This window comes from Heloderma suspectum, chromosome 6 (assembly GCF_057233095.1).
Source record: "Heloderma suspectum isolate Gila_16-S chromosome 6, 16-S_ref, whole genome shotgun sequence".
NCBI lineage: Eukaryota > Metazoa > Chordata > Lepidosauria > Squamata > Helodermatidae > Heloderma > Heloderma suspectum.
The window spans coordinates 6,704,856-6,827,302 of record NC_139463.1 but is presented as its reverse complement, the minus strand read 5'-3'; the positions used below and the strand labels follow the sequence as shown (position 1 = coordinate 6,827,302).

Sequence of the window (122,447 nt, the reverse complement as noted above, 5' to 3'; positions counted from 1 at the left end):
ACATTACTATGTCCTGGTCATTGGTTGGAAATCGCTGCCAAAGCACCCCTTGGGGCCAACGTGACGTGATATGGGCCTTCCATAATCCGGACTCTAAACGTCTTTTTCAAAAAGCAATTGTACGTGGCTGCTTCCAGATGAGACTTTCACTGTGCAATTGCCCTGCCTTGTTCACGAAATTTTATGGTGCATGTGCGTGTGCATGTGTAGGCGGTGCTTCCAGACAGAGGGCTCCTAGCATTGTCAGAAGGCACCGTGCAGCTATTTCATCTTTTTTCCTTAATGGATTTTCCATGGTAAGAAAAAAGGCAGACAAAGCAGTGGGGAAACATGGGAAGGTTACGAGAGAAAGAGGCAGATGTCTGGAGCCCCTGCAAAATTCTGCAAACGAGGCAAGGCAATGCTGCAATAAAAGCCTTGCCTGGAAGCAGCTCAGATCTCATCATCTTCCATTTATAACCCTCCCATGTTTTCCTATTGCTTCTTCCATCTTTTTACTCACCACAGAAAAGGTGCTTGCAGACAAGAGGGCTACCAGTCAGGAGGAACTGTGTAGCTATTCCATCTTTTCTTCTTAATGGATTTTGTGCAGTTAGAGAAAAGGTCGAACACAGGAGAATTACAAATGGAAGATGCCGTACTTCTGCAGCCCCCATAAAATCCAGTGAATGAGACAGGACCATGGCACAATAAAAGCCTTTTCTGGAAACACCCAAAATTCTTTGAGGGATGAGGAAGACAGAATAGCTGCAAAATGCCTTCTGACTGGTAGTGCCACGAGTGTGAGATTTTGGATTTGGGCTGTTGCATGATGGGAGAGAGTAACACTTTTGCCCCCACACAGATTCCCTGACTTAAATCCCCCCTGCCCCCCAGGTATCAGCCACAGAGAGAAAAACATATGGGTGTAAAAATGGTGACTTATTCCCCACTCCATAGCAGCTCCATGGGGTATGTGATGATCTAGACCAGGGCTGCTTTACAGGCAGAGGAGGGTTTAATCTCCCTTGCCTGTGATGGAGCCCCACTCTACCACCACTCCATCATGCAGCTACTTTTGGAAAAAGACTTTGGGAGTTCCACATCACAACAACTACCTTGGCCCCTGGGATCTTGTTGAGCACGGCATTCCCAAATCTGTCCATCAGGTGGTAGTGTTTGCAAAACCAAACAAAACCAAAATACAACTTTTTTTTTCCTGCCTGTAGTCTTCTCTAGGAACTTATCACTTTCCATTTGAATGAAACCAGGGTGAGGCCTCCAAAATATGGTCACCAGCCCCCCTCCCTTTGAACTGAGCGGTGCATATAATCGAGCACATCCTAGAATCCTCTGCAGTGCGCAGCAGTTCCATGGCAAATGCAAGAGAAGCACTTCAGCAGACAAAACTGATTCGGGAAGGATACTCCCCTTGTAAGAGGGAGCATTCCTACATTTGGCCTTTATTGTGCAATTGTGATTGGTCACTCATTTTTTTTGCGGGCCCTTTACACAACGTCATCAACCTCCAGGGCCCCTCCCATTCCTTCTGGCGATTATAGCGGCTTCATTCTTTATGGTGAATACGTGGTAAGGAACTTCAAATCACAATAATGTTCTGGTGAAATTCTGGAGTTGCACTATATTGCAGTGCCCTCTAGTGGCTGTGTAATGAAACATATAGAACTTGCCAGAAAGGAAGAAAACGGATGAAACCACGTGAAAAAGAGCCGCTCTTAATCCCACAAGGAATCTGGAAGTAGAAGCCCCAGTAAAGGTGCAGGATTTTAGTTTGGTGTAGAAATGCTCAGCAATTGTGAAAAAGCAATAGTACGTCTCATTAAGGCAGAAATTCAAACACATTCACACAACAGTTCCTTTTGAAAATGGCGCTTTTCTGCTGTCATGTATGCACACCCGTTGCACTGGGAGGCACCAAGGTGCTGAAAACATTTCTGTTCACCAGCGTATCTTTTTTGTATCTCTTATAAAGGTCATGTCAAAGTGGGCAGAGAACCTGTTGGATTTAGAGCCAGCATGACTCCTCCTGGGCAGAGGGGACATTTGTCCCAGGCTCACAAGAGCTCTGTTGTTGCATCCCTGGAGGTCAGCAATGCTTCAAACCAGTTCTTTTGCTGTGTCCAGGGATGGGAAAAGCCCAAAGCCAAGCTACTCATTATGCAAAATGAGGTGGCAGAGACAGTAGAATTATGGACTGCGCAACTTTGGACTGCATATTTCAGAATACTCCCCCCACCCCGTCTATAAACTACAAAATTCCCCGCACGTTGTAAAGCAGCATGCCAGAAAGATGGGTTAACCAAAACCTTCTCCCTGATACATTACTTTACTACATTCAGGGAGCTTTCCACATGGTGGAGCATATAAAATGCAAAACACACACACACACACACACACAAACACACACACACTGCAGACTCAAATGGTACAGCCCAGAATTCTTAGGCCTTATCCCGGCTGCCTAGGTGAACATGACAGAGCAAAATGTTCTTTAAAAAAGGTGCATACAGTGTAAATGTCTAGTTTTCAGAGGTTGTTTCTGCAAAAGGAAGTTCAGCAGTCGCCCTCCTTTGCCACCTGACTCTTTCCCCTTTCTCAAATCCTTAAGACATGTAAGCAAATACGAGAAGGTCTGACCACAAACATGAGGAAGGTAGCCAAACCAGGCAGGGCCCCAGCATCGAGCATTTGGACCTCTGCACCCACCTGTGGCGTGACATTCCTTCCCTTCTTTACATTTCTTGATTATTATTATTTTCCCCAAATCCTGTTTCGACTTGCTGGGATGGAAACTCAATCCCTTCGGGCTATGTGTGTGCAGCTGACCCAACCTCCTCAGGGCTGTTGCCACATCTCGTCCGAGGCTTTAATCAAGCAAGACCCAGCGAGGAAAATAACAAATATCTCTCTATATTTTTCAAGTAAGCCTGGACTTTGCCCCCGAGACAAATGGGTTGAGGAATTCAGGCGCCAAGCAGTTGCTGTAGCCTAGGCTTGTGAACGGCAGATTATGCCTGGATAAACCAAAGACAGTTCACTCTCTGAAGCTGGCTGCAAGCCACAGTTTGGGTGCAACACTTAGGGGATTAGCTAAAGGCCAGGATCAGTCCAAGTTTAAGAACAGACTGAGCCAGCGTGGTGTAGTGGCGAGAGTGCTGGACTGGGAGCCGGGAGATCTGGGTTCTAGTCCCCACTCAGCCATGGAAGCTCACTGGGTGACTTTGGGCCAGTCACAGACTCACAGCCCAACCTGCCTCACAGGGTTGTTGTTGGGAGGATAAAATGGAGAGGAGGAGGAGGAGAATGTAACCCGCCTTGGGTTCCTTGCAAGAAGAAAAAAAGGTGGGATATAAATGCAATAAATAAATAGATAGATAGCCCAACTGGATCAAACTAAAGATCTCTCTGTAGTCAATTATCTTATTTCCAGCACCAGGCAGGTAGAAACAAACACCCCCCCCCCAACACAAACACATTTTAACTCCTATGGCCCAGACCTGGAATACCTGAGCAAATGGCAAAGGTGAGAACACCTAGAATAGCCTTCCCCAACCTTGTAACCTCCAGATGTGTTAGAGTGCAACTCCTATCATGCCCAGCCAGCCACTGGGGAAGCCTGACCTAGACGCATGTACAGAGCGTGCACATGCATGGGGAAAGTGCAACCTGCACATGCATTTGTATGGAATTGTATTTTAGGAACTGAATCTGACATCTTTGCCAGCCAGTGTTCAGTTTTGTAATTCTGAAAAACATGCCTTTCACTGCTGCTCTGCCACCTTTAAATTTTAGTTTTTTAAACCCATGGTTTCCTTTTGACTGTGTTGTTAGCTGGGACTCAGCTGTGGGACCTGCTTTGAAATGCCCAGCTCAGACATGGATAAAAGAGTGCCCTGAACATGTGCAGAGTGCACTTGTGTCATGCTGCATGAGCAGATCCGGTGGTGGTGGTTACGTGGGACAGCCAGATTTGAGGAGCCCCCTCGTCTGTCAGCGGGCCCCAATGGGCATAGCTGCAGTAGCAGTGGCTGCAACCCAAGTGATTTGCCGGACAGTTGGCTCTGCCCAATGCAGCATCTCTCCAGAGCATTTGGGAATTAAAATGGTAGCCAACTTGGTTTACATAAGAACCTAAGAAGAGCCCTGCTGGATCAGGCGAAGGGTCCATCTAGTCCAGCATTCTGTTCACACAGGGGCCACCCAGCTGTCAAACAGGAACCCACAAGCAGGGCATGAGCGCAACAGCACCCTCCCACCCATGTTCCCTAGCAAGTGGTGTACATAGGCTCACAGCCTTGTGCTGGAGGTAGCACATAGCCGTCAGGACTAGTAGCCATGGATGGCCTTCTCCTCCAGGAATTTGTCCAACCCCCTTTTAAAGCCATCGAAACTGGTGGCCAACAGTACATCCTGTGGTAGCGGGTTCTAGAATTTAACTCTGCACTGTGTGAAGATGTCATTCCTTTAATCTGTCCTGAATCTCCCACCCATCAGCTTCATGGGAGGACCCCATTGTGTTCTAGCATCATCAGAGAGGGAGAAAAATGTCCCCCTATCCACTTTCTCTACAACATGTATAATTTTGTACACCTCTATCATGCCTCCCCTTACTCACCTTTTTCCTAAGCTACAGTCCCAAACATTGTAACCTTTCCTTGTAGGGGAGTTGCTCCAGCCCTTGATAATTCTGACTGCCCTTTGCTGCAATAAAAAGGGCCGAGCCATATATATATATATATATATATATATATATATATATATATTAAGGGGTGGGTGGGCAGAGCAGGCATCAGTGGTCCTGAAGCAGCTGTCCACCGAGGCTGGGTGGTGGCCCTGGCCCTGGGAGGAGCAAAGGAATCATACTTTGTACATGCCCAGAGGTACTGTTTCTTGGTTCTCTAGATCAAATGGCCCAAGGCTGAGCTTTGGCCTTCAGAACAGGGATAACTCTGATCAAGTCCTGGTTGAAGGAGAAGATTAAAAATGCGCGCACACACACACAGTGGAATACTACATGCCAGATTCATGCCTGGGGACTTTAGGACCCAAATCTCTCTCTCTCTCTCTCTCTCACACACACACACACACACACAGCCCAGTATAACCAGCCATTATCAAGCAGAACTAAGGGATTCCACAGAACTATTTTGTAACCTATCTTTTAAAAATTAACAAACACAAAACACAATCCATATGTAACACATTCACTGAAAATTTGGATGCAGCAGCTGGGCAGGGATGCAAATGTAGGCGTGCACAGAAAAGGCAGCAGAACCTTCTCCCAAGTCCCTTCGCCAATTCCTATAATCTGACAGTAGCAGGCAGATCCCAGAACTGCTTGTTCAGAACATGGCTGTTGCTGCCACTGTAACATGTCATCAGACTTTTCCAAGTAAATACTGGGCGAGTGGAAAGGTTGGGGGTATTTTTGTTGTTACTACAGCCGAGCAACAGTCCTGCCTATATCTGGTATGCCTGTGTTTGCTTCACATCTTGGGTAGCTCCTGTAGAGTTCTGACTGGTTCTGACTGAAACCCAGAGAGGATTCACTGCCCCACTGACAGTGGAGCCACCAGCCTCCACTGTATAGGGCAGACTAATGTCCGTGTAGAAAGCTCACACGCGTCCTTGGCAGGAGGTGCCATGCTGTTCAGCCGGGCTTAGTCCCAGCTGAGCGTGCACGGGGCTTTAGCCAGGACTGGCCTGAGACATTTTGCTGCCTGAGGCAAAGGCCAAGATGGCACCTTTCCATTCCAAGTACAGAAGCCAACTGGCCTGGCAGCTGACTCTTCAATACAGGCAATGGGACAGCAGGCGAGCCGAGGGGCACAGGGCACACACAACTCTGTCCCCCAACAGTGTGGAAAGGCCGGAGGGCTCCGAAGGAGCTGCTAGGGGGCTCCTGCTGCTGCCCTCAGTATCCGCTGCCTCACTTTGCCTAATGGTAGAGCTGGCCCTGGCTCTAGCCTTAATAGCACAGGATCCAGCCTGAGAACTGGACCATGTTCGAAACAAAACACGCTCTCCTGTTCTGAGAGCGCGCCACTCTTGATCCTTAGCTGACAGCAGGTAGTGGCTTATAGCAGCTGTCGGGATGCAACTCCCACTGCATTGGCCCTACTGGCTGGGAATGATGGGAGTTGCAGTCCAACACTCTGATGGGAGTTGCAGTCCAAGACCAACTCTGGCCCGCTTGCACTGGCTGCCTATATGCTTCTGAGCTTGATTCAAGGTGCTGATTTTAAACTATAAAGCCCTACATGGCTTGGGACCGCAATACCTGATGGAAAGCCTCTCCTGAAATGAGCCTACGGTACTCTGTATTCAACATCTAAGGTTCTCCTCCAGGTGCCCACTCCAAGGGAAGCTCAGAGGGTGACAACGAGGGACAGGGCCTTCTCAGTGATGCCCCCCCACCTGTGGAATGATCTCCCCAACAAGGCCTGCTTGGCGCCAGCATTGTTGTCTTTTCGATGTCAGTTTAAGACATCGATGTCAGTTTAAGACATTTGGCAGCACACAGTTTTTAATCAGTCCTGGATCTGTCTTTGGTTATGACTGACTGTTCAAAGTTGATTTTAGTCATATGTTGTCTTTGTGTATACTGTCTGTGTTTTATGTAAATGGCTTTTAAATTTTGTATATTGTACTTTAATGTTTTAATTTCTGTAAACCGCCCAGAGACCTTTGGCTATGGGGCGGTATACAAATAATAATAATAATAATGATGATGAAAAATTTGGAGGGCACCAGGTTGGAGAAGGCTGGGTAAGACTAGGTTCAGGTCCTCACTCAGCCAGCAAACTCACTGGGCAACCTTGGGGAAGTCAAGGTTTATTTGCATGGCCCTTTTCTGCAATTACTACTCTCAAGATGGTTTCACAACCATTAGAAATAAATCACTCTCAGCCAAACCATAGCTCAGTGGTAGAGCACCTACTTTGCATGCAGAAGGTTGTAGGTTCGACCCCCGGCATCTCCAGGTAGGACTAGGAAAGAAACCTGCCTGAAACCCTGCAGGGCCAGTCAGTGTCAGCAATACTGGGCTAGATGGACCCATGGTCCAACTCAGCATAAGGCAGCTTCCTATGTTCCTACCTCAAAGGGTTGTTGTCAGGGTAAATTCAGGGGTGGGGAGAGTTATGTACACAACCCTGAGCATGTTGGAGGTAGAGCAGGATCAAAATGTAATTGATCGATAGATACTGCAGAGGTGTTTCCCAACTTGTATATGGCTGCCTATTAGTGTGCTGGGATTTAAAGGAATGGCCCAAGCTTGTGACTGAGCTGACCCCGGCTGAAGCTAAGTAGGTCTGTGTCTGGCCAGTGCTAGGACGAGAGTCCGCTTGGGAATTCCACGCACACTCCCTTGGGAGTTCCATGATGATTAGAAAGGTAGGTGATACGTGTTAAGCAAGTAAGTGTGCAATCCTATGCAAGTTCAGACAGAAAAAGTCCTATAAATCTCAGCATTCCCCAGCCAGCACTGCTGGGAGTTTTAGGACTTTTTTGTGTCTAAACATGCATAGGATTTCACACTAAATAAATCAGTACATGAAGTGGTTAGAGAACTTCTCCACTGCTGTAAACAGCTGGGCCTTCCTAAGATTGTGATCTACAAACCATTTCACCTCTGCTTCAGCCGAATTGGTCCCGTTGAGTGAAAACCAGTAGGAAGTGTGCCAACATGCCCTCAGGAGTGGTTGGTACCATTAAGTACACTTGGAAAGGTGAGCCCGTCAGTTAGCTGTCTTTGTATCAAAATTAGAATGAAGCATCATAGATGGATACAATTCTGGATGTATGGTATTACGCTGCAAGTCACCTGCAGTCCAAGGCTCAGAAGGAAGCCCCACTGAGTCCGATGCGGCCATTACACTATAACAGCCCCCAAATCCACATGCCTCATAAACAGATCAAGACCAATTAATTCATTGTGACGAGGCAGTCGTAATGGTGACGAAAAAGGTCGGCTTCAACTCGCAGGGTGCAATCCTATGCATGTTCAGACAGGAAGAAGTCCTACAACTCCCAGCATGCCCCAGCCATGCTGGCTGGGGAATGCTGGGGATTGTAGGGCTTTTTCTGTGTGAACATGCATGGGATTGCACCCTTACTCCGGGGTGCCTTCACCTGTATACTATTGTAAATGGCTTGCGTGGCTTGTTATTTTCAGTGTCAGGCATGTCAAAGCTGGTCTTCAGCTGACTGGGCACATCCCACAGCTGGGTTTTTCCTCCTAACTATATTACCTTTTTCTCTTTTAGAGGGGAGAGACTGAGGGGGAGATGAGAGGGAAATGAGAGGGAAAAAGAGAAAGAGGCTGAAACATAGGGTAAAGAAAAATAAAAGTAAATCTTAAACTGCCAATTAGGGCTGAAGGCAAACTTTTATTGCCTTGGAATCCAATCCTATGCATGCTTACTCAGATGTTTTATTGAATTTCAGTGATACTTACTCCAAAGTAAATGGACGTGAGACTGCAGCCTGAGATTATTATCCACTCAGAATTGAGCATGGCTCTTTATAACAGTGTTTTGTGGTTGGGTTTTTTAACTGCTAATGTCCACTTGGTTCATAACTGCCACTTTCTACCTTCCAGTGATTCTTGAGTGAGAAGCTACTGTTCAGACTGAACATTTTACTGCCAGAGTCCAAAAAAAAAAATGTTATAGAGCTCTAAGACCTTTGCAACATCTTGCAAGATAGTCTGTTACATTTCTAAAACTGGAGATCAAAACACACACACACACACAGGCTCTTCTTCCCACATCCCAAATTTCATAAGTGAAGTAGCATTTAATCTTAGCAATCTCCATCAAGAGATCTGCTGTGCCTTTTCTCCAAGTAAAAACCCAACCTTATTTTTGGAATATTGTTTTCCATCTCCCTCTACCTGTCAAGCATGGAACTTCTTATTTGAATGGATATTCATTGTCACTGTACCCGGAGTGCAATATTTTGCTTCCCCAATTTCAACAGGAGGTGTATATATGAATTTTGATTAAAAGACCACCACATGCGGACCACTTTACTCAACTCTTACATTATGGCTACTCAATTTAAACAGAAGTTTTGGAGGGGGAGTGGCAAGAGGCGTCTTTATCATTAGACAGAGCTTGGAAACTCATATAATTCACACAAACACATGCTTCCTTTCACAGAACTCAAGCTGGGTTGCTTTTAAAAAAATAAGCACGTGCTTGTGTTTCTCAAATGCAAGAACTGCATTTCCCTTTGTCGTTATTGTTGTTGTTGCAGGGGATGGTAACCGTGTTGCTATCAGGCCCCAGAACCTGCTTTGAATGCCAGAACTCAGCCATGGAAGATTCAAAGTGGTGATAATGAGAGTGCCTCTGAGCATGTGCAGAGTGCATCTCTTTCCCCCAAGCAACCAAAGCCCACTCTCACACATCCGGACCCAGGGGCAGAGCTTCCATGCAGGTGACTTAAGATCTAGCATGCCCTCTGGTTAAAAATTAACATTCAGTTGCTATAGATGGTGTGTTTATACAACTGAGTGGCTTCTAGAAAGGACCTGTGTTATAGCTGCACAGTTCAGAAGAAGGGGAGGTTCTTGGTCAAGCCCCCCACCCAAGCAATCCACACATCCTGTGAGCCACTTTTCCTACACAGGGGTAGAACCCCCCCCCCGCCCCTGTTTCATGTTGTCTAGTGCTTCCACCATTAGCTATATACTTTCTCTGAACTCTCAGGAGCAGCCAGAGGGGTGGCGTGGGGGGTGGATTGTCTGCCATTTCCTTTTGCACAGATATCCTGGGCTTCTCTTACTCTAAGGAGTCATTTAACCCTTCTTAGGATACTCTTCAGGAGATTTTGCACAGATCAAAAGAGAAAAGAAAAAGAGGAAAGAGATGACAGTGTGTTTGCCTGCACAAGAGGGATGACGGAGCGATCAAAAGCCTAGTAGAAAAAAGAGTATTTCTAAACTCAGCTGCAAACCACTCCCTAACTCAAATCAAGGATATTTGTTGAACTTTTATTTTAAAAAAATGACGTTGAACAATGACCAAATTATATTCATAGTAGATGATTAACAGCTCAGCCTACATTCTGGCTGATCCAGCTGTCCCTGGAACCTTCCGCAACCTCATGGGGAAGGGAGGAAAATGTGTGGAAACCCAGTGTGAAATTTCTGGAAATTTCACCTGAAATGTCATCGCTCACTCCATCATGTGCCATCGCAAGAGAACACAAAAAATCCAACTATCCCCAACACGTTCCATTCCCAGGATGCAAACCAGAACAGTTCTATTAAGGGGGAGGCATAAATGTGCCAACAGAAAAAAAACGGTGGTGGTGGGGAGAATGCAATGGGGAACACATAGAGGAAATGGCAGGGGAAGTGAAATCACGGCCTGGTGTCCCCAGCAACCATTCCGTGCAGGCCTCACTGGTCTTTCCTGGCCATGCCACGCCCCCCAAGGGCCATCTTTGCTCCCAGAAATCTCCGATGTGGCCCCCCAAAGTGCACCCTGACCCCTAAACTCGCCCAGTCGGTTGCAGGAGCACCTCAGGCACTGGCCAGGGAAACAGAACTGCTGTGAGAGACCCCGTCTCCCTCTCCAGGGAAAATACTGAACATCTTCAGGGGTATCTGCTTCATTTGTGGAAAGAAACCTAAAAGGTGGCAAATCTCCCCCAAACAGGGGTCCCAGGGAGGCAGCGGCAGTGAACCTTATTCCCTCAGACCCTCTGCTAGATGGGGATATGCTGAATTTCACTCCAAGGTAGTCCATTTTGTGGAGCCTTTGAATATTCAAATTGAAACTATCGCGCAATCATTGATTGTCAAATCATTGGTTTCTAGAGGTTTTAAATACTTGGCTTGTGGGGAGAAAAATTCAAACTTATATCCGTAGGTATAAAACTTTAATATTGTTTGTCTTCCACTCGAGACCTGCAAAAAGGATTTGGAAATATTTTTTAACTGAAAAAATCTTGTTTTCTTGTGTGTTCTCCTCTTGCATTAGGAAGCCAAGCTGAGGATCCCTTTTTGTACACACAACATTCCTGGGTGTAAAAAAAATAAGATAAAGTTTCTCCATTGTCTTGTCCTGCAACATGTCAGGTAAGTTGAATTTCAGTATCTCTGTTGTTGGGGTTTGGGGTGTGTGTGTGTGGAGCATTAATTCTCTTCCATGTGTTTTTGGATAGTTTGCCTTCTAATAAAAAAAAGGTGGGGGGGGAAGGGAATGAGGAGAAGGAAGTCAGTGGTTCCAAAATGCAAAGAGCAATGAAATCAAGGTTTTTTAGGCGCACGCACGTTAAACGGAACCCGATGCAAACTCATATACATAAAATACACACACACACAAAACACCATTGCGTTGGGCTGTCGGGGAGAGTGGCTTGTTCCCCAGCTGAAAGTGCTCTGGAATGCAGCTGCATTGTGAAAGCCATTCTTTTTTTTAAAACACACACACACACACACAGAGGCACACTGCTAATCCTTCACCGGCTTGGTTAAATTTGCACCTTTCCAGCAAGCCTTTGGCAACTCCGCTTGGAAAACCAGGGGCTGTGGACGTCAAGGTCAAAAAACATTTATTTATCCCCCTCTAAACCTGGGCGCAGTTTAAGACTTCGGCAATGTAACTTGCCAGGTGATTAGTGATGGATTTTAATATTCAGGGGATGATCAGAACCCCCACCTCACCCCCACAGAGGGGGCTTAGCCAGCCACCGGGACTCTCCCTGCTTGCCTGGAGGAAGAGAAGAAGCTAGCTGAGTGCCAAGACACCCCTAATTCCAGAGGTGGGGGGTCTTTTTTTTAGGGGGTGCGGGGTGCCCTCCTTAACTCCAGATCACCTCTTGCAGAGCGTGTGCTCAGAGGTCCCCCGTGCTATTCCGCTTGCGTCCAGCAGCGGCGCTGCCGCGCAACCAAATCCACCCGGGCGAGCCGACGCGCTCCCCAGCCAGGGCAAAAGCACCATTTGCCTCTCGTCCGCCGGTCCCCCAACTGCCCCCACGGCGTCCTATGCGCAATCTACGCGGATCTGCGCGTGGCCGGGACGGCTCGCTAAGGGAATAGGGGAGACGGGCAGATATGCAAGGCTGGGGCATTGCACTGGAAGGGAATGGGTTTCTCCGGGAGTCAATTGCTGGGGGGAATAGCTAGGAAAGGGGGGGGGGCATAAATAAAGGACGAAGAGACGGCTACTTCCGAGTAGGATGGCGCTGCAAATAAGTCCCGCTGACTGCATGGGCGCTTGCTCCCAAGTAAACGTGCCCAAGCCTGCAACTTTGCGGGTGGAAATCAATGCAGCTAATTAGATCAATTAAAGGTTTGTAGTCCTCTGTAATCATCCTGTGTTCGGTCACCTGAGACCTAAAGCCATGTTGACTCAGGCGTCCCGCCGTGCTCGTCGGTGCTTGCTTCTAGGAAAGTAAGCACAGCTGCCGGCGGGCGGGGCTCGTACAGCTGCAACCCCCCTAGCCCACGCGGACGTGGCGGTCAGCCCTATGGAGCAACAGTGTCCTTTACTCCCGAGTAAACGGGGCGCGGACGAGCTGCAGCCCGAGCCACGCTTCCTTGGGAATAGACCCCCTCCCTTTGGAAGGCGGCGGGGCTTCCGCGCGAGGAGAGATTCCGCGGGGAAACCCGGTGCAGCGGACCCGATCCGCCCCCGCCCCGCACGTGTCTCGCACACCAGTCGGGTAGCCGGCGAAAGGGGCCCTTTCTGCACACGGCGGCTGCGGGGGCGTTGCTTCGCGGCCAGAAAGGCCGAGGCGCGCGAGGGAAGCCGGGGTGGGGCTGGCCCCGATCCGAGGCGGCGACCGGGCGCCTGGGATTTGGGGCGGGAGGAGGGGCGGGCGCTCGCTCGCTCGCTCGCTACTCACGGCGCTCCGAGGCCCGCCAGAGAGGCGCTGCGCTCCCTGCCTGACCGCTTTCCCCGCACTTCCTCCTCCTCCGGAGCCGACCTGGGGACGCGGCCGGCTTTCCTGCGGAGGCCTCCGGCTCCCTCCCTTGCCCATGCCCGGGGGGGGGGGGCGCTGCCAAACAAGCTCTTCCCACTTCCCCTCTTACGCAGCCCGCCTTGCCCACGACCCGGCCAGGGACCCTCCGGGCCGCCGCCGGGCTGCCTGAAGGGGCGGCTTGTTTTGCGGGAGAGGGCGCCCGGCTGCGGTCCTGCGCGCACTTACTTCGGAGTAAGCCGCATCGGACTCGGTGGGGCTTCCTTCTGCGCCTTGGACTGCAGGCGCCTTGCAGCCGTCCGGGGCGGCGCCCCCCCTTTCTCCTTTCATGGGGGAGGGATTGGGGAGAAGGCGCGGAGACGCCCCCAGTCCCCTCTTGATTCCCCTGAGGTAGCTGCTAGCCCCAAGACGTCTCCGTAGCGGTGGTGAATGTGGGGGGGGGGCGCTCATGTGCCGGCCCCACAGCGGCCCAAGGAGAGCCGGGAAAGGCAGCCGGCTGGGCTGAGCGATATCAACGGACCAGCGCGCGGAATCCTCTCCTGGGATCGCGTCTTTTGGAAAGCCCAGGGGCCCGAACGGCCCACTCCAGCCCAGCCCGCCCCAGGTGCTCTGCGCTGCAACGGGGAGCAGCAGATTGTTCCTGGGGCGATTCATTTCTCCCCCAGCTGCTGCGAGAATTGCAGCTAAGCTCAGAGGGAACAGGCAAGGGGGGGTGGGGGGGGGCGGCAGGTGATGCCAGTGCGCTGCTAATAAAAAAGTGCCGGCGCTGCGTCCCTGCAAGCCCGGCGCCGCTACAGCGGCATGGACTCCCCGCGCTCCCCCCCCCCCCAAAGCAAACACGGGATGCTCCCAGGCGAGACTTGGGCAATCGCCCTGCTTCGTAGATTTGAGGGGGGTCCAGATGTTGTCTTCGGTTGGTAGCCCTCCCGTCTTTTCACACTGCTGCTTCTCTCTCTTTCCTCACTTGAAAAAATCACTCAGGGTGCAATCCCATGCCTGTTTGGACAAAAAAAAAAAAAAGCCCTACAACTCTTAGCATGCACCAGCCAACTGTGGCTGCCTGGGGAATGCTGGGAGTTGTAGTACTTTTTTCCCCTGCCTAAACAGGCATAGGATCGCACCCTTATGGAAGAAAAGCTGCACACTGTCCGTTGACTAAGAGCCCTCCGTCTGGGAGCAGCCCACAAAGCAAATTTACTCAGCGGGAAATCTGCGGGAGCCGGATGTTACAGGACGACTCCTCGCTTCTGTGTGAAATTGCAGGATGCTTGGCTCTTAGGTACAGATACGAAACAACACTTCCCAGAGTCCCCTCTGCTACGTATGCCACATTGGGGACAAGCCCGTTGGAGACTGGGGTGTAGACATGTCCTGTGCAAAATGGTAGACCCAAAGGGCTGTCCTCACGAGCTGTTCCTCTGGCTCGGAGAATCAGTGGCAACGTAAGTGGTAGTTTTGATGAGCTGGGTAGCGTTGATGGAGAAGCGGTGATACAGCATACAGTTCGGGGGTTTAGTGGGAGGAACGCTCATTTGATCCACACTTATCACTGGGTTTAGAGTTCCACTAATGTAAGGGTGTTGGGTTGAAAAAAACATAATCCACTTTAATAATGGACCGGTAATTACCCATCACTTTGTCAGTGCCTTCTTCTCAATCCCATCTGGCCGGGTATTCTAATGCCCCTTAATTATAGGACACATTTGGAGCCAGCCCAGAATGCCTTCTGGAAGCCATAGAAGGCTTTTTAGATGGGCTGACACCTGGAACACTGAAGCGAGTCAATCCATGTCCAGGAGTTTTCCCATTCTTCAAGACCAAGTAGTAACTAAAATACTAGTAAGTTCCAGTAAAGTGTCTTCCTGTTTCATTTTCAATGGTGCAAAAGCAGCTGTGAATACCTTAATTTTAAATTCTAGTTGAATATATTTTAGATATTTTAAATTGGAAAGGCAAGCTGAATACGAGCCAACAATGTTATGTGGCTGCAAAAAAGGCAAATGCTATTTTGGGCTTCATTTATAGAAGTATAGCTTCCAAATCATGTGAAGTACTACTTCCCCTCTACTTGGCACTGGCTAGGCCTCATCTTGGGTACTGTGTCCAGTTCTGGGCACCACACTTTAAGAAGGATGCAGACAAACTGGAAAGGGTTCGGAGGAGGGCAACAAAGATGATCAGGGGACTGGAAACAAAACTCTATGAGGAGGAGAGACTGAAATAACTGGGCCTGTTGAGCCTTGAGAAGAGAAAACTGAGGAGAGACAGGATAGCACTCTTCAAGTACTTGAAAGGCTGCCACAGAGAGGAAGGCCGGGATCTCTTCTCGATGATCCCAGAGTGCAGGACACAGAATCATGGGCTCAAGTTACAGGAAGCCAGATTCCGGCTGAACATCAGGACAAACTTCCTGACTGTTAGAGCAATATGACAATGGAACCAATGACCTAGGGAGGTGGTGGAATGCCTCTCCCACACTGGAGGCATTCAAGATGAGGCTGGACAGCCATCTGTCAGGGATGCTTTGACTTAGATTCCTGCACTGAGCAGGGGGTTGGACTCAATGGTCTTATAGGTCCCTTCCAACCCTACTATTCTGTGATCTCAGATGGCATCTGTACTAAATGTGTGCACAAGCTAGATTCCCAAAGAGCACTGCAAGGATCTGTATTGGGACCAGGACTCTTTACCTTGTTCATAAATGATCTGGAATTAAGGGTGAGCAGTGAGGTGGGCAGGTTTGCTGATGACACCAAATTATTACGGGTGGGGGGAACAAAAAGGGACAGTGAGCTCCAAAAGGATCTTTCCAAAATGGGTGAATGGGGCATTAAAATGGCAAATGTGGTTCAGCATAGGCAAGAATAAAGTGATGCACATTGGGGCAAACTATCTTCACGTATGCCCTAATGGGGCCTGAGTTGGCATCATCTGACCAAGAAAGAGATCTTGGGGTTGTGGGAGATAGTTTGATGAACACAGTGACCCAGCGTGCACCTGTGGTGAAAAGGCAAATTCCATACTGGGGATAATTAGAAAGAAATTGAAAATAAAGCTGCCAATATCATAATGCCCTTATACAAATCTATGATGTGAACCAGCTGGGAATACTGTGTACAGTTTCATTTGCCATGTCTCAAAAAGGATATTGTAGAACTGGAGAAGGTGCAGACAAGGGGCAATCAAAATGATCAAGCGGCTGGAGCAGCTCCTTTAGGAAGAGAGGTTACAATGTTTGGGTTCAAGAGAGGACACGATAGAGGCAAGTAAAGGAATGGTGTGGAGAAAGTGGATAATCTTTCATAATGCAAGAACCCAGGGTCACCCAATGAAGTGAAACAGACGCAGACAGCAAATAGTTAAAAGTGTGGGATTCACTTCCACAAGATGTAGCGATGGCTGCCATCTTGGACAGCTTTAAAAGGGGATTAGACAAATTCATGGAGGAGGAAAGGCTGTCAGTGGCTACTAGTCCTGATGGCTGTATGCTGCCTCCAGTATCAGAGACAGTATGCCTATGGACACCAGTTGCTGGGGAACTTGGGCGGGAGGGTGCTGTAGCACTCGTGCCTTGTGGGTTTCCCACAGGCAGCTGGTTGGCCGCTGCGGGAACAGAAGTCTGGGCTAAAGAAGTCTTTGGTCTGATCCAACGCAGCTCTTCTTCTGTTTTTACAAAGTCTTCTCCAGCCCTCTGCCTCCTTCAAAATTCGCCAGGGAAGATCTTGCAGCTTTACATCTGGCACACTTGTTCCATGAATTTGGCAATTATTCCCAGCCTAAATCATGTTGCTGAAACTTGAAATGGCTGTTGTGTTTCTTGACTGTTTACAGTGGCTTTGGTAAAACATGATACCTGCCTGCTCTCATGTTTCCATCTCTTCCTCTGTCTCCCCCCTCCCCGCATTTCTCCAATCAGGACAAGTTGCATTTGTCTGGTTGCTTAATATTTAGTATTTGTATAGCACTTTCTGAGTGGTCAAAGAGCTTCACGCACATTCTCCCAGCAAGCCTTACAACAGCTGGTATAACTGTTCCCATATAGCAGATGTGTGTAGATGAGTGTGTGTGTGTGTGTGTGTGTGTGTGCAGAGACTGAGGCCTGGTTTGCATGTAATGACAACCCAGAGCATGGGTTGTCGTTGAATCGTGGGTTGTCGTTACGTGCAAACCCTGCACTATGGTCTAACTATGATTGTTAACCACGAACAACCTGGGAAGATAACCCATGGTTTGTTGTTGTGTTGTGAATTCTGGGTTGTTCATGGTTAACAACCCGTAGTTAAGCCATAGTGCAGGGTTTGCACATAATGACAACCCACGATTCAACGACAACCCACGATTCAACGACAACCCATACTCTGTGTTGTCATTACATGCAAAAGAGGCTGATAAGTGTGATCCAAGGTCAGCCAGTGAGATCACATGGCAGAGGCAAGACTTGAAGCAGGGACATCCCTGCTCACAAGCCGCTCACCCTTGTGCAACACAATCCCACACATGTCTACTTGGAAGTAAATTCCACTGTGTTCAGTGGGGCTTGCTCCTAGATAAGTGTGCATATAGGATTGCAGCCTTAGGGTGCTTCCAAACCGAGGGCTCCTAGCGCTACCTGTCCAAAGGCATTGTACAGTACTCCATCTTTCCCTCCTTAACCATTCCCCCTCTATGGTAAGAATAAAGATGGTGGAAATGGGAAAACACGGGTGGGTTACAAATGGAAGTCCTAATTTTCTGGAGCCCCCCCCCCCTGGTAAAACCTGTGAATGAGACAGGGTGGTTGCACAATAAAAGCCTTGTCTGCAAACATCCACAATCCAGACAGCTGTACTGATCCTGGGCACTGCCAGGCGAGGTTTTTATCATGCCATCAGGCCCCATTCACGGTGACATTGTCTTCTACTCATAGCCTTCGCATGGCTTCCCACGGCTTCTTCCAAGCATCTCTACACCAGCGTAAAGCCCTGCATTTAAAATGGTGCTTTCTGCTTCTGTTTTAAATTCAGGATCTCAACGGACTCCCTTTACATGTGGAAGGACTCCTTCCTTTCCCCACTCCCCTTTCCCCCTCCTTCTCCCCTGTATCTGAGTCTTCCATATCTTTCATGGATCTCACTCCTCTTCTTGCCACTTTTCTTCTTTTCATGGAGGAAACTGAAGCAGAACACAACAGGGTAATTTGATAGCTCGTTATCTGCGATTTATTTAAAAATGGAACAAAGGTCATTTAGTGCAGCAGACGCCCTGAAGGTTCGCGACATGTAAAGAGCCTGCAAACTTCCACGAAGGAGCAATCTCAATCGCAGGATAAAAGCTCCGTGTGAAGGAGCCCTCCATCTTTCTCGTTTCTTAAAATTCATTTTCACCAGGGAGGGCGATGGGTTCAGTGACAACATAGACATCATTTATATGGAAAGATTTCAATTTACAAGGGCATCATAAGCTAAATAATGGATGTAGAATGTTTGGTCCATAAGGGTGCAGTCCTGTGCATGTTTAGACAGGCAGCAGGGAGTTGTAGGAATTTATTCTGTCTAAACATGCATAGGATTGCGCCCTTCAAATTGTTTAGAATTATTTTCCATCCTTAAACTCTACCTAGGATCCCTACAATTGTGCTGACATGTGCTTGCTTCCCACTTACCCCAGATCTAAATATAGGGTGCCAAGAATTGGGCTGTTGGCCTGTGCAAGACGATTTATACTGGGAGTGCTTCCAGATGAGGCTTTGATTGTGCAATTGTCCTGCCTCAAACATCGGATTTTATGGGGGACACCCCCTGTAGTCATCTTCCACAGTCAGGATTAGACGTCAACCCCACATTTCTAAAGTGCAGAATTGCGAGTTTAAGACATTTGTGAATCAAAGCCAGTGAACCCTAAACTCACGTGGTACTGTTAAAAACGTAACCACAGCTGTATACTCATTTGGTTATGAGTATACCCTTCTCTGCAAAACCAAAACAAGGGTCTATTTTTAATTCCATTGTTTCAGGAAAACCAAAGGTCTATCAAGGTGTCCGAGTCAAGATTACTGTGAAGGAGCTTCTGCAACAGAGGAGAGCCAAACAGGCCGTAGCTGAAGATGCCGTAAGCCGGTTCCCCACTTTTGCACGTGTGTTGTCATTTTTAGGGCCAGGAAGTTGGTCAGTCGCGCACACTATTTCGTTGTTTCACAATAATTATTGGGTAGCTTCTTTTGGGGGTGGGGGAAGTTAGTGATGCAGTGTGCACATCACTTGATCACACAACACGTGAAGATGTGTGAACTGAAACCTGGACTAGTTAAATAGATGTACTAGGCAGCACCATGTCGGGGGGGGGGGGGCTGTGTATTTGAATCCATTCCGACCAATTTTTTTTACAATTGAAAGTCCTCCACTTAAGAAACTAGCATGTCAGAGAGAAGTATCGCCTAGAACTCTCCCTGACATACTAGCTTTCTCTGTGCAAGGGTAATAATAATAATAATAATAATAATAATAATAATAATAATAGAGCATTAAGCAATTCCATCCTCCAGCTGCAGCCTGAGGTGACAAAATCTAGGAACAGTTTAGTTTGTGACAATATTTGTCCAGACCAGGCCTAACTATTAAAAACCATAGCACTGGAGGTGTTGCAAGGTCATACGAAAGTCCTTTCTCTGTAGTGTTTGATCTGCAATGGTTCATTCATACATGCTCATCTAGCCACTCCTCAAAGGAAGAATGGGTATCTGTGAACCAGCTCTAAGGCACCCTCTTTGTTCTGACCGCTCCCTTTATTTCCAGCGTTCCCGTTGTGAGTGCCATTGCTTATGTAGCCAAAGCAGCACCAGCCATGAACAAAATGGTGATTCCAGCAGGCTTGGTAGAGTCCCAAGTTTTACAGAAGTAATATATATATATATGTATGTATGTATGTATGTATGTTTAGGGGGGAAAGCGGGTGGTGGGGCAGTTCCAAAACAGCTGAAAGAGGACTGAGAATGTTGACTTGTAAATTAATGCTTTTGCCGATCAAGCTCTCAGTTAGCACTAATCTGTTAGTGTAAATGTTTTCCACGGTGTTTGGAGACGAGGGGAAGGGATGGGTAGTAACGCGGAAAGCTGCCTTGTACTGAGTCAGTCCACCGGTCCATCTAGTTTAGTACCGTCTGCACCAGCCACCCCCAGCATAGCGCCTTCCAGATGTGTTGGACTACAAGTCCCATTATCCCCAGCAACACATCTGGAGGGCACTAGGCTGGGGAAGGCTGATATAGACTCAAGATTTTTAACAGTTAAAGTATAGTTAATCTGTGCTCAGTGACCATGAACGGGCGCTCTTGCTTAAGAACTCCCCCCAAGCCTTGGTGGATCAGACCAAGGTCCATCTAAGTCCAGCATTCTTTGCAAGAATTCCAGCAACCAGCAGGCATGAGGTGGACAATCACAAATTGGCCAGTGTTCCATCCATCCATGGTGATTTTCTTTCTGTCCACCCTTGTTTTACATTCTCCCTCCCTGTAACCCCACTATGATCTTACCAAAACATAGACTTTGCTTACACACACATGTACATCACTTGAATCCTCTGCACTCAGTTACTATAGAATTAGGCCTGGTTCTACATATGCATGTTCACGTTTCCCACTGCTGGTCATCAAGCATGGAGAGATCAGGAGATGTCACAGGCATGTCTGAACTGGCCTTGATGCGTGGGGGAACATCACTGTAATATCAAATTCCTGTCTGTGATGTCAGGTCTATGATGTAGCCCACTTGCACATCACTTTACGTTGCAGGCATATGTGAATCAGCCCATAGGCTCATCCTGGGGGAGGGGGAAGGCACAACTGCATTTACAGTGACATGATTCTGCGGTAGCAGCCACAGTAGCAACATGGACCATCCCATCGATATAGTTTTAATGGAAGACGGGAAAGTATTAACTTGCTCTCCGAGGCAAGGAAAGATTAAGTAGATGCACGGAACACATTGCTCAGCTCCTCTGCATGCAACCTGCTGTCTTGGCTTATGTTGCTTTTGTTGTTTGTAAAAGGAAGGCACCAGCCAAATACTGCTTCTGGGTTCACAGCACTGCAGGGTTATTTCCCTCTTCCCATATTTAATCCATTCCCCACCAGTTGTTCCTCACAAAAGATGTTTCTATAAGAAACTGGAAAGCCAAGACGCTTGCAACCCCAAATGGAGACTTATCCTAGCACTGAAACAACCCACTGTGAATTTACCTCTCCTGTTGCCATGAAATGGGTTTAATGCACACAAATGCTGTTAGCTTTCTAGCTGTGTCATAAAAGCCAACTTGCTTTTGCTTTACTGGGCAGTTTTAGAACACAATTAAGGAAGCTGTGTTGATCCCACTGCAGCTTGCAGGGGAGAGGAGAGCAAAAGAAAGTGTTTTGTTTTCATTTGTACATGAATTGAACCAAAGGCTAGAAAAGGACAAGTTCTCCTGGTGACTCCAGTGTAGATGTTCAAAGCAATTGTTTTTTATTTTTATTTTTTAAGAGGCAAACTTAAACAGAATAAAATTAAAAAGCAACCTACCAAGATAAAAGGTAGGTTTATGTTTTCTCTTCCATGAGCAAAGTTTCAAATGAATTGAGTTATTTTGTTGTACAAAGAAATTAAAATAGAAACCAAAATGTGAAATTTGCAAAAGCATTTACCCTCAGCCCTTCATCCTAAGTAATTATTGCTCTGCTTCAGGATAACTGCATGACTTCTATTTCATTCACTGGTTGCAGTTAGTTCTGTTGTAACAACTCCGACTTTGCTCCAGTTCTTTCCTTTTTGAAGAGAGTGGCTGTTCTTTGCAGTTTGTAAGGGAATACATAGGGGCTCTGTGTAAGGCAATGGCAAACCACCCTGCTATAGTCTGCCATGAAAACGCCAGCGGAAGCGGCGTCCCTCTAGGAGTCAGCAGTGACTCGGTGCGTGCACAGGAGGAACCTTTCCTTTCCTGTGTGTTTACTTTGAGCATGACTTTCTAGTGAAGCTAAAGGCAGGAGCAATTACTCCACTTCTTGGAATGGCACACATTCTATCCTTTAACACAGATCCTCCTGTTTCATTAGATAGTTGCAGCGGTAACTGGAATGGATTTAACACCAAACTACTGATGTGTTTCAAGCCTACCTTGGCTGTGGTTGTACCACTGGAGAAGTTTTAGCATTTGAGCTGTTCTTGTGCGTTCGTGTGGAACTTTAATACTGGTTTATTTCTGGAGTTGCTTCTGTGTAGCCGTCTCACACCAAAGCAGGAATCTACTTCCTCTGTGGTGGATCAGTGCTCAATTTTTGTTTATTTCCACTGGGAAATTCATTCGCCTGTCTTCTTCTACACAATCCTGCCCACCCGCACATGTCTTCATGGGATGCCTCGCTCTGTGTGTCACAGAGGAGCACTGGATGGGTGAGACAGAGCCTTCTCCATTGTGGCACCCAGAATGTAGAACTCCTTGTTCCACAAAGCTTGACTGACCCTCTTCCCCACTGAGATTTAGACTTCTTTGTCCTTTGGCACAGAGAAGAATTGAAAACAACAGAAGACTTTACAAGGTGCGCTAGCAGTATTTCAAGTGAAGAACCTTCATTGGAGGCAGTATGTTCGTCTGTATTCCATGTTGCAAAGGAATTATTTTGTAACTGAATAGCTTAGCAACAGAAAAAACAGAAGATGGCACACTTGACAAAGAGTCTTCACTCAAAACACATTGGGCCTCATAAACTACACAGTTCTAGTGCATGTTCTAGGGTTTCTCCTTTGTTGTTTTCATACCTTTCCTGTCTTTCTCACACAAAGCTGGTCCCAGTTTCTTTTGCTGATAGCTCTAATGTTTGCATTTAAAAAAACTGTTTGTTAGCTGCCTATGTTGTGGGGCAGAAAGGAATCTTACAGATATTTTAATTAATTCATGTAATACTAGGTGGGACAGTTCCCATATTGAAAGCACAGCGGGGACAGTTCTTTGTAGGGATGTATAAATTTGCGTCCCTTGACATTCTTTGGCTGTTTTGCACGGAGAGGGAACCTTGGAATTGGATTTGAATTTCACCACAGTTGGAAGCCAGCAACAAACTGAGGGGATGTGGAACCCCACCCTTTAAAAAAATATTTATTTATTACATTTGTATCCCACCTTTCTTCCATGGTGGAGCTCAAGGTGGCTACATGCGCTTCCTAGGTAGTCTCCCCTCCAAGCACTGACCAGACCCAGACCTGCTCAGCTGTGTGCCTCTTGAAAAATTCACTCAGCTTCTTGAAAACTCCTACAATATTTCACCTCTGGAGGAACCATAGTTGCTACAAATTTCTATTTAGGTGAAATCTGAGTGTGTCAGCTCTAGGATTCTGGTTCAAGACATCTGCCAGTTGCCTCACACACAGAACCAGCTGCTTGAATGCCTGTCTTTATGGATTTAAACAAAGGAAGGTTGTAAATTCCAGGGGAAATACTCCGCAAATAGGGACTGCCCATTGGGGTTGACCTTCCAATTACCTTTTTATGTTTCCTGCTCTTTACAGCCACATAAACAGAGCTGTGTTGAAAATATGTTTTGTCTTGTTTTTTAAACAGCAAGCCCGCCTCATGGTAAACTGCAACCCCACAAGCAGCGCATTCTTAATCGGTGTTGGGAATGTTAGGTTTAAAGAAAATTGGTACAGCCTTTGGGGAGAAAGCACCATATTAGCTAGTTAATAGAGTCCCAGTATCTAGAATGGCCATCTCTTAAGCATACTCACATAAGACCACAACCAGTGCTTAATATTAGCCCCATTTACGTTGCTCCTGGCATGCAGTCGCTCATCTTTCTCATGGAGAGAAATCCTGGACTTACCTCCACCGTGTCGGGGGATGCAGGAAGGGGGGGCAGGGGAAGCAAGGAGTCCTTCTGCTTTTTAAATGGAAAAACACTCCAGCTTTGCTTTGCTCCTTTTACTCTCAGGTTTCCGGAGAAGGCAGTGGCAGTGTCCAGTTCACAGAGTCTTTCTCCCCTCCCTGTGCAGGTTGGTATAAAAGGCGCACCCCCACATTACAACACCCCCACTTCTTTTCTGGACTTCCTAAACCTATTCCCAGAAGTTGCATCTTGAATCCAGACTTGGGAGTCAGCCACAGGCATTTAATTAGGAACCTGGCCAATCGGAACCGTGGAAAGAGCTTGCTAAATGCAGATGAGGATACAGGGGGGCTGGTGGGGGGGAAGCTAGCAAGGCTTTTTTTAAAAGCCTCTCCTGTTCAGTTTGCTGTTTGCCTTTATATCCGTTCTGTTTTAACAAAGATCAATCACACAAGGGAATATAACAGACCACATTGGATTACTTCCTTTCTCCACCTCTTGCTCTATCAGGAAGATTTAGCTTATTCCTACGGATCAGTTAGTTCCCAGCTCTGCAGGTTTGCTTCTTTCACACCCGTTCTGTTTCTCTCTCTCTTCCTGCAAATCCAGAGGGGGTTAATCTTTTTTCACAGCTTATATCAGCTCCTTCCTGATGTACAAAACCAGTCAAGAGCTTGACAGGGTTTAAGAGGCAGGAATGTTGGCTTTTTCTTAGTCCTTTAGGTGTTGGTAAAATGATCAAGTCAACTAAAACAACAACAAAACTCTAGCTCAGTTATTTGCAAAGACGTGCGCGTGCATGCACACACACATGTATGCATATACACACATGCGCACACATACATCTCATGGACAATAAATATTCATCTATGCATATATAAATATAATCAATACAGGTCGGGATCCAGATTTGCATATATTAATATAGCAATATGAGATTCTCAGACACTTCTTCAAGTTGGTTAAAAAAACCCAAAAATCTCTCTTGGGTGAGAGAAGATGCATCCAAGAGAAATGCAACCAAGAGATATTCCAGAAAGCACTAGAACCAAATGGGTACATACAGATTTGTAAGAGCAAGTGACCTTTTGGATTTTCAAGGGACTGTAGTTGAACGGAACCTGAATCTTGTGTTTCCAAGCCATAGAAGAAAAACATGATTTTGAAAGTCCCACCACATTTCATAGTAAATTGATGATCCCAAACAACTCCTTATTTGCGGTCAGTGCTGGCCCCTTATCCATATAACTCCACATAAATAGCACTTCATGGCTTGCTGTGCCTGAGGCAGTATTGAGTGGCAGATGGGCAACAGGAAGCTATGAAGATCACTAGGCCATCTGGGGACAGTCACTCTTTCTGCCTAACCTACCTTGCTGGCCCTTGAGGATAAAATGGGGTGGAGACAGAGGGCAGCCCTGCCATGCAGGAGGGTGAAGTGACCTGATTCAGGTAGCACTATGAGTGGGAAGGGATACCGGAAGGCAGGAGCAGATGTCTGGATGGTGCAGCAAGGCTTTAAAGCATCTCTGACCATATGGGATCCGCTTCAGGCAGAAAAACATCTCCAGCCAGGACTGGGTGGAGAGGCAGCGGGCACCCTCATGAGTCCCTTGAAGGAAGTGTGCGATTCCCCCCCCCCCCCGCTCAAAAAAGTAAATCCCAAATAAACCGTAGAAACCTTCAGGAACAGGGCTTTGGGAGCAGCCGCAAGCATAAAAAGAACCCACGTATCATTATTTTCTAAAATGATTCCCATGTTCTGCTCACTGAGAGATGTGAAAGTTTTTGCTGTGAATTTTGGAAAGATGGAGATTTCTGGGGTGGGGATAGGGAACAGAGGTGGCCAGTAAGTTTACTGGCACCCCTGTGCCTTTAACAGCAGCCCGTCCAGCAGCATACATGAAGCAGGTGAAAATTCTCCCATCATCTTTATTTACCATCCGCTCAACATTTACCACCTGAGTCAGGGGGCTTTGTTCTGCCTTGTAGCTCAGCTGACTTTGGTACATCAAGCAGTGCCTCGAACCCCACGTCCTGTTCTCTTTCCCTTCTCTTAGCCCCGTACGTAGAAGCAGAACTTGAGTCTTCCTTGTCTGGCTGTTTACCACCCTGGCAGTTGGAGATCCCCAGTTACTTGGAGCAGCTTGTCGACTCCTGTCTTCAGCCAGAGCCACCTTCGGATGCCTCTGTGGGTGTTGCTCAGGGTGCCTTGCCCTGTTCGCCTGGCAGCTTCCAGCCAGGCCCTCCCTGCCTCAACCAAAGCCTGGTAATTGACCTTCAATTTCTATAAAGCCAGGCCTGGGGGGGCTGGAGTCCTAGGAGAAAGTGCCCACACAGGGCTGACACAAAAGGGAAGAAATGCATGACTGCAGGAGGAAGATTGCCAAATGCGGAAGGTATGACATTGCTTGGAAGAGTCTCACCTGAAACACTGCATCCAGCAGTCACCTGGCCAGTTTCAGCTCATCATCACCGTGAGACTTAAGGCTAAGCAACTGGCCGCGGCTCAGTTGTTGAGCACCTGCACTGAATGCAAAATGTCCCAGGTTCCATCACTGGTATCTCCAGGTGGGGTTGGGAAAGATTCTGCCAGTCAGAACATAGTAGTACTGAGTGAGACGGATCCATCAAGCAAAGGGCTGGGTGTGCCTGATCTCATCTGATCTCAGAAGCTAAGCAGCGTCAGCCTTGGTTAGCACTTGGGGAGACTGCCTGGGAATCAGGCTTCCTGCATTGAGCAGGGGTTGGACTCGATGGTCTCGTAGCCCCTTCCAACCCTATGATTCTAATGTCAAATAAAGAAAACGCCCCACTGGTTGTTAGAAGGCAAGGGCCATCTTTTCTTCTCCACTCCCTACTAAAGTGATATGCTGGAAAGAAAATAGCACCCAAAAGAAACACACAAGGGTAAACTTGGTGAAAGCAAATTCCAGCATGTGGGGCTGGGAGTTAAGAGTAAACCCACAGCTCTGTGGCTTGACATTTTCTTTCAGCAGTGTAAAACTGGTTTGTGCTGTGTAATCACTGAAGGTTGCAATGCTCCTGTGTACACTTTTTGTGGGGGAGTAAGGGTGCAATCCTATGCATATTTAGGCAGAAAAAGTCCTTTTTTTGTAGGACTTTTTTATGTCTAAAGATGCATAGGATTGCACCCTAAGTCCCATTCAACTCACTGGAGCTTACCCCCAAGGAAACATGCATAGGATTGTGCTGTACAGCTTCAGCTGATGAATGTTTTTTTCTCAACTTAATTGCCTCGCAGTTTTCAATTTTCAAGAGGGATTGCAGCTGGGGAAGGAAGGATGAACTCTCCTCTTCCCACATGCTGCAACCCCCCCCCCCATCCCCACAAATCTTTCCCTGCATGGCAATTAAGGTTAGAAAAGAAACTTTCGCCATTGGTTTGGGATGATACAAATTGTCAGGGTGCAAATTAATTGAAGAATTTATTTTATTTGAGATGATTTTCATGAGAAATTAATTGGCTGGCTTGGCCCCTGTGAAATTTAAAGAAAACCTTGTAATTATTTTTAATTTGCTTATAAATCACTATATGCAGATTTTATGCAGATTTGTGTTCTGAGGCCCTGGGCTCAGAATCTTTTAAGTCCCCCCACCCTGCTTCTGAGCAAACAGGCATAGGATTAGGCTGTTAAAGGGATTAAAGTTTGCAAGGTTATTGGTTTTACTTAGATGTCTCCTCTCTCCTCTTCCTTCTTTTAGGGTCCTGGATCCCCAGATTCTTCTGACCCATCCAGCTCATTTGATTACAGCTACTCCCCAACACAGCTGCCTCCTTTTGCACCGCTCAGTTACAGCTCCCCTTCTCCTCTGGATGCCAAGAGCTGCATGTATCCACCATCGGAGGGAAACCCCTACCAGCAGCACTCCCATGTACAGTACAATCCTGCCCCGTCCACATGCTACTGCACGTCTTGTGGCTCCCAGCACTTGGACACTTTCAGAGTACCGGAACATTTCTCCTGCGCACCTGTGGACTGCAAGGACTATGCCCCTTCTGTCTCTGTGGCAGACGACTTCTTCCGGAGGGACAGGAGCTGGGACACGTGCTACAGTTAATGGGGAAGCATGAGTCCACTGCTGTAAACACAGGGGATCTGTAAACTGTGGTTGGCATTTTGATTCCAAAGGGCACAAAATGCCAAGTACGTAAAATCAGATCATGTATTGGGCTGACCTAGGCTGGAGTTGGAGAATGCATGCTTTTGAGCTTCACAGAATTCTTTGTGGGGTAGAATGGAAAGCGGGCAACGTTTTTAGACTGTATCCTGTGCTCAAACAAAAACTTATACCCTCCAGCAGGGAATCCAAATTCTGGCCCAAGAAAAGCTGAATTCTGCGACCGGTTCCATTTATGCAAATATGCAGAATGGGTCTTAGTCTGCATTATTTATTCTGCCGCTGCTGGTTGTGGGGAGCAGCAAAGGGCCAGGCCAGGCATTGAAGCTCCACTCCACGCTCACTGGGTATCTTATTCAGCAGCCCCTCCGGCTTCTGCAATTTCACTGAGCAGGGCCCATATGCTTGCAATCATACCTCTACAATAATAAGGGCTACAAAAGTCTTTAAAAAATCAAAGCTGAGACTCCAGGAAACGACCTTCTGCATCCAGCAGCACACTCTGCAATATTCCTGTGCACACACATGGCACGCACGTAGCCTATAATAATTGAACAGGAACGCAGACCTTCAGGCCTGGGGTTCCAATCCAGCCCTCCAGTGTTCCCCAGGCAGCCAGGCCCGCTTCACCCTGAGCACCAATTGCTTGGTGGTTTCCCAGCTTTTGTGCAGGTTTTCCCCTATTCTAAAATGTTGAAATGCCTTTCTTAAGGCTTAATTACTTTCAGTAAGAGCTTTAAGCTAAAATATGCTACTATTTTTGGCATTTCCAGGACATAGTCTGAAGGCACATGAGGTAGCCATCTTGCTGAAGCTAAGCAGTTCTGGGTCTGGTCAGTGCTTGGAGGGGAGAGCACCTGGGAACCCCATGTAGCCACCTTGAGTTTCACAATGGAAGAAAGGTGGGACATGAATGTAATAAATAATAAAATGAATAAGTTTAGGCTCCCCCCTCTTGCATTTGGCTCCACGCATCACAGGAATGTGCCCCCCCCCCCCGAGATCTTTATATACCTGAAGAATTTGTCTCTTTTTATTCTACTGGATGCAGAATTCTGTGAAACATGAAAGCTTCTATACTCCTACCGATAAAAGATATCTGATCTACTTCATATCTCCTGTAAATACAGTATGGCTTGTGCTCCATTCAGATAAGCAAGTATATTACCTCTACAAACTTATGACTACCTAACCCAACCTTTGTCTTCTTCTGGTGTTTTCTGTGGGGTTCATTTTAGGGCACAAACAACATTTTAAGCCACATCATAGCATTTCTTCTCCCATCCTGTCATCTTGTATGTTTTAAGATTCCATTAAACAAACATCAGCCAATTTGGTGCAGGTGTGTTTTTGTTGCTTTCATTCTCACAGTACAATGACAGATAGTTTGAAGTGTCTTCCAGACCAGCTTGTCCACACAGAATCACAGAATGTTAGCATTGGAAGGGACCTGGGGATCATCTAGTCCAACTCTCTGCTCAGTGCAGAAATCTTACACCTACAGCATCCCTGAGAGATGGCTATCCAGGCTCTGCTTAGATACATCTAGCAAAGGTGAATCCACCACTTCCACAGGCAGTCTCTTCCAGGGTTAAACAGCTCCTGCTGTTAGGAAGTTTCTCCGAAACTTTAGCCAAAATTGGCTTCCCTGCCATTTCTACCCATTGGTTCATGTCCTGCTTTCTGGATCAACAAGCCTGCTCCATCTTCTGCCCGATTGCTCTTCAGATCCTTGAAGGCCACTATCATGTTTCCTCTTAATCTTTCCTTCTCCAGGCTAAACTTTCAACCATTCCTCATAGGACTTGGTTCCCAGACGGCTCAGTCGTTATACCTACAACCAGGAGTTGTAAGCTACACCCCAGCCCCAAATTCCTGGTCTGTTGTGATTCTGAGTTATATTGGTCTCCACGTAAGCATGCATCTGAAACAAATTACATGGGGGCAGGGGGGAGCAGAAAGGAGGCAGACTGCTTCTCATTGCTCCCTTCTGAAGCTGTACACCCAAGAAAACAGAAGGGGAGGCTTTCATTACTTGCTTTTGTGCGTTAACATCGAATTTGGCTTTGGAAAAATATGCATCAGCTCAGCTCAGGCAATAAATGGATGATACAGTGACTCCTGCTGGGCATTTGGAGAAATTTCCTGTTTTTAAATGTCCTAATGATAGTTTTTAAGAGCTGTCTGCAATCCATTCTGGGTGCTTCCAGATGTGGAGAGAGCTCTCAGCGCTACTGATTAGAAGGCATTGTGCAACTTTTTCCTTTTAACAGATTTTCTGCAGTAAGAGAAAAGACGGGAGGCAGGTACTGCCTGAGGCAGCTGATTCACTCTGCCTAATGGTAGGGCTGGCTACAGGGAGTTGTTTTTGTTTTTGAATGTGAGGGGAGCATTCAGAAATGCAATTCCCCTTCATACTCTGAATGGAGCATGCGATTCTACTACCACACAAGTCCACCACCATACTGTGCTGCATTGGGGGGTGGGGGAGGCCTACAAAGAAACAGATATCCACTTTTTCCAACTATCTCACTTGACAGCTCTAAGAAGATGGAGAACCATTTTGGTTCTAACCATTTGGGATCCGGCTTCTCCTTTTCATCCCCTGCTGCCCTTGCTTCCACTGCCCCCTCCCACACACATTCAGCATAATGTATTTATTTATTATTAACCTTTGTATACTGCCTCATATGCTAAAAAGCCACCAAGGTGGTGTACAACGTGAATAATGTGTGAAAGAGCCTGTGTATGTAGAAAGGGTCGTATCCTATGGGTTCAATGTTAGTCTAACTTAACTCCCATTCATTGCAATGGGTCTGTTCTTGTGCTATCCTGAAAACGTCTTTCACATATTTTTCAACCATTCTCATTCAATTTGATTGAAAAGAAATTGCTTTCGAAAAGAAATTCAAGGGAGAAGAACATTTTGAAGAAAACCTCATGAGTTGGGTTCAGGTTTCAGGTTTTCAAATACCTTATTTATGAGGTGGCTGAGGAGTGTGTATGTGTGCATTCTGCCTTTGTACAATAATCTCTCTGGCAGCCTGTAGCCTCCTCGGCTTCCCACACTTAAATTAAAGCCCAGGGGAAGATGTCATGAGGTAACTTTTCCGCTAGACGTTTTTCAGATCAGGAAGCGCAGGCAGTTTGGGAGGCTGCAGAGCAATGGAGAGATGTGTAATAGAAAGAAAACACACACACACACACACACACACACAGCACCCTTGGCCACCTTGCAGGGATTAGGAAGCTCAAAAAGATGACCAGAAGAAATTCAAAATAAATTATAAAACACCCTGAGAATGAAGCAGAAAAATGAAGCCTCTTTCATGGGGAAGAAAACTTTCAAGAAACTGGAGGACAGATTTTGGCACAATACTAGGAAAGAAGAAAGAATCTGTGCTACAACCCCTGCCAGTGGTGAGCCCTACCCGTGAGAAACTGTAGGATAATTTCTTCTGCCCCTGGAGAAATTCGGTGAAATTGTCTTCTCAGTTTCTCTGCCCACAAATAGGGTGGAGAATTTCAATCCCCCATTTGTGCACTGCTCCAGTCTATTCTAACTATTCCCAACACTGGACACAGCCCAAACGCTCCACCTGTAGGCTCAGCCTGTGTTGGGACTGGGAACCCTCAAAAAGGAAGCAGCACCGGTTACATGGACAGAGCCTGAACCAGCTGTCCCCACCCTGCTAGCCTCTAGACATTTTACACTTCGACACCCATCAGCCCCACCTAGCATGGCCTATGGTCAGGAATCCTGGAGTTGTAGTGCAAAACAACTGGAGGGCACCATATTGGGAAAGGCTTACATCCCTAATGTTTCTTGTAGTGTACACACCCCTGCACAAGTTATGGTGAATGAACATAGGGGGCAGAAGCAAGAGCAGAGGGTGCAATCCTGACCACTCTCCACTGTCTACGCATGTTCATGTGAATGTGGGAAGGGGTCAGGTTAAGAAATCAGGTTGGACGCAGGGGAGGCCGGTGGGTCCAGTTTCGGTGGGGTGGATATTCCATTCTGGGTTTTAATTACAACCAGTCAGGAGTCTAAAGGAGCTATTCAAGGTGCTGGACCCCCTTTAGGGACATGGTTCAGCACCTTGGATAGGTACTTTAGACTTCTGGCTGGTTGTAACTAAAACCCAAAGTGGCATTTCCACCCCACTGAAACTGGACCCACCAGCCTCCCCTGGTTGGATAATATGTGGGAAACTCTGGCACTCTCCCCAACTCTGGGCCAAAAAAGGAGGACCAGGTGCTGCTGGTTCAGAAATTATTCAAATTCTTCTACTGGAAAAAAGGCGAAGGAAAAGGTTGTCTTTTCCTTGAGGGAGGTGGGTGGGATGCATGTTCCAAAGACTCTGCAGAGATAAACCTGCAATTTGCAGGTGATTCTATCAATGCAGACAGATAATTTCCAGAATTATCAGCAGATGGTGGCAGACATACATTCTTTAATGGATGAGTTATTGCCCCATGCAATGGCTCCAGAAAGATAACGGAAGAATTGTGTATATGTGGGGCGGGGCAGGGAGCGGGGGACACACAGAACTATTGAATGAATGATGTTAAGAAAAGATAAACGGGTTGGCCCCTTTCGCACAGCCAAAGGCATAGCCTCCATCCATGTTCAAGAGGCTTTGTAAGAACAGACCTTTTAGGCTCCCTGCTTTACAAAGCTTGAGTTTGGCTGGGGGCAGGAGGGTGAGCAGAGATAACTGCACAGAGAGATGCACATATTAACCTTTTCAAAAGATTATAGCAACATACACAGAGATCTTCAAACGCTGGCAGCGTGGACTGAAGTTTAACATTCTGGAAATAATCATCAGGGGAGGTATGTGATAAGGGGCATTGCCCGATGGAGAGTTCCTGGTGCTACCAATCCAAAGGCACTGCACAGCGATTCCATCTTTTCCTCCTTAGTGTTTTTTTCTGATAAGAAACAATGATGGAAGAAGCAATGGGAAAACACAGAAATGCTACAAATGGGAAATGATGAAATCTGGACCCCCTGCAAAATTCCATAAACGAGGGAGTGTGACTGCACAATATAAGCCTCACCTAGAAACACTTGAAGGTGAAATTTTATGACAATTTGGATTGCAGGGTAATGCAAGTGTTGACTTCAGAAATTCTTTGGCAGGCTGTGCCATCAGGCCCAAAGAAGTAGCTAGCTTATGAAGCTTTGTCCACTGCCACTTTGAATGAGAAACTTAGAGCCTTTCTACATGAGGCAATTATTGTGCACTCATCCATCCTCCACAGTTCTTTGCAAGCATTATAGCACTTCTTTTCTAATGAGGAATGTCTGTTATTTCCTTGAATGGTGGCATGAAACCCTGGTGTATTTGCGCAATTCCGCTAAATCACAATGCCGCTTAGTGGTTGTGCAATGGAACGTATAGAAAGGAAGAGTAAGAAACCCCCGGGGGGGAAAAACATGTAAAGGAGCCGATCTTAAATCCTGCAAAAAGTATGGAAGCACAAGCCTCGATTACATGGCAGTTCAAAACATGACGTAGAAAAGCCTGTACTGTTTATTTGTCAAACATTAGAGGCATACTGAGAACTGAAGGACACAGGAATTGCCTCACTGGATTGGACCAAGGTCCATGTAATTTTGCAAACATATTCTCAATAGTGGCCAGCCACGTGGAATGGGCATGATGGCTTTCCCCCTGTTTATTACCAGCTTCTGGAGCTCAGAGGTCTACTACCCTTGACTGTGGAGGTTCTATTCTTGGCTGCCATGGCTAGTTGCTACTGCACCGTGGGTACAACTGATCCTTTATAATAAGTGACCTGGTGGATCAGACCAAAGGTCCAGCTGATCTAGTCCAGTATCCTGTTACCGGTGATGACCAGTCATGAAGGTGATGGATGGCCTTCTGCTGCTGTTTGTCCACAATGTTTGTATTTTGGAGTCTCTGTACATGGAGGTTATCCTTAGGTAATGTCCTGGTTCACACATGGGTTCTCTTTTGTTCATGGCTAACAAACCATGGCTTGTTAGCACGGCTATGTTCACACATCATGACAACCCAGAATCCAACAACCGAAACCATGGGTTAACGTTACGTGTGAACCAGTTGTGGCTAATATCCATCCATTGTCCTAGCCTCTATAAAATAGTCTATTTTTAAAGGCCATCAAAACGAGTCTGTTCATCACTGCTTAAAGATGCAATCCTATGCATGTTTAGACAGAAAAAAAAAGTCCTACCATTCCTAGCATGCCCCAGCCAGCTATGCTGGCTGGGGGATGCTGGAAATGGTAGGACTTTTTCTGTCTTAACATGCATAGGATTGCACCCTCAAGTGGAGTTATGAGTTCAACCACCAATCCTTTATTAAGCAAGGTCATGGCTGCTGTACAGGCCTGCAGCCCCCGCGCTTGGGAGCCAGCTGTAAGCGCCAGTGGGCATGTGCAGGAACATTTTTTGTTTCAAAAGGAAAAAGATAAGAATCTTGCCTATAGGTAATTTCCTTGTATCTCTTGTAAAATGTGACTTGGGGCCACCCATTACTTTTCAGTGGCTCACTCCTCTGTCTTGCCTTTCTCCTACTTAAATGCCTTGTCTTTATAACTCTCAGGTTCCGGAGCGATACAGTAAATATTTGTATGCGTCAGGTCTACAGTTAAAAAGCTGCCTGCTTTGATTACCAGCGGGCGGCATTTCCTGAGGGACAGAATAGACACACCTGGCTTGTTGACTGGGAGAGATCATTTGCAATAATAGAAAGGCCCTCGTCCTTGCAGGACTTGGAAGGAATCTGCTTTCTAGCCGAACATGGAGCAACGACTGCATTGCATGGCTGACATGCAGTGGCGTTTAGTGTTTCACAGTGTTAGATTGCTGGCATGCAATGGCCATTGCTATAACGACATCAGAAGAGCCTGTCTGGATCAGAGCAAAGGTCCATCTCATCCTGTCTCACATAGTGGACGAACTGATGCCTTCAGGAAGCACACGGGTGCTGTCTTGGTTTTGCTCAAGAGCAACTGGTATTCAGTGGTATGCTGCTGTGAAGATTCCACAGAGCCATCACGGCGAGAGAGTTCTGTCCTCCATTCATTCGTCTAATCCCCCTTTAAACACATCTGTGGTGGTGGCTGTCACTACATCTTGTGGTAGCAAATCCCATAAGGTGACAATGCTCTGTGTGATGGAGGATTTCCTTTTGTCTGTCCGGAATCTCCCCCCAGTCAGCTTCATGGGATGACCCCGGGCTCTAGTTCATACAGTGTGGGCTCCAGATTTTGGAGGGCCCTGGGCAAGACACCCTCCCTCTGGGAGTCCACCTTCTCACCACCATCATCTCCAGCTGTGCTTGCTCCTCCTCCTCTCTCTCATCATGGCTCCCTCCGGCTTGCTTGGCAGGCAGAGAGCCAGGGAGCGAGCAGGCCGCGGCATCTGTTGCCGCACCTCCTTCCTTCCACTTTTGACTGGGCCAGATGAACATGCCGACTGCAGTGATGGAAGGGAAGGGGGGAGATGCGGCAGGGCGGCAATGTGGTGAGGTGGGTGGGCATGGCAGAGCTGCATGCGTGCTCTCCTCCCTCAAGCCTCAGGACAGCCTACGTCGGCCCTGTGGAATATTCATCTGTGATAGAAGCAAATGCAGTGTTTGCGCAGCTGGACGCCCCCTTCCCGTGTCCATGGACTTGAGGCTGCCATCCCGAAGAGCAAAACTCAGAATTGCCTTGCTGCTCTGTCACACCCTGCTAATGCAAACGTCAAAGCTTTATGCTCACGTTGCAAGAAAGCCTTCTGGGTATGTGCGTGTGCGGCGGTTTAACAGCGATGTGGGCATGAGGGGTGCTTCCAGGCAGATGGTGCCTTGCACTCCTAAGCATAAGGTGTTGTGCAGCTATTCCACCTCTCCTTCCTTAACAGATTTTCTGGGGTAAGAAGAAGCAGATCTGGTGGGAAAACACAGGAGGCTTACTAATGGAAGACAATGATGTCTGGACCCACTATAAGCATCCATGAATGAAGCAGGACGATTGCACAACAAAAGCCTCACCTGGAAGTACCTGAAATGAATGGCTCTGCTAGCTTTTATCAATGTGGGATAGAGTGACCCTTCTCTTCCGCCTGAAGTCCTTTTCCCTATTTTCAGACCTCAGCAGAGTACAAGTTTTCCTTTGGAACTGGGAACCAGCATGCCAGAAGAATTGCTTGTCTCCGTGGCTACCTGGACTTCAAGATCTTCTTCTGAGGCACTTCCTGGGTGCCTCGTCCAGGCAAAGTGCAGTGAGTAGCCAGCCAGCTAGGTTCCAACTGCCTCTTCTGTCCTCTTTCTTACCAGCACCAACACCCCCCTCCCCCCAAAAAAATATGTTAAGGAGCGAAAGACAAACGGTGGTGCTAGGAGGCATCCATCTGGAAGCATCCTCAGAGAAGTGAAGGCCGTACAGTTATGTCTGTGTGGGCAATCTGGATCATTCGGGTTCAAGCCTACAGAACTAGAGCCAACTGCCTCCGTTCAACATGTCAGACCTTGTTGGTCTTTAGCCGAAGAATTACTATGGGGCATTCCATTAAATCAGCTCTTTCGCCAGAACAAAGAGCGGATTGTAGGTCGGGCAGCTGAGGTCCAGGCTGAAAATGGAGATGGGAGTGGGGGTGAAGGAAGAGTCTTAAACAACTCGTTTACTACTCTGGTTGGCCCTCAGGTCCTGCAAACAATGTTTGCCACCAGATTGTTGTATTGTACATGTGATAAAAACTTTACAGTATGAAAGTTTGGAATGTCAACAGTCCTTTCGGAAATGAAGCAATGGCATTTGCCAAGATAACGCTGAGTATACATTGGAAAGGTTTCCTTTCTTTACAAGGATTCAGTTTCACGGGGCACTCTGTGGAGTACTGTGGCTCAGTGGAACAAGTTCCCCTTGAGAGCTTTTCCACCTCCACAGTCCTCCTTTTATCTCTGTTGGTGCAGCTGCCAATCAGTGCCAGCCCCAGGCTTTGGAAGGCCCTTGGGGAAGACACCCTCCACGGGCCCCCTCCCTCAGGGGGTCCACCTTCTCACTGCCATTGCCAGAGCAAGAGGCAGGTGAACAAGCAGATTGTGATACTGAAGAGGGACTCTTGTGAGTGAGTGGAGGTGAGGGCCCTTGGCTAGTGTGGTGTAGTGGCTAGAGTGTTGGACTGGTAGTCAGGAGATCCGGGTTCTAGTCCCCACTTGGCCATGGAAGCTCACTGGGTGACTTTGGGCCAGTCACAGGCTCTCAGCTCAACCTGCCTCACAGGGTTGTTGTTGTGAGGATAATATGGAGAGGAGGAAGATTATGTACACCGCCTTGGGTTCCTTAAAAGAGGGGGAAAGGCGGGGTATAAATGTAATAAATAAATTAATAAATAAAGTGTCCAACTGTGCCTATCCCTGATGCTGGCCCTGAGAGAGAGAGCAATTGTGTCCAGGGGGCTCTAGTGAATGGGCCCCTGCTTGGATGTGGTCCCTTGGCAGATGCCCAACCATGCCTACCCTTGATGCCAGTCCCATTGGCAAAGCTGCTCCACTATTCCTTGGGAGTGGAATGAGGACAGGAGAGTGGAATGTCTTCTGCTCAATCCCCTCTCCCTTGAAAGGGTTGTTCTAATAGGACATGTTGCATGGTCAAGGAAGGGGGGTTATCTTAGCACTGTGCCGTAGTAACCACTTCCCTGGCCTATGCAACATAAGCTATGTTCATGCTAGTGGTAGGAAGTAACTAACTTACTTCCAGGGGCTGTGAGGAACGCAAATGTGTCTACTTTGCCACATACATGTTCCCATGGCGCATATATTTCTTCAAAGAAAGAAGAAGCCATGAGCGCTTACCAAATGGTATGCAGGTGGGGAACCTGAAGTTCCTGACAAAGAAGCAGTATCTGTGTAAGTAATCCATTATGTGGTAAGTGTTTAGGGCAGACATGTGTCCTGCTTTACGGAAGAAAGTCCTCTTATTAGCAGGGCTTCAGCAACAGACCTCTATTTGAATGGCTGTCGAGTCCAAGTCAAGTTCAAAGATAAAGCATCCTAAAAAGAGAGAGCAGCCAGGGCCTTTAAGTTGCCCATCACAGTTAATACCTGGACAGCAAACTGAGCGACAGGCACACAGCTCACCTGGACACCATGTTTTCCCACTGTGGGTAGATATAGGCTATTTCTTTTTAAATTACAGAAATTATTTATAATTGTGCAGTTATACACATTATTTAGCATATGCAAATTTAATGCAAATCTGTATCCCCTTTTATCAACTTTTTTGGCAATATGTAATTGCCCATCCCAGAAGTGGTTTTGATGGGAATGTGTGTGTGAAGACCTCTGAACATTTCAAATGTGCTACATCAATGCGAAATTTTATTATTTTCTCTGAAAGACATACAGCACTAGTCTTTAAAAAAAACCTCAATCCAGAGATTTCAAAAACAGCAGAAGCCCAGCTTGCCTTTCCATAATCGTAATGGATTTATCTCAGTTAAATATTTACAAGGAACTCTGAATATCTTGATTAGTGCAATAAAACACGTAAGATAGGCCTGACATCTAAACATCAAAGATTTTTTAAAAACATGTTTCCAGAGACAAATGAGACCTTCAGTACCTTTTAAAGGTGAAAAATACATTAATATGAAATGGCATTTTAAGTGAGTTTTGCAAGAGTCTAACAGGTTGTGATAATTCAATCTAGCTTTCCCCAACTTGATGCCCTCTGTTGGCCATGCTGGCTGAGGATGAGTGAGTCTCCCTTCTCCCTTCTCTTCCTCCTCCTCCTCATGGCTCTCGCTTGCTTGCTTGACAGGCAGAGAGCCAGGGAGCAACCAGGCCATGGCATCTCCACCTCCTCCTTCTCACCACCACTGGGCCAGAGCAAGAGGCAGGCGAACAAGCAGGTTGCACGGGTGAAGAGGAGAAGCAAGTCCAGGGAGCTCTTGTCAGCAGGCCCACGCTGGCTGAAGTGTGGGCCCTTGGCAAGTGTCCCACTGTTCCTATCCTTGATGCTGGCCCTGAGAGAGAACGTGAGCAATTGTGTCCTCCATCTGTCTCCATGAGGGTTTTCTAGAGTAGGCCAACAACAACAGGACTCCCTGAATTTGGAAGCCTCTGGAACCCAGTGGACCACCTCTTGAGTTGGCCTGCCCCTGCCCATAGGAATGGAGGAGGACTGGGCTTTCCAGATTGCACTTAAGTTGACATCTCTTTGTCATAGCCTGCCTGATCACTGCCACCTTCTTCTTTCCATGTCCTAATTCCTCATTTAGAAGGAAGGACCTTAGCGGCTACACAGCTAATTAGGAGGAAGTGCGGTATAGCATTCCTAGGGCAAGACCAGAGGGTGCTATTTCTTTGCCAAACCATGGGGTGCTGAAGGGATGCCCAAAGACACCGGCATTTCCCCGCAATGTTTCCAAAACCCCGGGAAGAGGCTCAGCATGAAACAAGCTGGAATTTCACGTCGGAGGGTGCTTCCAGAGAGGGCTCTAAGCACGACCAAGCAAAGGGCCTTGTGCAGCTCTTTGGCCTTTTCCTCCTTAATGGATTTGTGGAAAGAAAAAAGATGGAAGGAGTGGTGGGAAAGCACAGGAAGGCTACAAATGAAAGACAACATTGTCTGGACCCCCTGTCAAATTCCATGAAGGAGGCAGGGCGATTGCACAATAAAAGCTTTGTCTGAAAACACCCTGAGAAAGAGAGAGAGAGAACTGAATTCCTCTTGAACTGCAAAGATTTGAGAAACATCACACCATCCCTCTTGGCTGAAACCCTGAGCTTTAAAGTCCTTCGACAGGGAGAGTGCTGTTTAAATCATAGGTGCCATTGTTTTCATCTTGAAGTAGGAGCTTCTCGATGGTCAGGGTGCCCATCTCCTTCCTTGCATCCTCCAGCTCCTGGGGGACCGGATCTGGGACTGAAACAGGGAGAGGGACAAACTGGGGTGCATGGATGGTGGTCGAAGCTGGCTGGTACTGCAGGGAAGGTGCTGGTAGTGTTGAGATTGGCTGAGTCCATGGGAAGTAGCTCAGAGGTGCTTGCTGGTCCATCACATCTAGGTGAGGCAAGACAGCGGGTGCGGAGTTGGGTCTTGCCTGTTCAAGATAAAACAGAGTGAGCCATCAGTTGAATTTCTCTAAGAGTTTTGCACACAGCTGCAGCTTGTTCACACACATATTTATTTGTTTCCGGCCTTTCAGTCGTAAGGTCTCCAAGGCATCTTATAACAAATCACCATTAAAACAATATGACAGTTAAAAAGCAAGACGATCAACAATTAAGATTAAACCCCACTAAAAACAGCAACAGCAACACACAGCAAGCGCCAACACAGAGCAACATAACTCAACAAGGGAGCCAGTGGGATGCAGTGGTTAGAGCAGGGGTGTTTTGGCCTACAACTCCCATCAGCCCTAGCCAGCATAGCCAATGAGGCACGCTGATGGGAGTCATAGTCCAAAACATCTGGAGGGACTCACGTCACTCGCCCCTGGGTTAGATTTTGGACTAGGGGAGACCTGGGGAGACCTGGATTCAAATCTTCACTTGGTCCTGAAGTTTCCTAGGTGATGTTGGGCCCGTTGTTTTGCCTAAATATTTTTTATTTAAAACATTTCTTAGCCACCTTTCCAGATTGCAGTCTTCCCAGTCTCCCCTACCTCACGGTGCTGCTGGGAGGATAAAACAACGGTGGAAGGAGAACCATGAAAGTTCCCTGAGCTAATAATGGAATAAATTATGTTAACTGATGCCATTAAATAAATGCCTGGGCAAAAAATAAATACAAGGTAACTGTGATAACGCATGTGCTCTGCATTCAGAAGGTTGCCTATTCAAACCCTGGCATCTCCAGTTTCAGAAAGATCAACTAATAGGTGATGGGGAAAACTTCAGCCAGCGAGCCCCTGCCACTCAGGGTACTGGGCTAGGTGGACAACGAGTGTGGCCAGGTATAAGGCAGCTTCCTGTGCAGTGGCGCCATCATGGCAGGACTTTGGGACAGAAGCCCAGGGCTCCACTCAGCAGAATGAGCCAGCGGGGCCCCCAAGCACAGCAGGACTGACTCGCCACATTTGGAAGTAAGTGGAACAATACATATTACCATCTGAAGTAGGGTGGCATAAGACCATTTAATCCAGTCTATGAGAGCAATCCCAGGGACCATAGGACTGTCTGGATTCCCCTTCTGAGGTTGGAGACAGCGCTACAACCTCAGAAGGGGGAGATGGAGATCTGCCCCTGCTCCCCTTCAGCCAGTGTGGAAAGAACCATGCCGGTTGTCCTCCGAGGTTGACCTCAGAGAGGGGTAAAAAGGGGTGTTTTGGTGAGCGGAGAGAAGAGGAGGTTGGAGAGGCCAGGATACGAGTTATCCTGAGTCTCCTCCAGCCTTTTCCCCTCCCCTTCTGATGTGCCCTTGCTAGAAGGGCGAAGAAGTCCATCTGGCGAAATCTGCAGGGCAGGAGGACAGGGAGGTGAAGATTGCCTCCACCCAGGGCCAGACTAAGACATTTTGCTGCCTGAGGCAAAGGACAAGATGGTGCCCCCTTCCATTCCAGGTATAGAAGCCAACCAGACTGGCACTTGAACTTTACTTCAACACTTGCACCAGGACAGAGTCCTTCATCACACCTGAGGATGTAGGCCAGGCTGTGAAGCACACACAGCTTTGCCCTCCTAAGAGACTAGAATGTCTGGGGGACTACCACAGCTGCCTCTTAGCAGCTGCCACCTGAGGCGGTTGCCTCACTCTCTACCTAGTGATAGGGCCAGCCCTGCCACCACCGCTCCTCCCACCCTGCGTTGGATGATTGGATGCCTCTGAGTTCAGAGGCATCCAATCACTGGGGGTGCAGTCGATAGGACTGTGCCCTAAGGGTGCTTCCAGGTGAGCCTCCATTAAGGAGGGAAAGGTAGAATGGCTGCACAAAGTCTTCTGACTGGTAGTGCGAGGAACCCTCCATCTGGAAGCACCTGAAAGTTACCTTACTGCACAACTGTTACTACAGCTTGTTTGCCGCTCCCTCTGTCTGCCTTCTCTCTTAGCTCTGCCTAGGCCAGGGGTCCCCAACCTTCTTGGGTTAGTGGGCACATTCAGAATTTTGAGAGAGAGTTGAGGGTGCCCTCACGAAATGGCTGTCACAGGTGGGGGGGTGTTGATCATTCACAACATGGCTGCCATGGTAGGCATGGCCAGTCACAAAGCACTCATTTCCTAGAAGGTGAGCTGGTGAGACTAAAAGATAAGTAACTTGCCAAGAACCGAAGTGCAAGGCGGAGGTGGGCTCTGAGCAATTTTGAACCCAAATAAAGATGGTGCTGCAGGGCAGCCCTTCACTTTGCAGCATGCCAGCCTCCAGTTAAAAATAATAAATTTTAAAAATAAAAAAAAATCAGTGCACTTGGCAGTCAGGAGGGGCAGTGAGCCTAGCAGGAGCCAACAGAAGGGTCTGTGGGCACACTGGAGGCCTAGGCCCTCTGCCTGGCTTGTCTAGCACCTCCTCTGGGTTTGGGTCCCATTCCACTGGGACTTGAATCCGCAGCATGCTGTGTTCCACATTGCCCATTTCTCAGAGCGGGCGCCATACTGGACCAGTGCATTCAAGCCCCACCTGGGATTTCCCCAGCCATCATGTCTCAAGTCAATGGGAGATCCATCAGTTCTTTGCTGGGCGTTGGCAGCAATCTTCCGCTCTGAAGACATTTTTGTTTGCCAGGCATTTCTAGATCATCCACTTAGTTACCCTTTTAAAAATGGTTTCATTCTGGTGTGTGTTATTATTTTATTACATTTCTAAACCATCCAATAGCCAAAGCTCTCTGGGCAGTTTACAGAAGGGTATGGGGTTTTCTTTTTGGTTAAATTTATGTAAAGCACCCTGAAAGCCATCAAATAAAATGATTATGAATTGCATTCAAAATGCAGCTCCAGATAACGTTGTGAAAATATCATGCTGAAACAGAGTGGGGAAAAAACCAGGTTCTTCCTTGTAATATTCAAATCCGATATTCGATATTCTGGGTAACAAGACAGAACAATGCAATTTATGGCTCTCTTCAATTACAGCTGTTCACAAGCTGCGAATCGGAACCACGAGACTCCTTGTTTAGTGAAAACCTATGCTGTAAAGTGATGACAGTGTTCTCTCTCTCTCTCCCTCTCTCTCTCTCATTCTCTCAATCTGCCTCTTTCTTTTTTCCTGAGCAGCAAACAAAGATCACCTAAAGATATTTCTTCTTTCTCGCACAAGGAGGTTTCATTCAGTAACAGTCTGTCCTTATATTAGAGCTGAAGAGAATTTGTGTCCAAAGAATTCTCCCTGTGATGGTCCCCTGAGGATTCTGATATCCAATATTCACCGGGTATTCAGATATTTGCTGAATACTCAGTGGATACTTCATACTGTGTACTTGGCAGTCATTGATACTTGATTTCAACATTTGAGATTTGACAACTGCTTGATGAATGCTTCCAGACAAGGCATTTCTTGTGCAGTTGCCCCGTCTCAGTCATGGAATTTCACAGCGGATCCAGATGTCATCTTAAATTTGTAAGTTTCTTGTGTTTTCCCACTGCTTCCTCCATCTTTTTTTCTTACCAGAAAAAAATCATTAAAAAAGAAAAGACAGGCTAGCTGCCCAATGCCTTGTGATTGGATGTGCTAGAAATGGAGATGTTGGAGAAATCCCCGATGGATTCAAATGAATTTGGATTTCTATGAATCCGACTTGTGGATTCTACTGTGGATTGGCTTTTTTCAAGTTGTGTGGATTCTGCAGACTTGGGGGGTGGATTTGTGTAAATTCGCACTTGCATTAATGCACATTAGTGCAAGTGGAAGTAAATTCTTGTTGTTGTTGTTTATTCGCTCAGTCGCTTCTGACTCTTTGTGACTTCATGGACCAGCCCACGCCAGAGCTTCCTGTCAGCCGTCGCCACCCCCAGCTCCCCCAAGGTCGAGTCCGTCACCTCCAGAACCTCCAGAATTCTTGTACATTGCTGAAAAGAATCTGATTCTGTCAATGCACAGACAATGAAATGAAAGTTGCCTGACAATCTGTGAAACACAGATGGAATGGAGGTAACAAAACTGTACATCTGTAACTAGGAGGCAAGCACCCAAGATTTAATAGCGACTGACACTGCTGCTGCTGTTGTTATTATTATTATTACTGATGTGCAGTCTTGAGGGAAACATTTCACATTTGAAATGTGAATTTCAAATCGAAAATTTCACCTTAAATGGCAAAACTGGGCAACAGATTTTGGATTTTAAATTCATTTAAATATTCACTTAAATATGTTGGCTAGAATGTACAGAGCTGGCCCAAGGCATTTGGATACCTGATGTATTTCCACTAGTAAAATATAGCAGCTACCTCACTTTACACTGTGGTGGAGTCAACCCTCATGACATTTGTGCATTCGCAATTATGCGATAGCAATATTCATTTGTCATGCCAAGACTGCTAGAACAGGGATGCCTGGGGCTGAATTCCACTTTGTAGAAGCTTTCAGGTGCGTGCGTGTGTGTGTGTGTGTGCTTCCAGTGGAAGGCGGAGCCAAAGGCAAAAGGGGGCAGGTCAAAAGGTAAAAGGGGAGGGCCGGTGATACAGAAAAACGCTAGCTTATTGTATCTCAGAGCTCTTACTGACAGTAACTCAGCATCAGGAGACGCGTTTCAACCTTTCAGAATGGGGAAAAAACTGCAGGAATGCCTGGAAACCACCAAACCAGCAGTGGTTGGGGGAAATGGGGTGGAGTCAGGGGAAGGGGCATGACCCCCTGGGAAACCCTGGAGGGCTGGATTTGGCCCCCAGGCCTGAGGTTCTGTACCCCTGGATTAGAGAGAGGCTCAAATGTGCAAGAAACCCTTACAAATGCAACAGCTAAACCAGCCTTCCTCAACTTGGTCCATTCCTGATGTGTTGGACTGCCACTCCCATCATTCTCAGTTGCAATCCAACCCATTGGGAGGGTGCCAGGTTGGAAAGGGCTGAGCTAGACCATCTTATTTATTTACAACACTATATAATGCTCCACATCTAGACAGATTCCAGAGCAGTAAGCAATAAAAGATACAAGACAAGATAAAAGAATAAAACTCCATGTTAAAATTTGTATATATTTTTTTTAAAGAATCAGAATTTCAATAATACCATGGCTGGTCAGTCAAGGAAGGCTTCCTGAAATAAAGACGTTTGTGCCCATTTGACCTCCAGGGGCAGGGAGTTCCATAGAAAGGGGGCCACCACACTGAAGGCTCTTCTCCAGGTGGATTCCAATCGGGCCATAGGTCCATGTGGAACCACCAGGAGCATGCCCTCTCATGACCTTAGTGACTGGGCAGGTTGATAAGGGAGAAGGCACTCTCTCAGGTATCCTGGTCCCAAGTTGCTTAGGGCTTTGTACACTACTAACAAAACCTTCAACCTGGCCTGGTGGCGAATAGGCAGCCAGTGCAGTTCTCTCAGCAAAGGAGTTGCATGCTGAAAAAGGGGCAGGTTCCAGCAACAGCCAAGCTGCTGCATTCTGCACTAACTCCAGATTCCAGAGCAGCCTTAGGAGCAGCCCCATGTAGATCGCATTGCGGTGATCCAGTCTTGAGGTTACTAGCAGCTGTACCAGACCATCATACAGCCCGGTCCATAGCACTACTCGAGGAACTGGCCTGCTCCACGGAGGAAGCCAAACTCACCGCAAAGTTGGTGATGAGCGGCTGGGAGGCATAAGTCAGCACCGAAGATGTTCCAACGAGCGTGTAACTGGGGCACACGGGCTGGACGTACATGTCCGCTGTATATGGACAGGTGACTGCTTCGTGCGACACATAATCTGGGTAGGTGGTCCACTGGGTCAAAGGCTGTAGAGAGGCTGGAGAAGGTTGTGCCAGCCAGCCGGAATAGAGTGACCCTTCATCCATCACCGGCAATGAAGATGTGACAAAGTCCGAATCGGTGCAGAACTGGCCTATGAGGAAAGGAGAGGCTGGAAAGTTAGGCTAAAAGAGGGCCAGAAACCAAACCAGTGAACACAAGGAGGGGGGGCGGGAAAAGAGAACGAATTCTGAAACCCTTACCAGTGGGTGAATAGGATGGGAGTGGCTGATGGGGCAAAAACACCTAAAGGGAAAAAATCATCGTTTACCATCAGTTATTGAAGAGCAAGAAACATGAGAGAAACTATTACTCAGAGGCTAAGTAGGAAACTAATTTCAGTAATGTTCAAACGGTGGCCAAACGTCAAGCCAAGCAAATGAACGGGTCACAAGAAAAGCTTCTCTTTGGGAAATGAAAGGCCGGGGCGGGGGCATGCGCACGCACGCACGCACGCACACAGACACACACACACACACTACGACCATTCCTGTCCCAGGGAGCATCCGCCTTTCATGGCGGCTGCACCTGTGCGGGTGTGCTACGCAACTCCTCCTGACTCAAAACATAAGATTTGGATTTTGCCCGGTGATGCTGGCAGAGAGCCTTTGCTTCAAGTCCTCTTCATCTGCTACCCCACACCGTAGAACCGGCAAGTTGGTGTGGGTGACATGATGGAAACCCACATGAAGAGACAGACAGAGAAGATGAGAAGCTTGCCCACGAATTGTGGTTTGGCTTTTCCTACCGTCGTTGCTGCGGCAGCCACATTTGCATTCTGAGTGCTGCCACGCTTTCTCTTCAGGAGCTCCTTCACTGGCTCCTTGACTCGAACACCTTGGTAGGGGCGTGGTGGCGCTGGCTGCTCGGGAGCAGAAGCTAAAAAGAAGAAGGAGAAGAAGCCATTATTTACTTCAAATATTTCTTCTTCAGTTAAAATAAATAAACACATCAGTTCCAAATAACCTTTGTCCAGAGCAAAATACATGATTCTATGCTAGTCCTAGGTTTGTACAAACCTAGAAGCTAGTTTTGGTGGGATGGAGTGTCCCAAGATGGCCCTGGATGATGCAAACTGGCAGACACAAATCAAGGTTGAATCCAGCCCAGGCTTCGCTAGAACTGCAGAACCTATTTTTAAAATCAGAGTTCAGAATTGGGATACAGTGCATAGTAATCATAATGAGAGTTCCCTTGATCATGTGCAGAGTGCCTGCCCCACAGACCCAAACCTGAATGTGGAATCTGTGGGAATGTGGGTTCCAATTTCTCTTTGCATACAGAGTGTTAGATTTATTTCAGCATTAAGAGTTTGAACATCTGCTTTCAAAATTTCAATGACTAATGTTGGTAAATGACAAGCTGAAAGCCTGTTCCAGATGACAAGTCAAGGGTGGCAAAATGTGCGGGGGGCGGGGGGAGAGTGAGGTTGTGGTGGCAAGCCTGGCTCTTACCCACGCGTGTTCCATAGCCTGTACAAACTGTAGTTTCAGTTTAGTTAACAAAAAAACGCTGTTTGCTCTCATTCAAACAAACTGGGTGCAGCATTAAAGAGTTTGTGTGTGACTCATCAGTAACTTTGAGGATGCACATACCTATGCTGCAAAGTTAAACTGGGCAGAATCTGTTTTGAATGCTTTCCCCAAAGAATCACAGATTTGGGAGAGTGCTGCTGATGGTGTGTGAGATCCCTAGCCCCACTATGGGACTATAATTCCTCAGGCACTGATGGAGAGTCAAGGCAGGTTTGAATCTGAAACTGATTTAAATGTGTAGTGTAGAGTCCATAGGTGAGCAGAAGGTAGATCTCCAGATGTTTTGGACTTCAACTCCCAGAAGTCCCTGCTAGCATGGGATGGCCAATGTCAGGAATGCTGGGAGCTGAAGTCCAAAACACCTGGAGATCTACTTTTTGCCCACCCCTGGAAGATGACATGATATTTTCTTGCTTTTTAGCTAACTGGGATAATTGCAGATCATGGGGCCAGAGCCAAGAGATTGCTAACATTTCCTCTGAGTAATCAAGCTTGCAGCCAACCAAAAAGCCACAGTAAAGTCTAGCGAGAGTGTGCGTCACAAGGAAACACAATTCAGTTCTGTATCTGAAACGGTTAAACATTATCACACAGAAAGTATTATGTGGCAATGGATTGCCACCATATCAAAGCTTAGGAAACGAAGGACATATCAGAAAAATCCCTTGATAGCGTTCAGCCAAAGCCATGCCACAACCTTTCTGGGGCACAGCTTTGACTGAAATGATCTGTATGTATATATCCCATGGCCCCTACCCTGTTTGTACCAAGTGCAGCTAACTAATCAAACAGGTAACAACAAACCCGTCCTTTTCGAGAGAAGTCCAACTTCACCCTATCTCTTTAAATCCATATCAAAACATAAACTACTTGAACGGTGGAATGTAGAAAATGTTCTTATCCTTTAAGTACCAATGCCAAACCCAGGGGAATATGGCTGGAGTCCAGAGAACAGCGGGCAGACATGGAAAAGCACAAAAACATGCAATTTCGCTTGGAAATGCTGTCCATGTGATATTTGGTATGCACTCTGTTAGCTGTGTAGAACGGCAAGACGTTTGGGTGCGCAAGGAGGAAAATCCAGATGGCACCCCACCCCCCACACACACAGAGCAATTCTCAAGGAGCACAAGGGATACACAGGAAGATTTCCTGCACAAACCTTACTGAATTGAAAGATGGCTGCCCCAAGGGGATTTGTGCCTTGGGCTCCTGGTTGGTTATTACTTTTTAACAGGTGCCCCTGCCTGTCCTCTCATTTACAGAATGTTATCGGGTGCGTGTGTCCGGACGTCATTGTCTTCCACTAGTAACCCTCCCGTGTTTCCCCACTGCTCCTTCCATCTTTTCTCTTGCTGTGGAAAATCGATTCAGGAAGGAAAAGATGGAACAGCTGCACAGTTCCTCTAATGGTTAGCGCTAGGACCGCTCTGTCTGGAAGCACCCTACATCAGAAGGGGGGGCTGTGATAAAAGCCTTGTCTGGAAGGTCCTGATGTTCAACCACCTACTTCAAGTTTCAGGGCACGGGCTGTTGATCTGAAGAATATACGGGTCCATTGCAGCTGGGTCTCTCTTGCTGTTCATGTAGGGGAAGGGGGCACCAGCGTCTGGCACAGTGGGGCAAATGCTGGGTCTGGGGTGTGCCAGGAGGGCCCACCACTGCTACTGTTGGGCTGCTGGTGCCACCACCACAGCTCATGCGGCTCAGCTGAACGGGAATGAGTTTTAGGTGCCAGTTCAGACCTTTTAATCTGCCTAAGCTTTTTAATGAGTTGTTGTTGTTGTTGTTGCTGTTGTTAATTGCATTTCTATACCACCCCATAGCCAAAGCTCTCTAGGCAGTTTACAGAAGTTAGGTGGTGAGAAAGGTCATTTTTACTGGCTGTGTTTATGTGCTGGTTTACCAGTAGTTTTATCTGTTTTCTAAATTGCCATTTCATTTGTTATTTTACTACCTTTTAAACAGTTCTTGCTGCTACTATGTAATTAACACTATTTTAAGAGGTTGCTGTTGAGACAAAATGAACTACACATTGCTCTTTGAAGCTACACGTCAATACCACTGATATTTACTAAATATTGCCCACAGAATTTCTAATTTGGGACAAAGCAGAGCACCCATATCCAAGCCTGGGGAGGAATCTCATTCCAAAGTGGCCTGACCTGGAAAAGCTAAGAGAGTTTATGAACATTTCTATAACTGATGCAATTCAGTGTGAAAATGACCACATTTAGAACCAGGAAAAAGAGTCTATGTCAAATGTGATGGAGAAAAGACATGGCAGACTCCAGCTACTGTACAAGGAAAACTTTAAATACCCAGCATACTTAACAGCAACCGATAACATCTTCTTCCTATTCCTGAGAAGGCACGATCGGCAAATGCACAAAGGGCACCTGAGAACCCAAGTTCATTTTCTGAGACTTTGGCAGAGCCCCCTTTATTATTATGTTTTGAGTTGTAAAACACCTTAAAATGTATTTGATGAGGCATTTAATAAGTAAGTAAGTAAGTAAGTATCTTGTAAGACTGACAGCAGTGTTTCTTAACTCAGACCATCACTCACTCCAAGAGTTATTTGGAAGCCTTTCAAATTAAGAGAGGAATGAATGATTACCTGAACCATTATATCTTTCAGCAGTGCTGACATATTTCTTTCTTTAAACAGAAAGGGCTGAGGGGAGATGTCTAGATAGTGTCATTATACAGTTAAATAACTCGGTAGCACTAGACGTAAGATGCTTCCTATTGAGGCTTTTATTCTTCAGTTGCTCTGCCTCAAACATGAAATTTTATGGGGTGGAATTTTATGGGGTGGTGGTGGTGCAGACATAACTGTCTTCCATTTGTAACCCTCTCATATTTTCCCAGTGTGTTTCTTTGTTTCAGCTTTTATTTCAGGGCTGAGGCAAAAGTACTGGAGGGGGGAGAATAGAATCAGAATGGCTGACATTCCTCCACCCACAGGAAGCCCTGTTCTTATCTTAGGTGCCTTCTGAATTGTGGGGAATTCAAAATGGCTGCCACCATATGGCCACCTCTTTTGCTTCTCATTGAGGGCTACCACTATAGTGGACAGCAGTTGAATATATGCAGGGTGCTTCCGGATGAGGCTTTTATTAAGAATTCACCCTGCCTCATTTATGGAATTTTACGGGAGAGGGCCAGCCAACATCGAGTTCCAGTTGTATCCCTCCTGTGTTTTCCCACTGCTTCATCCATCTTTTTTCTTACAACAGAAATTTTGTTAAGAAAAAGATGGAATAGCTACACAATGTCTTTTGATTGGTACTTCTAGGAACCCTCCATCTGGAAGCACCTTTGTTGAACCTGAGTGGAATCAGGAGTTGTTGCTGTTCCATCTTGTGATAAGAATCAATAACATTTTTGTCTAGCTTCTTGACTGGTCTGCCCTCTAAGCCATGGGTGGGGAACCTCAGGCCGGGGAGGGGGCAACTTTGGCCCTCTTGGGGTCCCAAATTGGCCCCAGATGGCCACACCCCCTTTCCCCTATCATTTGGTGGTTTCTCAGCATTTGTGTTATTTTTTCCCCATCCTAAAAGGTTGAAATTTATTTATTTATTGAATTTCTTAATTGCCCATCTGGCCAGTCACCCAGCCACTCTTGGCAATGTCAGCAACACAACAGTGTTAAAACAATAAAATTCTACTTTAAAACATCATATTTCTAAAAAATACCGTAACCCACCCCAAATGCCTGCCTGAACAACCACGTTTTTAATATGTGGCGGAAGCTCTTTAAAGAGGGGGCATGGTGGAGTTCCCTAGGGAGGGAGTGCCACAGAGTGGGGGCCACCACAGAGAAGGCCCTCTCTCTCGTCCTCACCAGCCTAGCTATCCTGGCTGATGGGACAGAGAGAAGGCCATCCGAGGCTGATCTTGTTGAGCGGCCTGTCTGGTGTTGCTGGAGGCGCTCCTTAAGATAGGCTGGGCCGGAACCATATACGGTTTTAAAGGTCAAAACCAACACCTTGACTTTGGCCTGGAAAATGACTGGTAACCAGTGCAACTCCTTCAGCACTGAAGTGATGTGATCGTGCCGGCAGCTGCCTTTAATCAGGTAAGCTGCCGCGTTCTGTACCAGCTGCAGCTTCCGAAATGCCTCTCCTAAGGGTTTGTTACCCACAGTAAGAGCTTTAAGCTATGATATTTGGGTATTTTTTGTATTTTTCACCCCACCCCTTTGCCTTTGGCCCCACCCACCACTGGAATGTGGCCCCCAAGAGTTTCTCTGTAATTGAATTTGGCCCTTGGACTGAAAGAGGTTCCCCACCCCTGGTCCAAGGCTTCCATGATGCTACCCAGCAGTTCTGTAAGGAGTACCATTCCACCTTCAGGTGTTCTGGCAATGAAAGCAAAGGCACTAGAATAACTGACAAACTCTAGGCCCTTATTTTTAAATTGTATATAATTATTTTTATTAACATTTAATGCAATGAAATACCCTTCAAACATGTTTGGATGCTGGCTGTTCTTTGCTAACTGTACCCTTAGCACCTGCCCCCTTGCTACAAAATGTCTGTCTATGGCCTGCAATAGTCACTTAGGCTGCAATGCTATGCATGTTTAGACACAAAAAAGGTCCTAGAACTCACAGCATTACCCAGCCAGCATAGGAGCTGTAGGCCTTTTTTCTGTCTAAGCATGCATTGCATTGAGCCTTTACAATAAAGAACTACTTAACTGACCAGAGATAGAGATTTCTGAGCAGTAATCATCTGTGCACTGGTCTGAAACATGGGAGGGGTCTGGAGATGCCCACCTCTGCACTCCCTAAGTGGCACCTCTGGTTGTCAGTGCTGGCTTTGCAGCCTCAGTTCAAAGCCCATCAGAATCAGCATAGGTCTTCCAAGTCAGGGATGGGCAGAAGGTAGATCTCCAGATGTTTTGGATTTCAACTCCAGCATTCCTGACCATTGGCCATGGTGGCAAGTGCTTCTGGGAACTGAAGTCCAAAACATCTGGAGATTGACCTTCTGCCCATCCCAGTTTTAAGTCATACCTTTGGGGTCAGGATGCCAGTCAGGATCAAGAAACGTTCTGCAAAATTTCCTTGGATCTGCTACACACCATCATATTTCACCCTAAGCCCGTCTCCATTTTAAATGCAAGCACCAGGAAATGGCCTTGTACTTGCCAGGGATTCTTCTATAAATATTGTCACTCACTCTCAGATATTTTAAACATTTCGCGACTGATGGCAAATACTTAGCCAAAAAATAAATCTGCCATTTCAAAGCCATCTGTCAAAACCAATATTACTGGAAGCTGAACTGATGAGAACCCAGAGCTGGCTCACTCCTTCTTCTGGATCTCTGGACAAACTGACATATTAGTTTATACAAGAATATTAGTTTATACAAATCTGAAGATTCGCCTGAGAATCAGCCTCAGTTTTATAAGGTGCCAGGAACTTTAATCCAATCCTAAAAGGATCTACTCATATGACTGTGACAAAGTCCACAGTCATGGACATTTTATTGCATCAAACTGTTGAGATGATGGACAATTTCAAACAGATGGGGTTTAATATATGTTGTTTTAATCTGTTTCTCTCTGGTAATGTGGTCATTGGAACCCACTCTAAGCCTTGGAGAGAGGGTGGGCTAGAAATATAAAAGAAATAATCAGTGCTCCATCACCAATGAATGACCATCTTATGGTCCCACTCAGGAGTAAGCGAGGCTCACATCAAGAATCTGTCTATCCCATCCAAAGGCAATAGTGAAGCCTTTGGATCACTCTTACGGTATATCCCAAACAACAACAAAGCATAGTAATATGTGGAACTCCACATTAGGGATGTATGGGAATTTTGTTTTTGCTTGCAAATCATGCAAACACGCCATGTTCGAAGGCCCAAATGTGGTCGTGAGCATGTCTCTGCCAAAAATATTCCTAAATTGCTGAACAATGTGCTTACATTTGCGTTACACAACTTTCCCAGTTCGATTTGCGCAAATTTCCCGATTTGCGCAAATTTCCCCTGTAGACTGAATAGGCTCTGCTTTAGCTGATGGAGGAAAGTTGCACAAATTTCACATTCGATCACTTCTCAATTTGCAATTTCCCCATTTGCACAGAGTGAGCAGCGGTCGCAAACATGAACAGGAATCAGGCATGAGACAAGTGGAGAGGCAATTTTTGGAGAATCCTAGTGATCGCGAACCTCGCTCATTTACCTATCTTTACTCCACATGCTCACATACATACCCTGTTACCTTCAGCTCCATGCCTTCCATTTACCCTCAACTTTCTCACTGCCTCTCGTCTTCCTCCCTCCCTCCCTTCCCTCCCTTCCATTCCATCATTTTCAACATTTAGACTGTACGCTCCTAGGCACAGGAGCGTTTTTGTTGTTGCTGCTGCTGTTACTCTGCGAAGTACCATCTACGCTGATGATTGCACAAATGGTGCTGCCTCCTTACACATTGACAGATAAGCAGCCCCAGAGAATGGATTAATTATTCTGTCTCTCAGTCAGTTCTGGAAATTCTATCATGTTCTAGCATGACCACAGGACAGGGCCCAGGCTGGAAGAGAGGAGCAGGTCTGGTCTGTAGCTTCTGGGGTCAATAAGGGCAAGGAAAAAGCTCAGTCTGCACCCTTGTGGTCTTCCTGACTGTTTTCTTTTTCCGTTTTCTTTTTCCCATATGAATGGCTGACATCCATTTCTATGGGGAGACACAAGGCATTGGAGCAAACGTGTCCTGCTGCCCCCCTGTCACTGGCTACCCCCACACCCTGGATCTTGCAAGGCGCTGCATCCCTGAGAATCCTTGCAATATACAAGCCCAGCTACTGCCTCCACCCCAACTCGAGGGGCCATGGCTCAGTGGTAGAGCACCTGCTTTGCATGCAGAAGGTCTCAGGTTCAATCCCCCGCATCTCCATGTAGGGCTGGGAAATGTTGTGTCTGAAACCCTGGAGAGCTGCTGCCAGTCCGTGTTGACAATACTGGGCTAGGTGGAACATTGGTCTTGACTTAGGAAGCTGCCTTAGACTATGTTCCTATGTTCTCATTCAACAGAACGATGGGCAGTTTCCTGAGTGTGTCATCATCAATTTAGGCTTCAGGGCCTGACAGCAGAAAGCCACATCCAATCTTGAGCCCTATCATGAATGTCTTTATTTATGAGTGCAGTGAAAACGTTGCCTGTTTAAACCTTTAAAAGGAAGAGCAGCGTGTCCTCACACTTGGGCAACAAGATCCTTAAGAACAGGCTTCTCACAGAGAGCAGAGAGGCAAAAGGGGAAGTCAAGGCCAAGCGGATGGATGGCCCTGTTGCTGGTTTCTGCAAAACTTTGGCTAACGGAGGGGCTGAGATGCACCCGCCAGGTCTTTGGCTTCCCCAACTGCGGAATGCTTATCACGTCCTTTCTCACGTGCCAAGCAGTGCAACAGCCACGGGAGGAACAGGAGGGCAGGAAGCCCCTTGCCTTGGACTGCTCTCTTCGGCAGCATATCGGTGTGAGGTCCTTTCCCCTTTCTTTCCTGCATCTTTTCAGAGGCCAATTCTTCTCATGAGATAAGAAATGTTGGGCACCGGCCTTTTAGAATGGAGAAAGGGAGCATTTTTAATTCTGAGAGAGGTGATTGAAAACTCAAATGGAATGTTACTCTTCACCAGGGCATTTTCACAATCTCATTGCTGCCAAGCATCAAGGGCAATTAATAATGGATTGCTATCTAGGAAAGAGGGAGTCTGAAAAAGCCTCCCTGGTCGTTTCATGTCCACAGCATCAAATATCTCCATAAACATGCCCAGGCTGTTTCTGTGGATTACTTCATATCTTCCAGGACTGATGCTGAAAACCAATCGCGAAGCCAAGCCCAGGTGACCCCTGACTCCAGCCAGGTCTATGCTTGCGGCAGAATGAAGTGGTGGAGTCCCGAGGTGGTAGAACGGACTGGACCGCTTCCAAATGCAAGTAGGGGATCACATTTTGAGTGCTCCCCTACAGAAGAAGACCAAACTTCCTGCAATTAGAAAAGTAGCATAGAAGGAGGCAGGCCAGGCAAAAGCTTTCTTCTCTAGTATTTCACTTGCAACAAGTGCTGCTCTTGTTTTGTTTACGGGACGGAGCATTCAGACATGGCATTCCCCTCCCCCACCCTCCCTGCACCCTGACACGGCACGGTCCACCCTATCACCTCTGGATTCTAGTACCATTTCATTCCTCTGCATATGTAGACCCGGCTGGAGAACAAGTGCTGCAGGCATCTCTTTGGCCTTTACTGACACAGTTTGCATGATCGTGTGTATGCTGGTGGCCATTTTGAATATTCAAGCCACTGTGGCTTATTGTGTCATCTAGACCACGTGAGGGTGAGTTGTTGGTGTTGTTAAGAAACCATGTGCAACCCTAAAACAGCTTATGGCTTCTTGGTGGTTTGTTAGTCATGCCAACAACCCACCTTCACTGGATTTGGACAACATGATAAGACACGGTGGCCACTTGCTGTGGGGCTTGAATATTCAAAATGGCTGCTGGCACATGCTACAACCCATGGTGGCTTAAATAAACTAAGTGATCATATGAACTGGCCCAGGGAGTGGCGTCAGGCAGGGCTCTGGTCATGATTCAATAGCATCATTTCTTGCCAGGAGATCAAATTCTTGGCTCATGATTGGTCAGCATGTTTCACATTTTCTGTCACCAGATAGTCTTTTTCACCTGAACTTAGCTGCTGACTGAAAAAGCCCTCCTCGCTTGCCATGGAACCTTTGTGCAATACATAGGATTTGTGTGGGAATGTTTTAGGCTGCACACTCACATATGCTCTAGTTGTCCCTATTTACCTGGGACAGTGTCCCTATCTTTTTGTCATTGCTTCCCTGTTTTGTCCCTCTTTTTCTTTTCTTTTTCAGCCTATAGAGGATGCCTGGTGAAAATGGCATTAGCGTGAGTTACTAGGGGTGCTGTGCTTCAGGATTCAGCTCCGTCCCTAGGTCTCTAGAAGTCAAATCTCTGGCTGGGAGGGTGGATGATGTGTTTTGTCTCTAGAACACATGGATGTAAAGACATGCGCATGAATGCTAAGGTGTCACCCAATGTGCAGCCTGCCATTTCACGCCCTGAAGCTGCTGAGATGTGTTTCGAGCTGTTTATGTCCTGTAGGGCAGTCTTCTCCAACTTGGTGCTCTCCAGATGTGTTGGACCGCAACTCCCATAATTCCCAGTCAGCATGACCACTGGAATTATGGGAGCTCCAGTCCAACACATCCAGAGGGCACCAGGTTGGAGAAAGCTGCTGTAGGACAGCTATGCTTTTCTAAGATAACTTTCACCAGCTACCAAGAAAACCAGTTGTGTTTTGCTTTTAAAACTGTGTAGGACAGGCCATCGCAATGTCAATGAATAAAGTGCTATGGAATTGGGATTTGAGTGGGATGGCATCAAAGACTGGGGGTAGCATAGCAGAGGTTTAATGGGTTCAGGATGACTGCAGATGTTTCTTAAAGGTCTACAAGCCAGACTGAAACTCAATCGTAGGCTGATGGTTCTTAATGGCCAGCTGGTATCTGAATAGGATTGCCTCCCCTCTGAGGAATGTTAAAGTCCAGGTGTCTATGAATGGAGCAAAAGGACACACCTGGCATTTTGGAATGAGACTCAGACATCAATTCCTGAATTTTGGAGTGGCACTCAAATGTGTCATGTCCACATTCAGCCATCTGGACAGCAATGGAGCCAAAGCAGGAGATATTCATGAGACTGTCTCCAATTATGTGTGCGCCCCCAAAATCTAGGAGTGCTTCAGTTTCACCATGGCTCCATGTACTCACGTTATCAGCCATGTTTCTACACTGGCTACTGGAAATGAAATGGCAGAGCGGGAGCAAAAGTGTCCTACAAGGACATGCCCATTCAGCAATGTCACAGTGCACGGCACAACCATAAATCCACAAAAATGCCGCAAACTCCCGAAGTCAGACATCAGAGCAGTGGATCTTTGTGATACTATGGCATGCTTGAGAAGATTAATGGCTTTCCCCCAGGTGAAGCAGGGGAAATCAAGGGACATATGCAGGTCCGTGCCAACACCGTGTGGACTGCTCACAAAATCACCCAAGCGAGGTAAGGCGATAGCATAGCACATTAAAAGCCTTGTCTGATCAGATGCTGAGAAAGAACTGAGCTGGAGCTCTGGAGCACCCCAGAGGGGGCAGGCTGTTCCCCTGGAAGATCTGGCATGGGAGCAGCACATTTGGGGCTGTGTCTGTTGGCGCATAAAGCCGTGAGCTTCCAGCTATGCTCAACGTCTATATTTCTACATAAATACAAGCATTACAAAATGTCAATAAGCCTCTAGTGATCTCCAGATGAAGAAAATTAAACTTGGACATCTGTCAGTGGAGGCTGGTGGCTCTGAAGTCAGTGGGTCAGTGCTCCGGGTTTCAGTCAGAACCAGTCAGAACTCTAAAGGAGCTATCCAAGGTGCTTCACACCTTGGATAGCTCCTTTAGAGTTCTGACTGAAACGGAGTGGATTCACCGCCCCACTGACATAGGAGCCACCAGCCTCCACTGAAACCTCTGCACCTGCACTGCACCCCTGGAAATATTCACTGCTCACAGAATGGGGTGTGTGTGTAACAACAGCAGACAGCATCTGCAGTAGAGCCTTCACCAATGTGCAGAAATGTGTTGGAGGCTCAAATTTGCTTGGACACTGATCCTTAGTACGAGAAATAGAGTGCTACATGCACCCCCTGTATTTCCAGCTGTGAAATGTTGGGTGCAGTGGTAAATTTTGACCTCCAGTCACTCATCGTGACAGTCCCCATAGCCACGCCCCCAAGGATTGCCCCCAAAGTCAGGCAGATGCATTGATCCATAACAACAAACCAGTTCTAGCAGTTCTCATCTCTACAAGGAGCAGGTCTTTTGCAATGCTAATGGATCTTAATTGCCCATTGAAACCAAAGCCACATCAAAATGTTTGGCACTGCAACAGAGAGTAATATATTGTTGCTGGGAAAATCCCCCCCCCCCACATACACACACACAAAGATACTGAGTTTTCTACAAGAGGCACTTGTTGTGTGCTTGTCATTCCTACTCACAGTTGTTTATGGGTTCTTTAGATGATATTGCGACACCCCAGTTTCACTTCTGTTTGTAAAGAGCACTTTTCCTGAGTTTTTTAGAGCAGGAAAAATGGGGTATTATTTCTAATTGGCAAAAAAGAGCATGATTTCCTTGTGTGTATTTGCACTATTCTGCTGTACCACAGTGCCACCTAAGGCTTATATAGTGGAAAAGCAGGAAAGAAAACACTCCTCGCGCTCGTGTAGTGCTCAGATCTTGAAGAAACTGCAAGCAGGTGCAGCAGATTAACAGCCTTCTGTAGAAAAGCCCGCTCAGGATTGCAGCTAAACTGAGAGGGACAAGGAAGGCTGAGGGATGCGGCAGATGCCATCATCATCCCCACTAATAAAAAAAGTGCTGGTGCTGCGGCCCTGTGAGCCCTGCCTCCACTACACCACTGGTCCATCTACCCCAGTATTTCCCCAACTGGGAGCCATTCCCTGGGGTCTGAGGCAGAGAGAAGTCCTTCCTGTCACCCTTTACCTTGGGCCTTTGGGTCACATCTGGCCCTTTGGGGTTCTGCAGATGGCCATGCCCCCTTTCCCTGCCCCACCCAACTGCCAATTGCTGGATGGTTTCCCAGATTTTGCATGGTTCCTCCCCCCAAACCCGCCTTCTAAGGGCGCAATCCTATGCATGTTTAGCCAGATAAAAGTGCTATGGCTGGCTGGGGAATGTAGGTTGTAGGATTACACAAGTTGCAGGACTTTTGTCTGGCAAAACGTGCATAGGGTTGTGCCCTAAGAAGTTAAAATGCCTCTCCTAAGGCTTGGTTACTGATCCTTTTAACCAGGGCTAGATCTACGCTAGTGCTTGTTATCGGTATTGAAGTGCACTGATAACTATTGCGGCACACTGTGCATCCCATATGCTGCTTTTCTAGCATTATTTCCTGCTTTTTATTCCATATTATCCAAAATACTGCAACAGATGTCATTGTGTGTACTGCGAAGTATAAATGTGTAAGAGGGATATAATGTCATCACGATGGGAGCATACCGGTACAACATGAGATGTAGATCTGGCCTAGATGCCGAGAAACATACAGCCCTTTGTCTGTCATTCATTCCTGGGCTGGATGAGCTTCTGAGGAACCCCAAAGTCCCCCAGGATGATTCAAGCTTGAAAACCACTATGATAGATCATGTTAACCAAGGAGAAATGGTCAAGGACCCTGAGAATTTGCTGAGGGATATAAAAAGGCTTATCGGCAACTGCCCGTTACAGATGTACAGATGAAAATGGAGCTGAGTCCCCTTTTGAAAACCTGCCAGCCCTTTGTCACACTCCCTAACCTACTTCCATGTTCCATCCGAGTGAGTTGAAATGGACGGTTCTTCGATGAGTCACTACATCTGCCCATCGAGCCAACTTTCCCTTGAAAATACATTGTCATCCTGTAAGGGTTTGCATGGCTGACTGGTTGTCTTTCAACCCCGAAAGTGCACACTTTTTACTAGGCCATTCCCCCCCCCCTTTCAACACTTTGGCAGGTGACAAATTTATCAGTTTTGTGGTTCAAACCAGAGCAAACAATTGTCTTTCCTTTTTCCCTCTTGTTTCTCCAGTACAATCACACACAAACACACAAAAACATTAAGATAATAAGCTTTTGAGGAGATACAATGGAAATCTTTTCCTGTTTGCAGAAGCCTTGAAAAGCAAATATTCACTTGATATCAAAACACACACATACACAAACCCTAAGGAGAATAACAATCACGTTTTTTTAAAAACAAAAAACAAAAAATAAAAAGTGTTTTATTAACAAGCCAGTCGGAAATCTTGGCTCGGATCTTAAAAAATGAATCGCACCAAATACTTTCTCACACCTTCTCACACATTGTGTTCATTTAAAAAAGAAAAAAGAAAAAAACACACACATCCTTAACGATGTGTACATGGGTCTAATCCCGTGTGTGCAAACTCAGTGCATGTACACTTAAAACTTAAGTTCTCCAACAGTGCTTGTGGGCTGCATACCCACATTACGGACTTCAACTGGTTTAACAGTTGTCCCTGCTTCACAGAGAACCCTGGGAATTGTAGTTCTGAGGGGAACATCTCACCACACCTCTGAACTACCACATAGCCTTACCCCATCTGGCACACTCAGGATGTGTGGGGCTACATCTCCCAGAATCTCCCAGGGGATTCTGGGAGTTGTAGCCCCACAGATCTGGAGGGCAAGCAAGAGGGTGCTGTTGCACTCCTGTCCTGCTTGTGGGTTTCCTGTGGCTGGTTGGCTGCTGAGTGAACAGAATGCTGGACTAGATGGACTCTGGGTCTGATCCAGCAGGGCTCTTCTGATTATCTTATCTATGACTAGGTAAATGTACGCCTCAGAGCATTCTACAAGCACAGAAGCAAAGAGAATCGTGATGCAACGTTGGCTCCTACAATTGGCAAGCACTATTGGGCTCTTGATTTGGCAAGGACAGGTCAAAATGCTAGGCATATCGTCTCCCCAGGGCCCAAGCATGGGTGTGTGGAGGGGCTACACTTACCAGGGTCCGGAGAGCTGGCAGGGGAGAGCTGGCCCTAGCTGACACCCCAGCCCTGGCACAAGCCCTCCTGCGGGCTCCACATCCCATCCCTCCCCCCACCGCCATTGCATCGCATATGATGCCCCCTTCCCATGCCTCCCTTACCTTTGCCACTGCACTGGCTCTACGGAGACCCACTCAGCTGGAAGAAAGGGGCACCGAGGTCTCGTGAGAGCTTGCCCAGGTCTCATGAGACCCGAGTGAGCTTTTGCAAGACCCAGCAGTCTCTTGTGAGGTCTCCCGAGCTCTTGCAAGAGCCTCGCAACCACTTTTTCTGGCTCTGCGGCACTTGATAAGGGGAACGGGGTGAGCGGGTGCTCCAGAGAGCCCCTCCGGCCACTCTCTCATGACAACAAAAGCAGTGGCACAAGAGCAGCTGGCAGGGCTCTCTTGAGCACCTGCTGGAGGCAGCACGGTAGCAGTGGGCCTTCCCGGTGGGGGCAGGAGGGAGTGGCGCAATTCACCACTCCTGCTGCTCTGCCGCCTGATGCGGGAGCCTTACCCTGCTTCCTGATGGGCTGGTCCTGGAAACCTCATTACCATGAGGGGGAGAGAGATACGACACTATATGGTAGATCCTGCTTGAGGATATTTATAGAGTTGTATTTCCCTTTATCAATGCACCTTTTATCCAGATCTTGTGAGATTAACTGGAGCCAACCAGGAGCAGTGGTAGAGCAGAACCAACCATATTCTGAACAGGGAGTTACTGGCCCTGGTCCTTCTCTAGAGTAAAGAGAGGGTGCTTGTGCACTTAAACAATACTTGTGTGCCTTTTGGTTTTAATTTTTGTGAACCGCCCAATTTTCAGCTATTGGGCGGTATAGAAATGAAATAAATTAATTAATTAAAAATAAATAAGACTTGTAATACGCACATACAAGCAGCCCATGCTGCCAGACCTGGCTTGAAATACAAATCAGGCCTCAAGAAACGTGAAGAGGTTCAACAGCGGGAGTGAGCGGAAGCACAAGCGCTCCCACCGATTTTCTTTCAAAACAGGCCGAGCCCTTTTGCAGTCTGGCTTCAGCAATACACCAACTCCCTCCCAAGGGAGGCCCAGTTAGCTCCCTCTCTGATATCCTTCAACCGGAAAAGACTGCTTTATTCAAGATGGCCTTTGGCCTGTAAGTGGATCTGTTGGGTTGGGTGCTGGGTTTTTTATCCTGCAACTGTTACGTTTGTATTGTATTTTAAAGTATGGTTTTAACCAGTTTTAATTGTCTTTGGCTAGATCTACACTGTTTTAATTGTTTAATTAATTAAATAATTGTTTAACAATTGTTTCTGAGGGGCCGCGGTGGCTTAGTGGTTAAGACGCTGAACTGCAGACCGGAAGGTCGGCAGGTCAGCAGTTCGAGACCCGAGTGCTGCGTGACGGAGTGAGCTCCCGTCTTTAGTCCCAGCTTCTGCCAACCCAGCAGTTTGAAAGCAAGAAATTGCAAGTAGATAAATAGGTGCCGCCTCGGCGGGAAAGGTAACAGCGTTCTGTGCACCTCGGTGTTCAGTCATGCCGGCCACATGACCACGGAAGCGTCTTCGGACAGCACTGGCTCTTCAGCTTAGAAACGGGGATGAGCACCGCACCCTGGAGTCGGACACGACTGGTTGGGGACACCTTTACCTTTTTTTTTTTTAACAATTGTTTAATTGTTTTAATTGTCAGGAAGGCCTGGCGTGCTATGGTCCATGGGGTCACGAAGAGTCGGACATGACTGAACGACTGAACAACAAGATCTACACTACTGCCTTATGACGGTATAGAAGTGCACTGATAACTGTTGGGGCACACCTTTGATAGTCTGCTTTTGTAGTGTTGTTTCCTGCTTTTTATTCCACATTATCCAATATACTGCAACAAATGTCATTGTGTCTCCTATGAGGTATAAATGCGTAGCGGGGTACAACGTTACTCTGATGGGATCGTAATTATATGACACAAGGTACAGATCTGTAAGCCGCCTTGAGTGCCATTTTGTGGTGGAAAGGCAGGGTACAAATCAAATCAAACCAACACATACATGAATAACAAGGACCAAGCCCAAACGCACAAGATAGTATGTTAAACAGAAATAGCCAAAAGGGGGGGGGGCAGTTTGGGGCATAGTAGAACAGCTCTTGTGGCCATGGTGTAATTTCAAAATGGTAGAAAATGTAATTTCAGAATTAAAATAGAAACTTTCCTTTTGTGACTCGTGAGATTTATGTATGGGTGGGATGGGATTGTGGTATATGAAGGAGGGAGCCCATATTACAAGTTTGCACTGCCCACCCCCCGGTATATGTTTGGGCCTGATTTCCATTTATGTGCTCAACAGAGCAGAAGGAACCTCTTGTCTGGGTCCAGGTCCCACTTTGGCTATCACAATTGACTACAGGACCACTGGGTTGGAGAGCTAAAATGTGGATAAAATGGAAGGATTGTGTACGTCGCCTTGGGTTCCTGAAAGAGGAAAAAAGGTAGGATATAAATGTAATAAATAAATAAGCAAACAAACAAACTTGGTTTTCCAGTACAGACACACTCGCAGCCAGGATCATGTACATGTACTGGGGACCAAACCTGGCTGAGCCGTTGGAGCAGTGCCGGCTCCGGGATGGGAGTCAGTGGGCCCCTGCTGGGCTGTGGGCCCTCGGCAGGTGCCCAACCGGGCCTACCCTTGACACCAGCTGGGCTTTGCAGGATTAACTATCTTCAGGATCGTGCCTGAGCTTCATTCTTATCTTAGGCAGGAGGCTAAGAATGGGAACATGGCACCAGGAACAGAGGATGAGGGGACAAGCATGCTGGACTCCAGGACTACAGAATGGAAAGCCACTGAGATTGAGAACAAATTGGAAACAAGTTCAGTGGGGTGCAGGGAGGCACTGAATCTAGGAATCAGGGCCTTCCTGGAAGCAAGTGCTATAGGGAACATGCAAGCATGAGGGCAGAGAAGTGGCGTATTAGCCAGGCAGACTTGAGTGCAGGGAATAAACATGGTAAGTTTGACAGTTTGAGGAAACAGCTGTTGACCAGCCACCTTCCCCCGGCTGTCATTTCTTCCTTCCTTCCTTTGCAGAGGCTACTGGGAAGCTGGAGCAGATCAGACCAGATCACAGCTGTGACTATTTTGGGTAGGCGCGTTCACCATCCAGGTGTGGTAAGACAGGGCTGAGGATCACAACTGACAGCTGGAGGCAGAAAACCCTCGTCTCTGAGCTCTCCTTTCAGAGGTTGTCTGAGAGGGGAGGGAAACGATATCACAGTACATATTCATAATAAGTAATAGTGATATGAGTAGGGACAAGGGATACCGATAAATGTGTGTGTGAAGCGGATCTCCATATGGCATGACCCAATCTTTGCCTTGCAGGCACCCCCCGCCCCCAAAAAGTTTGGTGAGGTCAGTGGAGACTGGTGGCTCTGTTGTCAGCGGGGTGGTGAATCCGCTCTGGGTTTCAGCCAGAATCAGCCAGGTGCTCCACACCTTGGAAAGCTCCTTTAGAGTTCTGGCTGGTTCTGGCTGAAACCTGGAGCGGATTCACTGCCCCACTGACACCGGAGCCACCAGCCTCCACTGGGTGAGGTTTCTTTTTGGGGGTGGTATGGTTCAAATCAGCATGAAGAGCCAAATGGCAACAACTTCAGTCAATTGATTTCCAATGCGTAAAGGCACCTGCACAGTTCCTTCTTTGAGGACACAGGAAACAGATCTCAAAGAGAGTCCAAAAGTTGAAAGGGTCCTAGATTGTGGATACGATTGGAAGGGTGTGTCTATGTGCGCGCCACATTTTAAATGTTTGTTGCTTTTAATCATTGTATTTTTAACATGTTATTTTGTTTGTCTTCATCTGTAAGCCAACCAGAGAATATTTGTTTTTGCAATATAAATGTAATAAAACAAAATCAAATCAAAACCTCTTTCAGAGAGGGTGTATATATACCCTTACTCCTGAACAAAAGAAGCTCAAACTATTTCTCCATCTAGCAAAGGGATGGGTGCAAGCCCCCCTCCACCACCACCCCGGGCTTTTCTTGCAGCCTCCATCACCCCCAAATCTCCACTGCATTTTTGCTTCAAAACAAAGTATGGGGGAGTCTGTGCTTTGTTTTAATGCAACATTGTGTTCCTCGGTGGCGGCGAGGGGCAAGGTGCATGTCTGCAACCCCTGGTAGTTTCTGGGGTTGGAAATTGGGCCCCAAACTCTCTGAAGTCGCTCATTGCTGATCTAGCCCATTATTGCTTACCCTGATTGGCACTGGTTCTCCATCTTCTCAGGCAGAGAAGGCTGTTTTGTATTGGCTGCCACCTGAGATCAATTTAACTGGCAATGCCAGTGATTGAACCTGGGACGTTCTACATCAGGGTGGGCAACTGGTGGCCCTCCAGATGTTTTGGCCTACAACTTCCATCAGCCCTAATCAGCACAGGCAATGGTATGGGCTGATGGGAGTTGTAGGCCAAAACATCTGGAGGGCCAGGAACTGCCCACCCCTGTCTATGTGCAATGCCTTCCTTCCTACCCCTGAACTGTGGTCCCTCCCACTAAAGGAGCATAATTCCAGGAAGCTTTGCCAATGCCCAGGATCAAACCCAGGACTGTTAGACCTTTCGTCGAACACTTTCAAAACAATGCTACTTTGGTTCCAGTGCCACAGTGATGCCTCCTCCCTGCTTTTCCATGGTGCCTCTGTCAACCATAGAAAGGAGGAGGGCCTCCTTCTAGATAGCAGAGCGCTATGCGATATAATATACCATGATTTCACTTCATGCATAATCCTTCTTGGGGTGGGGGCTGGGGGGAGAATATATTTTTACAAACATAAGAAGAGCACTGCTAGATTGAGCTGAGGGTCCATATAGGGGTGTCCATTGCTGGGAAATCTAGGTCTATTTCAACTTGACAGAGTTCCACAGTATGTACAGCTCGATTTGTCTTTGCAGGCCAAGCTACAGGCTTTTCCTTGAACTCCAGGGAACTTTTTGCACATTTTTTCCCCTGTAGATTCCTCAATTTTTGCAAATTTCTGAGCAATCTGTGTGAATTTCTGAGCAATTTGTGCACATTATGGCAGAATTTGCACAAATTGCTCAGAAATTTGTACAAATTGCGGAACCTGGTAAAAAAAACGCAAAATGCCTGGAAAATCTGCAAACTGGTTCAGCTCGCTGAAGATCAAGTTGGGTGGTGCAGCGGGTGCAGCAGGACATCCAGGAGCTGAACCTAGGAAAGCCCATTGAACCCCAGCCCCAAAATGGATTTATCCGACATCTCGAATTTATAGCTCTCTCCCATTGTTTGCCACCCAGCCACTGCTGTTCAGTGGCAACTGCCCCTGAACATGGAAGTATCATGTAGATACCACGGCTAATGGCTGTGGAGAATTTGCACGGCCAGTACAGAAGGCACAGCTCACCAAAGCAGGTACGGTGGTATGCCTTGTTCATGTGGATGCAGCTCTCGGCATCTCAAAAAAAGGTTTGAAAATACTCCCTCCTGGTAGGAGGCCCATGAAGGGATCTCTTTGTGACCTCCAAAGTACCTGCTCCTTACTTGGCTGGCATGATGCTTTGTAACAGGTAGCATCTGTGGGAATACCTTCTGCTTTGTATTCTGGTGTCAGCTCAGCGTTATGTCAACAGGCTGAAGACAAGCCTTGCTTTCTTGGTTGTCACTTGCTCCATCGCCTTGTCAGTAGGCTTGCGGCCTCAGTTTGCCGCTGTGTGCATCTCCCGGAACGCTCTGATCCCCTGACAGTGTCAACACTGCACACCCTGGTGCGTGTTGAGGCCTGTTTCAGGAGAGAACCTGCAGGCCCTGTTGTGAAACTGACACAGATCTAGCTTTTCCCAGGGTGTCTTTACTTTTTGGAGCAAAGCTGACAATTAGAGCTGGTGAGTAACATATCTAAGCTGGGCTGCTCTCTCTCTCTCTCTCTCTCTCTCTCTCTCTCTCGACACATTTGGGGCAGGATGTTTCAATAAACTTTAATCCAGTGCAAAGATGCTAAGCAAACACCTTGCTGGGAGTGTTTGTTCTGCGATCAAAAGCCTTTGGGCAAAAGTGGAGCTGGTTAGAGAACTAGAGAATTCTCGGTATGGCTAACATGGCATGCTAAATGCTTGAACACAAGACTTTTCTAGTGTATGATAGAGGAGGAAAACACCTACAGCCAATAAGAAATTGTATAGGCCAAATCTGTCTGGTGTCCAGAGCTGGGGGCTAGAAGGATAAGGCCCCAACAAGTAGCAAGACTGCAGAAGCCTGGACACAGAAAAGGGCTGCCATGATGGAGTTTACAGAGAGGGACAAGAGGTCGATGGGTAGAGCACTGTCATTGCATGCAGAAGCTCCCAGATTCATCTCCTGGCATCCGCTGTCAAAACAATCGGGCAACAGGAAGGGCCTCTGTTATAAACCCTGGAGACCCCTGCCTGTCCAGGTAGATGGTGTCGGCCTAGAGGAACAAATAGTCTCACCTGTTTTAGGGTAGGTTCCTATGTTTGTTTGTTTATGATTGCATTTATATCCCGCCTTTTCTCTTCTTGCGAGGAACCCAAGGCGGCTTACATGCTCCTCCTGCTGTCCATTTTATCTTCATAACAACCAGTGCTGTGCTGAAAATTTATCCCACATTTTTTTGGACCATTCTCATTCAATTTGATAGAAAAGAAATTGCTTTCGAACAGAAATTCAGAGGAGGAGAAATTTTGGAGAAATTCTCATGGGTTGGGTTTGGGGTTCTTGGGCTTACCTTACTTGTGATGTGGCCAAGAAGTGTGCATGAGTGTCCTGTCTGTCACTGTACAGTAATCTCTGTGGCAGCCTCTAGCCTCCTCGGCTTCCTGCACTTCACTTGGGCTTTTTCATTTCAGGAAGTGCAGGCGGCCTGGGAAGATGCAGAGCAATGGAAAGAGGTGTAATAGAGAGAGAAAACACATACAGCACCCTCAGCCACCTCGCAGTGATTAGGTAAGTTCAAAAATACCACCAAAAGAAATTCAAAATTCTTCCTCAGAAAAGTGGAGGCCTCAACACAGTTGATGCTGTCACCACCTACAGAAGCAGTGCAATAAACCAAACCCCCTTAGGAAAAACGAAAGAACCTGTGCTACACCCCCTGCCAATAGTGAGCCCCATCTGTGAGAAACTGTTGGAGAGTTTCTCCTCCCCTAGGAGAAATTCAGTGAAATTGTCCCCCCAATTTCTCTGCCCACGAATAGGCTGGAGAATTTTGAGAGGCCATTTGTGCACAGGTGCGAGGTGGATTAGGCTGAGAGTCAGTGGCTGGCCCAAAGTCACCTCGTGAGCTTCATGGCTGAGGGAGGACTCAGACCCATGTCTCCCAAGTCCCAGTCCAGCACTCTAACCACTGCACCACAGTGTTGTACCCTAGGCAGGCCAAGACAACCTCACACTTCCTGGGCTTGAAGGGCGGGACAAGGAACTGACCAAGAAGCCCTCCTGGGAGACCCAGCCACTAACTTGGAAACGCCACGCCTAACCATCCCCCTTCGTTCTGATCTCTCATTGCTACTTACCACCCATGCTAAAGTTGACATTTTAACCAAAGCTAGTGAATGAAACCTTGCTGACATTGCCAGCAGTGAGCAGCTGCTCTACGAAACTTCAGTGAGCTTCAGCCACCCGGCCAATTTTTCCTAAGGTGGCTTCGCCTGAACAGAGATGCACATGATGGAACACATTGCAGTTTCGTCTTTCGGTATCACTGCTTACGACGTTCAGAGCTGGGCTCCAGACCTCTGCCTGACCTGCTGCAGAATCGCTGAAGGAGAAGTATCTGCCCCTAGCCCCGGAGCAAGGGTCGCTGGGAAACTCCCAGTCATTTCACCAGGGCGGGCACGAGAAACTGTCCTGACAGTTCATGCCCTGCGTTTCTTAGGACTTCTTTGCGCAGCTCTACCTGAAGAACCTCAGAAGGGCCCTGCCGGATTAGAGCAAAGACCTCTCTAGGCCAGCATCCTTGTCTCCCTCGGAGGCCAACCAGATGCAACCGTGAAGCTCACCAGCAGGGTTTGAAGGCAAGAGGCTTCTCCCGTTTTCTGCTCTCCAGCAACTGGTACTCAGTGGCATTCTTCCTCTGAACCTAGAGGTTCCACATAGCCGTCGTGTCCAGTAGCCCATGATAGCCCTACCCAGTGCTGGGACCTTCTTGTGTGCTGCACTCTTCCTGGGTCCAGGTCCCACTTTGGCTATCACAACTGACTACAGGACGTCTGGGTTGGAGAGCTGCCAAACTTGGTTTTCCAGTACAGACACACTCGCAGCCAGGATCATTTACATGTACTGGGGACCGAGCCCGGCTGAGCCGTTGGAGCAGTGCTGGCTCCGGGATGGGAGGGCTCTTGGGCAATGCCCCCGCCATGGGCCCCCTCCCTGACGGAGTCCCCCTCTCACTGCCATGGCCACCAGCTGCCCTTGCTGCTGCTCCTTTCTCTCATCACGGCTCCCATTTGCTTGCTAGAAAGGCAGCCAGATGGGGCGCAAGCAGGTCATGCATCTGCTGCGCCTCCTTCTCACCACCCCCATTGTCTGGGCCACACGAGAGGCAGGGGAACAAGCAGGTTGCAGTGCTGAAGCGGAGGAGCAAGCCCGGGGGTTCTTGTCAGTGGGCCCCCGCTGGGCTGTGGGCCCTCGGCAGGTGCCCGACCATGCTTACTCTCGATGCCAGCTCTGGCCTCATCCTCCACTAATTTGTCTAATCCCCCTTTAAAGCCATCCAGGCTAATGGCCATCACCACATCATTTGAGAGCCAATTACATAAATTCATTCGTGATGGTCTGATGCACGTTTCCACACATGCACCGACGCCCCCCAAGTTTAAGAAATGAATGTGCACTGGGTCACAGACAAAATGCATGCATGATACATAGAAAGCCATCAAAAATAATAATACAATTGTAGAGAGGGGGGACAACCTACCATGAATGATCCATCCAGCTAGGGTTGTCCATCACAGGGAAATGCAGCCCTTTTGGGCCCGACAGATCCCTGCGACACCCCCAACTCTGCTTACCTTTGCAAGCTCAGCTGTGGGTTAGTTCCCAAAGCGGTTTTGAAAAAATATTAGCCGTTTTAAAAATTTGTGCAAATCACAATTTGCACAACATTGCGGCCCTAAATAGTGCAATTTGTACAAAATTGCAGGAGTAAATGGTCTAATTTGTGCAGATTAGACCATTTAAGCCTGCAATTTTGCACAAAGTATGCTATTTACAGCCACGATTTTGTGCAAATTGCAATTTGCACAAATATCCCCTCAAATTCCACGAGATGGCCTGACTTGTCATGAGCCAAGTTAGGCCAGCTTGTGGATAAGCAAGCCGGAGTCTGGGGGGCCGAACCAGGAAAACCCCGCCAAGCTCCACCCCACAAACAGATTCCTCTGACATCCCTACATCCAGCTGATGTTAAGCATGTCCTAGTCCCATAGCTTTCAGTGGGAGAGATAACCATATGCTTAAGGCTACAATCCTAAAACTACTTACTTGGGTATAAGTCCCACTGAACTCAATGAGACTTATTTCTGAGTAGACATGTATAGGATTGTGCAGTAAATCACTTCCACTGAAGTCAGTGGGTCTGAAAAGTGCTTAACTTTGGCTGAATCATTTTTACTGTCCTTTGCCATCACAAATAACAACACAGAGTCTGTACCATACATATGAACAGTTGTAGGATGCACTGGGTAGCTAGTTGCTTGCTACGCAATCGTCTCTTGTTTGGCTACCATCACTCAACATGAGTGCCTACATTTTATTTTTGTAAAAATTACCCCCCCCCCCGCACCCAGGGAGGGTCAAGAGCAGTGTTGTACTGTTCAAAAGGCCTTTCATATCATTCTGTCCCACTCCTATGGTGAAGTAGCTCAAAGGTTCATTTGCAAAAAGAGAAGTTGAAATCTATCTGCTTTCCAGTCTCCCTGCTTCCTAGTTTTGCCCGCTAAACCCATATGTTAATGTCTTTTAAGGAAGGCTGGCCCTTCCGTGCAGCAGGGTGAGATGCCCGCATCAGGCGGCAGGGCAGGAGGAGTGGCGAATTGTGCTGTTCTCCACTGCTCCCCCAGGGGGGCCCGCCGTCACGGCCCACCTCCTCCAGCTGATGCTCTGCAGAGCTCCGCCAGCTGCTCTCCCACCATGGCATTTGAGACCCCTGCGGCGAGACCCCTGCAGCGGCTCCTTCCAGCCACGTGGCTGCCTGTGCGATGAGGCAAGCAGAGGGCAGGCAGTGGTGGCAAAAGCAAGGTGGGCGTGGGACGGGGGAAGGGGGCGTGATGCAGCAAGAGGCGTTCTGCACATGCTCAAATCCTTGCCTTAGCTCGACAACTGCTGGTGATGGCCTCACCAATTATACCCACATAACTATTTCCTTATTATTACGTATCTTTCAAAAGGCAGATGCAAAAGATAAGATTCACTTTCTAAAATGGAAATTATTTTGGCTTGTAACCACTGCCCTTAAAAAAACATGACTGCATTCATGAATCACTCGGTGACATTTGATTCATAGTGACTAATCCTGACAAAAACATTGGAAATATTCTCTGTGTTGTTATTATACTTGCTGGAAACTTGCTAGCCCCATGCAATGTACATTGTCTTCTTTTGTGCTTCCCCTCTCTCTAGAACAGTGCTCTGGCTTCACTGCTATCCTGGCTCCACCATGGCCACACTTGGGAGACATGAAGAATTTATCTTCATCCTCAGTTCCCCATATGATAAATGAGGACTATCTATCATTCCTGTTCATGCTGGGAGTGCCGATGCTTAAAACTGCACCATCCATGCACAAGAGGGAGGTATCAGCAGGCTTGTAGAAGAACAAGGTTTGTGGAAGAACAAAAACATCTTTAGGGGAAAAAAAAACCTTTGGAGCAGAGGAACCCTCAGAAACAGCTCCATGAGTGCTGGACATGTTCAGTGGCCATGGACTGCTGTTAGAGGAATGGAAAACGAGGGGGAAGAAGGAAGAGAACGGAGTATCTAGGAAGGACATGTCTGGCTGGCAGAAACCCTGCGTAGGAGCATTCCGCAGTGCAACATTTGTTTCAGGTCCCACATGTATCCTTCTAATTGCAATCTTGCCTGGTCATGTGTAAACATGTCATTAAGACATTTCCTGGGGTTGCACAGACTTTGATTTTTAGAGATTGAGGCTGCCATGCTTATACCCACTTCCCTGGGAGTAAGCCCCATTGATGTCAACGGGACGAGGTTCTGGGTAAACCTGCATAGGATTGCACTTTCAATGACGCTGCACGTTCTGTAGATGTGCCAAAAAAGGACTGTTGGGTTAGAACTCGCCTCTAGAGTCTGCAAAAGGGCAAATGTCTTCTTGAAAGGCATTGCCACAGATCTGGCTGGCTTCAGTTTATCTAAATGACCATGTGTTGAGTTCTGGGTATGCCCACCTGAAGTAACCCCGGGCAGTTCCAAAGTAAGGGTTGAAAGGGAGAGAATGTAGACAGTTAGGCCTGTCTGTTGGTTCCCAGCCAAGATCCAGTAACAAAAATGCCTGCAAAGGATGCCAAATAATATTAATACTACAAAAGAACGTAAGAAGAGCCCTGCTGGATCAGACCAAGGGTCTATCTAGTCCAGCATTCTGTTCACACAGTGGCCAACCAGCTGCCCATGGGAATCCAACAAGCAGGACATGAGTGCAACAGCACCCTCCCGCCCATTTTCCCCAGCAACCAGTGTACATAAGCTCACTGCCTCTGACACTGGAGGTAGCATATAGTCATCAGGACTAGTAGCCACTGATAACCTTCTCCTCCAGGAGTTTGCCCAACCCCCTTTTAAAGCCATCCAAATTGGTGGCCATCATTACATCTTGTGGTAGCAAATTCCATAGTTTGACTCTGCGCTGTGTGAAGACGTCCTTCCTTTAATCTGTCCTGAATCTCCCATCCATCAGCTTCATGGGATGACCCCATCGGGTTCTAGTATTATGAGAAAGGGAGAAAAACATCTCCCTATCCACTTTCCCCACACCATGCATAATTTCATACACCTCCGTCGTGACTCCCCTTTTCTGCAAGCTAAACAATCCCAGCTGTTGTAACCTTCTCTCACAGGGGAGATGCTCCAGCCCCTTGATCATTTTAGTTGCCCCTTTCTGCACTTTTTCCAGCTCAGCAATATCTTTTTGGGGGTGTGGTGACCAGAACTGGACACAGTATTCCAAGTGTGATTGCACCATAGATTTGTATGAGGGCAGTATGATCTTGGCAGCTTTATTCTCAAGGTACTACTAATAATGCCCTTTTCACCCAGGGGCCACTGCTAGCTTCATATACGCCTGAGATCAAGAGGCAAGGTGACTGCGAGACTGAGGTTTCTTCCCTGGCACCTCTCCTTTGATGCCATGGGGGGTTAGACTCAGCAGTGGAAGAGCTCTTTCCCTATCTCTCCTGGGGCTCATTGTGCGCCCTTGGCAAGTGCAAGCCACAACCTCTCAGTCTCGGTTTCCCCATCTGTAAAATGTGAATAATAACATCCTACCTCACAGTGGGTTGGGTACGATAAAAACTGAAAATTAAAAGAAATTATAAATATTAACTGTCCTTACTCCATTAACCATGTTGTTCAAGTGACCGTCATACATTTTCTCTAGTTATTTAAAATAAGAAGAGTCCAGAACTCACATTTTTGCCAGTGCATATTCTGGTGCAGGATGGAGTCCTTTCTTTCTCTCTCTTTGAATTTTGGGTTGCTCTTTGTGCCTTTATGTGATAACAGGCTGTCAAGATGTTCCTTTCAGCTTTTTTTAAAGACCAGGTTCCCGCTGAACGGTGTGACGTTGTCACATCCTCTAACCACAAGCACTTCAAATTTTTTCCCTCCCTTTTGCTCTGTGCTGTTCTTTACCACAGCACCCAGTTCCTCCAAGGCTACCGTAATGTGGAAGATGCTAGGCACAAATCACACGCTTGATTATCTGAGTGTTGTTTTTAAAAACACGCGCACTAAGGAGAATGAAAAGAACACATATTTAAGGCCCAAGAAAGAAAGCTGTTCTTCATGGGACTTTGCTCAAGCTCATTTCACAAGACACGCTTTGTGGAATTCTAATGCTGGAATACCCAAGAAATGTGTGGTTAGGGTATTAACCCATGTTAGACTGGAGGCTATGGACGTGGGACCACAGCACAGATGTAGAGCACATAGTTTCCATGCAGAAGATCCCAGGTTCAACCCCAGCACCTCCAGTGAAAAGGATCAAGTAGGATGTAATGCTAAAGAGAGCTGCTGCCAGTCAGAATAGGCAGTTCTGGGCTAAACAGTCTGTTTTGCTTTAAGGCAGCAATTTCCTATGATGTTAAGATCCTCTGCTAAAATAAGTTGCCATAACTCTCTTTATTTACACCAGAGGAAGAACTTGGCCCGGTTCAATGCTCAACTGTTTCAAAAGAGAGAACTGGGGGTGGTTGGTGCTTATGTGTTTTCTTTCTTTCTTTCTTCCTTTCTTTCTTGGGCTTCTTTACAAGAATCTGAACTCCCTGGGGGTCACTATGTCAGAAATGAGGAGGAAACACCTGTAAGTTTTTCATGCCTCATTGGACAAAACAGACCCACTTCTTTCGAGTTTGTTTGTGCATGTTAAAATATAACATTTCCTATAAGGGAAGACAAGGGTCATAGCAAAGGGTTAGTCATCCTTTAATCAAAATGCCACTTTAATTTGCAGAAATATTGAGAGGAGAAACAGCCACAGCAGTTTCAGTAAAGGCTGTGGGCTGTGACCGGAGCTATATACAGTATTCAAGTGAGATCATACCATCAAGTTGTATAAGGGCATTATTGGTAGTTTTATTTATATTGGTAGTTTTATCTTCAGACCCTTTCCTAATGATCTCTACCATTAAATTTGCCTTTTTCACAGCAGCTGCACGCTGTGTCGACGGTTTCCTGCAGCTATCCAGCATGACTCCAAGATCTCTTTCCTGATCACTCACCTCAAGCTCAAACCCCATCAGCACATATGTGAAGTTAGGATTCCCCCCCTCCCTCATGTGTAAAGTTTATTACTTTACCCTGCTTACACTGAGCCGCATTTGCCATTGAATTGCCTGTCCACTGATTTTGGAGAGATTCCGCAAACCTGGCCACCTCACAACTCACTCTGGACTCTAGATAATTTATGAACAAGTCCCAATACATATTGTTGGGAGAACTCACTCCTTACTTTGCATCATTGCAAAGTTTATGCCTACTGTCTGTGTCCTGTTCTTTAATCAGTTACTGATCCATAAGAAAGCCTGTCTTCCTATCCCATGACCCTTATCATTCAGGACTCTTTGATGTGGGTCTTTGTCAAAATCTTTTTGAAAGTCCACAGGTCTCCAGTCTCATTTCAGTGGCAGATTGATGATACCCACAGTGCTTCCTGGGAGTAAGCTTCACTTCTGAGTAAAAATGTGTAATATTGCGCTACATGATTTCCAGGCAGTCTCCCACCCAGGGACTGGCCAGGTCCAGACCAGATTAGCTTCAGCAAGGTGGCTGCTTCATGATGCCTCCAGATCGTGTCTTGGGACCTATAACACACCCACTAGGAAGGAAGTTCCATTGAAATCGGTGTGTACAACAGTAACTTGACATGCAGAAATTAAGGATGGTAAGATCTGTCCCATACTCAGATTGTTTAAATCTCAAGTTGTTTCTGTTCTGTTTAGGAAGATTTTGCAAATGTTGTAGAGTTCGTATCAAAAAACAAACAGAACGAAATTCTCACCCATCTGCATCAGCCAAGTTCAATGGGTGCAGCTAGGGATGGGGGAACTCACCTCATCCCGTCTCGCCGCTCGCTGCACAGCGAGCCGCCCGGTGGCCCACAGGTGCTTGGCGAGCAGTGAGCCGCCTCCTGCTCCCTTGCCAAGCTGCCATTTTGCCTAAAAACGATGGCTCAGCCTTTTACGGAAAGGTTGATTTTGTACAAACTGCAGCTGTAAAGAGGCCCATTCACGCAAAATTGCAGGCATAAATGGTCTTTATGGCTACCATTTGTGCGAAATCGGCTTTTCTGTACAAGGACAAGCTCTCATTTTTATGCAAAAAAACGGCAGTGTAGTGAGGGACTGGGGATCCCAGCACTTGCCCAGCTCAGAGCATGCCAAGCCAGGCAAGCATGAGGATGTGCAGACTGGTGTCCGGGGAGCTGAGCCAGAGAGAAATTGCCAAGCTTCGAGCCCCGACTGGATGCCCACAACACCCCTAGGTACAGCTATTCCCAGAATGAACCTGGGACCCTGTTCTACCTGCGTGCCATGTAGTTGTTAAAGATGAGTTGCCTGCCAGAAAAAAGAGGTGGCAATCTTAGTTCAGCACTACAAATGCATTTATACACAGGAATGCAAAGCCAGATGTTTAAGAGCTAAGCACTCAAAGCCCTCTGCTTGGATGGATGAACCTGTCAGTTTCGCTTTCTCCCACATTCATTTCTTTTCGATCTCAAGTTATTTCCGTTCCATTTATACAGAAATTTGTGGATTTGTGTAAATTCTTATTTTTAAAAAAATGATCAGCTCCTACCAGTCAGTGCAGACGATACTGAGTTTGGTAGACAGTGGTCTGATGTGGTTAAGGCACATCATTCCTTACATTACATTCCTATCTGGGAGTACAGATGGCACTCACCAGCATTTATCCCTGGAACCTGCCAGCAGTGCCAGGACTCAGCCTCGAACCTGTAAAATATTTTAAAATGCCTCTGAGCACACATAGAGTCCATGTCTCTCACCACTGAGGAAGCAGAGCAGAAAGGTTAATACTGCTATTTATGTGGAAATTTGCCCCACTGATTTCAATAGAACTTCCTTCCTTCCTAGTGGGTGTGTTATAGGTCCCAAGTCACGATCTGGAGGTGACATGAAGCAGCCACTTTGCTGAAGCTAATCAGATCTGGACCCGGCCAGTCCCTGGGTGGGAGACTGCCTGGGAATTCATCTTGTGCTCCATACTGGAAGACAGGTGGTACACAAATGCAATAAAATAATCAAGTAGCACAGTACTACACATTTTTACTCAGAACAGTGAAGCTTACGCCAGGAGGCACTGTGGGTGTCAATACCAGGCTCCAAAACTAATTTAGTGCTAGGAACATGTTGTCACCCCCCAGACCAGAATGCTCAGTGACCTTGAGATGGAAAACAAAATCGGGGAGGCCTCCAAACAAGGAAGTGTTGTAATAATGGGCAACTTCAATTACCCCTACATTGACTGGATGAATGCCTGTTCCAGCCACAAGAAAGAGGTTAAATTTCTCAATGCCCTAAACGATTGTGCCCTAGAACAGTTGGTCATGGAACCTACCAGAAGGGAGGCAACCTTGGATTTAATCCCAAGTGGAGTCACCCAGGACCTAGTAAGAGATGTAAATGTTGTTGAACCAGTTGGACACAGTGATCACAGTGCAATCAGATTTAATATATATTTAAGTGGAAAATTGCCCAGGAAGTCCAACACAGTCACATTTGACTTCAAAAGAGGAAACTCATCTAAAATTAGGGAACTGATGAAACAGAAACTAAAAGGGGGAGTCAAGAGGATTAAATTCCTTTAGAATGCTTAGAGATTACTCAAAACCACAATAGCAGCCCAGCTAAAATGCATACCACAGGTTAGGAAAGGTAGCACCAAGTCCATGAGGTTGCCGGCATGGTTAAGGAGCAGTGTTAAGGGAGCTTTTAGAGAAAAGAGAGCTTCCTTCAGAAAATGCAAGTCTTGCCCAAGTGAGGAAAACAAAAGGGAGCACAAGCTTGCACAAAGGCAATGCAAGCAGACAATAAGAGATGCAAAAAAGCACGTTGAAGAGCATATTGCTAAAAACATCAAGGTCAACAATAAAGGATTCTTTAAATATATCAGAAGCAGAAAACCAGCTAGGGAGGCAGTTGGACCTTTGGATGACAGTGGAATTAAAGGAGTACTGAAGGAGGACAAGGAGACTGCAGAGAAGCTGAATGAATTCTTTTTATCCATCTTCACTGCAGAAGATATATGACACATACCTGTGCCTGAACTGATGTTTTCAGGAAGGAAGTCTGAGGAATTGAGACAAATAGTGGTGACAAAAGATGAAGTTCTCAACCTTTTTGAAAGCAAATAAAGCAGCAGACCCAGATGGTATCCATCCTAGAGTTCTCAAAGAACTCAAATATGAAATTGCTTATCTTCTAACCAAAATATTCAACATGTCCCTAAGATCAGCCTCTATACCAGAGGACTGGAAGATAGCCAATGTAACACCAATTTTCAAAAAAGGATCCGGGGGGATCCAGGAAATTACAGGCCATTTAGCTTAACATCTGTTCCAGGTAAATTGGTTGAAGGCATTATTAAAGATAAAATGAGTAAGTGTATAGAAGGACAAGCCCTGCTGAAAAAGAATCAACATGACTTCCACAAAGGTAAGTCCTTTCTCACTAACCTTTTAGAGTTCTTTGTTAGTGTCAATAAACATGTAGACAGGGGTGATCTGGTAGACATTGTTTACTTGGACTTCCAAAAGGCTTTTGACAAAGTCCCTGACGAAATACTCCTGAGCAAACTTAGCAGTCATGAAATAAGAGGACAGGTCCTCTTATGGATCAGTAACTGGTTAAAGAACAGAAAGCAGAGAGTAAGAATAAATAGTAAATTCTCCCAATGGAGGGCAGTAAATAGTAGGGTCCCACAGGGATCTGTATTAGGAGTGCTTTTCAACTTGTTCTGGAATTAGGAGTGAGCAGTGAAGTGGTCAGGTTTGTGGATGACACCAAATTATTTAGGGTGGTTAAAACAAAAAGGGATTGTGAAGAGCTCCAAAAGGATCTCTCCAAACTGGGAGAATGGGCATCTAAATGGCAAATGCAGTTCAATATAAGCAAGTGTAAAGTGATGCACGTTGGGACAAAAAATCCCAACTTCACGTATAGCCTGATGGGATCTGAGCTAGAGGTGACCAACGAGGAAAGAGATCTTGGGGTTGTGGTGGACAACTACATGAAGATGTCAACTCAGTGTGCGGCCACTGTAAAAAAGGCAAACTCCATATTAGGCACAGTTAGAAAAGGAATTGAGAATAAAACTGCCAACATCATGCTGTCCCTTTACAAATCTATGGTGCGACCACACTTGGAATACTGTGTCCAGTTCTGGTCACCACACCTAAAAAAAGATATTGTCAAGCTGGAAAAAGTACAGAAAAGAGCAACTGAAATGATCAAGGGGCTGGAGCATCTCCCCTATGAGAGAAGGTTCCAACAGCTGGGATTGTTTGGAAAAAAGGAGGGTAAGGGGAGACATGATAGAGGTGTACAAAATGATGCATGGTGTGGAGAATGTGGAGAGGGAGACATTTCTCTCCCTTTCTCATAATACTAGAACCCAATGGGGTCATCCTATGAAGCTGATGGGTGGGAGATTCAGGACAGATAAAAAGAAGGACTTCTTCACACAGCACATAGTTAAACTATGGAATTAGCTACCACAGGATGTAGTGATGACCACCAATTTGGATGGCTTTAAAAGGGGGTTGGACAAATTCCTGGAGGAAAAGGCTATCAATGGCTACTAGTCGTGATGGCCATGTGCTACCTCCGGTACCAGTGAGCCTATGTACACTAGTTGCTGCGGAACATGGGTGGGAGGGTGCTGTTGCACTCATGTCATGCTTGAGGGTTCTTGGTTGACAGCTGGTTGGCCACTGTGTGAACAGAGTGCTGGACTGGGTGGACCCTTGGTTTAGTCCAGCATGGCTCTTCTTATGTTGTTATGAAAGTGTGCATAGGACTGCAGCCTTAGTCAATTAATTGGTTCAGCTGAACAACAAAAACCTCACTTTCATGATATTGTAATTCAGCAATGTAAATAATACTAAGTTCTAAGGTTCATACCCCAAACAGACCAGAGGTGGATGACATAAAGGAATTAGAGGCCAACTACATGCTGGGAGAGGGGAAAATAACCAAAATGGCATCTCCCCTCTGTAGAAACCCTTTGGTCACCTTCCAAAACATCTACAACTTCATAAAGGTCTTGGCCCAATCTACATGGCCAATTTAGTGAGGAGGGAGAGAACATCAGGGTTGTTTACAACAGATGTTGCCAATCGGCAGCAACCCCGCAGCTTACCTCTGGAAAATGCAGATTTTCAGGAAGTCCTTTTAGTGCATCTTTTTCCCTTAAACGTGGCTCCCACCAGCATCTGCTGCAGCATGCCCTGTCCCCTCACATTAAATCCTAGGCATGCCTATTTCTGTGACCTGCCAGTGACCTGGTCAAGGGGTGGGATTGCCCCCTTTCTCTTTTTTCCCTATTTGCAGTAGGGCTGCTTTCCCATTCACAACATCTAACCTCTTTTTCCCATCCACAGTATCAAAGTATTGAAACAGTATTGTTTCAACCATTCACAACAGTGCAGTAGCTGCTTTCCCCATTCACTGTATGTAGCCTATTTTCCCCATTCATAAGAGCACAGTAGCGCTGTTCCAAGCATTCACAACAGTGCAGTAGCTGCTTTACCCATTCACGTTTGCAGCCTGTTTTTTCCATTCAGAAAATTGCAGTAGCGCTATTTCAGGCATTCACAATAGCGCAGTAGCTGTTTCACCTGTTCAGATTATGTAGCCTGTTTTTCCCAGTCATAAAAGCTCAGTAGTGCTGTTTCAAGCATTCACAATAGCTCAGTAGCTGCTTCACCCATTGAGATTTTGTAGCCTGTTTTCCCCATTTACAATAGTGTAGTATCTTTTAAACTTTCACAGTATCCCAATGCTGGATGAGAGGGGAGAGGTGTGGGGTAAACTACAGAGGCTTAATTCAGTGTTTCCAATAAACTTCCCTGAGCAGGAGAGCATGGACAGGGGTGGGAACAAGCCCCTCTCATTCTCTGAGTAGCACCTATGGGGCTGATGATGTTCAGTTCTATTCCACCCACCCAGCTCCAAGGTATGGGGGTTTCAAGTGCTTTGTGACTCGTGAAAGCAGATTTTTAGGTAGCGTATACTCTGCTTTTCTTGTTTCATGTGCCCCTGACAGACCAAAGCAATTTCATGAAAAATCATATAACCAGAAAGGGCTACTCATTCCATTCCCATGTAGATGGAGCCCTTGTGTATTTTCCCATGTGTTCAAAGAAAGAAAAGTCACACATCCTTCCAGGTACCTGCTTTTTGGATCCCAGTTTATATATATTGTCAACAGCACTGAAACAAGACTGTTGTTCAGTTTGCCCTAGTCCGGTGAATTTTGGAAGGAGGAAGTTGCAAGTGGCATGTAATCCACAGATGGAAAAAAAACAACACCGAACAGCCCACGCTGTTTTGGCATCTGATGGTCAATCATCCATTTCCATGTTGTATATACAGAGATAAGCCCCTGGCGTAGAGCACTAAACAAACCCTCCCCCCAAACAAAGACCTGCAATATCCCCCACCCACTCCCCTTTTAAAAAGTTGGATGGGCAAGCAGCTGAGCTGTGGAACTGAAAGACTGTGGTTTTCCCCTTTTGAAAGAAACTCTGGATTCCCTCAGCCATCAAATGGACTTTGATACATCAGATGTTTTATCCAATGTTTGGCAGAGAACATTGTGCGGACGAGGTAGCCTGGTACATCCTCAAGTCAGTTGGGCCCGCTGTTTACATTGCGCATTTGGAAGTAATGGTCAGCCGTCCACTTCACATAAAATGGCCACCACATGGAAGTCTTTTGACATGGCAAACCCTGTGAGGATTTGTGCCTTGTCATGAGGCCTTTGTGTGCTGTACATGAGGGAGCCTCAACTACTGAGCTTTGACTACGGATTCAGGTGCTGGGAACAAAAGAGACTTATGAAACAGGATCCCTGGCAGGTTTCTGAAAGACAGGCCTGCAGCAGGCTGCTTCCCAGTGCTTAAATTACTTGAAGGGAGAGATCCTGACCCCCTTATGTTTCCCAACAACCCTTTTAGCTACTGTCAGCTTTCTTCTTATTTCAACAAGTTTTCAATATTTAATGTTTGCTGCTGTTAGGGGCTGCCCTGCCTTCAAATTATTTGATTGCTTTGATTTTACAGTTTGGTTCTAGTTTTATCTCCCCTAAGAAGCTTGTGAATGTTTACAAACAGAAAAGTGAGGTAGGAATAAACAATAATGTTTTTTGAAGCTACAGGCAGATATAGAGCAGGGTGGCCATGGCCAAAAAAAGCAGAAATGCACCAAAAAGAGGACAGAGTTGCCTCAAATATGATGCAAATAGATAATTTAAGGAAATACACTACAACCCAGTTCACACATAATGCTAGCCCATTGGTTTATTTAACCCATGGGTTGTTGAATACTGGATTGTTGTGATGTGTGAACCGAACCACACTAACAAACTATGGTTTGTTATCTACGAACAACCCAGAAGGAGAACCCATGGTTTGTTGTTGGGTTATGAACTCTGGGTTGTTTAAACCTATTGTTAGGTGTGAACCTAGAACTGTGGGTTGTTCATGGATTGTTTCACCAGGCTATAGAGGTGGTGGGCAAGAGTGGTCAAAAACTTCAGCTGCTCTTACATGCTGGTATGACAGCATTGCAAAGGTATTTGGGATGCAAGGAGGGAATGGGCGAAGAAGAGGGAAACAACCCACGGATTGAGAAAACAAACTGCAGTTTGTACTCCGGTAGTCCTACAAACGGAGGATTGTCCTCTTTAAGTAGGATACATGGTCACCCTAAGAACTATGGAAGGCAGGAACAAGTTTGTTCCTTATTTCAGCTGATAGCAAACTGCCTGCACTTTTTCTTATCTAACTCTGTAGGTAAGGGGGCTAGAGACTTACTTTTTAAAAAGAAAAGCTAAGAATTCAGGGAAAGGGCATAAGTCATTATTGAGGGGGACAAGCCCCCCCCCCCACTGTTTAGGTTATCTATACACACAAATGCCCACCTCTCAAGTATTAACTACAATGAGTGAGGCTGGCCCAGGAAATTTCCCTAATGCAAGAATAATGACAGGAATGGAACTCTGGTATCATATAAGGGCAACACATATAAAGCACCATGCAGAGCAGCTGAACTCTTGCAAGGAGCTGTGACTAAATTTTACAGGGCATCTCTTGCAAAGGTCAATATAGTTTGAGTCCCAGCTTTGACTTCTTGATACTGATATTTGATTGTTGTAATTAGGGACATAGGAAACTGCCTAATACCAGACAGGGATGTTTGTGGGCTTCAGTCTTTGGAAATTCCTATACAAAATTACTAGATCCACACCTCTAGAACTAATGTATGGATCAGAATGTAGCTATCCAGGAGATTTCACACTTCTTTGAACATTTTGATGGTGTTCTTGGCAGTTTAGATCTACCAAAATGCAGATCTAAATATGTATTTTGAGAGAAAAGACTCACTCAGGGTGCAACCCTATCTGGATAGTTGGCAGCCTCTGAACTCAGAGGCTGCCAAGTATCCAATGCAGGGTGGGAGGAGAGCAGAGGTGATCGTCATCTCTGCCCTCCAGCCACCCTGCATTTCTGCTAGATGGGCAATTCTGCCCATCTAGCAGTGGTGCCTCAGAGGGGGAGGGAAGGAGGCTGGGGTGGCCATAGGATATGTCGTATGGCCGCCACCCCAGTCTCCTCCCCTCCCCGCCCCCAGGAACACCCCCTTTTCCCCATCGCCATGCTCCGTTTTCCAAGCACAGAGAGGTAGCCAGTGCGATTCTCTCTGTGCTGGCTACGAGGCGACGGGGGAGGGGAGCACGGTTTCTGGCTCCACGTTTGGAGCCCCGTCTCCAGCCTTGCAGCCAGGAAACTGAACTATCCTATGCCCTCCCAGACGCTGTCTGATGGGCATAGGATCACTCTCTTAAATGTGTATTTTGAGGGAAAATCCTCACTTGAATATGTGTTTTGAGAGAAAAAGCTCACAACTTTATTTTGAAAGAAAGATATGTGTTTTGAGAGAAAATACTCACATAGGTGTTGTGAGAGAAAAAACTCACTAAACTATGTATTTTGAGAGAAAAAACATATTCATTTTGCGAAACACATTTAAATATGTATCTTGAACAAATATGTATTTTGAGAGAAAATACACTTTTGAATAGATAATTAAATACTATTTTGAGAGGATTTTTTTTTAAAATCACAGATTATTGTGGAAGTGGAATAGAATTATGGGTAATGTGAAAGTTATACTGACCAGAAATATACAGATTTGTCCACTCCCAATACTAGTCAAGACTATCGGTCCATCTAGCCCAGTATTGTCTACTGTGAACAACAGCAGCTCTCTAGGGCCTCAGGCAGAGAGAGGCTCTTTCTCATCACCTGCTACCTCATCCTTTAACTGGAGGTACCTTCTGTGTGTAAAGCTGGTGCTCTACCACTATGGCCCCATATGCTGAAGGAATGTTATTTAACAATTAAATAGCATCTTTCCTCTGCAGAGGGTTTTTAAAATTATGTTCCGCTGAAAAGCTGCTAATGGTTTGAGATGTGTCTGCTTAGGAAAAAATCTTCGTGAGAGTTGCACACAGTATGTTTGGAAAAGGGAGCTGTTGGTTGTTGTTTTTCTCCATGACAACTCTAAACTTTGGAATTCTCTCTCCCTCCCTCCTGTGCTGCTTTCGAATGAAACAGCCAAAGTCAGTTTGTAACTTTGCTGAAAATTCCATTTCAGGCCAGTTCCTCAGTGAGAGAAGAGGTGTAGACAGTTGAGAATTAATGTCTCCCGTTGGAATGGTTTTTCTTCTTCTTTTCTATGTGCTAGCAAGGCTGTTGACTTTATATTATGAGACAAAATGGAGGTCTCACTTACTGAACCACTGGGTAACAAAAACATGAGCAAACGTCTGTGTTACACAGACCTCACCTCTTTACCAGGAAAGATAGAAAAGTAGAAAATTCAAAGTCTGTAGTCTGGATCCAACCCATCGTGTTGTGCAATCCAGTGCATGACTTGGCAGCAGTAAGTCGCCCTGTCTTCAATGGTCTTTCTTAAGAATGTTTCGGACTGCGACCTTAATCACTTTGTTATATCACCATGTGAAAAAGTCAATTATCCAAACATTGCAGTTGGTCCTCTCTTCATTTTTCTTTCATTGTGATACTTTGGAGCCTCAGTGTATTATGCTAGATATATGAACAAGTAACACCAAAGACCCTGCTTTCTTCCAACCCTATTCCCTGGTTAAGAGCTGAAATTGTAAGCAATGTCTCTTGAAAAAGTGGATTAATGCCATTGACAGATGTTCAACAAACACATGTTTGAGTGTGGGCTATAAAGTGAAAAGCACAAAGGGAGTGGCATCTGTAATTTTTGCTTATGTTGCTCTGGATGAAGTGATGGTGCACCACCACAGAGATAACAAGCTTTTCTACATGAGACATTTATTGTGTGCTCATAGTTCCTTTTAGTTTCTTTTTTGGGTCTTTAGATGACATCGTGATCCTCCAGTTTTGCTTCTGTTTTTTAAGAGCACTTTTCTGTTTTGTTTTGTTTTAGAGTGAGGAAAATGAGGTGTGTGTTTTTTAAGCAAAAGAAAAGGTATTTTCCTACTTGTGTAATTGCAATATTCACCACCTAGATATGTAGTTGAAAAGCAGGAAAGGAAAAGCGCTTTGGGTAGGAGCTCGGATCTCAGTTCTGCAAGGAAACCAAAAGCAGATACAGTGGATTAACAGTCTCATTTAGAAAAGCTCAGCAGCAGCAGGTGCGACATTTCAGTCAGTCTCCCCCAGTGTTGGACTACAACTCCCAACATCCTCAGCCAGCATGGCCACAGGTGCACTGGCCATTTTCCAGCCCGCATTCCTCTGTTTGTTGAACAAATGGACATCTGTCAATGGCATTTATCCACTTTTTCAAAAGACATTGTTCATGATCTTAGCCCACTCTCTGGGAGTAAGCCCCATTGAACTCAATGGGACTTATGTCCAGGTAAAAATATATGGGGTTGTGCTGTGATTGTTTGCATTACAGCCCAACCCTCTGCATGCTTACTCAGAAGTAAGTCCCACTGTGTTCAATGGGACTTTATCCAAAGTAACTGTGTCTAGGGTAGCAATCCTTTATCTATGCAAAAACTTCTAATCAACTAGAACGTTTCCTCTCATGAATCGGGAAACAGATTTTTTAAAAAAGAAGATCATTAACAACTTTAATACAGAAACTTATAAAAAGTGTTGCCAGATACCAGCTTGGAAAAAGCATTCCCATAGGTAACAAGCCAACTTGGCTGAGTTCAGACATGATAACCACCCTGTGGAAAAAGTGCTGCGTTCAGATAACACGCCAAGCCATGGTTCAACAAACAAACTATGGTTCAAAGCAACCCACGCTTAACCACTGAGTGTGGGTTAGCATGTTGTGTGAACAGCACTATCTCCAGTTTTCTGGGATGAAAAAATCTCTTTTCTTTTTTAGTTTTCTAGAGTAATATACTACACACACACACACACACACACACACGATGAATTGCTTGCTCTGCCTCATTGGGGATGTACCAGTATTCCCAGTTCAAAGACTGTCACTTAGCAAAGCGAAGGAAGTTGCTACAAGCTTTTTGGCCTTTTTCGTTTCTCAGTTCATTACAAAACACAATCTCCTTCTGAGCATGTTTCTGCAGGAATTTGCTTTGTTACCATGACATGGGGATTTTTAAAAAAAGAAACAAAAAGAATGTTATCTACGTCTCCCTTTTGGAAATATATTGCCTTTAAGTGCACTGTGGCAAACATACAGAAGCAAGATGAATTACTGGAGGGATTGTGACGTGCGTACATACATATCATGCTGAGATGAAGAGGAAGAGGTAAAGAACAGAGAATACGTGACTCCACCCCATACCTGACAACATCTGAAAATCCAGTATGAACAGTGGAGTGCCTAGCACAATGTTTCTCAAGCTTCCCCAAACTGCCCACATTGCTTAACCAGAGGCGCACTTCACTCTTGCAGCCAAAAAGGGTTCCCTTGTATAAAAGCCGCGGAGTCCATCCTAGGCTAGTGGGCCCCTGTCAAATTGCCCTCTGAAGGGCCCTGTCTACATCGGAACCCCTCCCCCCAGCCGCAGGCACCTATGAGCTTCTGCACCTTGAATAGTGCCTTTAGAGTGCTGACTGGTTCTGACTGAAACCCAGAGTGGATCTCCCTCCCCACCGACATTGGCGCCAACAGCCTCCGTGGGTGGGAATGCACCCCCTGCACAAGTCGCTGTTCTGAGCTCGCCTCCTCAGACCGCAGTTCACTTGCTGCATGGCATTGACTGAATGGTCCATCTCAGTAGATGCTAGGAAGAAATGAAGGCCAAATCATGCAGAGACTCAGCAGGGAGCCTTCTCTAGGGGTTGATACTTCAGAGTGAGAGTTGATTGTTTTATGTCCCACAGCATGCTAGGCGTTCTCGTGTGGCTAAACTTGCATGTCCCGGACAGCACGCCGTGTGGGCAGGGCCAGTGCCAGGGGCCGGCATGGCTGGGCACCCGCCGAAGCCCATGTCTGAACAGGGTACCCCCTGCCCGGAGACCCCTGCTTCTGCTGCTGCTCCTCTCTGTTGCCACCTGACTGCTCACTCATCTTCTGGACCAGAGGGGGTGAGTAAGTGAGTAGCCATAGCAGCAGCAAGGTTCAGGAGCACCAGCTGCCAACGTCTTACTCCTTGGCAAGCAAGGAGCTGCCAGCAGTGCTGGTGAGGAGGGTGAGAGCCTGGTGAAAGAGCGGGGGGCACATTGTCTTATTTTATTTGTTTGTTTACGACATTTCTATGCCACCCAATAGCCAAAGCTCTTTGGGCGGTTCATAAAAGTTAACCCCCCCCCCCAACACAACGTGATAAAATATAAAACCCTTTTGAAGTTTAAAACCAGAGTAAAATCCAGCAGCCGTGAATTTTTAAATAAAACATTTAAAAACAAAACTGAAGGACTAAAAAGCCTGGGGAAGTAGAAAAGTTCTCCACCGGGCACCCAAAGGACCAAAATATAGGCACCAGTCGAGCCCCTCTGGCGAGGGCCTTCCACAACCGGGGCCCCCCACAGAAAAGGCCCTCTCCTCAGGAGCGACCCACTTCTCTTTTGGCGAGGGCACCCGGAGGAAGACTTGCTTGAGGTCCCACAAAATCTGGTGCTGACATAATAATCATAATCATAAGCTGCACTTGGGCCAAAGACCTTGATTGTAGCATACAATTTAAAAGCACAAAAACACAAGAACCGTTCATAATGTAAAACAGCAGCATGATCGCAATATCAAATAAGGCTCCAGCATGCAAACTGGAAATTAGCAAATGAACTCTCTCATCCTATGGAAACAGAAAATCCAGGACCTTGCACAAATGGAGAAACTCACTAAACAGCTTCAGGTACAAAAGGGTCAAGTAGAAATTGAAACTTTTAATGGAATATGGTGTCCATTTCTTGAATTCTCCAGTACCGAGAAGAATACACAACAACCTCCTAAGACACGTGGAACTCTATGGCATGATCTTTTAGGATGATGAGGATTAACTTTATCAGACCATCTTGCTTGTACCAAGTAGAGATTCTGGGTGATCAGAAAGACTGTAAAGAAATTGACTCACATATGGTGTATTTGGATTTGTTACTGTTCATTGTTACTTTGAAAAGTTCAATAAAAACAAAAATAAGACACCAGCATCAAAACAAGGTCTTTCAGGTACTCAGGTCCCAAGCCACTTAGAGCTTTAAAGGTATGACCCAGCGCCTTGATTATGCCCAGAAATGGACCACTAGCCATTGTGCAGTTGTTACAAGACTGGCAAGATATATATTTCATTGTACCAGTTCCCAGTGAGTGATCAGTTCAGTTGTACCAACTGAACTTTCTGAGTAGTCTTCGTGGTGGATGCCTCACAATGCTGACACATTTTCCATCATACATGTTTCCCTTAATCCAGCCAGCTCCCAGACTTACGCCTTCCCTCTCCCCAGAAAGTGATAGATGATTCACCTCTTCAGATGAAAAGAGCACACAACAGAATGCATTTCATGAGAAACTGCATGATGCTTGGGCATCTTTGGCAGATGAAGAACAGGAAGAGGAAGCAGCACCCAGCACTCACAGGTGATGGTGTGGATTCTTCAGAAAAGGAGGGCGGGAACCCCGAGGTGTTCCCGCAGGGAGGATGAATGCCCTCTGGGATTTCTGATTTTTATTTCCTCTTTGAATTGCACGACATCTTCATGTCATCTTACAAACAGTTTATAAAACTCAGCAGTTTCAAAAATGGTGTTTCATGTGGCATTGTGATGGGCTGTGTGTGTGTGTGTGTGTGCTGTTCAAGAAACAAAAGTCCAACACGCACGCACACACACACAGAGCTAGTTGATTGGGCTCTTTGGATCCTGGCACTGAAGTTGGCTTCTTCTTGTATGCTCAAATTGCTTTTGAAATGGCTTTGATGCAAAGGCAGTTTCCAATCTGGCATGGGGAAGCTTCTGTTCAAGAAACACAAGCCTGAAGCCAATTATCATGGATGTCACTGTGCAGTTCTTTGGAACCTGGCCAATGATTTCTGGGTTTTTCTTCTCACCATCCCTTTTTCCCATTTGCTTAGTGGCTTTCCTGCCACTAAGCAAGAAGGGGGAAAGGGGATGGGGAAAAGGAAGTGGGTGAAAAAGGGAGTTGTTGTGATCCTGCATTTCAAATGGAAGCAGAAAGCTCCATTTTAAGTACAGGATTTTAGGCTGGTGTAGAGATGCCCATAGGCATCATGACTAGCGGCCTTTGAATCCTCCCTGAGCCTTATCCTCCATCATCAAAAGCATTCTGTCCCTCACAGTTGAAAGAATACATTTGACCAAGCTGTCAAGGGCTCCTTGGAGGCCTCTCTCAGTCTAATCCAGTAGCCAAGTCCAGACACAGACAAATGGATTTTTTTCAAAGCTTTATTCATCTTTTACAACTTAACAACTCTACCGTTAGCAACTAGATATGAGCAGCAGAGTACCTATGCCCTACGTTGGAACAGTTGATCCCCGTTTGAAAGGGAATTACTGGCAGACCCCTGAACTTAAGGACTAGGGAGAGTCCCTCCCCTTTTCCCTTGGATCCTCTGGGCGCAGCCGTTGTTTGCGCGCCAACCGGGCACTACGCCTCCTTTCTGCGCCCTCCATTTGGCGCCGCTCTTTGCGTCGGCGTCGCGCATCCATCAAGTCTGCTTCCTCTGTCTCTGTCACTCCCAGGACTGCTATCTAAGCTAGGAATGCTGGTGGGAGGAATTTCTGTCAGCTGTTGGCCCTGGGAAAGAGGAGCGCGCTCCTCTCCCAGGAGCGACTCCTCTTCCTCAGAATCAGAACTACTCTGGGATTCTATGGGCTCAGTGTCCACCCTGACACTCTGTATACCAGTTGCTGGCGAATACGGGTGGGAGGGCACTCTTGCACTCATGTCCTACTTGTGTGGGCTTCCTACAGGCAGCTGGGTGGCCACTGTGTGAGCAGAATGCTGGACTAGATGGACTCTTGGACTTATCCAGCATGTTCTTATGGACTTCCAATGACCTCAAGATCTCATTGGTCCTCTGCTCTTAGCATATATCATTCAACCCCATAGAACTTTAAAAGGGTAACATATTTGCTAAAAGAAATGAAGTTCGAATGCAGGGCTGTTTCTTGGGGTGAAACTGCCACCTACTGGCAACTTCCTCCTCTGTTGATCAGATCACACATTCAGGAATTTCAGCTGTCGGTGTGAATCTGACCAAACTGACACAGAAAAAATGTTGACCTGAAATAAATGAGATTTACTTCCAGGTACCAGGGGCCAGTCCCAAGACATGTTGCCATTGCAAGGGATCACTTGCAACTTTGCAAACCAAAATCTAGCTGTGCAACCCCACCACAGAAGAAGAAAGGAGGGGTTAATATAGTTGGTGAAGCACAGTGGTGAAAAAGTCAGCAGTTTAAATCATTCCCCTTCCATGAACTCACCAGAAAGCTTTTAGTAAGCTGCTCTCTCTCAACCTCATCCCACCCCCACCCCGAAATATGGGGGATATTCATACTACCTGTCCTTCAACCAGTTTTTTGATCCAGTCAACAGACTTCACAATAAGGCTTATACATCAATTAATATGCAGGAATAAAATTCAAAAACATCACTTAACTTGCAGAAGTCACATCCCAAAACATAGGTGAGGTATCTCTATTAATTAAAAAAAATAGTTTCATTAAATACTATTTAGACTTTCCTCATAGCAGCCTTCCCCAACCTGGCACAACTCAGTTGTGTTGGACTACAACTCCTATCATCTCCAGCCAGTATGGCCATTGGGCATGGTGGCTGGGAATGGTAGGCATTGTAGTCTAGCACATATGGAGAATGCCAGGGTGCGGAGGGCTCCTTACGGTTTGTTGCAAAGATTGCTGCTAAATTAATGCAGTCTTTGCCAATCTGGCATCCTCCAGATGTGTTGGACAACAACTACAACAGCATAGCTGGCTGGGGGATTCTGGGAGTTGCAGTCCAACACATCTGGAAGATGCCACGTTGGTGAAGGCAGAGATAATGCATGTGAAGTGTTTTGAATATTTGAAAGTGTGATACAAATGTTAGGCATTATTAATAGACCATCTGGTGTAGCCAGTGGCTAGCTATTCAGCCAGGGGCCAGCAGGGTTTCTTTCTTTTTTTACTGAAAGCTGAAAATTCAGGGAGAGGCCTAGAATACCCCAGAATGGGCCATAGGGTAGCCACTCATGAATGTCCAAACAAGAGGACACTGATTTGCATAATGTTTGCTTATGCTAATTCATACATACAGTCACAAACTTAGAAATAATTATTATAATTTTGGCTGGCTGGCTGGCGCATCCTGCAAGTTGTAGGGCTTTTTTCTGTCTTAAGATGCATAGGATTGCACCCTAAATAGGAATACAGTACATCTCACCTTAGTGTGGAAAATACGTGAGCAGGTAACCTGTGTGTTTTGCTCAGTCTGCTGTCTGTGCTGTGGATGGGCAACTTCAAGGCCCTTTTGCTCTTCCTTCTGATGGGGCTTTATTTTTAAACCTGAGTTGGGACTGAAGAACCCTTCATACAGATCAAGGATGCCTTCAAAACAGAGGACAGTCCTCTTGCAGCCCTCCCAGTTGAGGGCGTTCTCTGTAAAAGAAGACACACGGCCATCCTAGCGCGCGCACACCCAGCAGCAACCCTGCCCCCAGCTTTAAGAGCGACTTGATATGCAGGTTTTCTCCACATGGAGAGAAGCACCAGATAATGCCTAGAAAACTAATTACCTTTAAGTGCACAACAGCAATCAGGAACAAAAGCTGGCCATTTTAGCCAGAACCAGCCCCAGTAAACTACCAGGAGAAAAGGGGAAGCTAGGACCAAGAAGGGACAGCACAGTTGCCTGACCTCTGGGCGGGGAGGGCTTTGCCTGTGTATGAGCCAACCTCGAGGAACTGAGTGGGGAGGTGGGAAGGAGGGTGTCATGGAAAGGTTCTGCCAGCGGGACTGGCTAAGTGGCTCTGTCGGAGGCAGCGTGAAGGACTCTTGTAGTCCAGATGGAGAGGGCACGATAATACTTCCAGACTATTTGAGAATTTGATCTGGGAGCTGTTGGTGGAGCACTTAAACTTTAAGTGCTCCAGCAACATCTCCCAGATCAAACACCCTGCAAGTATTACTGGAATCAGTAATCAAGGGGAGGCATGGCTGGGCATCTGCCGAGGGCCCATTCCCCAGCGGGTGCCCAGTGACAAGAGCCCCTTGAACTTTGTCCTCCTCTTCACCATGGCGGTCAGCTTGTCCTCTGGCCTCTGGCTCTGGCCCAGACAACAGCAGTGATGAGGCACAGCGCAGATGCCGCGGCCTCCTTACTCCCTGGCTCTCCGCCTGCTAAGCGAGCAAGTGGTGGCAATGAGGAGCAAAGGCAGCTGGCGACCGTGGCGGTCAGAAGGCAGACTCACTGAGGGAGGGGCCCACGGAAGGTGCCTTGCACAAGGGCCCTCCGAAACCTGGAGCTGGCGCTGACTGGAACCTCTGCAAGTATTGCTGCTGCACAGGCAAGGGCAATTATGCTCCATCCTGGAGCCTGAAATGGGTTGATTTGTCCCACACTTTGGCCAAAGGCTGCTCAAGTCTGCACTTCAGTGGTCTGAAAAGAAGACGCCCACCCTGGTTGCAGATGGAGGTTGTGGCCCAGCAGTGTGCTTGGTGGACCGCACCCCAGCGTTGCCATTCCCTAGTCACTTTCTCTAACCATCTCACAGACATCAGTAGGTGCATGCGGGACTTTGAGTGGGCTGTACATTGCAGCCTTAATAAGATGCCATAAAATTCCCCTCTGCCCATGGACAATAGCATGGCGGTGAATTTTGAAATGTGGGAGCTCAGTGCACACACACGCACACTCTCACGCACACATTAGGATCAGCATGACTGCAATCTTACGCTTTGTTACCTGGGAGTAGGGATGTCCGAGGAATCCGTTCGGGGGGTTGCCGAACTTTCAGCTGCTCAGCCTCCTGGACTTTGGCCTGCTTCCCTGCGAGCTGGCATGACTTGACCTGCATCAAGTTGGGCCAGCTCATGGATTTTCCAGGGTTCTTTTTCTCTCATCAATAGAAAGTTGAGCAAATTGCTAGTGTAATTTGCATAATGATTTGTACAAATTCTGGCCATAATTTGCTTAATTTGTGCAAGTTGCAACTGTAATTTACATAATTTGCATAAATTGCACCCACAATTTGTGCAAATTAAATCACAGCCAGAATTTGCGCAAATTACATAAATTGCACCTACAGTTCACGCAGCTTTGTATTGACGTGGGGAGGGGATCCTGCAAGAAGTTCCCAGATTTGGGGGAAAGCCTGTGGCTTGGGTTGCAAATGCAGGCCAAATTGGGTGGGCAGTGGGCTCTGCAAGGCCCCCAGATGGCCAGATTTTCAAAGGACGGACATCTGTACCTGGGAGTTGGCTGTGTTGAACTTGGTGGTGCTTCCTCCTGACTGTATAGGTTCAATTAATAAAATACACTAACTTGCACCAGCTGAAATGCAAGCTTTGGTTTTTAATTAGAAATGCAAACCATCTTACAAGGACGTGTTACCATTTAAACTGCAAGTGTGAAGTAGGAACTCCATCAAAGAAAAGGAACAAAGTATCCAGCTTCTGACTGATTGTTTTCCATATTCTCTCACTTCTTCTCTGCCTGCCTTCCCCAACATGGTGCCCTCCACATGCGTTAGGCTGAGAATTATAGGAGTTGCACCAGGTTAAGGAAGAGTACACTATGCTGACATCACAAACAATAGTAAAACCTGAAAGCCTTGCTATCCCCTCATTCACTTGCCAGAGAAAGGAGGATCTGCTGATTACCCTAGCTCTCCTGATGCTGCTACTCCTGCCCTGAAAAAAAGTCCTGCAGTTGTGTCCCCCAGGGATCCCCCCTTCACTACATCACTACCTACAGATCTCTAGTTTCCCCATCCCGTACCACTGTATGCAATCTATGGATTTCCTTTGTGAGTCTCTGTGTAACATAGACCCAAAGTGCCAGACGGTGTGCCTTAAAATAGGCACTAAAAAAAGACAGCAAGGACCTCCCAACAGCTTGAGAACATGCTTCTGTCAAGAGTGTGTTGCTATTGGTGGCATCTGATTGACAGCTCTGTAATGATGACTACAGCTGAATAAGCTCAAATTGTCAGAATTAGAGGAAGACAATTTCCCTCCCAGCAGCGATGGAGCAGATCAGCTTCAACTGTGAAGTAGAGGGATTTAGATACACGAGAGAATTACAAGAGTGATTAAGTCTGTACATTTGTTATGGCAGCACCACACAATATAGCCTCCTACTCAAAAGACAACCTCATTGACATAACACAGAAACTGTGGAGTTTCCAGCCACATCTATCAAATAGGTAAAGTCCCTGTTTCTCACATGTGCCGAGTGTCAAGCAGCAAGCTGCAAAAACAAGCAGACATTCAAAGGTCTGCCAAACCCAGTCTGGGCTGCAATCCACCCTGCGCCCCTGATCAAAAGAGGGCCAAGTAGAATGTTTTGATTCTCAAAAGGCACGTCTATGTTACAAGCCGTTTCACTTCTGTCTGGTCTGATGTTGGTTCAGATTTAGTTTGATGCCGAGGGAACATGAATTTGGCCGCATGCTCCTTGGGGCCAAACTAGATGTGACATTTATTGTGTGGTTGCAATTAAGGTGTCTAGATTTTAAAATTAAAACCACCACCACAGGGGAACCTGATCAGCATTAGAACTACAATGCATGGGGAGGGATTTGACTCCCCCCCCCGCCACACCCACACATCACTGTGGACCTGATTAAAAGTGTGTCATTCCACCCCCACCCCCAACTGCTATTTGACCTGGGAGGGAAGCTTCCATTGGCATTGCTGAGACACACCTATCTTGAGCAGAGTAGCTATTGGGCTACTCAGTCTGGATGTAGGGTTGTCAACTTTCGACAAGAGCCCTCTAGCTGTGTTGTTAACAGCAGCTTGATGAACGGAAGTTAACAAGTGATTATATTTCTTCCCACGTGAGAAGCTTGGGTAACGGATTTACTCAAGTCCAGCTGCATGTAAAGACATAGCAGCAGTCCAAATCAGTTTTTCTTGGAAGCGGACAGCAGGGTTGGCATCAAGGGTAGGCATGGTTGGGCACCTGTCGAGGGCCCACACCCCAGGAGGGGCCCACTGGAAAATGCCTCCTGGAGTTGCTCCTCCTCTTCACTGTTGCAGCCTGCTTGTTCCCCTGCCTCTCGCTCTGGTGCAAAGAATGGTGGTGGTGAGAAGGGGATGCCACGGCCCCCTTGCTCACTGACTCTCCGCCTGCCAAGCAAGCACATGGGAGCAACGATGAGGAAGAGGAAGAGGAGCAAGAGCCGCTGGTGACCATGGCGGTGAGAAGGGAGACTTGCACAGGGAAGGAACCCAGGGGAGGGGGTCTTGCACAGGGGCCCTCCAAAATCCGGAGCTGGCACTGGTAGGCAGCCCTGCCCCCCTGCGGATGACCGTGCTTCCTAATTTCCGACATTTCCCCATTTTGTTGCAGTCTCTCCCTGTTGAGAATTCTTTTCTGGCAAGCTGGGGCACAACTCCTGATGCCAGTAATGAAGGCTGAGAAAGCTGAGGAGCTCCTTTCTCCTGGAAAGGAGAAAACATTTCAGCAAAATCCAAAGACCTGCTCTGGAATCCTTTAAGGGTTAAATTGCAAACAAGCTGGAAAAAAGAGGCGGGGGGGGGGGAAGTAAAAGCAAAAAACACAATATTTTAAGATGGGTGGGAAGCGTATGGCCTTCTAGGTATTTTGGGATTCCAACTCCCATCAGTCTCGGTCAGCATGGGAGTTGCAGTCCAGGAGTTCCCCCACCCCAGTTTTAAGGATATGTATTGGGATTTCTCTCTCTCTCTCTCTTTTTGAAATCTCAATAATAACTACAGCAATGTTATCAGTGCAGGAGAAATGGTGTGCCCTTGACATGCATATCTAGTACCTAAGCTAGGGATGTACAGATTTTGTAAAATCCATTCCATCTGCGTTTCACGGATTCTGAGGTGACTTTCATTCTGTCGTCCACTCGGTGATGGAATTGGATTATTTCCAATTTTATACATTTGTGCAAATTTGCACTGGTGCAAATGCGCAAATCCCCCCAAATGTGCAAATCCCCCCCAAAAGTGCATTTTCATGCTTTAGCCTATAGGGGAAATGCATATTTTTGGCTGGTGTTTTTTATTTTACATATTTTTCTATGACTAAATTTGCATAAAATTCCAGACAGTAAAAACAACAACAACACCAGTCTGCACGTCCATGGAATCCATGCAACTGGGGAAAAGTTGGTCCACTGTGGAATCCACAGGTCGGATTCATAGAAGTCCAAACTCATTTGATTCTGTTGCAGTTTTCCTTGACATCCCTAACTTAGGCCTGTTTTATTGTTTATGAACCAGATGGAAGAACAGGAGCGGCAGCACTGACCTAAAATAGGAAGAGAAGAAGCAGAATGTCAAATGGGTGCTGTTGTCAGTGAGTCAGACAGCCATCTTCAAGCCAGTTCAGACCATGGGGAAAACCCCCTATCACAAGGGAGGCTGAGTGTCCCATCTCTGAGCAATTTCAGCGGCTACAAGGACAATGAGGTTTATCTTAGCAGCACAGAACCTTTCTACACGACCCATTTATTGTGCGCTTGTGATTCTTAACTCATGGTAATTTGTGGGTGCTTTACATGACATCGTCATCCTTCAGGGCTTCTCCTACTCTTTGCAACCATTTTCGCATTGTTGTTTTTGAATCAAGTAAAGTCTGGTATATCCAGGAAAGATGGAATGAAACCCTAGTGTAGTTGAGTAATTCCACTATACCACAGCACCATCTAGAGGTTATGTAATGGAACATAAGAAAGGCAGAGAAGGGAAAATCCCAGGACAAAACATGTGTAGAGGATCAGATCTTTATCCCACAAAGAATCTGGAAGCAGCAGGCTTGGTAAAATGGTGGGTTAAAAGCTTCATGTCAAAAAGCTGATAATTTCCATGTGTTTTTTCTTAAGCCTGCAATGTTTTGATGCCCCTTCCCAATTTTAAAATTCTGAAGTTATTTATTTTTGCAGCAAAGTAGTAAAATTAGTTTACCTGCCTTTAACCTGGTGCAAAACCTGTGAGAAAGCTTTTTATATATTGTACTTTTATATGGGTATATATTCTGGGAACAACATGGACAGGGAATTCACAACTGCTAACGTATCAGGCTCTCTCCTGTGGAAGAATGAGGACTTGAAATTTCCCAAGTTTCCCCCCCTCTCCCCAGCACCAAAGAATCCTTCATTAAATCTTGCTGCCACAACTGCCAATAAGCCTTCAGGGAAAACAGTGATTCTCCATGTCCTCTCTGAAATGCCAAAAGCCTTGGAATAACCCCAAAGTATGTATGAATCTATTGAGATTAATCTCTTTGGTTTTGCACAATCCCAGGGACGGTGCAGAATGTCTGTTAAAGATTTAGAGCTGCCCCGTGCACAAGGAAGATCTTCAACAAAGGCCGTCATTGAATGTCGTCTTTTACAACACCACCTCTTAAAGGCTTGCCAGTTTTCAGTGTTGCCAGCTCCAAGGTGGGTGGCCAGGTTAAAACCCCAGAATGACCTTTCAGTATACTGATAAAGTGGAAGATGAGGTAGTGTGGCTGTTCATGTGCCTCTAGGACAGTGGAGGCTGGTGGCTCTGATGTCAGTGGGGTGGTGGGGTGCTTGGATAGTTCCTTTAGAGTTTCGACTGGTTCTGACTGAAACCCGGAGTGGATTAACTCCCCCACTGATATTGGTGCCACCACTGCTCTGGAGGGCAGCATGGCGAGGCATTTCCTGGGGTCCCAAGATGAGGAAATGGGCCTGCCAACTCAACAGTGTCACCCTTCACACATTGCATGAAGCAGCCCAGAAGGTCTGTGGCAAAATAAGGATGGAAGCAGAGCCCTGTTGGGTCAGAGCAAAGGTCCATCAAGTTCAACATCCTGTTTCTCAGAGTGGTCAACCAGATGCTTCTGGAAAGCCCACAGGCAGGCCTCAAAGACAGTCACCCTCTTCAATGCTTGCTCACCAGCATTATTTATTTATTTCAAATATTTGTAGGCCTCCTTTCAGGATAAAAAAACACACCTTTCCAATTGCCTTCCAATGTATCAAAATGCACTATATACAGTCAGGGCCAGAAATATTGGAACAAGGATAACTGTTTTGGCAGTTGGCCTCTGTATACCACCACATTGAAATTGAAAGGAAACACACCCAGATGGGAGCGAAGTCAGGACTTTCAGCTGTAATTCAGGGGGTTTGACAAAAGTGGGGCACTAACCATTCAGGAAGTACAGCCAGTGGCATACACACACACCCATCGTTGGTGGCTCATAAGTAATGGAACAAACCAACATCATTTCAAACTTAAGGATCGCCTTTAATTTGTTGTTGTTCAGTCGTTAAGTCATGTCCGACTCTTCGTGACCCCATGGACCATAGCACGCCAGGCCTTCCTGTCCTCTGCTGTCTCCCGGAGTGTGCTCAAGTTCATATTCATTGCATCAGTGATGCTATCAAGCCATCTCATCCTCTGCCGTCCCCTTCTCCTTTTGCCTTCAATCTTTCCCTGCATCAGGGTCTTTTCCAGTGACTTTTCGCATTAGGTGGCCAAAATATTGGAGCTTCAGCTTCAGTATCTGTCCTTCCAATGAGCAGTCAGGGTTGATTTCCTTTAGGATTGAGCAGTCAATGACTGCCTGAAGTCTGGAACCCATGGACATGACCAAATGCTGAGTTTCCTCCCTCGAGATGCTTTGCCAGGCCTTCACTGCAGCTGCCTTCAGCTGCTGCTTGTTTGTGGGTCTTTCTGCCTTCAGTCTTGTCTTCAGGAAGTGAAAAGCATGCTCTATTGGGTGGGGATCAGGTGACTGACTTGGCCATTGCTGAACATCCCACTTCTTTGCCTTCAGAAACTCTTGGGTAGCTTTTGCTGTATGTTTTGGGTCATTATCCATCTGCAAGATGAAGCGGTGTCCTATCACTTTATTTATTTATTTATTTATTTCTATACCGCCCAATAGCCGAAGCTCTCTGGGCGGTTCACAAAAACTAAAACCAAACAACACACAATAAAACAATTTAAAATATATAGAACATTAAAACCACAATATAACAATACAACCACAATAAAACCTAGCAGCAGTGCAGGAGTTTAAAATACAGATTTAAAACAGCAAAGATAAAAATTTAGAAAGCTAAAATGCCTGGGAAAATAAAAAGGTCTTCACCTGGCGCCGAAAGGAGTACAATGTAGGCGCCAGGCGAACCTCACTAGGGAGCTCATTCCAGAGCCGGGGTGCCACAACAGAAAAAGCCCTCCTCCTAGTAGCCACCCACCTCACTTCCTTTGGCAGGGGCTCACGGAGAAGGGCTGCTGCTGATGATCTTAAGGTCCGGGCAGGCACATATGGGAGGAGGCGATCCTTCAGGTAACCTGGCCCCAAGCCGTTAAGGGCTTTGAATGTTAACACCAGCACTTTGAATCGGGCCCGGAAATGGACCGGCAGCCAGTGCAGCTGGAAAAGTACTGGCGTAATATGAGCTCGCAGGCCAGTCCCTGTTAACAATCTTGCTGCCCTATTTTGGACCAGCTGAAGTTTCCGGACCGTTTTCAAAGGCAGCCCCACGTATAACGCATTGCAGTAATCCAGACGAGAAGTTATCAGAGCATGGATAACTGTAGCTAGGCTATCTCTGTCCAGATAAGGGCGTAGTTGGTATACCAGCCTAAGCTGATAAAAAGTGCTCCGTGCCACTGAGTTCACCTGTGCCTCAAGTGACAGTTCTGGATCCAAGAGCACCCCCAAACTACGAACCTGATCCTTTAGGGGGAGTGCAACCCCCTCCAGAACAGGTTGATTATCACCTAGCCGGGCAGACGAACCACCCACTAACAGTACCTCCGTCTTGTCTGGATTGAGTTTCAGTTTATTGGCCCTCATCCAGTCCATTACCGTGCCCAGGCACTGGTTCAGAACAGCCACTGCCTCACCTGGTTTTGATGAGAAAGAGAGGTAGAGCTGGGTGTCATCTGCATATTGATGGCACCTCAGCCCACACCTCCGGATAACCTCCCCCAGCGGTTTCATGTAGATGTTAAACAGCATGGGGGATAGAATAGAGCCCTGTGGAACCCCATGGCACAATTGCCATGGCACAGAGCAATAATCCCCCAGCACCACCTTCTGGAATCGGCCATCCAAGTAGGAGCGGAACCACTGTAGTGCAGTGCCTCCAACTCCCAACCCAGACAACCTATCCAGAAGGATACCATGGTCGATGGTATCGAAAGCTGCTGAGAGGTCCAGGAGAATCAACAGGGTCGCACTCCCCCTGTCCCTCTCCCGGCAGAGGTCATCCCACAGGGCGACCAAGGCAGTTTCCGTTCCAAAACCAGGCCTGAAGCCCGATTGAAATGGATCTAGATAATCCGTTTCATTCAAGAGTGCCTGGAGCTGTCCTACAACCACCCGCTCAAGCACCTTGCCCAGGAAGGGGATGTTGGCCACTGGCCTATAATTGTTAACATCCTCTGGGTCCAGGTTAGGCTTTTTCAGGAGTGGTCTAATTACTGCCTCTTTTAAAGCAGCAGGCACCACTCCCTCTCTCAAGGAGGAATTTACAACCTCCTGGACCCAGCCGGACAACCCCTCCTTGTTTGATTTAATAAGCCATGAAGGGCAAGGGTCAAGCACACAAGTGGTCGATCGGACTTGGCCAAGCACCTTGTCCGCATCCTCAGGCCTCAGTAACTGAAACTCATCCAATAAAACTGGACCAGACGGTGCTCTGAACGCCTCTACCAATGGAACTGCATTAATCATGGTGTCCAATTCATGACGAATCTGAGCGACTTTATCCTCAAAGTGCCGCGCAAACTCGTCACAGCGTGCTACCGAGGGTTCCACCGTCTCTCTCCCTGGCCCAGAATGTAACAGGCCGCGAACCACTCGGAAAAGCTCCGCCGGGCGACACTGAGAAGATGCAATGCTGGTGGAAAAGAACTGCCTCTTTGCCACCCTCACCGCCACAGAGTAGGCTCGATAGTGGGCTCTTACCTGTGTTTGGTCAGACTCAGCACAAGTTTTCCTCCACCTGCGTTCTAGCCGTCTCCCCTCTTGCTTCATTGCCCTCAGCTCAGGTGTATACCAAGGAGCTGGCCGGGCTCTGCGCAGAGGGAGAGGGCGCTTGGGCGCGATCGTGTCAACCGCGCGAGTCATCTCTGCATTCCACAGAGCGACCTGGGCTTCGACAGGAGCACCAGCCATACCAGCAGGAAAATCCCCCAGAGCCCTCTGGAATCCATCAGAATCCATTAATCTCCGGGGGCGGACCATTTTAATAGGTCCCCCACCCTTGCAGAGGGGAAAGGCCGCCAGAAGTCTAAACCTCAGCAGGAAGTGATCTGACCATGACAAAGGGACAGATGTTAATTCCTCTACTTTCAGATCACCATCCTCCTGCCCAGTCGAGAAAACCAGATCAAGCGTGTGTCCTTTTATATGCGTTGGGCTGATGACATGTTGGGACAGCCCCATGGTCGTCATGGTGGCCATGAAGTCCTGAGCCGCCCCGGATACAGCGGCCTCGGCATGGAAGTTGAGATCCCCCAGGACCATCATCCTGGGGGTCCTCAACACCAAGTCCGAGACCACCTCCGTCAGCTCAGGCAGGGAGTCCGATGGGCAGCGGGGTGGGCGGTACACCAACAGAATCCCTAATCTGTCCCGGGTACCCAACACAAGGTACAGACACTCAAGATCTGCACTCGAATGAGCAGGAAGCCTGGAGAGGGAGATTGAATTCCTATAGACCACGGCAACCCCCCCTCCCCGACCCTCAAGTCGGTGTTGGTGCTGCACCGAGTACCCAGGAGGGCACAGCTGGGAGAGAGTGACCCCTCCCAGTTCCCCCACCCAGGTCTCAGTAATACATACCAGGTCAGCCCCCTCATCCACAATCAAATCATGGATGAGGGAGGTCTTATTTTGGGCCGACCTGGCATTCAGCAGCAGCACCACCAGACCCGAGGGCAGACTGGTAAGGCTGCCAGGAACCATCAGGTTGGGGGAAGAACCAGAAGAGGGGACAGCTGTAAGGTGTCTAGCCCTTCTTCTCCTCAGCTGGCCTGTTAATCCCCCAACGCCATACCTCCCCCTGCCCGTGACCACAGTTATGGTGGCACCTCCCCCACCCCCTGAGTTGCCCAATAGTCCTCCCAGGCACATATTAAAATATAAAATATACAACAGTTTAAAAGAATATAAAAGAGATAAAAGAGAACAGCAGCTAAGAAGGGGCAGTCAGATAGTCAGATAGATAGAAGGAGCAGATAGGACTTTGGCAGCATTCGGCTGAATCTGAGCAGAAAGTATAGCCCTATACACTTCAGAATTCATCCTGCTGCTTTTATCAGCAGTCGGGTCATCAATAAACACCAGTGACCCAGTTCCGTTGGCAGCCATACATGCCCATGCCATAACACTGCCTCCACCATGTTTGACAGATGATGTGGTATGCTTTGGATCATGAGCTGTTCCTTTCCTTCTCCATACTTTTCTCTTCCCATCATTCTGGTACAAGTTAATCTTGGTTTCATCAGTCCAAAGAATCTTATTCCAGAACTGGGCAGGCTTTTTTAGGTGTTTGCTGGCAAAGGCTAATCTGGCCTGTCTGTTCTTGAGCATTACCAGTGGTTAGCACCTTGTTGTGAAGCCTCTGTATTTACATTCATAAAGCCGTCTCTGGACTGTAGATGTTGACAGTGACATGCCTACCTCAGCAAGAGCGTTCTTGACCTGGCTAGATGTTGTGAAAGGGTTCCTCTTCACCATGAGCAGAATTCTGCGGTCATGCACTTTAGTTGTCTTCCGTGTAGGGATGTACGAAAGTTCTGCCACGGATCTCAGGGAGGCCGAATGCCAGTGCATTCGGCCCCCCGAAATCGGTGGCGGAACGGCCCGCCACCCCCCCCCGGGACTGGACTTACCTGGGGCGGATCTTCCTGGCGGTGGCGGCTGTGGTGGCGGCTGCGGTGGCGGTGGCGGTTTGGCGGCGGCAGCTGGTCTTCTGACTGGTTGCCGCCGCCGCTATTTCCAGGTTAAAAAAAAAAAGAAAAAAAGGGGTAGGCTACGTAAAGATTTACGTAGCCTATCACGGCTAGATTTTAAAAAAACACCGTGATAGGCTACGTAAATGTTTACGTAGCCTATCACAGCTGACTTAAAAAACAACAACGCGCGTACGCAAATGGCACGCCCATGGCCGCCGCCATTTGCGTTCCTTATTTTGGCATGTCTTAGTCTACGTAAACATTTACATAGACTAAGATGGCGAAAATAAGGGGAATGCAAATAGCATAGACGCTACGCTATTTGCGTTCCCCTTATTTTCGCCGTCTTAGTCTACATAAATCTTTATGTAGACTAAGACGTGCCAAAATAAGGAACGCAAATGGTGGCGCCCATGGGTGCCGCCATTTGCGTACGTGCATTTTTTTGTTTTTTGTTTTAATCAGCTGTGATAGGCTACGTAAACATTTACGTAGCCTATCACGGCTGACTGCAGGGACGCAAACGGCGGTGGCTACGGCCGCCGCCATTTATGTCCCTGCTAGCCAGTGGCCGGATGTCCGGCTGCTGGCGGAGCTGGCTGGCGGCTCCGCAGAATTGCTGTGGAGCACAGCCGGCCAGCCACGATTCCGGAGGGGGGGGAGAAATGGAGCGCCTCCCCCCCCGGCGAGGATTCTGGGGGGAGGGACGGAACGCCTCCCCCTGCACCATCAGCATAATCCCTGAAAGGTAAGTACCTTTCGTACATCCCTACTTCTGTGGTCTTCCAGGCCTTTTGCTGTTGCTGAGCTTGCCAGTTAATTCCTTCTTTTTCAGGATGTTCCAAACTGTTGTGTTGGCCACTCCCACTGTTTTTCATAGAATCATAGAATCATAGAATAGTAGGGTTGGAAGGGGCCTACAAGGCCATCGAGTTCAACCCCCTGCTCAATGCAGGAATCCAAGTCAGAGCATCCCTGACAAATGGCTGTCCAGCCTCGTCTTGAAGGCCTCCAGTGTGGGAGAGCCCACCACCTCCCCAGGTAATTGGTTCCATTGTCGTATTGCTCTGACACTCAGGAAGTTTTTCCTGATGTTCAGCCGGAATCTGGCTTCCTGTAACTTGAGCCCATTATTCCGTGTCCTGCACTCTGGGATGATCAAGAAGAGATCCTAGCCTTCTTCTCTGTGACAACCTTTCAAGTACTTGAAGAGTGCTATCATATCTCCCCTCAGTCTTCTCTTCTCAAGGCTAAACATGCCCAGTTCTTTCAGTCTCTCTTCATAGGGCTTTGTTTCCAGTCCCCTGATCATCTTTGTTGCCCTCCTCTGAACCCTCTCCAGTTTGTCTGCATCCTTCTTAAAGTGTGGTGCCCAGAACTGGACACAGTACTCCAGATGAGGCCTAACCAGTGCTGAGTAGAGGGCAACTAGTACTTCCCGGGATTTGGAAGCGATGCTTCTATGAATGCAGCCCAAAATAGCATTTGCCTTTTTTACAGCCACATCACATTGTTGGCTCATATTCAGCTTGTGATCGACAACAATTCCAAGATCCTTCTTGCTCGTAGTGTGGTTGAGCCACGTATCCCCCATCTTGTAACTGTGCATTTGGTTTCTTTTTCCTAGGTGCAGAACTTGGCATTTGTCCCTATTAAATGCCATTCTGTTGTTTTCTGCCCAGCGCTCCAGTCTATCCAGATCACTTTGAATTTTGTTTCTGTCTTCCAAAGTATTAGCTATCCCTCCCAATTTTGTGTCATCTGTAAATTTGATCAGCATTCCCTGCACCTCCTCCTCCAAGTCATTCATAAAAATGTTGAAGAGCACTGGGCCCAGGACTGAGCCCTGCGGTACCCCACTCGTTACCTCTCCCCAGTTGTAGAAGATCCCATTGATAAGCACTCTTTGAGTCCGATTCTGTAGCCAACTGTGGATCCACCGGATCGTTGTTTCATCTAGCCCACTTCGAGCTAGTTTGCTCATCAGGAGATCATGGGGCACTTTGTCAAAAGCTTTGCTGAAGTCGAGGTATATGATGTCTACAGCATTCCCACGGTCCACAAGGGAGGTTACTTGATCAAAAAATGAGATCAGATTTTTGCGATCTCTCTGATGGGTTTATGTTGTTTCCTCAGCCTAATGATGGCCTCCTTCACTCGCATGGACACCCCTGTGGACCTCATGTTGGGAGTTCCAGTGAACAGCTACCAAATGCAAATGTAACACTCAGAACCACCTCCAGGCCTTTTATCTGCTTGATCGGTCATGGGGTACCCAGGAAACAGGCCACACCTGGCCATGCAGCTGCTTGTCAGCCATTCATTCCATTACTTATGAGCCACCAACGATGGGGGGGGTGTATGCCGCTGGCTGTACTTCCTGAATGGTTAGTGCCCCACTTTTGTCAAACCCCTTGAATTACAGCTGAAAGTCCTGACTTTGCTCCCATCTGGGTGTGTTTCCTTTCAACTTCAATGTAGTGGTGTACAGAGGCCACCTGCCAAAACAGTTATTCCAATATTTCTGGCCCTGACTGTAAATAACAGTCAACTTCAAAACCCATAAAACCATTGCACTGTGGTTTGGTGTGGTGACCAGAAACACTGTGTACAGTTCTGGTCACCACAACTAAAAAAAGATATTGTCGAGCTGGAGAAGGTGCAGAAAAGGGAAACTAAAATGATCAAGGGGCTGGAGCATCTCCCCTATGAGAGAAGGTTACAACAGCTGGGATTGTTTAGCCTGGGAAAAGGAGGTTAAGGGGAGACATGATAGAGGTCTACAAAATTATGCAAGGTGTGGAGAATGTGGATAGGGAGACATTTCTCTCCCTCTCTCAAAATACCAAAACCTGGGCTCTCCTATGAAGCTGACTGGTGGGAGATTCAGGACAGGTAAAAGGAAGGACGTCTTCACACAGCGCAGAGTTAAACTATGGAACTCGCTACCACAGGATGTAGCGATGGCCAGCAATTTGGATGGCTTTAAAAGGGGGTTGGACAAAGTCCTGGAGGAAAAGGCTATCAACAGCTACTAGTCTTGATGGCTACGTGCTACCTCCAGTACCAGAGGCAGTGAGCCTGTGTACACCAGTTGCTGGGGAACATGGGCGGGAGGGTGCTCATGCCCTGCTTGTGGGTTCCTGGTCAACAGCTGGTTGGCCACTGTGTGAACAGAATGCTGGACTAGATGGACCCTTGGCCTGATCTAGCAGGGCTCTTATGATCTTATGTTCTTACTAACATTGATAATTAATAGAAATCAGCAAAAACACCAACACAAGAACATCTAGGCCAATATACACTAAAACCCAATAAATAATTACAGCTAAAATTTACATGAGGAGCCAGGGTCCCTGATTAGCCCAGAGTAGGGATGAATGACTTGGTCAATTTCGGTTTCTCATTTTTCTAATCTTTAATTTGGTTTGTCTCAAACTTTGAAGATTGTTTTAAAATGTTTGCATGAAATTTCATAAGCATTTTTGGGCATAATTTTTCCTAATGTATGCATTTTTGCATGTATTTTTGCCTAGTACACATATATTTTGCAAGCAATTTACCTAACAGAATGCGTTTATGAGCATTATATCCCCTGATATATGCATTTTTGTACACTCTTTTTATTGGAGAACTCCATTGCAAAATTTGGAGAAGTGCAGATTTCGAAGGATAACTGAGTTTTGGTTTCCATAGTGGTTTGAAAGTGCAAAATTCTCCTGCATTCCTAGGCCAGAGTTGTCCTCATGGGGAGACCCCTTTCCCATGCTGTCTGAATGCACAGCATGGGAAATATTTCGCCAGTGGTGGGGGAACATTTCCGCTGAGGGTGACAGTAGTGGAGCGGAGCTAGCTGCTTCGCCCTTCACACAGCCTGCACATTCTTTTAACACATGGCAGGTGGGGGGTCTTCGCCACTGGTCCTTTCAGCCTGCAGCGTCTGTTGCCTGCAGTGGGGACATATTGAACTTGCCCACTACTGCAGATGGGGCCGGGGTGGGTGGTGGGGAGAAGGACACCTAAAATGGCTTCCCGGACTGAAATGGTGAATATTTGGAAGATCTCCTGCTTATTAAAAAGAGTCAGGTGTGTGTGTGTGTGTGTGTGTGTTTCTTCTCCAGGATTAGGCCAGACAAGGTGGTTTTCAAAGGAAGAATGTTTTTTAAAAGTTGCTCTAATGTTTACCAAAGGGCATGATTTCCATATTGGGCAGCGCCCAGCACAGTTTGGGTTACACATTAAACAATGTCATAATCATTTATGCTTTAACAATCCAAAGTATGGAAGTTTGCAGCACCCGGGTTCCTGGGGAGGTCAGAAATGCTTTGGAAATTTGAAAACACCAAGTGAAGGAACACACACACACAGGGCTAGGATAGATAGATAGATAGATAGATAGATAGATACACACACACACACATATAAGATCTCTTTCTCCCGAGTAGCACTCTCAACCAGTCAAGATGATGGCTAAATAAGGAGGTACGTATCAAACCACAGCTGGGTGTAATCTGGGTTTCTACACTTGTGCAGAATTCAGTAGTGACTACAGATTTGTTTGTTTGTTTGTTTGTTTATTTGAAAGGGGACAAGTTCTAGGCTGTAGGGCTTGAAAGTGTGGAGTGTCAAAAAAGAGCCAAAAAAGAGCCAGCGCATTGTCAGATGGATTAGGTTCCAGAAGTCCCAGGTTGAAATCCTCACTCAGCCTTGAATAAGAACATAGGAAAAGCCCTGTTGGATCAGACCAAAGGGCTATCTAGTCCAGTGTTTGACTCCCACAATGGCCAGCGACGTGACTCTGCAATAGCAACCTCCACAGACACACACATGCTCCCCAGAAATTGATATTCAGGGTCACGCTGCCTCTTATACTGGAGATAATATATAGCCATTATAACTTGTAGCCAGCTGTACCGAATTGGCAAGGACTATTTCTCCATCATTTCACCAATCATAGACTCAGCCATTTTGTATCAGCTTTATTTTGGGGTGCAGGCAAGTAAAATCAGTGGGGGGTGGGGGGAGAGAATTAGAGTGGCCATCATTTTGGTTTTCCCAGAAAGCCCTTTTCTAAGGTACCTGCGAATTTGGGGAAATTCAAATTGGCTGCCACCATGAAAAAATGCCCATCTCTTTTGCATTTTTAAAGTTTGGAATTTCCTTCTTTTTAAAAATAATGAGAATGTCTTGTAAAAAAACAAAACAAAAAAAGCTTTATTCAAACGCAGTCCCAAAGGTTTAAAACTAGCATCCCATACTGTTTGGGGGAGAGGGGAGGGGAGAATCAGAAATTAACAATGCAATCCTTTGTATATCTAATCAGAAGTATGACCCATTAAGTTCGATGGCACTTATCATGCTTCCAGACAAGGCTTTTATCCTACAATGGTGGGTTCCAGACGTCAGCATCTTCCACTTGTAACCCATGTTTTCCCAAAGCCACTCCCATCTTTTTTCTTACCAGAAAAAAAATTCCTAAAGGAGGAAAAGATGGAATAGGTGCACAATGCCTTTTGATCTGTAATGCCAGGAGTCCTCCATCTGGAAGTGCCCTTACTCTCAAGTAAACACGCTGAAAAATCAACAAAATGATTTGGAGAAACTAAGTTGGGTGAGGGTTTTTTTTTTTTTTTAAGCTATTCTTCAAATTATTGAGTCAATTTCATTAATTTTTGGTCAGATCACTGTATCACACTGGTCCACTGATAGCCCAGAACCCGAGTAGCCTTGTCCTCCCCACTTCTCAGTGGGTGACCTTGTGCCAATCACTGTCTCTCAGCTTAATCTACCTCACAAGGTCGTTGTGAGTAGGATAACCTTTGGAAGGAGCACCTCGGAGGAAAAGTGTTATGAGCAACAATGAAGAGCATGTGCAGCTCCCATTTCAGTGGGGCTTATGCAGGAGGGTTCCCAGAGCAGGGGGTGGTCAGTACCTTTTGTCCCAGCATCTCATCCAGCTAAAGGCTGCCTCAAGCAAGCTGTAAGTTTCGCTATCAACAAGGCAGGATGGGGCATGTTTTACAGGAGGTATCAAAGGGACTCCATCGCCCTGGCTGGCTTTCTCCACCAGCTTCTCTCAAGGCATAGAGGGGACGTACTAACCACTCCTTGCCATGACATACTGTTGACTTATGATCGGAATGTGATTCCCAGAACCCTCAAAAGGGAGGGTGGGGGGAAGCTATTGCGGGCGAATAACTCTACTTGCAAATTCCAGCCTGCCTCCCACAAGGTAAGGGCTCCTTTTCCCTCATTTAAAATACAAACAGTTAAATATTTGAGTTCCACAGCTTTGAGCAGGGCCAGCCTCGTGTGAGGCAGAGCCGCAAATGCCCCCCTCCTTATCCTGATCAAGGTACATAGCACCCAAGGCCCGTCAAGTTATTTTGGCGCCATGAGCACCTTTCCCTGTCCCTGGCAGTTAAATTCAATAATAAGGGTGCAATCCTATGCATATTTAGACAGAAAAAGTCCTAGAAGTCCCAGCATTCCCCAGCCATTGTGGCTGGCTGGGGAATGCTGGGAGGTGTAGGACTTTTGGCTGTCTAAACCTGCATAGGATTGTGCTTTAATACATTTAACAACTAACAGTTTGTTGCCCTCTCCTGACACACCAAACTAGCAGCCTGAAGTGGCTGCTTCACTCTGCCTAATGGCAGGGCCGTCCCTGGGCCAGTTTGCTGCCTATCTGTGAATGTTGAATCATTTTTTAAGAGCAGAAGAGGAGTCAAACAGTCCATCCAGCTCAACATCCTGTGGCCAAGGCCAACCAGATGCCTCCAAGAAACCCACAACAAAACCCAGATGATGCATAGGAAGTGTTGTACCAGCACTTTTGCACTCCTCGCCCCTCCCTGCCTGCAGGAACCCGCTCTACGCAGGTTTTCCAAGCATGGAGCCCAGGGTGGAGCTGCGCTGCCTACAAGGTGATGGGGTACGGGTGGAGAGGCAGTTTTCTGGGAGCTCAGGCTTCAAGGTTGGTTCCTGAAAACAGAACAATCCTATGGCCGTTTAGCTGCTGTCTAGTGGCCATAGGATTGCGCCCTAAGTTACTTATGCATTGTGGGAAGATAGACATCCTTTTGTCCTTCCTGAATCTGCTTCTAATCAATTTCTGTTGATGACCCTGATTTCTAATGTTAGGAGAGCGGGAGAAAAGCTCCACTCTATCCACTGCCTCCACGCCATGCATACTTTTTAGAAACATCTATCATGGTCTCCCTTAGTGAACTATTTTCAAAACTACCTACCCCAATACTTATGCCTTTCATCTCTGAAAGTGTGAAATTAACATGGGACAGCCTCCCAAATTCATACCACACCCACCCAGGGAATCAGAACTCAGGCCAGTTAAGGAGATCTGTAAATCTGTCTGGGTGCTGCTGTTGAAATTCCAAGTCCCCACTGCTCAGACAGCCCTTGCTTGAAGCTCAAATGTGAAACATCTGCCAGCAACTGCTGTCCAATCACACATCAGATGGTCTCCATCCTCACTGTCACATATTTGGCGGCTGATTGCACTTTACTGGGTTAGGATGCAAGCATAGGCCAACAAGAAGCTGCAGCCATGCTGCCCTGGCTGGCTGGCTGCCCTCACTAAGCCTCTGATATCTGGCTTTTTTCTTTTTTAGAACACATCTGCTCTAGTATCCCATGCTGAAAAGAAAGCATTGGGTAATTGTTATTTTCATAGCTGTGATATATTACCTGACCTTTGATGCCCATTTTATGCTCCTTTCCAGGTTGTGTGTTCAGGTTAGGTGCCCAGTCTCCCCGCCCCCTGGACCTCCAGCCACAGGCTTTGTGCTTTCTTTCCCCTCTTCTATAGCAATTCAAACAAAGTACAGGTAGTACTCTCATGAACCACAATAGCCAAAGACCTGCCTTGGACACAATGGGCCTTCATTGTAGGCATTGGGTGACATCACTGCCTTTTCAGCTGGGGATAAAAAGGGCAATTATTTTTGTAGTGTTGATAGTGGGGGCAACTAACTGATGAAACGTAAGAGACAAGTTTTATGCATGTAAGACTAAACTTGGCTACAGAGACACCCCAGATTCACAATGTCTTTGTTGTTCTTCAAAACCGGGCATATTACGGCATGCAAATCATGCTCCATCCTGAAATTACACAGAAAGGAGGGAAGGCAGGGACAGGTGGAGCCAGGGCTTGCACAGGATGAATTTAGATGCTGGACTAAGCCACAGAACATATGAAACCAAAACAGAGGAAGGCTGAGAATCTGCAGAGTGCCTACCCCTTTCCACCAGAGAAGCCAGCCAAATATGGGCTGGTCCTCCCATGGAGCAGGGTGAAGCCCCTGCTTCAGGTGGCGGGATGGGAGGAGTGGCAACTTGTGCCTTCCCCTCCCCCCCGGCCAGGAGTGCCTGCTGCCACCACCTCCAGCAGGTGCTCTGGAGAGCCTCTCTAGCAGCTCATCCACTGCCACATTTGCCACAGTGGAGAGGGGACCAGTGGGGCTCTCCAGAGCAGCCGCCTGCTCTGTGATGCTAGCGGGTGCTCTGGAGAGCCCCGCCAGTCCCCCTCTCTTGCTGTGGCAAATCCTGCAGTAAGAGGGCGGCTGGCAGGACTGCCTAGAGCAGCCGCCTGCCCTCCGTTTCGCTCTGAGAGAAACAGTGGAGCTGCTCTCCACCTCCTGGCACTCACTGAGAATCTTCTTAGGGTTGGCGGAGAATTTCTCCCCGAAACTTCGGGGGGGGGCAAGCGCCAACGTGTTCGGCCCCCCGAAGAAGTTTCAGGGAGAAATTCTCCGCACCCCGCACCCCCCCCCCGGGACGGGACTTACCTTTCCCAAATGTCCCTCCCGGCGGCGGTTTGTCGGGTCTTCGTCAGGGGCAGCAGCCAATCTTTCGACTGGCCGCCGCCGCCGCCATTCCAATAAAACTAAAAAAAAAAACACGCCCCCGTGATAGGCTACGTGACGATTAACGTAGCCTATCACGGCTAGATTTGCAAAGTCAGCCGTGATAGGCTACGTAAATCGTCACGTAGCCTATCACGGGTGACTTTAAAAAAAAAAAAAGCGCGTACGGCTAATGGCGGCCCCCATAGGGAGCCGCCATTCACGTTCCTTATTTGGTCGCTGTAGTCTACATAAAGATTGCGTAGACTATGGCGAAAATAAGGGCAACGCTATTTGCATTGCCCTTATTTTCGCCGTAGTCTACGTAAATCTTTACGTAGACTACAGCAACCAAATAAGGAACGCGAATGGCAGCTCCCTATGGGGGCCGCCATTTGCGTACGTGCTTTTTTTTTTTAAAGTCACCCGTGATAGGCTACGTGATGATTTACGTAGCCTATCACGGCTGACTTTGCAGATCTAGCCGTGATAGGCTACGTTAATCGTCACGTAGCCTATCACGGGGGCGTTTGTTTTTTTTTTAACTTTTTATTTCGCGGCCGGGCGAGGCAAGGCGCCTCCTCCCCGGCCTGAATTTCGGCCGGGTGAGGCGGGAAGCCTCCCCCCCCGGCCTGAACTTCGGGGGGAGAACAGCGAAGCGCCTCCCCCCCACCGCAAAAAGCTGCGAGACCAGGTAAGTGACTTTCGTGCACCCCTAAATCTTCTCAGCATGAGCAGGAGGTGGGTGGGCGATCACCTGGGATATCCCCTCCCACAGTGCCTGGCTCTGAAGAAGGACCACCTTACAGCCAGGCATTTTGGGCCTCACTGGCTCTGTGAAGAGCCACGCCGTCCACTTTTTATGGCTGACACAACTCTTCAGAGAGCAGTAGCAGGCAGGACAACTTGGGCCTCCCAGAGAGAGAGAGAGAGAGAGAGAGAGAGAGAGGGGTGAATATTTCTTCAAGTAATGCCTAGTTAATTCATGACATTCACTGCCACAAGGTGTGGTGATGGCCAGAAGCTTATATCAGATTAGAGAAATTTGTGGGAAAAGAGATCTATTCATGACTATTAAGTTATGACGGTGAAAGAGAATCTTCATGTTCACAGGCAATACAGTGCCGAATACCAGTTGCTAAGAGGGTGGCAGGAGGAGGCAGTGGGGGAGAGCTATTGCCTTCATGCTGTGCTTGTAGACTTCCTGAAGGCTTCTGGTTGGGAAGCAGGATACTGACTAGACAGATCTTTATGCAGCAGGGACGATAATAACAATTATCAATACACCAATTAGATTTTATTAATAACAATTGGATTTTCATCCCACCTTTCTTGCAAGGAGCCTAGGGCATTTAACCACCCACATAAAACTGTACACTATATAAGCACCATGAAAATCATAACGCTACAATTACAAACATAACAAAATACAAATAAAAGTATCACTAAAACGATAAAACACCCGCCTATACCCCCAAAGCCTGAACTAATAACTAATTTAGCTGGCACTTGAATGACAACAGTGTTGGGGACTGCCGGATCTTTACTGGAAGGCTGTTCCAGAGCCAGGGTGCCACCACTGAGAAGGCTCTGCCACGTGTGGTAACCTCATGGGCTACATTCCTCAAGGGCACCACAAGCAGGGCATCCCTGGCTAATCTTAAATCCCAGGTTGGTCAGTACTGAAGGAGGTGATCCTTCAAATACCTGGGTTCTTATGTTCATATAAAATAGGAGTGAGGACTTGTTTTTTTTCTGTTAAGGGCCACAATTCCTTGAGGGTAATCTGTCAGGGGCTGTGTGCTGGCAGTGGGCATGGCTGAAGTCAGTGGAGGACAGGGCCAGAGCTCAAAAAGAGCAAGACCACCCCTTTCCCATTCTCTGACATACCCTTCTCTCTTTCTCTCTCAGCACCCCTTCTCATATTCTTCCCCCCTCTTTGTACCCCTTCTCTCTCTCTCTCCCCCCTTCTCTGTTTCTCCCTCTCTCTTGCTGCACCCCATCTCTCTTTCTCTCTACATCCCTTCTCTCCCTTTCTGCACCCTCTCTATGCATCCCTTCTCTTTCCCTCTCTCTCTCTCTCTGCACTCCATCTTTTTTCCCCCACACTCTCTCTCTCTGCACCCCTTCTCATATTCTTCCCCCCTCTCTGTACCCCTTCTCTCTACCCTTCTCTCTCTCTGAACCCATTCTTTCTCCTTCTCTCTTGCTGCACTCCATCTCTTTCTCTCTACATCCCTTCTCTCTTTCCCTCTCTCTCTGCACTCCATCTCTCTTTCTCCCTCCCTCCCCCACTCTCCTGGCTTAGAAGGCTGCTGAGGAAGGGTCAGGTTGCTCTTGTCAGAGGTCTGAACTGACCTCTTGCAGAGGGTTTTTGAAGTTAGGCCAAGGCCTACGTCTGGCTGTAGGGCTGTAGGTTTGCCTACCCTCATTATAAGTTCTAGTGGACAAGTCCAACGAGCTATTAATACGATTGCTCAGTGAAACCTTTGCAGTTATGATACCTCTGGGTGTCAGTGGATGGGAGGCAACAATGCAGGGGGGCATATGGGGTCTTGCTTGTGGGCTTCTCAGAGGCATCTGGTTGGCTGCTGTTGTGGGAAACATGACACTAGTGTAGATGGGCCTTTAGTCGCGCTTTCCTTGCGCCGGAGGAAGACTTTTCATCTGCAAGGGGGTGCCTTCCCGGCACAGCAGCATCCTGCTGCCAACTTCCATTTTGGAAATGAAGCACTGTGCTTGAGAAACATTTGCAGGGTGTTGGCCAGGGCTCACTTTGAACCCACCTCAGTCCTGGCACCGGTTTTGGATGTCAAGGCTCAAACGCCGAGTATGCGGAGGACGCACTCTAAAGACCAGCGGAGGAGAAGCGCTCTCCGGCATTCCCTGCGCCTGCAAGAGACGTCACACGCCCTGCCCGCCGGCCGGGCCGCCCCGCGTTCTCCCGGGACAACGCGGCTTTTGTTCCAGGCAGCTGAATGGCAGCAGGCAGCTGATACAATCGCTACAGCTGGAAGCGATAACTGCACGGCCTCCGTTGCTGGCTTGTTTGTTCTTCCCATGGAGGGAAGGGCTCGATTCCCGGGGACGGGCGCGGGACGCAATTGTGTGGCTTGATGAGAGACTCTCGCCTGTTCTCGGCTTACAAACAAAAACAAAAGCCGCCCGCGATACGATCGCAGGCGTTGCTCCAACCCGCCCCGTCGCTGCGTCTCTCTCTCTCTCTCTCCCGAATGATTGTGGTGCGTCGCAAGTCGCTCCCTTCCGAAACTGCCGCGGACGTCTCGTCTGAGCGCATCCCTTCCTCCGGACACGTTTGGAGCCTCGCACCCCGGGGCGCTGCCAGGAACTTAAAAGATCCAGGGCCCCAGTTTTCCATTGATGCCAATGGAAGTTTTTTTCTTCTAAACTTAGTTCCCACGCAGAGGGGGGATTGAGGGGGGACACACTGCACAGTCCCCTCCCCGACTGTGATCCCCTGAAAATCCCGCCCCCCTCCCCGCCGTGGCCCAGCACGGCAGCTAAGCTTAGGAAAAACCTACATAACCTCTAGGTGGCACTGTGGTATAGCAGAACAGCACAAAGACGCAAGAGGGAATTGTGCCGTCTTTCACTTTCGCAATTCATCCTGCATGTGCCCTGCTCTAAAAATACTTGCGGAAAGCGCTGGTTAGACACGGAGGGTCCAGACATTGCCTAAAGAACCTGTAAACAGCTGTGAGTAGGGAGGGGGCATTGCAGCACCTTTAGGTGAGGGGAGGGTTACCCTTCTCTCCCCCGCTGCAATCCCCCTTGAAAATTGTGTCCTGCATAGCAATTAAACTGAGAAAACAACCCTTCACTTGGCAGCAATGGACACTTAAGGGTCTGAGGAATAGAGCCAGAGCCCTGGGAAAAAGGTCCAGGGGCAGGGCCCAATGGCCCCAGGCCTAGCAGTGCTCTTGCACTCAGCACTCCTGCACTGCTAGGTTCTATGCTGCAGGCCTGGGAGCCAATCAGCTTTGAACCCAACTGGATTCTGCTGTATGTCATTGTGCTGAGCATTGCTCCTTAAATTCCAGCGGTGCCTTTATCAGGGGCAAGTGCAGTGAGGTAATGTTAGACTCTGAACTTCATGGTCTTATGGAGCCTTAAGCGATCTTACTGCGGGACTGTGCCCCCTCTTTAGAAGGTAACGTTTATTATTGCCCTTACTTCAGTATGTAGCGAGCCAGCCCTACTGTGTTTGGGGGTCCTCCCTGCTCATGCTGTTGAGAGGCACCCTGGGCTTTTGCCCCACAGTCCGTCCCTGAACGCACCATTGCAGGGACGGTCCCTCTTTCCTGCTACCCTTCTCCAAGTTGGTGTCTCCTCCTTTTGCATTTTTGGGGAGATGCTACGCTTTTAAGAAAATTTCTTGCACACGTCCCAGTCTTGGGGTTTTGGCTTGCCATCCTGGGGTCAAACTAGACCTGAGCAGGATTCCCCATTGTTTTGGGTTTTAAAAAAAATCCAACATGAAGCAGTGAGGCAGGATTTGGATCAGGGCTGCAGTGCTGGGGGAGGTGGATTAAACTCTCTCCACTCATGGTGTTTTGGTGATTTAAGTCCAACCTCCCTTTCCCAAAGTTGCTGTTTGCTTATATGTTTTCCCCTGCAGGGCAAATCACAGATGTGGGACCAGGGTAGGAGTGGGGGAGTATAAGTCAGGAAAATGGCATGGGAGGAAAGGTTAACCTCCTCTCCTTAGCACTGCAGGCCAGATACATATCTCCTCCCTCCCCACTACCAGCTGTTTGGATCTAACACCCACTGCCCCCAGCCCAAACACAAAAGATCCTGTTATCTCCAGCGTCACATTGCAGTGGCTGAGGATAAATGCCATTACAGGACAACTGATAACCCATTATAGGCCAGGGTAATTATGTTTTTCTAATATGTCTTTAGTCAAAAGAACAAACCCTCCTCTCTGTCTTAAATCCCTGTCTGTGGCTAAGTTGATTATCCTTCTTTTGGTTTCTAACTACAAAATGCTAGTTCATTTGTTCCTTTCCATCACAAAGGCCTCTCCCCACACCCTAATATCTTCCAGTCCAGAGAGCAAACATTGTAGATGTGTTTGAGCTGCATCTATCCTGCAAAAGCAACAACTAGATGCACTGTGAGATTTACGTCCTTAAATTATAAACTGCTGTGGTCCGTTTATTGCTGCTGATACACCATGCTTCACAGGCTGATGCAGGACAGAACAGGCTGTTAATAACATAAAGGAGGTGGAGAAGGTGTATAAGGGGTGGTGGAAGAGGAGTTCAGGAAGAGATATTTAACATGAGAATAGTGGTGTTATAAATAGTTAAGCATCTCCCTATTTCCAATTGCAAAATGTTGGAGGATTGTTTCTTCATTGTGTAGCAGTGCACCATTCACTTATGGAACTCACTACCACAAAATATGTTGATGGCCACTAGCTTAGGTAGCTTTTAAAAAAGATTAGGAGAAATACATGGAGGAGGATGGGCTTATCGTTCCCTCTATTTCCGGTTTTCAGGCATGAGTGCCAATGCTTATGAGGCCAAAATGGCACCATCCACACCCATGATGGAGGTATCAGGAAACTTAGGAGCACCCGTGGTTCACAGAAGCATACACACACAAAAAACTTTAGGACCCCTCCTTGCCAATTCTCCCCCCTCCCAGTCCAGTGAGTACTGAACTCACTCGGTGGGGGTGAGCACAGAATGTTGACTGACTGAAGTGTGTGTTGGGGAGAGGGAATGGAATATTGGGTTGGAAGGGGAACGTAATGGCATATTGTGGAAAAGGGCATAACACAAGAGTACTCCACACTATGACTTTTTGTTGCAGGTTCCACATATCAGCAGCCCCTAGGAAAAGAGGCAGCTTACCTCTGAGGATTGTCGGATGCTGGGAGAAACAACAGAGTATAATTGCTGTGAGCTTCCCAGAGGCAAATGGCTGGATGCTGAGGGAAAGAGAATGCTAGACTAGGTAGACCTTGGGCTGATCCAGCCAGCAAAGCTACTCTTACGCTCTTTGCCCAAGTGCTACCAAGTTTTTGAGAGCACTTTTACGGTCAGTTTCTTTCAGATGGGAGACCTGGAGAGCCACACACGTGTGTGCATGCACACACAGAGAGAGAGCGAGAGAGAGAGAGCTTTTCTACATGAGGCTGTTAATTGTCCGTATCTACTTTCAAGTTTGTCACAGAAGTGAGATCCGAGCTCTATGCGGGGAATGTTCCCTTTCCTGCTCTTCCACTACATAACCCCTAGGTGGCACTGTGGTATAGCAGAATAGCACAAATACACAACAGGCAATCATGCTTTCTTTTGCTTTCACAACTAAATGCTGCATTTTTCCTGCTTTAAAAAAACTCACTGAAAGTGCTGCTTAGACACAGAAGTGAAACTGGAGGGTCACAGCATCCTCTAAAGAGCCCGTAAACAACGGTGAGACAAGCGCATAATAAATGCAGCATGTAGAAAAGCCGCCCCCCCACACGCACCCCAACAAACACATGCATTGCCAGCTAAGATTCTCCAATGATGCTGCACAGACTTACCCATGCATACATCTCTTTGTGCATGCAAAATTGATCTCCTCCATGGAAGTGAATGGGGGAGATGCCTGCTTGAAGGAGGACTCCCTGTGCACACTAAAGTACACACAGGGTGTGTGTCACATTTCTTTTTCTGGACTTCCTTCTGTGCTCTTAACAGCAGTTTGACACAGGAAATTTAGCTTTTCCTTTCACTTTATTGTCCATGCCAGGAAAATCTCTGGCTGTTTAATTTCTGTGTGTCAGGCTATTTTTAAAGGCAGAGAGACAGGGTAGCCACCCCAGATATGCAAAAGCAGGCAAGATGCACCACTCCTAAGTAGATATAAACAGGTCTATGTAACTCAAATAAGTGAGCCAAGCCACAATCTGCATGGGAAGGAACAAACAGCACCCAGAGGCCACTAGCTAAGGTAAACTCAGATTTTGGCAGATCTGGCAGCCATTTTGCCTACCTTGTCCACACCAGCTCACACCCCAAACACCTTCAGACAAGAGTTGCCAACTTTTGTTGCTGACTTCTGCACATAGCCTTTAACAGCACTTTGATATCCAGACCTTAGTGGCAGGCTGTGCTTCTCTTCATGTCATGCAGAGCTTCACCAGATGATTCCTGCATCCCAAGCTGCTGTTAAAGGCACAGGAGCAGGCCAGGACATATTTGTCTGGTTAGTTGGCAATCCAGCTTCCATATATCTGTCCCTTCTCGTTTTTTGTCTACTCCTCCCATCATAGATATTTCATTATCTGATGGGTAAGGAGTGTTCCTGGAGTTCTGACAGTTAACTAAACAAGTCCTCCATGCGTAGGCAAATGCATCGCATACAGTGCTGGCCCTGTCCACCCGCATCTGCATGTTTAGGACAGATGTCGGCAAAAGATGCAGATGATTGCAGCTGCTCATGCATAATCACTCCCCACAATTTCAAACTCTGCACAATTGGGGGTCCCACACACTGGGAAAGAACTTGGCTTATTTTCAAGCCAAGCCAAATTCTGATTGGTGGATGGGTCGGTCGGTCGCAAAAGGAGGGTTAGGTCAGTGGGTGGAGTCAGGAGGGAGTCCCCCTCTGTTTTAGATTAAAATGTCTGTCAGAGAAGTATTTAGGGGTTGTAATGTTCACCCCGCATTTTAGGAGAGTAGTATGAGCCTCTGAGACTCATATTCCCAAGCCCAGAAATACAAGTCTCAGCAATATTACTAGAATTGATCTTATTGGCCATGATATATCATTTTACAGAGAAAACCTCAGCCCTGTGTGTGTGTGTGCGTGTGTTTGGGGGGAGCATGCGCACACATTCATGTCCCAGCTTTGCACAGGTGTGGAGCCATAACCAGATTTTTAATGCCCCTTCTGGTTGGGGCTATTGTTGTGAATTGCTGGAATGATAAGAAAGGACAAATGGCATATTGACTCTGTAGTCCTGCATTTCTTTGGCGGAGTAAATATTTGATCTTGGGCGGGGCAGTGCCCCCCCCCCAACTCTTTGCTTTGAGCTGGGCTTCAATGAGCCCCTTGGCTCTGGATAAAGAGGAGCCGATTCCAAGGAACACCTGTGAATGCCACCCGCTCTCATTTCCCTATGCAAACTCACCCTTGGTAAAGTTCAGCACTATGCTGGGGCAGCAGCAGGAGCAGCATCCTTCAGCAGCCTCACTTGTTTAAGGGTCGAGCAGCAAGTTCTCCAGGGGCAGCTGTGAGCAGTGCACATCTGGAGAAACCCAGAAGATTGTGGGGCAGCCTGGGTGTAAATTAAAGATGTATGAGATCCTCTTGAGACGTTCCACTTATCTAAGCCCCCCCCCCCTTTCTGTATTTGCCTCCTTGAAACGCCTTGGATGTTTGGCCTTAGCAGGGACCTTCAAATTTGCCTTAAATTTTTGCTTTAGACCAAATTCAGTAGTGGGGATACATGGATCCCTCCTCCCCACGTACACACACACTGTCAGAGAAATTCTCATACTTTTTTCTTCCTTTACATGTTATTTTTCTTCTCCCAAAAGGCGTTGGATGTTTTGTCCAAGCAGAAATCTCTTTTGTCTTGATATTTTGTTTTAGGCAAAATCTGGAGGCAACTTTAGACATAACACGGAATGGCCAGGAATGGGGATTGGCATCAATTGTGGGGGAACTTCTGGATCCAGAGTTTTGCCAGGATTAAGCGCTAGAGAAGAAGCAAAGGGAACTGGATTTCAGATGGGAGCTGAGGGGATTGCTTCTCCGCCAAGCAACAAGTCAAAGCCGAGTCTTGGATAGAAAGTGTAGTCAGAGCAGAGACGGGGTGTTGTGTTGACGGCATCCGAACCTGATGCTGAACTGATTACATGGGCTATCTGTGATGAAGACTTGAAAATATGTCAAAAGTGTATCAGCAGACTTTTCATATCTGTTGGTGTTTCACTGCTGAGCTGAGCTCATGGTGGGAGTTGTAGTCCAATGCATCTGGAGAGCACCAAGTTGGGTCAGGCTGCAGAAGTGCATCAGTGGACTGTTGCACAAGCCGTCACTGACATCTGATGCAACATATCTGGTGCAATGAAGCATGGAAAGGTATGGAAAGTTCACTGATGGCCTACAGCACCCTTCCGCAACTTGGCGCCCTCCAGATGTGTTGGACTGCAACCCCCATCTTGAGCTCAGCTCAGTATGAGGCACAAAATGGTATGAGCTCAGCAATGAGCTCTGCTCAGACATGCACAAAATACATGTGCAAAAACACATGCATTCTTATGACAAATGTAACATGTGAACCAATCTTCGTTCTTCTCAACAGGGGTTGTCTGGTCCTATGACAGAGTACTAACATGACCCACAACTTTGGGCCTTGCTTGCATCTTTTAATTGTTTTTGCCAGATTCTCATTTTTCCAAGCTACATTGCTATTGAGAGCTTTAGCTATTGGGCGGCATAGAAATTAAATAAAGCCCCTGATAACAGAGGACAAGGAGATCCAGTGATGCTGAAGAATTGTAACAATGCTAATGGCAGGATTTATTCATTTTGTTACATTTATATCCTGCCTTTCCTCCAAGGAGCCCAAGGCAGAGTACATGATCCTCCTCCTCTGCATTCTATCCTCACAACAACCCTGTGAGGTAGGTTAGGCTAAGAGTCAGTGACTGGCCCAAAGTCACCTAGTGAGCTTCATGGCTGAGAGGGGACTTGAACCTGGATCTCCCAAGTCCCAATCCAACACTCTAACCACTACACCACACTAGCTCTCAGTAAAACTGGTGAGTGCAGAAGACAGAAGGAAGCCCCTGGGTTTCTTTAACCTGCTGTAAGTAACAAAAGAACAGTTGCATCTTGATTTATATCAACGCTGAAGAATGTAGCTGGTGTGTGGAATGATTGATGGTAACGAAGCACAGGAGAGATGTGGTTTTCGTGTGAACTCATTGTTTAAGAGAAAATAATGTGGCAAGAAACCAATCTCAATAATTGCCTTGGAAAACTGG

At 47.0% G+C, this 122,447-nt stretch overlaps 2 protein-coding genes across 2 annotated transcripts; one reads left to right on the top strand and one right to left on the bottom strand.

Moving 5' to 3' along the window:
* The first annotated feature begins 13,782 nt into the window (after positions 1-13,782).
* POU2AF3 (POU class 2 homeobox associating factor 3) lies at positions 13,783-29,240 on the top strand. The gene is made up of 7 exons (XM_084807230.1): positions 13,783-13,852; positions 14,047-14,218; positions 16,528-16,556; positions 18,932-19,026; positions 23,873-23,933; positions 25,828-26,036; positions 27,494-29,240. The coding sequence occupies exons 1-7, from the start codon at positions 13,783-13,785 to the stop codon at positions 27,848-27,850; spliced, it is 993 nt and encodes a 330-aa protein (XP_084663356.1). The 3' UTR covers positions 27,851-29,240.
* A 9,007-nt stretch (positions 29,241-38,247) lies between these two features.
* On the bottom strand, positions 38,248-73,876 carry POU2AF1 (POU class 2 homeobox associating factor 1). The gene is made up of 5 exons (XM_084807210.1): positions 73,635-73,876; positions 46,526-46,656; positions 45,981-46,023; positions 45,600-45,871; positions 38,248-39,998 (listed from the first exon to the last, which is right to left on the bottom strand). The coding sequence occupies exons 1-5, from the start codon at positions 73,648-73,650 to the stop codon at positions 39,684-39,686; spliced, it is 777 nt and encodes a 258-aa protein (XP_084663336.1). The 5' UTR covers positions 73,651-73,876; the 3' UTR covers positions 38,248-39,683.
* Between the last annotated feature and the right edge of the window lie 48,571 nt (positions 73,877-122,447).

Coding starts and splice junctions, on each gene's coding strand:
- POU2AF3 (XM_084807230.1), top strand. CDS start 13,783: ATGCTCCCAGGCGAGACTTGGGCAATCGCCCTGCTTCGTAGATTTGAG. Junction 16,557..18,931: donor TGGCCGCTGCGGGAACAGAA/GTCTGGGCTAAA, acceptor CCATTGTTTCAG/GAAAACCAAAGGTCTATCAA. Junction 19,027..23,872: donor AGGCCGTAGCTGAAGATGCC/GTAAGCCGGTTC, acceptor TTTTACTCTCAG/GTTTCCGGAGAAGGCAGTGG.
- POU2AF1 (XM_084807210.1), bottom strand. Junction 46,024..46,525: donor TGGCTGCCGCAGCAACGACG/GTAGGAAAAGCC, acceptor TTTTCCCTTTAG/GTGTTTTTGCCCCATCAGCC. Junction 45,872..45,980: donor CCCATCCTATTCACCCACTG/GTAAGGGTTTCA, acceptor CTTTCCTCATAG/GCCAGTTCTGCACCGATTCG.